This window comes from Castanea sativa, chromosome 6 (assembly GCF_040712315.1).
Source record: "Castanea sativa cultivar Marrone di Chiusa Pesio chromosome 6, ASM4071231v1".
Taxonomy (NCBI): domain Eukaryota; kingdom Viridiplantae; phylum Streptophyta; class Magnoliopsida; order Fagales; family Fagaceae; genus Castanea; species Castanea sativa.
The window spans coordinates 32,918,984-33,063,162 of NC_134018.1; the positions used below are offsets into that span (position 1 = coordinate 32,918,984).

At 36.1% G+C, this 144,179-nt stretch overlaps 6 protein-coding genes, 1 long non-coding RNA gene, 7 other non-coding genes and 1 pseudogene across 20 annotated transcripts; 12 read left to right on the plus strand and 3 right to left on the minus strand.

The window, feature by feature from the left end:
• Positions 1 to 20,066: 20,066 nt before the first annotated feature.
• Positions 20,067 to 23,848, plus strand: LOC142638187 (APO protein 4, mitochondrial). Of its 5 annotated transcripts, XR_012844990.1 has the most exons (4): positions 20,067 to 20,649; positions 21,664 to 22,587; positions 22,703 to 23,176; positions 23,296 to 23,412. XR_012844990.1 is itself a non-coding variant. In XM_075812202.1 (2 exons), the coding sequence occupies exons 1-2, from the start codon at positions 20,408 to 20,410 to the stop codon at positions 22,397 to 22,399; spliced, it is 978 nt and encodes a 325-aa protein (XP_075668317.1). In that variant the 5' UTR covers positions 20,067 to 20,407; the 3' UTR covers positions 22,400 to 22,701. The 5 variants fall into 5 exon arrangements, 1 of the variants encoding a protein (XP_075668317.1); XR_012844991.1 differs by lacking the exons at positions 22,703 to 23,176; positions 23,296 to 23,412 and adding an exon at positions 23,543 to 23,848 and having other exon boundaries at positions 21,664 to 22,510; XR_012844988.1 differs by having other exon boundaries at positions 22,703 to 23,412.
• Positions 23,849 to 27,476: 3,628 nt separating this feature from the next.
• On the minus strand, positions 27,477 to 28,238 carry LOC142638911 (polyubiquitin). The gene has a single exon (XM_075812989.1). It carries the CDS (start codon positions 28,236 to 28,238, stop codon positions 27,477 to 27,479), a length of 762 nt encoding a protein of 253 aa, XP_075669104.1.
• Positions 28,239 to 35,662: 7,424 nt separating this feature from the next.
• On the plus strand, positions 35,663 to 38,729 carry LOC142641126 (peroxidase 3). The gene is made up of 4 exons (XM_075815518.1): positions 35,663 to 35,972; positions 36,132 to 36,323; positions 37,815 to 37,977; positions 38,075 to 38,729. The coding sequence occupies exons 1-4, from the start codon at positions 35,763 to 35,765 to the stop codon at positions 38,488 to 38,490; spliced, it is 981 nt and encodes a 326-aa protein (XP_075671633.1). The 5' UTR covers positions 35,663 to 35,762; the 3' UTR covers positions 38,491 to 38,729.
• Positions 38,730 to 46,210: 7,481 nt separating this feature from the next.
• On the plus strand, positions 46,211 to 46,657 carry LOC142639814 (uncharacterized). The gene has a single exon (XM_075813954.1). It carries the CDS (start codon positions 46,211 to 46,213, stop codon positions 46,655 to 46,657), a length of 447 nt encoding a protein of 148 aa, XP_075670069.1.
• A 3,697-nt stretch (positions 46,658 to 50,354) lies between these two features.
• On the plus strand, positions 50,355 to 51,709 carry LOC142638894 (uncharacterized). The gene is made up of 2 exons (XR_012845083.1): positions 50,355 to 50,482; positions 50,579 to 51,709. It is a non-coding gene; the product is annotated as an uncharacterized LOC142638894 (long non-coding RNA).
• LOC142641804 (small nucleolar RNA Z157/R69/R10) lies at positions 50,576 to 50,673 on the plus strand. The gene has a single exon (XR_012845482.1). It is a non-coding gene; the product is annotated as a small nucleolar RNA Z157/R69/R10 (small nucleolar RNA).
• Positions 50,765 to 50,850, plus strand: LOC142641805 (small nucleolar RNA R11/Z151). The gene has a single exon (XR_012845483.1). It is a non-coding gene; the product is annotated as a small nucleolar RNA R11/Z151 (small nucleolar RNA).
• Positions 50,957 to 51,068, plus strand: LOC142641806 (small nucleolar RNA Z152/R70/R12). Its single transcript, XR_012845484.1, has one exon. It is a non-coding gene; the product is annotated as a small nucleolar RNA Z152/R70/R12 (small nucleolar RNA).
• On the plus strand, positions 51,230 to 51,352 carry LOC142641824 (small nucleolar RNA snoR80). Its single transcript, XR_012845501.1, has one exon. It is a non-coding gene; the product is annotated as a small nucleolar RNA snoR80 (small nucleolar RNA).
• A 5,690-nt stretch (positions 51,710 to 57,399) lies between the features above and the next one.
• On the minus strand, positions 57,400 to 66,227 carry LOC142640885 (uncharacterized; annotated as a pseudogene).
• A 17,738-nt stretch (positions 66,228 to 83,965) lies between these two features.
• LOC142641807 (small nucleolar RNA Z152/R70/R12) lies at positions 83,966 to 84,072 on the plus strand. Its single transcript, XR_012845485.1, has one exon. It is a non-coding gene; the product is annotated as a small nucleolar RNA Z152/R70/R12 (small nucleolar RNA).
• A 159-nt stretch (positions 84,073 to 84,231) lies between these two features.
• LOC142641825 (small nucleolar RNA snoR80) lies at positions 84,232 to 84,354 on the plus strand. Its single transcript, XR_012845502.1, has one exon. It is a non-coding gene; the product is annotated as a small nucleolar RNA snoR80 (small nucleolar RNA).
• A 6,257-nt stretch (positions 84,355 to 90,611) lies between these two features.
• On the minus strand, positions 90,612 to 99,952 carry LOC142640692 (uncharacterized). The gene is made up of 9 exons (XM_075814900.1): positions 99,314 to 99,952; positions 97,881 to 97,928; positions 97,655 to 97,714; positions 96,836 to 96,919; positions 94,570 to 94,674; positions 93,288 to 93,401; positions 93,025 to 93,125; positions 91,473 to 91,584; positions 90,612 to 91,217 (listed from the first exon to the last, which is right to left on the minus strand). The coding sequence occupies exons 1-9, from the start codon at positions 99,887 to 99,889 to the stop codon at positions 91,092 to 91,094; spliced, it is 1,326 nt and encodes a 441-aa protein (XP_075671015.1). The 5' UTR covers positions 99,890 to 99,952; the 3' UTR covers positions 90,612 to 91,091.
• Positions 99,953 to 101,462: 1,510 nt separating this feature from the next.
• TRNAI-AAU (transfer RNA isoleucine (anticodon AAU)) lies at positions 101,463 to 101,536 on the plus strand. Its single transcript has one exon. It is a non-coding gene; the product is annotated as a tRNA-Ile (tRNA).
• A 31,090-nt stretch (positions 101,537 to 132,626) lies between these two features.
• LOC142640798 (zinc finger CCCH domain-containing protein 13) lies at positions 132,627 to 144,115 on the plus strand. 3 transcript variants are annotated; one of them, XM_075815059.1, is made up of 12 exons: positions 132,627 to 132,748; positions 132,829 to 133,053; positions 135,242 to 135,352; positions 135,609 to 135,642; positions 137,356 to 137,491; positions 137,687 to 137,743; positions 138,999 to 139,096; positions 139,184 to 139,255; positions 139,377 to 139,588; positions 142,557 to 142,753; positions 143,221 to 143,427; positions 143,622 to 144,115. In XM_075815059.1, the coding sequence occupies exons 2-12, from the start codon at positions 132,927 to 132,929 to the stop codon at positions 143,685 to 143,687; spliced, it is 1,317 nt and encodes a 438-aa protein (XP_075671174.1). In that variant the 5' UTR covers positions 132,627 to 132,748; positions 132,829 to 132,926; the 3' UTR covers positions 143,688 to 144,115. The 3 variants fall into 3 exon arrangements, with proteins under 3 accessions (XP_075671174.1, XP_075671175.1, XP_075671176.1); XM_075815060.1 differs by having other exon boundaries at positions 137,365 to 137,491; XM_075815061.1 differs by lacking the exons at positions 132,627 to 132,748; positions 132,829 to 133,053 and adding an exon at positions 134,938 to 135,128.
• Positions 144,116 to 144,179: the final 64 nt, after the last annotated feature.

Genomic DNA, 144,179 nt, shown 5'->3' on the forward strand with positions numbered 1-144,179 from the left:
TAGATCAACCACATGCTCCTCAAACAACGATGTCAGCTTTGACATATCCCAACTGCTTCAGTTTGGAGTAAAAAGCTGAGAAACTACCAAAGCAATATCCGGATTAGCATCAACTTTAGGGGAAGGGGTGAAGCTAGGGAGATCAAGAATCCATGGGTCTGACCATGTTCTAATGGAATCCCCATTGCCTACTAAAAGGCAAGCAGCATTTGCAATAAGGTGTTTTGTACCCATCAAGCTCTTCAAAAAGGGGGAAGCAATGCTAAGAGAGTGATGAGCCAGCCAATTATCCAGAATCTTGTATTTCGCCCTCAAAACCTTAATACAAAGACAATCCTTTCCAGATAGAATCCACCAGCCAAGTTTGGAGAAGAGAGCTTGGTTGAAATCCTAGAATTTTCTGAAACCCAAGCCACCCTCCTTTTGTGGCAAACAAAGAGAAGACCAAGACATTGGAGTCCAGTACAAACCCGCCTTTGATTTGGGGCTCCACCAAAATCTGCGCATAGATCCATCTAATTGATCATAAAGACCTTTAGAGAGCAGGGTAGCCGACATAGAATACGCCGGGATGGCTTGGGCCACTGATCTAATCAAAGTTGCTTTACCAGACCAAGACAGATTTTTACTTTTCCACCCACTGAGCTTACCGTCCAATCTTTCTTTAACATATCTAAAATCTTGGGATTTGCACTTTGACAGGAAGAGAGGAACACCCAGATAGGTAGTACTTTGTGGCAGTATATTGAGACCCCAACAACACTTAACTTGGTTCATGAACTAAGGGCTCACACCTTTGGAAGAGAAGCAACCGTATTTTTCCACACTAATAGATTGGCCCGACCAAGAACAGAATTTCTCCAGGTAGTTTCTAAGAATGGCTAGTTCGGAGGACTTAGCTTTGCAAAACAATAGAATGTCATTAGCATAGCAAAGCTTAGAGATGGGGGGGGGGGGCGGTATTGGAAACTTTAACCCCGGTTAAGTTCTTTTGAGACACTTCCCTGTTTATCAACCTCATGAGAACCTCATTACCCAAAATAAATAAGTATGGGGATAGGAGGTCCCCCTGCCTAAGCCCTCTAGAAGGAGAGAGGCTTGGTCCAAGACCTCCATTCAAAAGCACAGTGAACTCAACCTTGGAGAGGCACTGGTGGATGAGATTAATAAAGTTGTTACTGAAACCAAAAGCTTTTAAGACTACCATAAAAAAACTCCATTCCATTCTGTTGTAAGCCTTTTGGAAATCAAGCTTGATTCCAAGGAATCCTTTCTTCTTCCCTATATATTTGAAGCCATGAACAGTTTCATGGGCCAAGACCACATTTTCATTAATCTATCTATTAGGCATGAAGGCCACTTGAGTCAGATCCACCATTTTATCTAGAATAGGTCTTAGTCTATTCACTATAATCTTGGATATCACTTTGTAGCACACATTACATAACCCAATAGGACCGAAATGATTGAAATTGCATGCACCTTTCTTTTTAGGAACGAGGGAGATGAAGGTTTTGTTGAAATCTTTCAACAGCCAGCCATTACGAAAGAAGCTTTGGGTAGCCTGAACCATTTGATCACCCACTGTGTCCTAATAATGTTTGTAGAAGAGAGCTAGGAAGCCATCTGAACCTGGGGCTTTAAGGTATTTCATCCCAAACACCACCTTCTTGATCTCTTCTCTAGTGGGAATTTTGCACAACTCCAAATTCTCTAGGTCGGTAACACAGGGCTCTATTAAGTTCTCTAGGTTTTCTAGGAATTGAGGAAGACTAGATGAGAATAAGGAGGAAAACTTTTCCAAAAAATAGTTTTGAATTTTCTTCCGGTCTCTTATCCAAGAACCATCTTCAAGCTTAATTTCTGAGATGCAGTTTCCTCGTTTTCTAATTATGGTGGAGAGTTGGAAGAACCTTGAATTACGGTCACCCTCTTTAACCCACAATTCTCTAGACATCTGACATAATCTCAATTTTTCCCTAGCTAGCCATTCATCAAGTTCTAAATTTAGAGAGGCTTCTAGTTCCAAGTTCTCTCTTGTAGGGGCAGACTATTGTATCTCAGCAATTTTGGGTTTGAGGTCTTTAATTTTTTCCTTTAAATTTCCAAAGGTGCTTTTGTTCCAATGTTTTAGCTCTTGAATAACTTAAAGCCCTGAGAGCCTTCAACCCAAGTTTGCCAAGCATTATCCACAACCGATCTACTTTACTCTTCCCTAGTCCACATTGCTTCAAAATGAAACGGCCTAGACAAAACCCCAGGTTCTAGAATTGTATCAAGCATAATCAGGTTATGATCCGAGTTAGAATTACACAAGTGTCTGACCCCTGCTTTGGGAAATAAAGATTGCCACTCTTGGTCACATAAACATTGGTCCAACCTTTCTTTTATATTGGCCAAGCCTTCCCTCCTGTTTGACCAAGTAAAGGAAGGACCAGTAAATCCCAAATCAATAGCACCTGTATTGGACATGAAATCTTTGAGGTGACTTACAAAACTTTTGGCCATTGCACATCCACCACGTTTCTCTTTCGCTCGCTTGATGCAATTTAGATCTCCAATTACTATTCAAGGTCCTGAAAAGGAGGACACCATATTCTCCAACATTTCCCAGAATTTTCCTTTTTTGGATTTTTGGGTTGGACCAAAAATCGCAAAAAGAAGCCACGGAGCTTCAGAGGGGTCTAAATAAATCAGCGCCACTATCATGTTTTTATTTGAGAAAGCCACTTCTAGTTCAACACCCGATCTCCAAAACAGCGCCAGACCCCCCAAACAAACCATTAGCATCAACACCAAGAATCTACAAACTTCAGTCTATCACAAATCTTATTTATCCTTTTAGATTTTATTTTGGTTTCGGAGAGGAAAACTATATCTGGATTTGACTCACGAATTAGCTCCTTAAGAGCTCCAACTGTCGGGGCTCTGCCAGCACCCCGACAATTCCACGCTATGGTCCTCATGGCGAGGTGGGGGGCATGATAAGGCCTGCCTCCTCGGCCATCGTAGACATGCATGGGGAAAAATTAGGATTGGAATTAATGGATTTAGGAGAACCATCTTTGCTTTGTTTGAAACTTATAGCTCGTGTAACTGCCTTTGCTCTGGCTTGGGCCTTAAGTGATTTTTTTCTATGAGGGCTAGAGTGTCTAGGTGAGAGAAGTGGAGTTGTGTTTGTGTGAATGTGTTTTTATTTTTTAGGGGAGGTTTGTGGGGAATCTGATGGGCTATATTGGTTGGTCTTTCTTTTGATATAATAGGACCTATATGATTTATATCATTTCTTGATGGATTTAATTTCCAAATTAAAAAAATAGAAGACGTCATTGTCAAATTAGACACTTCATTTTGAAGAAACAAATTGTCTAATTTTAAATATAGCCCATGATCTTTCTGTAGCTAATAAGACACAAGGGGCAGAAAGAAAAAACACATGAGTTTAAATTTTAAAAAATAAAATAAAATTCATGGGATAATAAATACCATTTTTCTTGACCGGTGAATGATCAACTCTGCATCTTTAGAATATTCCTGCAATTGTTCATAAACCCTTTCACGTTCTCCTTTATTCCATGATTTCCTCTTTTTCACAAAGCACACTGGGTCGATTACCAACTTCTTAAGCGCAATAGCATGTTTCAGTAAAAAAATAACAAAATCTATCGGGTTTGATGTTCCTCGAAACCCAGTATTTTCGACTTCATTCAAATGTTTATGGACATATATGTCTTAGGCACAGGCACAGGGTTTCCTCTATGTTTAAAGTCAACTGAACCATTCATCTGCGATAACAATTAGTGTACACTAATTCAAATCAAAAGTTAATTGGCAAATGAAGTAGTGCAAAATAAAAATAACTCAAGTTATGTGGCAATTGATGCACCATGTTAATTTAATGCATGTGGCAAGATATTTGATTCCACAAACGAGAATTAACAAGTTAATTGAAACAATATGTGTAGGTTATTGCATTCCACTTTATGTTTTTCCGTACGTGTAGCTAGTATTCAACAATTACTGGTCATAAACAGGATTTTCAAAAAAAAATTACCTTTCATAAGCTTTAAGGAGTCTTTGCAATACCACCGCTCTCCCTTGATGCGGTGGTCACTCTACAAGTATAAATGCTTGTGGGGTCTGGGAGGGCAAGGACCGAGGTTCAAATCTCCAGGAGGGAGCTTCACACACATATACACTTAGATTAGACTAGAGTAAAAATTTTATCTTGTATTAAAAAAAAAAAAGGAGTCTTTGCAAATAATGTAAAAAACTGTAGTCATTAAACTATTTTAGCAAGCACCAAGAAGAGTCGAACCAAACCGATAAAAACAGAAATAGAGAAATATTTTTAGATCAAGGACACGGCGTCATTTAGGTGTGTACCTATTTTAAATTTTTTTACTAAAACGTCGTCGTATTGGGTTATTATAAAAAATAAAATAAAAAACAAAACAAAACGGCACCGTTTTATGTCGGTTTTCAGACATACCTTACTATAAATTCACTCTATTCGCACCTAGGGACCCTTAACTCTCTCTCTCGGTCTCGCCTCGCCAGTCGCCTCTCTCAGTCTCGCCTCGCCAGTCGCCTCTCGCGGTCTCGCCTCTAGCAGCAGTAGCTCACCGCGGGCTTGTGGCAAACCACGGTAAGCCATCAGCCCCTCTCTTTTGGTTTTAATGGAAATGGAGTGAGAGAGCTGTGTTTGTAGTTGTAGCCTTGTAGGTACTAAGATTGGACAAAGCCATTTGCCATTAACGTTTGTTTGTACAAAAAGTAGAGAGTTGGTTTGACATTCTGAGAAGAGACTAGAGAGTCTAAGAGTGTGTTTGTCTTTTAGATTTGGATATTGGATAAGAACTAAGTGGGGAATATTGGATAAGTGGGGAATATACTTTATAGTTTATAATTTTATATGATTCCTCTTGGGCCTTGGCTGGACAGTGGACACACATTGAGATTGAGTTGGGTTAATTTATATGAGCTCGTGCAGTTTAGTTAATTTATTTGGGTCAATTGTTTATTTATTTGCTCAATGCTTACAAATCATTTTATTTTGAATGGGATTGTAGAAATTGCATCGGTTTGCCCAATGCCTATGGAGGAGGATCCAAGCGTCGTTGTGTTGGATGATGATGAGTGATGTGCTACTCTTTGCTTTGAGTTAGTTAGTAGTTAGTATTATGTAAGTATACATTCGTTTGTGTTAATTATAAATATTCTATTGTTCATAAATGTTTTATTGTTATTAACACATGTTTATTTTGTTTTATTTAGTATTTTTTAGGAGTTCTAGAATGATGCGTAGTGCACAGACTTACTGGACAAAGGACTTACAAGAATTGGCATTTTTTTGCCTCTATGCTAATTATATTTGTACATGTTATTGGTAGTGGAATTTTCACTAATGGTAGTTATTTAGGTATTCATGGGTGGGATTATTATTGGGGATACAAGTAATTAGCATTCTTTTGCCTAAATGCTAATTTAATTTGTATATCTTTCTTTTGGCATTTGTGGACGGTGACAAATGGTTTTGTAATACGTTATTAAGTGGATACATTAACGCTTATTATTATTGACACTGATGATATTATATGCTACATGATAGTATTTTGGGAGTTGAACTCTTATTGAGGCAATTTCAAAATATTTTTGCATGGTGAATTAAATGAAAAAAATTGGATCATTATGTGAACAGATTTTTTGCACAGGTTTTGGAATATGTTTTTCTTGAATAGGTTGATATATTGATATTGGGCTTGAAAGCCCAATTTTTTTTTATTAAAAAAATAGTTTTTTTTTAATATTTCAAACCGACCAAACCGACTAAACCACACCGCAAAAAACCGCACCGCTATAGGTCGAAAAACCGACCTTAGGCGGTATGCATCGGTACCAATTATGAAAAAACCGATCTCTATCGGTTCGGTAATAAATTTGGAAAAAAACCGCCCCTACTGAACCGCGCACACCCCTACTGACACACACACACACACATATATATATATAAAGTAAAATTAAAATTAAATGTAACAAAACATGGTAGTAGTAACCAAAGAACTTGAGTCACTACATCACTCACCTTCAAATAAAATTCCTGCATATCAAGAAAGGCTTTTAGAAGAAATGTCATATTCAGGATGTGAAATGTCACCTTTAAATAAATTTTGGGTGCAACTTACGTCCAGTGTCAAGACACTGGACCTGTTGCGATCATGACACATGTCCTTGGACACGTGTCATGATCGCAACAGGTCCAATGCATTGAAGGCACTAGACATAGTCCACGCCCATAAATTTTAACCTTCCTGAAGATGGTTATATCTGTCATGCTTTTTGGTATGCACTGTATCAAGTATCAACACATGAAAATACGCTGTCAGTACTAAAATTACCAACAAGCTAACTTTCACATAAAGTAAAACAATGATAAAGTTCTTTCTTTTCTTTTTTTCTCCTTTCATTTATTATTCACATACCAAATCAATTGTGGAGTTAACAGTCACTGTCCTCAAATTGGGAATATCCTTTGCAAGCTGACTAAAGATATATTGCATGTCTCTTTTCTGGATTACTGTGAAATTCAGGTGCTGTTTGGATTTATGATTTCCATCACCCATAACTCAAAATAAGTGGAACCCACAAAAAAAAAAAAAGTATATTTGGATTTGTTTCCTGTTTTTGTTTCCATCACTCAATTCAATTATTTTTGAGTGATGAGTTATGGAAACTGAAAACACATTGGATGACCAACTCTGAATAGTTGGAGAGCCGCGATGTCCACTTACTACTTGTCTGTCAAGTTCCCAACAGAGTATGGTATCGGAGAAGTACAAGGAGATCAGTTAGCTGCTAGAGAGTGCTACTTAGCAATGCTTGCCATGGACGAGCAGATGCAGACAATGAATATTGAAGAAAGAAGAACATTGGCTGAACTAATTGAAGTATTGGAGGATGTACCATTAGACGAGTCCAACCCGAAGAAATTTACTAGGATTGGGACGAGTCTGGAGGTAAAGACAAAGCAAGATCTTGTTGGATTTCTTAAAAGAAATACAGATGTTTTCACTTGGAGTCTTGAAGACATGCCTAGGATTGACCCAAGTGTGATTACTCATCGTCTAAATGTATCTCCATCTTATAAGCCTGTTCGTCAGAAGAAGAGAATGTTTATCCCATAACGAGATAATGCCATCAAAGAAGAAGTTCAAAAGTTTGTCATTGCGGAATTCATTCATGAAGTATACTACCCTGATTGGCAGCTAATGTAGTGATGGTTAAGAATGCTAATGGCAAGTGGAGGATGCGTGTAGATTTCACAGATTTAAACAAGGCATGCCCTAAAGATAGTTATCATTTTCCATGTATTGACCAGTTGATGGATTCAACAGCTGGACACTAACTATTAAGTTTTATAGATGCATTTTCAGGGTACAACCAGATTAAGATGGATGAGGCAGACCAAGAGAAAACATCCTTCATCACAAGTTAAGGTTTGTTTTGTTATAAAGTTATGTCATTCGGGTTGAAAAATGCAAGAACTACCTACCAGAGGTTGGTCAACCACATGTTTCGTCCACAAATTGGACAAAATGTTAAAGTGTATGTGGATGATATGCTAGTGAAGAGTGCAAAGGAGACGCAGTATCTGGATGATTTTCAAGAGACCTTTGATACACTTAGACAATATAAGATGAGGCAAACCTTGATAAGATCCAAGAAATTTTGAACACGGAACCTCCGAAGAATATTAAAGACACCCAGAGCCTCACTAGATGAGTGGTGGCCCTTAACAGGTTTGTTTTGAAAGCCACTGACAAGTGTTTGTCACTTTTCAGAGTATTAAAGAAAGCATTTGAATGGACAGACAAGTGTCAAAAAGCCTTTGAAGACTTGAAGACTTACCTTGCTTCAACTACTGCTGAGCCCGTCTAAACCAGGAGAGGAGTTGTATCTCTATCTAGCAGTGTCTCCCCATGCAGTAAGCTAAGCCTTGATTAAGAAAGAAGGAAAAATATAGAAGCCCATCTATTACACTAGCAAAGCCTTAAGAGGAGCTGAAGGACAGTATCCACCAATGGAGAAGTTAACGTTTTCATTGGTAACAGCAGCAAGAAAGCTTAGACCTTATTTCCAAGCCCATGCAATTAACGTCCTGACATATCATCCATTGAAGAAAGCTATGAATAAGTTGGAGGTCGCCAAACGATTGACCCAATAGGCAGTGGAACTCAGCGAGTTCAATGTGCAGTATAAGTCAAGAGAATCAATAAAAGCACACATCCTTGCAGAATTCATTGCTGAATTTACTCTTGCCAATAACCAGCAAGATAGAGAGTAGAGGGCAAAGCATTGGGTCGTCCATGTTGATGGATCGTCCACATAGTATGTAGGAGGAATTGAGATCATCTTACAGTCACCAGAAGGAGATCATTTGGAGTACGCCATCCGTCTACAATTCCAAACGACTAATAATGAAGATGAGTACGAAGCCTTACTTTAGGGTTTGGAATTAGCCAAATCACTCGGGGCGGAATCGGTCCTTGTCTACGGAGATTCACAAATGGTGATGGGTCAAGTAAATGAGACGTGTGAAGCCACCGAATAATGAATGAAGAGATACTTAGAAAAAGTTAAGCAATGCATCAAAGGCTTTACAACAGCCCAATTTCAACAGATACCAAGGGAGGAGAATACAGAAGCTAATGTCTATGGTGGGCCTTTTTTGCAAATGATAGGCTGGGCCGCCTCCTGCCGCACTAGGCCCAAAGTTTTATGGATCAGGGAGTTGGGACCGGTCCAATAGCAACCCTCATTGGTCCGGCTTGTGCGCAAATGATGAGTCCAAGTCCCAGGGAAGAAGCTACAAAGTGGGCTTATTCCTTGTTTCTGCCGCAGAAGGAATTTTCTCCAAAATCTGCCGCATGCCTGACTTTTCTGCTATGCGATAAAACTGTCTGCTATGCAGTAAAACTGTCTGCTATGCGATAAAGCTTTCTGCTGTGTAATTAAGCTTTCTGTTGTGCTAATAGAGCTATCTACCGGGAAGTGAAGCTTTCTGCTGTCTTAATAAAGCTATCTGCTGGTGGTTAAGCTTCCTGCTGTGCTAATAAAGCTGTCAACCGTGCAGTAAAACTGTCTGCTACACGATAAAGCTTTCTGCTGTGTAATTAAGCTTTCTGTTGTGCTAATAGAGCTGTCTACCGTGCAGTGAAGCTTTCTGCTGTGTTAATAAAGCCGTCTGTCGGTAGTTAAGCTTTCTGCTGTGCTAATAAAGCTGTCTGCCGTGCAATTAAGCTTTTACTATGTTAATAAAGCTGCCTGCTGCGAATGACTACTCTTCATTTTCTACAGAAATATTTTTCTACTTCTTGCACACAAACAAATCTAAAACCCAAAGAAAATACCAATCAAGCAAGTGTTAGCTTACATAGGTTAGCATATTCTCAAATATATACATACATACATTCATAAATATACTTATACGTATACACAGAATGTGAGAAACAAAATATATGTATATATATATATATATATATATAATTGTGGCAGGATAATGGGTCCAAAGTAAAACATGTAACAACAAATATAGAAGAAAGCTTCAACAGGAAAGGTTAAGAAAAGGTGTTAAAGCAGAATAACTAGTATAGCAATTAAAAATACCACAGCAGGACAATTGATGCAGCAGACATGATAAAAAATGTGCTATAGTAGGATAACTAAATAAAGCAGATTTAAGTTTTAATTAGTGAAATCAAATATATTTGCGCTCAAAATCAAATATTGAGTCTTCCCATAGAATAAGTAAATCAAGAAGGAACTCAAACCCCAAATTGAACAACCTTATCATAGGCTTCTGCCATAAGCTTTTGCCATCAAAGTTGTGCATTTTAGAAAATAGGCCTAAATGGCTATTAGCTATCATTTTTTAGAGACTTCAAAAAGTGGATTTGCTAAGAGGGAGGGAACAGATGGTCTATTAATGCATGCCCCTATTCCTACCACATTTTCTCTCTTCTTTTTACCGCTTTCTTTCTTTCTCTCCGTTTTTTTTTTTTTTTTACTCTTAGTTTCCTTACTACTCTCTTGCCGTAAATTGTTTTTCTCATTTGGGTCTTTTCCTTTAGGTGCTTTCTCTCTTGGGTCCCCTTCTCATTGGGTCTCCCGTGCTTCTTTCCTCCCCTCTCGGTTCCCTCTTTTTCTCAACCATGACTACCTCCTTTTATAGTGAGCTAATTCAATGGGATTTCTCCTTTTTACCCCTAGGGCTTCACCAATTGTTTTTGGTTCGTTGTGGGCATCCATTCAAGACTACCTACTGACCCATTGGTTTCCCGGTCACTGCCATTGTCAATTTGTTTGTTGCACCCTTACTCATTTCACGACAAAATCCTCTTTCATTTGTTCTTGCTGTATACCTCTATCTCTAGGTTCATTGGGCTAACTCACTACCTAGCTCTATGACATGCATCAGATGGTCCCAACCATTTATTACTTATTTTATGTAAGATACAATCTCAGCAAGGTATACTCCCAAAAGAAGTTATGGCAGGAAACTAAATATAGACCCCTTTTTCCCCCCACCACTAAACCACACCCTCTAAATCTCCTTGACCATGGGCCCACCTCCCTTGTATTGGCTGGGTACAGGTTGGTGGTGCCCTAGCCCTTCTGTACTTGCTCTATCGTCTTCTGTTTTTGTCTCCCACGCCGTTACTGCCGTAGCAGATTAGTTCTGTTTTGGCCTGCTGCGTGTTTTTTTGTCTTATTTCTTCATGCGTTCCTGCTGCATTTGTCATTTTCTTTGGTTTGACTTTTCTTTCCTCCACGTGATTCCTGCTACTGACATTTCCTGCCGTTCCTTGTTTCTTTTCATCGTGCTTCTTCAAATTAGCTTTCACGCCTATCTCTTTTATACAAAAGGATTTGGACCTTTGTGAGCCAAATAATGATGAATGAATCAAAAAGGTCTTGGGCCCAATTTATCTTTATCTACGAAACCATTCTGCTAAAAAATTGTATTCAGCGACAAAGCTGTACCCAGCGACAGATTTTGTATTGCTGTGGCAGATCGCTTTCCCTTGCATTTCTTCCTTTGGACCTTTCTTGCTTTTTGGTCTTCTTGGTGGGCCATTTGGGTCTTGCTTTTCATTGGGCTTTCTTCCTCATAGGCTTTTGGGTTTGGATTTGCAAAAATGGGCATCAACAATGTCTTAGCCAAGACGGTGTCCTCGGACGAGACAATAGGTGATCAGGTTAATGTCCAATATATTCCAAGTATAGATGTTTTGAGAGTAAATTAGGTGGATGGAATTACCAACTAGACCACCCCGATTGTGTCTTATCTCAAAGACGGAGTATTCCTTGAAGACCTAGAAGAAGCAAGGAAGTTAAGGATAAGAGCTACGAAATTTGTCCTCTTAGATGAAGTGTTATATAAAAGGGGTTTTTCTCAACCTTACTTGAGGTGTCTTACTCTAGATGAGTCTCATTACGTCTTGAGGGACATCTATGAAGGAGCTTGTGGAAACCATTCGGGGGCCAGGTCACTAATCCATAAGATAGTTCGTGTAGGGTACTATTGGTCAACCATACAAGCAGATGCCAAAGCTTATGTCAAAACATGTGATAAATGTCAACACTATAGCAACATCCCTAGACAACCGTCAAAATACCTCACCCCAATAGAGGCTTCTTGGCCCTTTGCCTAGTGGGGACTTGATATCCTTGGTCTCTTTCCCATGGGGACGAGACAAATGAAGTTTTTAGTAGTAGGAATTGATTATTTCACCTGGGTGGAAGCAAAGCCCTTGACAAAAATCACTCAGCAGAATGTCAGAATTTTCGTCTAGAAGAATATCATTTTCCGTTTTTGGGATCCCTAGGGTACTTGTCTCAGACAATGTACGACAATTTGACAACACACCTTTTAGGGAATTTTATGAGCACTTAGGAATCAGAAATCATTACTCCTCACCCGCCCATCCATAAGCCAACGAACATGCTGAAGTTGCCAATTGATCCTTGTTGAAGATCATCAAAGCTCGACTTGAGGGGGCAAAAGGGATATGGCCAGATGAATTTGTTAGGATATGTGCCCTTTAAATCCTATTGTATCATGCTATGTATGACATTATGTTGTGATTAATAAAATTATTTTATTATTATCTAAAATAATGGTAACATGAATATTTGGACATTATTATATAGTCCATGAGATGCATAGTATATGATTTAGTCACAGAAGATATAAATCACAAATTCTTTGTAAACTAAGAATTTTAGTTCGTAGTCGGTGATGAAATTGGGCATTTCAACTGCGAAGACTATAACATACTAACTAAGATGATTTGTCTTGATCACAAAAGTGGAGACTTCTAGTTGATATGTTGATATATTTTAAGAGTTAAGACATATTGAACTTGACCACTGTGAGATTTATTCTTCTCCTAACAATTGTCGAATGAATAATAAATTTCACGACTTCTATTTACATTAACTTTTAATCCTAAGAGAATAATGAACCTGATCATGAGGTGTAGGTTGCTTTGATATATCAGGAGTGAGATCTAAAGTCACGATCAAAACCTCCATATGTTGGGCAGCCGCATTTAATATTGATGGAATATATATTCTCAAAATGGAATTCATGATCTCTTAACGGAGATATAAAATATTCCCTTGAGATAAGTTTAATGGGTTTAGTTATTTAGAGTGTTAGGCCTAACCACTTTAATAAGTTACTAAAGTATATATTTATAAAATTGGATTTCATAAATATATGATGAATAACTTATATGATTAAATCGAGTACTCAAGGATTAAGATGTAGTAATCTTCAAAATGGCAGTCAACTTTCATGACTTTGTATTACTACGAATATTTTAATAATGGGTTTCATGTATAATAAAGTCTTGAGATATAATTTATTAATAAGGTCTAAAGTACAATTATATTTATATAATGGTATTAAATATAATTAATGGTAACTTTAAACTTATCAAGAGTTGATAGAAAAGCCCAAGTCATTGGAGCTAGAGTCTTATTTGTTCCCTTTTGGTCCCACTCCAAGCCACATACTAAAACCCAATTGGAATGACCTAAAAGGTTAACCCAATTAGATAATCAATTAGATATAAGGAGAGAAACATACAAAATTTTATGATTGAATGAAATAGTGTGTATGTAAGTGTAAGCCACTCTCTTATTCTTCCTTGAACACATACATGTAAACTGATTAAGAAACCACACTTCTTGGGTGGAAGTGGAATTGGAGTGAAGATTAAAAGTATTTACAAGTACTTCTAATCTTTGGTTTTGAATTTCATTGCACCAAGGTACGCTCTCTTATTCTTGAATTTTAAAATTTATATAGTACATGTTAACAATTGCGAATGAAGTATATCCATTAATTTTTCGCAGCGTATGTTTTGTATGCGATACAAACTATGTTTTCCCAATAGAATTACCCAGTGTCCTTTGGGCATATAGGACAATAGTAAGGACTCCTATTGGAGAGACTCCCTTTAAGCTAGCGTATGGAAGCGATGCAGTGATACCAGCGGAGGCTGGATTAACCAACTATAGGGTGGCCCATTATAAGGAGGAGGAAAATGAAAAACAGCTCCGTCTAAACCTTGATCTTATAGACGAGGTGAGGATGGATGCGTAAACAGAGGGTAGTGCATTACAAGAATCTAATGACTAAGTACCATGATGTTTTGGTAAAGCCAAGACACTTCAATATAGGGGACACCGTCCTAAAAAGGGTATCCTTAACTACTAAGGACCCTGCTCATGGAAAGTTAGGACCTAATTAGGAAAGACTGTACGGAGTTATCAATTCCAAAAGGTGAGGTTCATACCACTTGGAGGCCTTAGATAGACGGAAGCTGGAACACCCATGGAACATAGAGTATTTAAAGAAGTACTAATAGTAAAAGCAACTCCTCAGGAAGGTCAGCATGGACGAGATTAAGAAGTTTGTTTATATTATGTTTTAGTATTTATGTTTTAGAATAGTTATATTATGTTTGTAAGTATTTAAATTCCCTAAAAAGCACTAGCTACTGGCATGTGCTATGGACGATGTCATGAACTAAGTCCCTTTGTACATAAAGTAATTTGAATTCCCTAAAAAAGGACTAAGTATTAGCATGGACGAGCTATATGGACGATGCTATATACTATGTCCTTAATATCCATGGATGATGCTATGTACACATGTCATACGTCCACAGACGATATTGTGTACAGATGTTGTATATAAAGCAGCTTGAATTTCCTAATTTAAGTGTTTATGATTCTGTAAAATCAACATCTAAATGAAATGACAGACGTTCAAAATCTCTGGATGTAGATAATGTCTCATCATAAGCTATCCTTAATAAAAAGGAAGCAAATTGTCATAAGAAACAATGACCAAGGGAAAGAACAAAATTTCCAATGAAACTTGTCCAAAAAGGATCAAAGACGAAAAGAAAAGCATGCATACGACATTTTTCATGGACAATACATCCAACCAGTCCAAATTATGGATAACATAACGAAGTGAAATTCCAAAGATAAGTCTAAAGATGAGAAAAGTAGATGGAAAATACTTAAAAATCAACAACATGGATAAAAACATTCGTAGATAAAAGGTAGACGACTATCGTCCAAAAACCCTTAAGCCTAAAAAGGCAATTGTATCAAGACTTGTCCAAAAAGTAAGGACGAGTTAAATGTACTTAAATAAATTAGAATGATCCAAAATAATGGATCTCATAAACACACACAGACACACACACACTATTACAACAAAATAAAAACTTCAAAATCCTTTCATCAACTACTGGGGGGGGGGGGGGGATTTTCTCTGGAATTTGGGTTGTCATGAGCAGGCTGGGTGGTGGCATCATCTTTATGTTGATATGCTCAAAACTCGTCTATAGGAGAGAGCTTGCAGTGCCAATGTTGAGCTTAATAGAGCTGAAGTCAACCTCAAGGAAGCGTTCCACAGCGTCCATGCGAAAGTCCTCAAAACCAGCAACGTAGTTTTTATCTAAAAGATCAGTGAACTCGCTAGATGCCTTAAAATCCTTGACAGCATCTCCTTGAGCCTTCTCAAGAAGCATGTGAAGCTCGTCATTCCCCTTCTACAGGTGATCAAGACGAGTATCTTTTTCAACAACATCCGCCTTAAGCTTTTCGACGAGGTTCTTCAACTCCTTCACCTCATCCATAGCCTTAGCTGCTACCTTAGCTCTACCCCTACAGTCAACCTGCACTTCACGAACCCTTGCTTCCAACCTAATTCTTTCTTGGTCCATCTTCGTAGCTTGCCTGAATGCTACCATGAACTTTGACATGGCCTATATATGCAATTGATTGAAAAAGATGATTAGATGAGAAATGTGAAATATGACAAGACGAAATAAAAACAATAATAAAAACATACGTTTAAGAGATCATGAACAACATAGTGTTCAATTTCTTTCAAGGACATGTCATAACACACAACAATGTCCTCGTCAGTCACAGCATGTTGAAATCTTTCCCAAGTAAGATCCTCGTTCTCAAGAAGATTCATAGGAGCTCTTTTGCGAGGCTGGGACGAGGTGGTTACAGCAAGCTTAGACGGAGTGGCTCCAGCAGGGATGGATGGATCCAAATCAAGTATTTGGACGGACGGCTGTTGAGAAGCAAGAGAGACAACAGAACCAGGCTTGACAACCCCAGACTTAGACCACCCATGCTTCACTTTATTGTGACCTCGACGACTTGGAAGATTTCCTAAGTCAATCGTCTTGAATAGGGTCTTCCTTTTGTCCCCAACAACTGGACGAGGTTGAGATTGGGTCTCTAGCATGGTCTCCTCGTCCGCCAAGCCCTTCCCTTTGTTTTCTTTCATAGTTGCAATCCCTGCAAAAAAAAAAAATAATAATAATAATGTTAGAGCTTGGTTAAAACAAGTAAAAAAAATTCAAGTAAAAAAGCTTACGTCTACTTGTAATGAGTTCGTGAGCTAAAGTTTTAGCAAACGGTTCTGGTCCGAGTCCCTAAGTGGCAAGACGCGAAAGAGTAACTATAGAATGGAAGCTTCTGTCAGTGAATAGACGAGCCTACTAGACGAGTTCAAGATAAAATCTGCTTAAAGAAGGTCATCTTACACTCGTTAAAAATAAAAAAGGTTAGATGAATACAATAAAAAGACAAAAGATATTGAGTAGAAAAGAAGCATACCTTCTAAAAGAAGGTTCCCTATCTCGCTAGTATAGGAAGGAAATGGATCCCTGCCTACCTCGACAGGGTTCCCAGCCCAAAAATCAGAGACAAAGAAGAACTTTGTCTTCCAGTTCCTATCAGACGCAAGGAGGGACTTAATCAATCTACAATCTATACCCCTGGCTGTAAATTGATAAAAACCCAAGGATTGACTAATTTTGGAAGGTTTGTAGCACTAAAGGAACTTGTCCATAGTAAGAGGACGATCCCCCTCAAACACTTCCCTCCACAAAATTTGCATAGAGACAATAAGCCTCCATGCATTGGGGTTAAGTTAACAAACTCCTAAACCTAACCTAGTGAGTAACTCTTTGGATAATGCATTGAAAGGCAACCTAAGTCCCCCTAAAAGGTAAGCCTCATAAATACCCACTCCAAAACGAGGGTCACAACATCACTTACCACGGACGGCTAATCTAGGGTTAAGCTCGTCTAGAATTTGGTACCAAATTCTAAGGGAGGTAAGTCTTCTCTCATCCATCTTAGAAGAGACACCTACAACACAACTATAGGCGTTTTCTACCTCATCTGGGGTGATGGCTGAAGGAGCACTGGTGGAGCTATATTGCTCATCTGTAGTGTTCTCTCCACTGCAACCACTACCACTACTTCTACTATTATTACTACTGCTAGAGGCATTATCACTAGTGCTATTATGATACTCGTCTATCTCTCTATTATTGCTAGACAAAGATACTATAACTTCAGACATCTTAAAAAACCAAAGGAAAACCTAAAGATAAGATGGAGAAGATACATTGCTCTAAACGAAGAAGGCCTAAGGATGCGGGAAGACTCTTAGACGAGGTGCTAGATGACAAATGTCAAAGAAGAAAATATTGGAAATGTGAAAAGGTAGGAGAGAAATTCTACTATTTATAGGCAACGAAGCTAGTCATAGGAAACGACGCAACCAACCAAAAGACAACACGTGCCACATTTCTTAAAGGATGAAACGACGTGATTGATAAATCTCAGGATTGCACCATGTGTCAACAATCAAGTATGAAATTCAAAAATTTGAAAATTTGAAAATTTGAAAATTAAAAAAAAAAAAAAGTTTTGATTAATTGACAGATAACACAAGGACAAGGGGGCAACTGATGGGGATAAACACTAAGTGTTATTCGTCCTTATGTCGTCATCCAAAGAACAACATCATTTATACCAACTCATTCAACAATACTCGTCCATTGATGACTAAGTTATATAACACAGAGAGTTCTCTATGGACGAGATGATCTATAGACGACTAGCACATGGACGACCAAGTTATACTTGGTGAGTTTAGTGGAAAATCATCCATTATATTCATATAAGCAAAATACAACACGTTGCACGATATGTAGAAGGAATTCCACGTACAACGCTCCATATAGTCCATTTTCTTTATCAACCGCCAATATTACCCACGATAGGGGTGGATCCAAGCAAGTAGACTCACGTCTAACTCTCTATAAAAGGAGTAAATCCTATTCACCCAAGGTAAGTCCAGACCATTCACTATTTTTCTTTTCTTGTGTCCTAGAGAAAAAAATTGACTTAATAGTCAGAAGGTCCTTGGTCGAGTCGCACCGGTCACCTTTGACAATACTTTCTTTCTTTTCAGGATTCATAGCCATTACCGTAGTTTGAAGTATTTCAGCCTCCTAACTTTCGTGCTTCATCAATAATAATAATAATAATAACAAGGAGCTAACCATGGACTTAGTTTAATGAATTGTGCCCACTTCATTTTTATTATTAGGAAAATTACATTTTACCTTCCTAAACTATATACCTTATGTTACACTTTACACCACCATAAACTATGACTTCTATTACACTTTGCACCCTACCGTTAAGTTTGCTGTTAACTTGAACAAAAATTTAAAATTTAGGGTATAAAGTGTAATAAAAAGTAAAGTTTAGAGTGATAAAGTGTAATTTATCATTTATTTTTAAAGGATTGAGAAGAGGGCAATTAGGTCTTTTCACGTTGCGTCATATTTTTCCATCCAAGTTAATAGTAAGTTTAACATTAGAGTGCAAAGTGTAATAAAAGTCATAGTTTAGAGTGTAAAAAGTGCATTTGAAAAGTTTAGAGTGCAAAATGTAACATGAAGTATAGTATAAGATGATATACACCACTATAAGTTTATTTAAAAAACATTCTCCCTTCTCCTCGTGTGTGTGTTAAAAATACTTAGGGCCTGTTTGGTTTAGAGGAGTTTTGAGTGATATGATCCAAAACTCATAATTGAGTTATCAAAATACATGGGACCCACATAATTTTTTTTGTTTGGCTTGATTTTCACATTGTGTTTCCATCACTCAAAACTCACAAATTTTGAGTTAGAGTGATGAAAACACAAAACAAGAATCTGGTGTTTTCAAAAACTAAGATACATAACTCAGTGGCGCCTTTGTAAATTTTCGAACTCTGTGGAGCCCACAGCTTCTGTGTTGTCAACTCCATCGGCTTCCCCCTTTTTTTTCTTTTTTTTTTCTTTTCTCTACTTCTCTTTCTTCTTCATACTCACTCCACCACCAATAACTTTTTTGTCTTCTTCTTCTTCATTCTTTCTTTTTATTTCTTTCTCTCTTCTTCTACTGAGTTCCACCGGCTTCCTTCTTCTTCTTCTTCTTCTTCTTTTTTTTTTTTTTTTTTTTTGCTTTTTCTCTACTTCTTCTTTTTTTCTTCTTCATACCCACTCCACCACCAACAACATTTTTTTTCTTCTTCTTCATCAGACCCACTCCACTACCAATGGGTTTTTTTTTTTTTTTTTTGCTCTCCTCTTCTTCTTGGTTTTGTCTTTCTTTCTTTTCTTCTTTTTCTTTCTTTATTTCTTCTTCAGACCCACTCACCATGTTCATCCACGCATAAATATATACCCAGAAACAGAAACCCACTCCTCATTTTCATGATTTTGGTCTTCAATCTAAGGATTCTTGAGTTTGGATTTGGGTACTCTGTGTTTGTGTGTTTGAGTTGGCAATTTTGGATCACAAATCTAGCTTCTTTCTCATTTCTTTGTTCCTTTTCAAGAGGGTTTGTATACGTGGTTTTCGGTTTGTGGGTAATAGAAAAAAAAATTGAAATTTGAAATAGGGAAGAGGGAAAATATGTGCTATGATTAAGAGAAAAAATTCATGGAAAAACGGTGTCGTAAGTGGGAGGGAACCAATCTCTTGCTGGGTTATGTGAAATGGGTTTTGTGGTGTACAGAGGCGTGAAATCAATTTCTGAGTTTTGTGATGGGAAGGAAGAGCAGTGAAATGAAAAGAAAGAATGTCACACACGGGTACCTATATGACCGTTCTGTGTAGTGACAGTGGGTGGGCTCCACCATTTTTCCAAAAAATGGAATTAGAGAGGGAGAGATATAACTTAGATTTGAAACCAAACACAAATTTTAGAGATATTTGAGTTATAGTGGAAATAGAGTTATGAGTTTAAATTATGAGTTTTGAGACATGGGTTATGAGTAAACCAAACTGGCCCTTAGTATTCTAAATATATATATATAGTATAGAATGGTAAAGTATAATTTTCTTTTTATTATTTAATACCAATTATATAATAAACTAAATTATCGAAAAATTAAAATAAAATTAAAATAAAACAACCTTGAAGGCTTGAGCAAATGACCGATTTAAACGAGAAAAAATCCACAAAATCATAACTTCGATAAACTAACAGCTTTTTATTTTCTTTGAAAAAATAATAAAACAATTTTATATTTACCCAAAATTAAATATATATATATATATATATATACACACACACACACATTCACCCACAGCCCTTTACGTTCCTCGCTATCTCACACTCAATTTCACTCTCTACGGACTAAAATTCACACACAAAGATGCATTGTTCTCCTTCTTTCACTCTTTCAAACCCTCCCCAAAGCCGCCGAAGACGAAGACCTGAGCTTCCTTGAAGAACCTGCGAACGATACCTTTTCCGCTCTACGTTCTGATCCAGACCATTTGCAAACTCAAATAACAATACCCATCTTCACTTTCCGTAATCATATAAGAAACTCATCACCGACCTCATCGCCCACAACCTGTTCGATTAAATGCTTCTTTGACGACTTGTTACAAAATATACTTCTTCTATTGATTCTTGAGGTTTGGGGTTGTTGATATGGCTTTGAGGAAGAGACCATGGCAGAATGTTATGGGGGACTTGATGCACGCAAGGTTTTACGGCTCTAAGGTGGACTTTAACAAGCTGAGGCCAATGATTCTGAAAAGAATCGAAAGTCGAGCCAAGGACTACCCGGTTCGCGGCATGGTACCCGTGGCCCAGGAGGTACTTAGGGCCCGAGCAGCCCTCTACCAAGGCGTCTCTACTCTCCTCAGTGTCTTTCCTGTTATGACCTGCAAGTAAGTCCAGCTTGAGTGTTCATTTTTTTTTTATATATGTTTTGAACAATAATTTAAATTGTATTTGTTTGTGCTTCATCATTTTAACATGGAAACAACCTAAATATTGCTTCTTGTTATCTTGTAAAAAATGGGGTCATTGATGTGTATGATTTTGTTCATATTGCTTAAAATGTAATCATGGTTCATTCATATGATTTTGTTGATATCTATGAACTGTGTATATGAACGATTTTGCCCGCTCTGTATTGCATGTTTTTAACAATTTTTTATATGAAGATTTAGACATGTAGTTAATTAGTGCTGGAAATCTAAGTTGGTCTGATTTAATGTTGTCTCAAATGTGCTGCCAAGAGCCTTATAGCTCAACTAGCACCTCCTGGTGTTTCCAATGGAGATGTCCAGGTTCAAATTCTCTCTCTCCCATTGTAACTATCAAATGTGTGCTGAAATATAATTTAAAATTATGTTGCCAGCCGATCTCAGGAGCTGAAAATATTAAGAACAATAATCAGAACCATCTGCAGAGCCTGAAATAACAAAACTATGTGCAGACATATCACTTATCAAAATGCATCCTATGCAGCAATGGTCGTTGATAATTATTATGAATATAGTTGATTACTACGTGCATCTTTATTATGAAATTTTTATGCCTGTCAGGTTGTCACTATAAATTTGCTGACATTACCCAACAGTTTTTAGGCAAGCATTGGTAAACAAGCTGTCTCTAATTTTCACTTGAAGACTAACTTTCTGTTTAATTGTTACATAATACCCACACCCCATGGGACATGAACCTTGACCTCAGCCACTAACTCATTCTTATGAGGGGTGGAGGTGACATTTAGCCCAAAGGTCTTTGCCATATGTTTGCTTAAACTCTTGAAGACTATTTTTATTCTACAATAATTGATCTAACTTGGTTGTGATACCCCTAACTTCACTTTAGTACATGCTCTATTTCTTCAAAGAGAACATTCATCCTAAATTATGCATAAAGTACCATTGCAGGTTTTGTCCAGAAGTGTATATTGGTGAGAAAGGTCATTTAATTCAGACTTGCTGTGGTTACAAGCGCCGTGCTAAGAATCGAGTTCATGAATGGATTAGTGGTGGTTTGAATGATATACTTGTTCCAGTAGAAACTTTTCATCTGCAGAACATGTTCCAGGATGTTATTAAGCACCAACAAAGGTTTGATTTTGACCGTGTTCCTGCAGTTGTTGAACTGTGCTGGCAGGCAGGAGCCAATCCATATGACGAAGATATGTGCTCCAGCAATTGGAACTTGGAAAATGTTTCCTCTGCTATTGAAGGAGCTGAGTCTTTGTCGCCTCATGAACTGAAGTTAATTGCCAATAGAACTCTGAGAGCATGGGAGATCCTCAGAACTGGTGTACAGAAATTGTTGTTGGTTTATTCAGCAAAAGTCTGTAAATACTGTTCAGAAGTTCATGTTGGGCCATCTGGACACAAGGCTAGGCTCTGTGGAGTATTTAAGTATGAGAGTTGGCGAGGAGCCCACTTCTGGGAAAAGGCAGGAGTAGATGATTTGGTGCCTCCTAAGCTTGTATGGAAGCGGCGGCCTCAGGATCCTCTTGTGCTTGTGGATGCGCATAGGGATTTTTATGGACATGCACCAGCAGTTGTGGATTTGTGCACACAGGCTGGCATTATTGCACCGATAAAGTATCATTGTATGATGAAATTGCAAGGTTTGTCAGGACCTGCTCAACTCAAAGTTTGAAGCTGGCTGTGAATTGATTCTGTGGGTTTTGCTTCAAGGAACTTGGTCTAGTACAGTTCAGGGTGCAGAGCTCAGGCCAGAGTCTGATTCACCTGCCTTAAGGAGTTTCTGGTATGTCTCACACACGGTTTTGTTATTTTTGGTACCAGCAGAAAATTTTGTTAACATACCCAGCATCTTAACCAAAGGTATAATCATATTTTTACATCTATTCTTAGGTCTAATAATTAAGTTTGTACATCGTAATTGATAATATTTTTTCCCTTTTATAAAATAATAAAATTTTACTACTCTTTCTTCTAGGGAAATGCTTGTCCCCATAGGATCCAAGCTGGGAATCTTGTGCTCTTATCTTATCTGGTAGTTATTTGATTCCAAAATGGGAAAGGTATACAAAACCCCCCATGTAGTTTCTCTGTAAAACATAAAATCCATGAAGTTTTGAGTGTAAACGGGTCTGGCTCCCGACCCACTTAGAATCCTCATGCTTTCTTCAGTTTTTGTCTAGATGAGTGACACGTGGCAAATGACACATCCAAAGGTTAAAAAACACCCATGTCAACTATGGGTTCTCTCTCAATTTTTGGGTCTTTCTTTCTTTCTTTCTTCTAGTCTCTCTCTTTGCCTCTCTCTCTCTCTCCAACACCATCACAGTTGCCTAAGAATCAAAGGTGCCCAGATCATAACTTTCTGGAAAAAAAGGGTAAAAGCGGGACAATAGACGAGGAAATCAAAGAAGAATAGAATCTTTCAGCCAAAAGCCAGCGACACTGCAAGGTGGGTGTTCAAGTTATTGTCCTCTGTTTGTAAAGCCATTTTCATTTTTCTTGTAAAACCATCATCTGTTCTATCTCCATTCTTATTTTTAATATTTTTTTTTCTATTGTTTTGAGCAGCTGTTTGGCTGCATAAGTTACTGTATATTTCTTCTTGATTTGGGCTTATTGAAGACCTAACACGTTATCACCGAATGGCCAAATCTATTCAATGTCAAAAACTTCAGTTGATCTTTATCCCTCCATTCTTTTCTTTTCTCAAGTTCAGTTGTATATTGTGATTTGAAAAGAAAGCAAACTTGGGTTTCTCTTAGCATTCAGAATTCACTTTTACCCAACTTCTGATCTTGATGCCTCTAATGTTCAGGTGGTGATGATAATGTTAGAGAGATGGCTAGAAAGAGGCAGTGAGACAGAAAGAAAGAAAGCCCCAAAAATTGAGAGAAAATCCGTAGTTGACGTTGGTTTTTTTTAATTATTATTTAAAACCTTTGGATGTGTCATTTGTCAGGTGTTACTGATGTAGACAAAAACAAGGGAGGGGAGCCAACCCAGTGTAAACCACACCACCACCACCCCCCCTCCAAAAACAAAAGAAAAAAAGAAGAGTGGTATTGCTTTATTCGTAAACCATTAAACATCTATTAAATAAAAAATGAGTTGCTAATTAACTTATTAGAAACTGCAACATGGAAAGAGCACTTCATTCAAATAAATAGGTTCTCTAAGTGCAGGTTGTTGATCGTTCACAAAATCTACGTGCTTACTTTTTTATCTACAACTTTTCTGGTCAGTGTCTCAGTCTACTCACTAATCTGCCCTGGTAAATTTGGGGTACGAATTTGTTGGCCAGAGTTTTACACAAAACAAAGGAGAGTGCTTCTGTACTATTCTACTAAAAAAAAAAAAACAGTTGAGACTTGAGAGCTCTGTTTCACAAAGTAGCAGTCATTAGTTTGAATCTTCCGTCCTCCCTCGTTAAGTCAAAAATATATATTATCGGCGTGATTGGCGTCATACACAAACAAGAGTGCAATTTAGGATATAAAGGTTCATGTTAATTTTGTCCATTTGGTAATTAGTGGTGATTGATAATTTCACATTGCAACATAGAAAAAATTATTTCTTTTTAGTGAATTCCACAAAGAGTAATGCTATAGTTACAAATTATTTATAATATTTTTACAAATTGTTATTGTGGCCAACTTGTTACTAGTTCTCATCTGAGCCTATTAATAATGTCACTTTTTATTTATCAATAATCACTAATCATATTAACAGTTTGTAAAAGAATTTGTATCTCAAACATTTTCTTTTCATGAATTTCAACTAAGGGTTCGTTTGTTTTGGCTTCAAACGACTTTCGAAAATGCTTTTCCGTAAAAGTGTGTGTTTGGTTGTTACCGAAAATTGGGTCAAACTGAAAATATTTTCAGGATTGACTGTAAAATAAGGGTCCCAGTCGTAAAACATTTTCAGTTCTTATTTTCACTTCAAACCATTTACACGCATTACACGCACTCCTCACTTGAAGCACATCCTCACCAGACACACCCAAAGAAAGAGAGAAGACCCATCCCTCAAGCCGAGCAAGGAGAGGGTACTCCGGCGACCCATCCCTCATCATCACTGACCCATCCCTTGTCCTCATCCTCTGCCGATCCATCCCGCGTTCTCAAGGTACTTCGCCGACCCATCCGTCGTCCTCACCAACCCATCCCTTGTCCTCATCCTCCGCCGATCCATCTCGCGTTCTCAAGGTACTCCGCCGACCCACCTCCATCGACCCATCTCTCGTCCTCACCAGCCCATCCCTCATCCTCACCGACCCACATCTGCTGACCCATCTGCCTTCATTCTTTTCCCTCAAGACCCACCTCCTTTCTTTCCCCTCAAGATCTAGGATTTTATGGGGTTCATATAGTGTGTTTTTATTTTGTTTACATGATTTGGTTGAGGTAGTAACAATAATTTGCTCTTGGTTGCAACTGATTTGTTTTTACTGGGATTTGCCTATATTAAGTAAGGTTTTTGACAATTTTCTGGAAAATGTTATACATGCAAAACCAAATACTGGAAATATTTTTTTAGGTGTATTTTACCGGACATAACCAAATAGAAAAACATGTTTTCTTTTACGTAAAATATTTTCAATTATTTTACACTTAGAAAACATTTTACATATTGCCAAATGCAGCCTAAGTTATCTTATTTAATAATTTTATTTTTTGTTGTTATTGCAATATGTATAAATTTCCATTTCCGTGTCATGGATGAGTTGGCGGTTTCACTACCCTTGATTTCTTGTTATTTTAAATGTGGAAAAAATTCGTCAACAGTTACTTTTAGGTTCTTAATAATATTTAAACATATTGTTGTACTTACCAAAGAAGTACAAATAGTATAACTGTAACCTTTCCATGGACAACTAAATTCAATGCACTAATTTGTTTAAATTTAATTGGAAAACTGAAAGTACAAAGCAACTCTTAAGAAATTATACTTTAAGTTTTTCCCTTTAAACATTAATGTAATTGCAATTTGGATCCTTTAAACATTAATGTAGTTTCAATTTGGACCCTCCCTACTTGAAATCACAACATTAGTCGCCGCAAACAAACTCCTATTAGTCTTAGCCCAGGCTACTGATAGTCTGGTTTATCAAAAAAAAAAAAAAAAACTCCTGTTAGTCTCACCAAGTTGAAGAACAATATCCCTCTAAAAAAAAAGTTGAAAAACAATATGAATTGGGTTATTGCTACTCAGAATTTTTTATAGTTCTAAATAATGAAAATAACAATTTTAAATTAAAAAAAAACCCTCATCTAATTAAATGGTTTAACTTTAAACTCCTCTTGACTAATAACTTTTCATAGCTTTAACGACCATCAAGTGCGGGTCCAGATCCTTTTTCTTAGCGCAGGCGTTGCAAAGTTTAGACTTTAGAGGAAGATATACAAGTAACGGAGAGAAAATTAATACATAGGATCCGAAATTTTTTAATGCTATAAATTTAGCCGAGTCAGACTCTAATTTCACTTTGCTTAAGCCTTTACACTATCAACTACTCCCATCTCTTATGCATGCTTACAAACTAACTAGCGAGAATGCTGCATGCGTGAACACCTTTCAAGTTCTACGTGTTGTGTTGGCCATAGAGTAAGATTGTCTCTTTCTCTTATGTTATGGATGGGACTGGAAAAAAAAAAACAAAGCCTTTCAATGCCTTTGGAAATGAGGGTGGTGGTGGAGAACTTGACAGGAACTCTCTTCTATATACAAGTGGGTAACGATGCCACACTTGCTGATCTGAAGAGGGAAATTGAGGCTCAGCAGAAGCTCCCTTGTGACCGTCTGATCCTCATTCTCAACAACAATTGCAGCCGTCTGATGAACGTCGATGGAGATGGGATTTCACTCGTTGATTGTGGGGTCCAAGATGGCTCCCATATTTATCTCTTTTTCATTCCTCTTGATGATGGGTCCAATCAACATTTTGTGTTCAGTTGGCCTGATTGTCTCTTGGGGTGGACCCAGGAATTGAGAATTGCCTAGTTTAAGTGTTTTAAATTTAAAAATTTGTTGTATCTTGTTAATTATATGGATGAGGATTACATGTTTGTACGAAGGGAGTGCAGTGTAACAGAACCATTACCTACAAGGACGTGTAAGCTGACAATACTAGTAGCAACCATCAAGTTTCTTCTATTTTTCCTAACATAGAATGCTAAGATTGGCTTTGTGTTCACTTTTCTTTTCTTTTTCTTTTTTAAACCCTCTTCCTACTTAACTGTAACTTAGTAAATTGTTGGTTTTAGCATAACTATAAGCTTTAACAAATGATGCTTCTCCTTTTTGTTGGTTGATGGTAAGGATTGAATCCAAGACTTGCTTCCATTTTTATCATCGATGCTCCAACCCATTCACACAAGCATACACATAGAGACACAGTGAATGCATATAAATATGTTCATTTCCTTCTTCCATTTGTTTGGCACGAAAGGTAGAGCTCTCCCAAGAGAATCAAGCAATTCAATATAAATGGCAGAAAAAAGAACTGAGACCAGACCATATTTATTAGGAAGTATCATTATTTTCCATATTAATAGTTTCCAAAAAATTTTGATGATGATAAAGCAAATACGCTTTGGTGTTTAAGCGTAGCCTTCATAGATTCCTAAATAGATTCTACATAACATTTATTCTGGACTTCTGGTTTAAAATTATTTATAAAAAAACATTTATTCTGGTTTAAATTTAAATTCCAACCATGCATGCTAGGCATAGTAACTTGTTGCATGTCAATAGCCACTTCTGCTGATAGTTCCTTTGAATACATAGAGAGGGTCCCCATTTTCAACACCATGCCACCGGAGGCTGCAATTGTCACGCATAATCCTCTGCTTGTGTATAAACAAATAATCATCAATGGGAAGAATTTTTTTGCTCAATAATAATTGCCTCAAGTCATTTACAGTGCATGAATCCTTCAATTCCACAGGAATGCTGGCTGCATTAAGCAAACTAGAAGAAGTTTGCACCACTAGACTTAGTCTTTTCGATGGAGGTTCATCCCTTGGACGATTTATGGCCTTGAGGAACACAATTATTTCTGAGAATTCGTGTATGCCATACCCAGTAAGATTGCGGAAGTCTTCTTGTAATTCTATCCCACAATAGAAAAGTGACATTCTTTTGATGGGTGTGCCATCAATGATGTGAATTTTCTCTTTTAGACTACGCACAGTTTCTGTTGTGTCTACCTCTATGTTAAACTGCCTAGATGAGAATTTCACTAAAATTTGGATTTTACTACAATGGTTTAATGGAGGTAATATAATCATAGATTTGAAGGTGAGGTCAATTTTTGTACCTTCAGTGACAATTGGATAGTCTTCCATGTCAAGTCCATCCATCAACTCCCATCCAGATACTGAGAGGGTTTGTGAAGCCACAGGGACACCTAAAAATTGTTCTATCTTCATTTTAATTTCAAGAACAGGTTCTTGGAGACCCACTTCCATTACAAATTCGAGTGTCCTTGTAACAACGACTACCCTCATTTTGTCACTGAAATGGAGCTCCTAACGGAGGAAAAAAAAATTAAGGGCTTAGAGTTAGTTCTATAGAACTTTAAGGTTCCTTCAATGGCTATTAATAATTATATAACCACTAATCATTTCTTTGCTATCCATAAGAAGGGATTTAAGTTTTAAAGTCATGTAAGGAGAATGAGTGAATTATTTGTATGTTAGCTTCATTCTGATAGCATTACTGTTTTCAGCAAGATTCTCTCTCTCTCTCTCTCTCTCTCTCTCTCTCTCTCTCTCTCACACACACACACACACACACACACACACACACACACACAAGAGCAAGCATGCTGCTGCATGCATGTATGTGGTAGCACAATTTTTGCAAAACCTGAATGTACATTTTTGTCCCAACCACCGATTACACTTGAGCCAAAGCCAAGTGGGGGAAATTTGTTTGAAACTACCATGCGCCTCTAAATTAATCTTTGAAGAAAAATTTGGAGTTGTTTATGAGATTTTTTATAAAAAAAAAAAAAATTTAAAAGCATATTACATTTGATGTTGGTTCCAAGCAATTTCATGGCCTACAATAAGAAGTAAGGCTGCCTACCATGACCTCTCTCAGACTTTGCAAAAGTAGGAGTTTTGTATACTGGGTACGACATTTTTATACTTAACATTGCTGCCATGTTTCACATGCTGTGTTGGATTGGATTAAAAAAACCCTTTTCTACATCCGTGAAAAAGGGCTTTCTAGACTTTGCATCTAATTGAATTGTGGGAAAGAATAGTATGAGATAAAGGGCATTTCCGATTTTATCTGAGCTACGAAGCCTATTGCAGCATCACAAACATTTCTGATTTCACACCAGAATCCTATGCTTAGAATTAAGTTGGATTGAATGATCTAACAACACTAAAATATGTAACTGTCGAGTATGGAAGAAAAAGGTTTTTCTCCTCAAGCTTTGTTGGCCCAGCTAATACATTTGACAATTGCTACGAATCTAACAATGTTACACAAGTCTCAAATTCTCAACCAGATTCTTCTTGAGAAGCTGCAATCAAGATAATTTCTTTTCTGTAGCTGCACCGCAGCATGTGCATATAAAGTCACTAACATATCCTTATTTGACTTGGCTATTCCTCCATGAGGATCTTTCATTCACTGCCTGCCAAAAAAAATCTGTAGTTAGGTATGACTTTGTAATCCAGGCAATGTCAGACTACTCTCCTTAGTGGTACCTTCCTTTCTCTTGTGTCATCCATGTGGTAGCCAACTGTTAGATATTTTCCAGCTTTAGGATGGCCCTCCTAATGCTGATCATCGTGATCACAGATGTTCATTGACCATCCTATTTCTTGTTCTTATTTTGTAGGAAAACAATTTCATTTTTCCTCACAATAAAAATACAGTGATGCATGTACCCTGTCAAAATATCACTCAATGAGGGTTTATGAGATAAGACAAAAATAGAAAAGGGAATTTACAGAGAAACGTCATATCTTTCATGGTTGGCGGAGCTTGAAATGCAACCACAAATACTACTACTTCCTTTTTTTTTATCTTTCCTAGCTTGAACTCAGCATTTGCTAAAATATTTAATATTGTCCAAAATCAAACATTAATTTATCAGTAGGACAATGATAAAGTGAAAGAATGTCAATTTACACACCATCTCATTGCGAAGATACAATTCAAAACTCTAGGGAGACTATGGCTAATTAAGCTTGTTTCACTAATGTTTCTCCAAGTCCTTCTTGTTGTTGTCTTAGACCTCAATAATGGAACTCAGATTCTATAGAAAATACATTTACATGTCCTGAAGACCAGGCTATTGTCAAAAAGAAAAGCACAAGAGTACATTTCTCGAAAACTAACTCTTGCTGCTACTTTGCTGGGACCACATTTTATGATTGCTTTGTAAGGGAATTCTGTTTAGGAATGCCCTTCTTTCTTCGGTAAATTTTTGAGATTTATAAAATTTCAATGTTTCAGTTTTCCACTGTACTGACCATCATGGTTTCATTACTTTCACGCAAGCTGCATAAAGAAGTTCCTCACTTCCATATGCAATTGCATTCTCATATTGTATTTGAAACATCATGTGTAAAATTTGGTTAAAAAAATAGGTAACACATTAAATCATTATTGGTTGTCATTGATAACCAAATAACAAGCTCCATATTGGCTCAAAAAAAAAAAAAAAAAAAAAAAAAAAAAAAAAAAAAAAAGCTCCATATATTGTCAATAATGACCATTGATGATTAAAATTAGCTTCTTCTCTCCCTCTCTCTTTTAATAATGGTTGAGACTTGTCATAAATCAAAGACTATGGGAAATGTCTTAGAAGTTCCTGGCTAGTTCTGTTTACAGGGATGTGACGGTTCTTTTCTATTAAATCACAAAAAGGGCAATCAAGCTGAGAATGAATGGTACTAATGTTGTTTCTTGCACATCACAGCTTTGGACCTTTGGAAGTTTGTGATGCCATAACAAATTGTCCAACATAAATTTTAGGGAAAAGTACACGAAACACTCACGAAACACGAAACACGAAACAATCGCTTCTGCCCCCAAATTGAAATTTTGATTATAACACTTCAACTTCCCTATGGATTTTTAATTTTTTTTTTTTATGCATAAACAATTTGATTGGTTCACACTAAACTGTCGAGGTTCTTTAAGTGTAAGACAAAAATCAATGTAATTTTGTTTTATGTAAAAACTTAGAATTGCATTTTCACATAAAACAACATTACAAGAGGTGTTTTGTGTTACACTAAAAAACCGAGGGGATTAAAGGTTGTAATACACAACACTTAACTTCTATGTTTTTAGAGAAGTTAAAGTGTGTTATAACTTCACTTAACTTCCATATTTGAAACATTAAGTAATACACTTAAGACAACTTCCATATGTTTTAGAGAAAACCCATAGGGAGGTTTTGTCTTTCTCCCTAGATTTTATGAAATGAATGTTGATCACGTAAACAGAAATGAGTCGTTTGGTAACGTTGTTCTAGTAACGTTAAGGTTGTAATACACAACACTTAACTTCCATGTTTTTAAAGAAGTTAAAGTGTGTTACAACTTCACTTAACTTCCATATTTGAAACATTAAGTAATACACTTAAGACAACTTCCATATGTTTTAGAGAAAAACCATAGGGAGGTTTTGTCTTTCTCCCTAGATTTTATGAAATGAATGTTGATCACGTAAACAGAAATGAGTCGTTTGGTAACGTTGTTCTAGTAACGTTAAGGTTGTAATACACAACACTTACCTACCATGTTTTTAGAGAAGTTAAAGTGTGTTACAATTTCACTTAACTTCCATATTTGAAACATTAAGTAATACACTTAAGACAACTTCCATATATTTTAAAGAAAAACCATAGGGAGGTTTTGTCTTTCTCCCTAGATTTTATGAAATGAATGTTGATCACGTAAACAAAAATGAGTCGTTTGGTAACGTTGTTCTAGTAACGTTATTTGTATTTTTTTTTTAAATACGTGTGGGTGAAAAAGTATATGAAAATGCGTGTAATATTGTTTAAGAACTTAAAACATATTATTAAACTACTATACCAAACAGGACCATATTTCAGATCAGTGGCACGTTTGGAGGTTTCCCACTCGACAACAAAATGGGACAGTATCAATTATTGAGGCCTTACAAATATGCATGCCAGCTCCTACTGCCAACATATCAATACTTAAAAAGCAAATTTTGGTATCCAAAATTATTAGGAGAATTAATAATTTATTAAGGGAAATAGTCTCAGCGTACAAAAAAACTTGTGATTCTATAAGTTGAAATAAAAGGCGGTGGAGGAAAGATTAGAGGTGGAGGTGGAGGTGGAGGTGGAGGATGACATGGATCTAGATTTGTCTGATCCTGACCTCGAAGGAGTTTTAATGACACATAAAAGGCATAACAGCCCATTGGAAATGGTGATCTGGGATGCAAAACGCCAAGATCAGGATCACGCATCATTTGAAACTCTTTTACTGCTATTGTCTTCAAAAATTGATTGTATATACAATTTCTCTGGCAAAGGTGGGACTGATCCTGCGTTGGATTGGATCCAGTCTAAATGAAGAAGACATTTAAGGCATTTAAGACTAGGGACAGCACCACGTTGAGATGGACCCTAGCTAGCTAGAAAGGGTCAAATTAATCATTTGGTGAAAATTATTCATTCTTGGAGTCTAGAGGTTCTATCTTTGCTAGAGATTTTAGCATTTTACTGTTTCCACAGAGATAAGATAAGATCAGTCTGGACAATTTTTTAAATCGAAGTACCATTTTGATTTTGTCACTTTTATTTTTTGTTTTGTGTTTTGTTTTAAGCACCACATGTCACTTTTAGTAACCTTAAATAAAGCTACCTTAAATAGACCATTCTTATTCTTTTGAGGCATACACTTGTTGCCTGTGAAATCTCCAGCCTGATTTGAAGGGGAAAGAAGGGTCACAGGCAATTTGGATAGTTCAACCTCTTTTTAACCTTTATGCTTTAGAGTTTTTGAATAGGTTGAATTATGTATTTTAGCATTTTGCTTTTGCTTCAATTATCGCGGCAATATTTTCAGAAGGAACTACTAGGTAGAAGCAACTTTAAATTGGTTTTCAAACTACATAGCCGCCTTTACGCATTAGGATATAATGTGATTCAAAATTAATTTGTTTTTTCTTTCAAGACAAAATATTCCCTGTACATGTAACTTTTGACGAGAGTAATTGAGCTTGCGGCAATGGTAAAAGTATTATTTCCATTTGAAATAGATTCATTTTATAGCTTAGATTAGACATTATTAATCTAAATGTGTATTCAGTGTTACATTACTTAAAATTTCAAATGATATAACAATTTGTATATTGTTAATTTAGAAATAAAATCTTAATTATGAAATGAACCCCTCTGTTTCAAACAATTAATAGAGAGAATCATGTTCACGGTTACACTGTAGCATATAGGTGAATCTCTATCTAACAAACACAATTGCATGGCAATCATGCATACGCAAGAGGAATTTTTGTTACTTTATTACCAAGATCCAACATGGTCCTTTGTATTAGGGTCTATGGTCAGATCTTATTGCAAAGTGATTATTTTCTGCCTTCAAAAGAGAAGGACGAGGAGCCAAAAAAGAGAAAGGCAATCTTCCAATCCACATGGTCCCCTTATGGTTTCTAAACTAAAGAAAAAAAGGTCGTCAATGATAAAAGCTAGCTTCGAATAACCATTAATTGCTGGCATATATAATGGCTTTTTCTTTTGTGATTCTGCTATTTGCTTTCTTGTCACCTCCTCTTTTAAACTTTCCTCAAGGAATTTTCATGCTGGACCCTCCATTATTGAAAAACAATTCCATAGGAACTTCTTTTGATAATTAGGAATAGTAGTACACTATAAAATTGTAGCACACCACCACAGTTAGGTACCCCACCCCTATCCCTAGCTAGTTTCCAAAATTTACAGAGCTGTTCCAAGAAATCATTGCAAAAAAGTTTCATTCTATAACAGCTAAGCAACAATCAACAGGCTGTGCTGTCAGCAATGCACATTGAAAATGAGTCCAACATGTTCAAAATTCAAATCAAAATTTCTTTTTGACATGGTAGGAGCTAGTAGGAATGAAGAAGTGAATTATTTTGACCGCACGCACACTATCAGATATATGTTTTGACCGGATTGCAATGAAAGTAGACCCACGCTATACTTTTTAGAAACTATTTTAAAAAATATTTATAAAAAAAAAAATTGATTTTTTTAACACCTTTTTATATGTTCTTCCTAGAGACTTTATAGGTGTGCCGCGTTTTTCCCTGCTGAATTTGGCTTCTTGAACTTCATTATATAGTAGGAAACAAAGTAAAGAATGTGTCTTAAATTCTTAATTAGTGAAGAGACTGGTTTTTTTCTCCAGGAGATGGGCCTAGGCGGCGGTTAACTCTTCCAGTGTTTTTTTGGTAGTTTTTTTTTTTTTTTGAAAGCTTTTTTTGGTTAGTTTTTTAATAACTATTCAAAAGTTTTTTTTTTTTTGAATTAATAGGGCATATTATTAATAAAGAAGCCGAAGCTAGTTTAGTACAGCAGCCACATTGGCTGATACAAATCTACAAACCCGCAGCCCATGCATTACAATCTATGGCTAGTATAGATTCAAAATCAGAAGAAGGGGGAGAGTCAAACTGAACAAAATCATCCCTCATAGAGTAGCCCATCTTCGCCAAAAGGTCGGTGAATTTGTTAGCTTCTCTAAACACATGAGCTACCCTGACTTGTGAAACCTTGGCCTGCAATCAGATAAAAGAGGGGCGTAGGCTGTGTTAGGATTTTTATTAGAGTTAAGCATGTCCACAATCACTTTATTCAAAAGTTTCATAATCCAAACCTTATCACATCCATTGAAGTCGTTTTTAAATCGAATAGACAATATGGACTGTATATGGATCGTACAAGAATTTTTCCGTTACGTAAACAGAGAAATAAAGGACTGTAGACCCCACCCCCCCTCACTTCCCTTGTTATTTCAACATTGAATTGTTCTTTGTCCAAAGGCTTTAAATTGTAGATTCCTTGAAATATTCCTTGATGCTCCTAACAAATTATAGGTTTTTTTTTTTTTTGTAGAAATTGTAACTGTTACCCTCTTTAGTATTGCTTGGTTCCTTCTAAAATCCCTTTCTTCTTTCTAATTTTATAGCAGAGGCGTGCTCGTGTAGTAAGAATTCATTCCCATTAAAAAATACAGGCCAAAGACCAATTCTTAATTAACACACTTTATTCGTTATGTGTAACGTACACTTTTTAATTTCTTAATTGTCTATTTTATGTCGGCCTACCATATGGGTGGCAGAAGGTTCCCAATATAATAGGTTAGGAAAGTAGACAGCTCATCAGTTCTAGGAGCGGGCTTATAAAAAAAAAAAAATCAGTTGTAGGAGCGGGTGAGTACATTTTTATTTTTTTCTCTTTTTTTGTCTTTGTGTATATAAATTTTAGTCCTTGGAGCCATATGCTAATTTGCTTTATCTACCAAATCCATGTTCTTATGCTAGCCACCGGTTTAAAAAATTGTCCCTATTATACACATTGAAATTCATTTTACAAACTATACCTAAAGCAACCAATGATTTCTAATTTTACATGTTACCGTTTAGAAAAAAAATATACTCAAATCAATACGTGCCTTAAGGCCCTAATTTAGGAACCTTACTTCTCTTGTCGTATAAGGGGGCAGCCCTAACAAATCATATTATTTAATAGCCATTGTATATAAAGTATGATAAAAGTTATAAATAAATAATAAAAAAAAAGTATGATAAAGTGTAACAGTGCACATGTTAGTTAGCAGGTGAATCTAATTATTTGTTCAACTTGCTTCTTATCGAAAGGCTGTGGTCCTGTAGCTAAAGGCTATAAATCTCCCCCTTAACACCTAACAGTTTCCAAATTATAAGTGCATTTTTGCTTCCTCTCCTCTCAAGAAGTTCTCTTGACATACATCGTTTCCAAATACAGTAACTCAGGCTTGAAAATGGGGGGGATACGTTATTTTGGGATAACAATCTTAGTTCTTTTAGGATTTCTAGGTTCAACACAAGCTCAACTGCAGTTGGGTTTTTACTCTAAGAACTGCCCAAAAGCTGAGAAGATTATTCAAGACTTTGTTAACCAGCACATCCACAATGCTCCATCATTGGCAGCTGCCCTCATAAGAATGCACTTCCATGACTGCTTTGTCAGGGTTTGTATCAACTCTTTTATCTTCTCACATGAACTTTTTTCCACACAGCTTTTCTTAGCTTATTCTTCATGAGTGCTTTACTATATATGAATGTAACGATGTTGCCTCTTTTGGTTGTAGTTAATAACATAGAAGTTCATGTTTTTGCCTCTTATTCAGGGGTGTGATGCATCTTTGCTTGTGAACTCGACCTCAAATAACCAAGCGGAAAGGGATGGCACTCCAAATCTGACAATCAGAGGTTTTGACTTCATTGACAGAGTGAAGAGCCTAGTTGAAGCTGAATGTCCTGGCATAGTTTCTTGTGCAGATATCATTGCTTTGGTTGCAAGAGATTCTATTGTGGCCACGGTGAGAACTCAAAAACAATTTTATTCTAGCTCTATCCTACCTAGCTTTTTCACGACAAATTTTATAATTTCTGAGTTGATCAACCATGAGTGATCACCTCAGCTATGTCTACTGTGCTATTCACAGTTTACCAACTCCACAATTATAAAATTAATAGTAAAAAAAAAAAAATGTCTTTAGCCAACGGGAGAGCCAATGCCACGAGGGGGACCTCCCCAAAAAAATGTCGGGCAACCATGTGAGTGTCGATTTTGCCACCTTACATATATCAGAGCAAACATATGTTCATATAAGTACAAAATATATTTTCGTCTTTTTACAACTAAATTAAAGTTTAGTGGGTCCCACTTCAACCTCATAGGTTTGCGCTTTGACACGTTTTCACTGCTTTAACGGTTTACCTCTCTTCGCGCAATTCAAAGATAAATAATCTTATCTTCTCAAAAAAAATAAAAAATGTTATCCTATCTAAACCCATTTTTTTACAACAAATTTCATAAAAGTTGCCAAAATTTGTTTTACAACTATTGAGTTGTTAAGTTGATATTAATCTCTTTAGGACCAATCATTGAACCATTTTATTGTTTATCATTTACAACTTGTCATTAATTAAAGTGATTGTTAAAAATTTTGTGAAAAAAACTATTAGATTTATTATTTTTGAAACATATACTTGTAGTCAATTGTGATATATACTTGTGAAAAAAAAATTCACAAGATATATACTTGATATCCTTAGTGTTTACAATAATGATCTTCGTATGATTGAATAATAATACATCCTTCGGGGCTTTTTCTATAAGAAAAAAAAAAAGAAAAAAAGATATATACTTGTGAAAAAAAATTCTTTTGTTTTCTATATTTTAATGCTATGAAATATATTTTTGTAATCAATTATGATTATGGAAAAACCTAACAATTACATTAATATATAATTTTATTTATTTATTTTGTTATTAATATTTTTTAGATTAATTTTAGTTTTAATTTTGGTCCGCTTAAACTGTAATCATGGCTCTACCATTGTCTTTAGAAAAACTAATAGGGTAATTACACCCTTGAGATTTTACAAGATATCACCCTCATGAGATGACAGTTTCCTCTTGAGGTTTGTATAAATGTAACATTTAAGTTTCCATTAAAAAATATTTTTTTTAATAAATCATATTAATTTATACATGCCTTAAGGAAGGACTGTCATTCATCCACAAATATTATAGGATGAGAGTTATCTCGTCCATAATTTGAATTAGAATCTTTCATAAGAGTGGAATATGTTGTTAGTAAAATTACAATATGAGAAAATATGAACTTAGTTGTTGCAGTTATACAAAACTCCGGGAGAGTGCCATTTTTCCACAAATCTCAAGAAATAAAAATGCCGTTTTGATAAAGAATGATGGTATTTTTAAAAAATAAAACCATAATCTTTCTTTCTATGAGTATAAGGGAATGGACCATTTACTAGTTTCTATGTTACGTTTTGGACAGGGAGGTCCATCTTGGAGTGTCCCAACTGGTCGAAGAGACGGGACGATCTCTAATGCTACAGAAGCCTTGAACAACATCCCACGTCCAACTGAAAACTTCACCACTCTCCAGACACGATTTTCCAACCTGAGTCTTAACTTAACTGACCTGGTCTTGCTCTCAGGTAAGCTAAGCATTGTAATTTCCTAGCACTTGTTTTTGTAATATACTAAATTAATCTATATTGATACTAATACATTATATTAATCAATTTTTTTCAGGCGCTCACACCATTGGTGTGTCTCATTGTTCATCATTTTCAAACCGCCTGTATAATTTCACTGGTGTGGGTGATCAGGACCCAGCTCTAGACCCTGAATATGCTGCCAATCTCAAGGCCAAAAAGTGTCCAAATCCTAATGATAATACCACAATAGTTGAGATGGATCCTGGAAGTCGCAAAACATTTGACCTTAGCTACTACTCACTTCTACTTAAAAGACGAGGACTATTCCAATCCGATTCTGCTTTAACTACGAACCCCACAGCTAAGACTTTCGTCACCCAACTACTTCAAGGACCAATTCAAAATTTCTATTATGAATTTGCCAAGTCCATGGAGAAAATGGGTCGTATTAATGTTAAGACCGGGTCAACCGGTGAGATCAGGAAGCAATGTGCAGTAGTGAATAGCTAGAATCTTTTCTTTTCTTTTCTTTTTTTTCGTTCTTTCTTTAATTTGGTGGATTAAATTTCATGGTTTTGTTACCATGCTAGTTTGAAATTGTTTGTTGTGGTTTTGTTATATTAATTTGTTGTGTTATATAAATGTGCTTCATTGTAGTCTTCCTTTCTTTACGATCTTGTAAGAAAACCAAATAAAAGTGAGAAAAGCTGTAACGAATATTTATGAAAGATGGAACTCCTTCTCTAAAATCTCGAATTGAACCGGTATTCTTGTGTCATTCTCGTTTCATTTTTGAACTGCTTCTTTGAAACTGGCTCTATTCTATTCTCAAGCACTCTTCAAACGCTTCTATTTTCTTATTTTTGGCTGTTGTGGATTAATTGTTTATGAGGACTATAAAGATTATAGAGAAAACGTTGGCTTATAATTTGAAAAATGCTACATAATAATACCAGCAAAAAAGCTCTTACTTCTTGCAAAACATGTACCAACTAATAAAGCACACACCAAAGTCGTGGCCATGCAAATTTTGTATAATTCATTACAAGTTTTTTTTTTGTGTGTGATGCTAAAACTTGCTTACATCGTTTTCACTTCATTTACTAGATCGATGTCCTACACAAGAAATTATTGGAAACTATCATAATCATCAACCAGAAAGATGTTGACTAGTAATGCCGGTACGCTAAAAGCAGGTGATTTTAAACGACAGCAAACTCATTCAAACCTGAAGGCAACTACAAACAACTAGTCTCTATAGGCAATAGCACGCCATTTGTTCTAACGGCAAGTCACTATTTCACCAGCTTGTCATTGATGGCAGAACTGGTTTTTCGTTTTCTTTTCTTTTTTTTTTAAGAAGAAAATTAAGGGAATCAATTAATTACATGACACTTGTCACACACTTTATATTATTACAATCTAAATATTTGTTAACTTCTTAGATTACATTCATAGCCGGCTCTACCATATAAACAAGAGAGGCAGTCGCTTAAGAGAATTCACATTGGGCATGCTAAATGACATATGTAAGCATAAAACAACCCTATTATCTAGTATTTCAATTCTAAACAGTTTTACAATAGTACTACAGTACAATTTTACTTATACAAGTCATTGTTCACCAATTGTAAACTTAAATTTCATTTTTTTTTACTCACTCTCTCTCCTCTGTCTTTCACACTCACAGACACTCCTCTCTTCTCCCTCTTCTCTATCTGTGCATTGTGCTTTGCATTTCTCCCTTTTCTCTATCTGTGCAATCCGCTTGCTCCCGTGGTCGATTTCTCTCTCTAGTTGCCGCCATAGGTTTGATCAGCATAGTGTGTTTCCTGATCGGCGTGGTGGCATGGCGAAGTGGAGATCGGCGTGGCGGCGCCTCCCTCTATTTGTTCTTTTCATTTCTCCCTCTTCTCTATCTGCTTGCCACCATGGTTGCTTTCTCTCTCTGGATGCTGCTGTGGGTCTGATCGGCATAGTGGGATTGTTGATCGGTGTGGTGGCATGGTGAGTTGGAGATGGGCGTGGTGGCGTGGTTGAGGTGGAGATCGGTGAGGTGAGTTTGGGTGGGTTTAGATAGGGTTTTTTTGTGGTTGTTGTGGCTTGTGTCTAGGTTTGTGGAGAACGGCATGGAGAGGGTGTTTTTTGTGGTTGTTGTGGCCTGTGTCTAGGCTTGGTTGTTGTTTGGTTTCTGGGTTTAATGGTGGCATGGTGGCCGGTTTCTTGTGGCTATAGCTGTGATGTTTGGTTGGTTTTTTCGCAATGGTTTTGTGGGTTTTGTGGGTGGAGGTGGTGGTGGGTTTCTTGTGGCAGATGTGGTGGTAATGGTTTTTTTGTGGTTGTAGTGGTGGTGGTGGTGGTGGGTTTATTGTGGCAGGGGTGGTGGAGATGGGTGGTTGAAAGAGAGAGCCTGTCAGGAAAAGATAAAAGTGTGATGGGTGGAGAGAGAGATATTAGATTATTTTATTTTATTGGGTAGTATATATTATTTTAATGAGTTAAATATGAAAATAAAAGTTGGGATAGATGTATTGTAAAATGGTATTGTATAATTAATAAAGTAAGTTTTTGAGATGGTAAAATAGAATAGGATAGGAATTCCAGATGTAAATGCTCTAAGGCCCAAGTAAAAAAAAGCCCCCTAATTATAAGCAATAGGACTATTTCTTTTATAGTAAATAAACCCAAATATTATCTAATAAATAAAATAAACAAGATCGTACCTAAGCCCATCTACATTTTCTTATGTGAAAGAGGTGCTTACTTTATGAAAGTTCAACCTTCTTTCTTCGATCAGAATACGAATGAAATCAAAAAGGCCATCATTGAGGGAAACAATGCAATAGCTTCGGTTAGAGCAATGCCCAAAATGGCATAACCAAATAATTGTTTAGTCAATGATGAATTTTACACCACAGAATGGATCAAAGAACTAAACAAGTTTCCAATACCAACAATAGCTCCCGCTAAAGCAATTGTAGCAGCCCGGCACCCATTGATTTTACACCTTCTAACATCTTGGGTTAAGAATTCTTGTCATGCTTTTTTATTCACAATTTTTTGTTATGGATTTCTCGTCGATTTTTCCCCTCGTTCCTTTTATGTTGGCCACCCGCCTTAATCCCCACTCCTTAAAGTGGTAAAGAAAGGCTCTTTGGGGTTTAAATTTCTTTCTATTTGACAGGACAAACGAATAGGAAGGGACAGTTCTTTCATTGCATTGATAGAAGTGTCTAAGTAGAAAAAGATCTCTCTATTACTTTGAGAAGAGAATCGTTGGTTTGACCGACGAACTACGTGGGAAAATTGACCTTCTTTCTTTGATTTTCAGCAAGCATTTTCGGAAGGTAACAATTCTATTCAGTTCGGTTTTGAAAAACTTGCAGGTTGCGGATTAGTGCATTCTATTTTTTTATTATTATTAAAAGAGAAATTCTACATTCACAACATTTTTCACAATAAATTCTAAGTGGTAGGTTGTTACTGGCTGTTATTTGTGGTTAAAAAAGTAATTTCAATAGTGGATTCAAATTAGAACTAGTAACATAACACCTAGAATTTGTTGTGAAAATGTTGCAAATTTAGCACTTCTAAAAAAAAGAGCAATACAAAAAAAATTTCACAACATTTTTCACAATAGTTGAGTTGGTAAAGCTTTACTAACTCTAATCTAGGTCCAACACTAACATCACTTTTTTACTTACTACTATTAATATGCCACATCAACAGGTGTGAAAAGTTTTGTCAATTTTTTTTTTGTTTATTGACTTTTTTTATAAAAAAAAAAAAAAAAATTCTAGATGGTTGATGTTAATTAGTAATTTTACATCTAAAACAAGATACATAATTAATTTTTTTTAAGTAATTTTTAAATATATAGAAGACCTTAGTTCATTTTTTTCTTTACCCCTCTAAATGCATCAAGCCACCCCTGTTACATCACTTGCAAATTATAGTAAAATGTGAGATAAAATGGGTAAATATTCTTATTTTAAAACTATGTAGAAAAATACCCCTGTTTTGAAACTATCTAGCAAAATATTCCTATTTTTGGAATTCGATTTTAACAAAATCGAATTACAAGTAAAACTCGACATTGTTAATGTCGAGTTCTATGCATATTTTGTCACTTAAATTTTTTTGAAAATTTAAATAAAACTTGACATTATATCGAGTTCTACTTAAAAATACACTTAGAATTCAATTTTGAGAACATCAAATTTTACACCGAACTCGAATTTGTTAAAATCAAGTTCCATAAAAATGACATTTTGCTAAAAAATTTAAAAAATGAGATATTTTGCTTTATAGTTTTAAAATCAACCATATTTACCTGCCCTCTCCCTATTTGACAGATGCAGTCTAAATCAAATGGTTGGGCAGTAATGGTCAGGACAAATACTTTATTGCCAGGGTCAAGAAGTAGTGATCTTTGACTCTTTCTGGGGATGGATGTTTATTTAATTTGCACTTTAAATTGTGTGGGCCCTGTGGGGGTTCTTTTCTAATGTGGACAGCTAAGGGTCAATAGTGGCGAGGATTCTGCACATGTATGGTTATTGGTTAAACACTTTGTCTAAATTTAGTTCAAATTCCTTTTGATGATGACGATGAGCTCTTGATTAGTCTATGGGGACTGGGGAGGTAAATCCTATTGCCAATATGGATAATTAGCAAGAGAAAGTAATTCATTAATTTGTACCTTTGTTCAGCAAAATGGCACTAGGCAAACTTCACTGGTTGGTTATTCAAGTCTCGCTCCTTAGTCCTTTCCAACCAACTCACATCTGGTTATGTTTTTAATGGGTTGGACCCATTTGCAGGTTTGAGCCGCACTCAGGGCGGAGCCATGTTCCCCCCCCCCCCCAGTTTAAATTTTCTACACAGTGTACATAGCAAAAAAGATATAGGCCTCTCAAAAAAACTATAACCAACCCTTCCATTTGTTTAGAAGATTTAAACTTTATCTAACTAGTAAAATTTATCATCAAATAAAATAAGGGTGCGGATAATATATATATATATATATATATATATATATATAGAATAGTGTCAAGTTAAGGTTAATATATGCCCTAGGGCATTTTAGAGCATATATAAATTATTGTAGGAAAAATTTTATGAAAAATTAAAAAGTATTTAACTTTTTTTGCGGTTAAAGTGTCAAACCTATAAAATAATAGTTAAGCTCTCCAATTATTCAAAGACTTGTAATTAATCCAATGAACAATAACCTATTCTCTCCAAATAGAATAAATGTCAACCCATTTCAAAACAAAACTTTACATTTTCCTCTTCTTTCTCATTCTCAAGCTACGTGTTTTTCGCTTCTTTTTTTTTTTTTTTTCTCCTCAATATTGCTGCCAGCGACATTGTTTAGTTATTATTAAAAAAACAAAAAAACAAAAACAAAGCTCATTCAACACAACCATACAAAACGGAAAACCCTCATAGCCACTAAAACCAATATGTCCTTTCTTTTTCTATCTCATTATAGTAGAGTGAACTTGAAAATGTGTGAGGATGTGGGTTTGTGCTGAGAGATAATTCATTAAAATATTTTTTAAAATTAATAATATGAATGATGAGGAGGATGTTGCTTAAGATAATAGTGGAATTTGTTTTTCTTGAATGTGAGTAACATTTATATAATTGAGGGAAAAAAAAATCAAGGTTACAATAAATATGGCTATGGTGAGGATGGTGCTAGGGACGGACTGTTACAACTTACAACGACAAATATGGCTATGGTCCCCTTGGAATTTTTTTTAAAATAATATATTAATTATATGATTTAAAAAATGTTGGGACAACAATAAATAGCTAGTCCCCAAAGAATCCAAAAAATTAAATTTGCCAACTAACCCAAATTTCTATCTAGTGACCCTATTCACCATTCCCCCCCCCCCCCCCCCACCTCAACAAGCCCTAAAAAATACTAGCAAAACAAAACAAAAATTTTATCACAAAATAAAAATAAAATCCTCATCAACCCACGAAAATGCAAATGACTTTTGAGTTGTGATTGTTTGCTTCACATGACAATTTTTTTTTTTTTTAAATATCATTTAAAATTAGAAGAGAAGTTTGACTCTTTAGGATTTAGATGCTACCATATTGTCTAGCTGTGCTTAAAGGATTGTTTAGGTTTCTTTATTTGTTTTCATCAACAACATTACTTTTCAATTAGGAATCATAAATGGTTAGATTATTTTTAGCTCAACCAATTAAGCATCGTTAATTGTTAGATTACTTTTAGCTTAACTTTGAATCCTCAATAGTCACATGAATCTCTTTTGAGACTGCTTTTCTCTAAAACCCTCCAAACACTTCATGCATAAAGATGTGTTAGTTGAGTTACAAAACTCTTGATAAAATCGTATAAATCTTTTAAAGTCAATGATATTTTTCTTTTAGTAATTAAATAAGTTTTATCTATAAGACTTCACATATCATGAAAATTACTATTAAAAATAGAAATTCACCGTTATGAGTATAATATATTCAACATTCTTTTTTTTTTAATTTGTTAAATATTTTTTAATTGTGCCATTAGTTAGTACAAGCTAGAAAATTAATAGTCTACCAACTTGATTATGAAGTGGTTATTTTTGAACCTACTATTTCAATTTATACCGTGACTATTGAATATGCATTCGATCATAAATATTATCAAAATTATATTTCACAACAAAATGAAAAATGATTAATGTAAGGTCACAATTTGCACCCAAACTCAACAGTAAGAAGAGGATAGGCCCAAAAAGCTTAATACAATGAAATTTGTAGAGAGTGAGCTTGAAATCTAGATTCTAGTGATGTTGGATAACAAAAATGATGGGCTTGATTGCAGCGTCACACACAATGAACTGTTTAAGTAACAGAATTTATCTTCGGACACAAACTGAGGATGATTTGTACTATATTTCCCTTTCTCAAAGATAAGTTACAGTTATGGATGCTAATGTGCACACTGTTTTCTCTTTTTCTTCTCTCCAATCCCCCTCCTTGAATGCCTTTCTCTTTCTTTTATATCATCATCGTCCTTCTCTCCATCTTCCACATATGGATCAAATCACCAATCTAGATAATTGTCCCATCAGCCCCTTCCTGAAGTCTTCAGATAATAGCTATAAGGCTGATCATCACTGTTCAAATGTCATTTCCTTAGTAATGCGGCCAGAGGTTTAGGTACAGAACATTCAATGCGGCGGTAGCAGCTTTCTCTAAGATATTTCCCATCCGTTCTTCTTCTTTGTGCCCTTGTGAAACATATCTTCATCCTCAAGACCTTCTAGAATATCATTCTAATCACCATGGCGTACCATCTAACATTCACTTCACTTAGCCGAGGAGATACCCTTTCTCGGACTACTTCCATCAGCCTCTTTCGCAACAGTTTGCTCGTGAGCCTTCAAATTTGATATCATTATTACCACTAAACCGTCCTCGGACAAGTACGTACCATCGGATCAGGCCCAAGGCCCAAGAACATGCCTTGGACCTTCTGTCCTCACAATTAATATATACGATTTAAAAATTGTTGGGAAAACAATAAATACCTAGTCTCCCAAGAATCCAAAAAATTAAATTTGCCAACTAACCCAAATTTATGTCTAGTGACCCTCTTCACCATCCCCCCCCCCCCCCCCCCCCAACAACCCCCAAAAAAATAGTAGCAAAACATAACAAAAATTGTATCACAAAATAAAAATAAAAATCTCATCAACCCACCAAACTGCAAATGACTTATGAGTTATGATTGTTTGTTTCACATGACAATTTTTTTAAAAAATATATTATTTAAAATTAGAAGAGATCTTTAGGATTTGGATGCTACCATATTGTCTAGTTGTGCTTAAAAGATTGTTTAGGCATTCTTTATTTGTTTTCATCAGCAGCATGACTTTTCAATTGAGAATCAGAAATGGTTAGATTATTTTTATCTCAACCAATTAAGCATTGTTAATTATTAGATTACTTTTAGCTTAACTTTGAATCCTTAATAGTCACATGAATCTTTTTTTAAACCGCTTTTCTCTAAAACCCTCCAAACACTTCGTGCATGAAGATGTGTCAGGTTAGCTACAAAACTCTTCGCAAAGTCATGTAAATCTTTAAAGGTCAATGATATTTTTCTATTAGTAATTAAATCAAGAATATTTTGCGAACTAAGGCTAGCTTATGTCACTGGCGAGTCCTTGATGATCCAATATGTGAGGCTTGTGGAATGGGAGCAGAAACTTGTGGTCATCTTTTTTGGGGTTGTGACCGAGCTTGTGAGGTTTGGAATAGCACGAGCATTCCTTTTGATGCACAAGGATTGGCTTTCCCAGCGTTTGTGGACTTTATTTGGCACCTGATATTTAGGGTTCGGGTGGGACAAGAGTTGCTGGAGTTGGTGGCCATGGTGGCATGGTGCATGTGGTTTAACATGAATGAGGTTTGGTTGGGAAAGCCGAGGCATCAGGGTTTGGCAATTTTGCAGCGAACTCATTTCCTTCTGGATGAATTTCAAATGGTTAACCTCAAGATACATTCAGCGAGGTGCAACAAAGATGCTCAATGGTCACCTCCGAAAGCTCCTTTGTATAAACTTAATGTTGATGGTGCAACATTTGAGTCTTCTCATTCTTCGAGCGTCGGGCAGCCATTTGTGATTTTGTTGGAAGAGTAGAAGCGGCTTTGAGTAAAAATATACCCGTAGGCCCATTAGAAATTGAAGCTAAAGCTTTGGAGGAAGGGGTTCATTTTGCATGGGATGTGCGAGTCCGAGAGGTTTTCTTTGAATGTGACTCAAAGATTGTTGCTGAGGCTGTGAATGGATCATGTGAACCACCAATAACTATTCGTAATATAGTTGAGGGGATACAGCATAAGCTAAAGGATTTTAGGGGAGTACAAGTCTCTTATGTTCGATGGCAAGGCAATTATCCTGCTCACATCTTAACTCAATATGCTAGGAATTTAATTAATTTTGTAGCTTAGATAAAGGAAAATCTTATTATGATTGAGTCAGCTTTGGCTCAAGAGATAATACTTTTATCTTCTTCTTAATAAAGTTACAATATTCTTATAAAAAAAAGTTTTATTTATAAGACTTCACATATCCTGAAAATTACTATTGAAAATAGAACTTCACCATTATGAGTATAATATAATTCAACATTCAAATTTTTTTAATTTGTTAAATATTTTTTAATTGTGCCATTAGTTGGTACAAGCTAGAAAATTAATAGTCTACCAACTTGTTTATGGAGTGGTTATATTTGAACTTACTATTTCAATTTATACCGTAACTATTGAATATGCATTCAATCATAGATATTATCAAAATTATGTTTCACAACAAAATGAAAAATGATTTTCGATTGGGATCTTTGATCTTGTATAATGAAAAAAAATGCTATGAAGTTTAGTATAAAGTTAATAATAGAGGGATTTAAAACAACATTGAGTTTCATTTTGAATAATTACATATAATGAGTTGAAATGTATCAAGAAAACCATTTTTTATGATATTTTGCTAATACTGAATATAGGCTAATTTATTTTTCATCTATTTATTTATTTTTAAATTTTAAGATATTTTTAAATTCCTGAATGGGTAATATTTTTTGACAAGTTTTGGATCCTTAAAGATAAATTTTGGTTTTATTTTTATACTAGGCCCAAGTTGAAGACATTCCTGGGGTTGAGCTGATTTAAAAGCCTTAAACTTAATATGAACTGTACTTTTCTTTTCATTTGTTTATTCGGTCCATGGTCATTTTCAGCTTAGGCTGCACAATAACTGGGCCTCCCGGCTATCCACTCATCTAGTTCAATCATTAATAGGCTCCAGGAGAAAATTTGGGTGAGACGAGATTCACCAGCGTCTATAACTTTTTCATTAGTGTCATTGTCACATGGGAAGGTGCAAAAATGTGTCTAGTTTGATTAGGGTCAAAAGCGAACCAAGCAATTAATGAATAATTTGAGCGATAAAAAACTCATTCATGTCCATTTCTTTATAAACAAATCAAGCTTTAGTCTTAGTTTTAAAATAAACAAGCCGAGTCCAAGAAAAAAAAATTATATGTGAACAGTAGAGATTATACAAAACAAACGAAATTTAAGATCGTTTATAGACTTTATAAAAAGCTTGATATATGTTTATTAATGATAAATAAATTCATTAAACATATATATATATATATATATATATATATATATATATATATATATCCCAATTCCCACATGAGTTCACTACCCATAAAATTAAATTTCTCATTCTTTCTAAACTTATTAGGCACCACTTTAATTACAATTTTTTTTTTAATTCAAGTAGGCCACGTGTGGTTCTTTCCCTTTCAACAATTCATCTCTCTCTCTCTCTCTCTCTCTCTCTCTCTCTCTCTCTCTCTCTCTCTCTCTCTCTCTCTCTCTCTCTCTCTCTCAAGAATTGATCAAATCAGCGGCGTGGTAGTATAGTGGTGATGCAAGTTTCTTTGATCTAGTTTGTGGAGGTGGTGGAGCTCCAATCTAGTTTGTGAAGTTGGTCGAGCTTCGATTTGGTTAGTACAAGATGGTGTAGCACTTGGTGGTTCTTTCTCTCAGTTGCTCATGGTAGAGATATGGGCGGAACTCATGGTGGCCTCATTTTTAGTTTGTTTGAGCAAATCTCTTCGTAACCTTCCTTTTGGTTTAAATTTTTTGAAATTTATTCAAAACTCATAGACATTTTGTTGGTACATTTTTTTTTATAGTAGCTTAGCTTTGTAATTTGAAAAGTACTTTGTTTTTGTTTACTTTTTATTTTAGGAGATTTAAGCATTTGATAATGTATTGGGTTAAATAATCGATATTGAGCTTAAAACTTGATATTAAACTTGAGTTTGAGCTTTGATATTGAGCTCAAATAATGAATCAAGCTCAATCAAGTTGAGCTCAAGCTTTTGGGCTTTCTAATGGGTTTAAGCTTGAACACTTGACATTTATTAATGAGTTGAACTCAAGCATGCATAACTTGAAAAGGCTCGGCTCATTTATAACCCTAATTTTGATTGATTATCCAAAAAATAAGTGTGATACTTTGATTATTTGAGCTACGACAATGAACAATGGTTGTAAAGTTGTAACTTGAAATTGTAAGGACTTCACCTTTTATAAAATAAAAATTAAATTGTAAAGTTAAAATCATTTCGAAGACACCCAAGTAGTAAATTCAATAGATTTAAGATGTGTTTAGATACCGCTTATTTTGCTGAAAACTGAAAACACTGTAACACAATAATTTTTAAATATATAAATAGTGTCTGGGACCCATTTTTAATAAATTTTTTGCTGAAAAAGAAGTTTGTGGATCCTGCAAACAGTGCACGAGACTCACGAGAAGTGCATTAACTTTGCTAAAACGCACTTCTCAAAAAAAAAAAGCACAAATGCAAGGATAGTGCTGAAAACCAAACAAGTACTTAAAGAATACACTATAAACCTAGGGGCTCCAAGTTCTATACACAACATTATCGAGTTAGGGTGTTTTCTAGGTGTCACATGAATTGAACATAGATGAATAGTAGGAATGGCAACGGGTTGGGTTCGGGCCGGGTTTTTGCATACCCGAGGGCCAAGACCCAAAACCCAGACCTAGCCCGATTATTAATCGGGTTTTTTTCCCGGGGCCCATACCCGCCCCACCGGGCCCCGTTTATCTTCTTGGGCCCAAATCTAGCCCAACAAAAAAAAAATTTTAAAGCTCATTAAATTTTTTTTTCATAGATTCAAGCCCATTCAAGCCATTTAGGGAGTTACGGTTACAAATCTCAAATGCTCAATGATATATATGTATATATATATATATGAGGGGATTTAGTAATTTAACATAACCGGGTTTTTATCCGGGGCAGGTTTCTGGTCGGGTTTCGAATTTTTTATAGAACCTGGACTCAACCCTAACCCGCTTCGGGTTTTTTTTTTTTTTTTAAAACCCATATCCGACCCTATTCTTTATCAGGCCGGGTAAAATTCGACCCATTAGGGTCGGATCAGACCGGGTATCCGCAGGGCGGATCTAAATTGCCATCCCTAATGAATAGCCCGGCTAAAGCCTAAAAGTTTTGGACAACTCTTCATTATTAAAATAAATAAAAAAACCCCTTCGAGCTGACAATGTGCTGGGTTTGGTACGTTTGTGATGCATGAATTTCCAGGCCCAAACTAGCCCAGTCCTACAATATCGGAGCCCTATCTAAAAGTCCAACCATTTCTTATCCGTTATCAGCCGCCAAGGAAGTAGGAAGCAGAAACCACAGCACAGGCAGGCCCAAGACCCAAAACCCAAAACCCAAAACACATCATAAACTCCTTCACAAACCCTAATTTCTAACATAGCCGCTTCAGCGCTTCCTATAAATTAGACACAAGAGAAATCTTTTTCATAACATCATCTTCCGCCCCTCCCTCTCACTCGTCTCACCTTATTAGGGTTCCGAGGATTCTTCTAAGACTCCATCTTCTTCAGGTTTTTAGGTTTTAGCTTTGCTCTCTCTGTTTTTTTTTTTTTATTTATTTATTTATTTATATATATGTCTCTGTCTCTGTCTGTGTTTGTTTGAAGTGTGCGGTGATGAGGCTATTTGTGGACTAGAGTTTCTGATCTGGGTTCTTCTTCCCATATTCTGATTACAAACCCTTGGCTGTCTGAGCACATTACCGAGTCTATTTCTCTTTTTTTCTTTTTTTTGGTTTTTAATTTTTTATTTATTTAATATTTGTGTATAAAAGTTGCATGATTTTTTGAATTGGGCTAATGATGATAACTTTATTATCTTAGCGGATTTCGGTGAGAGATTTATTTCGATGATCTGAATGTTACACACACTGAAGCCCCCTAATTATATGTTGTATGTTGTCTTTTAAATATTATATTGTCTCACTTTGTTTTTTTTTTTTTTGTTTATTGCTTTAAAATGTTGAATTTGGTTGGTGGGACTTGGTTGCTATGATGAGATTAAACACTTGGATAGTGTTTTGGGCAGTGGACGAGACCCAAAAGACCTCGCCGTGAGCTCATTTTATCAAAACGACTTCTCCTTCCACTGAGCTCTAGTCCCAGCAAATTCATTTTTCAAATTACGCAATTGTGTGCTATATATATGTGTGTTTGTGTTTAATTGAATCTTTAAAGGTTTGAATGAGAATAGATGATTTATGCAATTTTGGGTTATTTGAAAAATGATATGTGAATGGATATCAATTTGCGCCCATTACCAATTCTGGAGGATAAATATAGTTCCTCTTGATGTAATGGCTCGGGCGCTATATCAAATTGTGGCTATCCTGATCAATGGTTCTTCAATCCCATATGATCCTGGAAACACCTCATACATTAATTGCATAGAATCTAAACTTTCTCAGATTAAGATAAGTTATGATGAAGCTTTTAATGGGATTCAAAGGTCATTTGATTTATACGTAATCTTTGATTACATGTTAACTTAGCGGATACCTTGATTTTCAAGAGTGGAACCACTAGCGCTCTTTTTCAAAATTCAAGACCAACTTGAACGAAAACCAAGTGATAATCAAAATCAAACAAGGAATTAAAATAATCTGGGGTAAAATTTTTGGGATAATTACAGGTGAATCCCACCTATGGTTTTCATTTCCTTCATTTTCAGTTTCCATTGTGCTAGCTGCTTCATTTCTATTCTCTCCCTCAGTTTTATCAGCAACCAAATACTAATAAGAAGAAGAGGAAGAAAAAAAAACTAAATTTCTGACAGTTTTCTTGGAAACCAAACAGAGGGTCAAAAAGAGAGCTGTCAAAAATGACCTGATGAGAAATCAGGTGGGTCTTCTTCCTCGGTGTCCTTGCACAAATAAAACTCAGTCGATTTCTTGGTCTGAAAATCAGGCGGGAGTCTAAAAATCAGGCGGGTAGCAATGTAGGATCATGGGTTTAGAAAGGGTGAGCAAGCATGAGAGAGAGTGTGTGGAAGAGGAGTATTTGATCTGATTTCATATTTGATTTTTTGATGAAACATGTTATTAGAGTTACCTAATAATTAGAGGTGGGTTACGGAGTTTAGACGGAATGAATTACGAATGGATAAAGTGTCAAAAATGAAACCACATGTGAGTAAGTTATGAGTAAGTTATATTCGAGGCCAACTACAAGTGGGTAACCATGGGTGGGTAAAGTGTCAAAAATAAAATTACATGTGGATAAGTTAAATTTGAGGTAAACTACAAATGAGTAAATTGTAATTATTCTAAAATTTTTTGTTGTGTATCTCAAAACAAATTATTGAAATATATTTTACAGCTAGGGACATATTTGTTTTTTGAGAAGAACTTAATTAAAAGAGTTTCATTTAATATTCAAATGTTTAATTATATCTTGAATGATAGTTATTTGAAATTAATCTTTTAACTTCATTATGTATATGATTGTCAGCTAAAAGTTTAGTAATGTTTTTCCGTTTTAATTCAAATGAAAGACCATTTAATAGTTTATAAAGTCGCACTCGTGCTAAGTGAGTTTATGAAATCTGAATCTCTTTTTTTGAACGACCAATGTAGTTGTTAAAATCCGAAAAAAAATAACATATGACAGAAAGTCAATTTTCTGAGGTAGAGAATCTTATCAAAATTTTCTGAATTCTGAGGTAGAGAATGTGAAGTATTGGTAAAATCTGTAAAAAGAAAAAATTACACATGACAGAAATGGAATCAATTTTCTGAGGTAGAGAATGTAAAGTTAAGCAAGAAAGATATATGAAAACCGGATAATTACAGGTCATCTATTTCGTCATTTTTTATTAGTAAAGCATAAAACATTCTTAAAACGGTTAATAACAACCAAGGGAAACTCTGTTCTACAATTCTAAAATCCAAGATTGTCACCCCAATTTCAGAATTTTTTTAACCTTGTAGAATGCTCTAATTCCATCGTTAATATTCCCCAAGCATTTCAAATGGTTATTAGAAAGAATATGGGGTTTTGCCTTATTTTGTGCATCACCTAATTTCTAATGCATTTGGACCTGGTCATCCATTTTAAGTGTTAGGAGGATATGACCTCTCAAAAACATTTGGGAATCTGAACTTGGAATTTGGCATTATTGTACTCCTTTTGACATATTTTTCTTAATGATTAAGCTCGATTCTTTACCTTTTTGGTTTGAAGTTGAACTTAATTTATGGCATATGAAACAAAAGCATGATCAAAATCCTACCACTGGTTGGTGATTTAGAGACTCAAAAGTCCTTTGTCTAGAGCTAAGGTAGAATTTTGTTGTGAAGGCACAAGATCATGGCATATACTAGTGGTTGAAGAAGAGTACATTGCCAAGATAATCAAGTTGTCCACAAGGTATTCGGCAATTGGAAGATCACCCTTGATGTACCGGGTAAGAACTAACCGCTCGTGCTATCCTTGCTACTAGGGGATTGGATATCCCCTCCATTTGCCTGCCTTGTAATGAAGCTCCTCAATTCATAATTCATGTCATGAGAGACTGCAATTTTGCTCAATGTTTTGGGAACTCTTCCCCCCTTATGCAAGCTTCATTGTTTTATGGAGCCAGTTCTATGGACTGGTTGTGGTTAAATGGTTGCAACTCTAAGACATCCCCTACCTCGAAAATCAACAGGGGCATCATTTTCTCTTTTGGAATTTGGCATTTACGGCTCCACTAAAGTGTCGTTTGGCTACAAAGAAATTTGAAGATAGAGACATTATAAAAAGCTATTAAATTTGCCTATATTAGCATTAGTGGGAAGCTTCCTTCCTCTCGTACCATGATCAAAGTCAAATGGTTTCGACTTCTTATGAACTGGTATAAATTGAATTCAAACGGATCTTTACTTGGTAATCCCTAACTGGCAAGGGGAGGAGGGCTGATCCGAAACAACAATGGAGAATGGATCAAAGGCTATGCTAGAGCCATTGGGTCAAAGGCTATCCAAATTTTAATTACGACTTGATTAATTTTAAGCAACACTTAGTTAATGTGGAATATACATGATTAGCAAATTAATCAACTGAAAGTATCAATATGTGCATAGATAAACATAATTGACAATCAATGAAAACCATAAGGAGTCAGGGAAAGAGAATGCGAACACAAAATAACACGCGATGTCTTATTAAAAAAGGAGAACTGATAAGAACTCAGTAATTCTTAATCAAGCAACAAAATTAGATATGGTAGTTCTTCGAGGGAATTAGGTGAAGAATAATTTTGTTACAACCTCAACCATCATTCCATCCCCCTTTAAAACAACTTGCCCACAAGGTGAAAGTAAGAGCAAGGTTTTCAGATCCGGACCGTTCATTAAACAGTAAAAGAGAGAGGTTCAAGGTTTTTGAGGTCGAACCAAGGTCAAACCGGAGTCGAACCGTGATGACGTCATAATTACTTTAATAATTATTTAAATTATAAATAAATATATTAAATAAATAAAAATTGAAAATTTAACTAAAATAATCCAAAACAAATATAGATAGTATTATTTATAGCATAACTTTCATAATACAAATAAGAATTATTAAATTTTAAAAAAACATAAATAGCTATTGAGTTTTTAAATTATTTTTAAGTCATAACAAAGTACATTTAGTACCCAATAATTTTTATTTTATAAATCTGGATAAAATAGTTAAGAGACATGCCCAAACCCATTTTACTGCAGATCCTTTTTTTCCCAACTCCCAAGCCCATTTGAATAGTCAATGTTCACCACTTATTATGAATTTAAAAAAAAAAATCAAAAGCTAGATCTGAAGAGCCATTTGAATAGTCAATGTCCATGCATTTAAAAATGGTTAATGTTAAATAAATAACAAAACCCAAGGAGGAAGTGGTTGATAGCAAGCAAGCACTATAGTTGACAGCAGCCACAGCACTAAACCACGTAATAAGTGTTCAAAAGCGGTAAAGAACTCTACAACATTTTTAGCAATGCTTTCACAATAAAATTTATGTGAAAATTTGTTACTAATTCTAATTTGAACCCACCATTAAAATTATTTTTTTACTTACCAATATTAACTAATAACTATCTTTTACTTAAAATTTATTATGAAATATTGTGAAAATATTGCGGTAAATTGTGATTTTTTATTCTTTTTCCTATCTTTCCTTGCATCACAGACCATACATTTTTTTTTTCTCTTGTTTTTTATCCTCCACGCACATTTCCCCATCTCCATCCCCATTCCCATTAGATTCAAAGGGAACCGTGAGAAGCGATCTAATCACAGTTCTCAGAACCGTGAGGTCCAACCACGGTTCCCACGGCTCCCTGCTTTTTTCCTATAGAGCGGTTCTTAAGGCTAAAAGAACCGCAAAAATGATCGGTTCGAGGTTTTTTCGGTCGGACTGTACGGTCTGGTCCAGGTTTCAAAACCTTGGGTAAGAGTATTGACACCAAATATGTTCTTGAAAGGCCTTAAATCTATACTAATATGCAACCATAATTGCAAGTAATGCAGTTGCTATGTAACTGGTACAAATAGCCTCCTTGTACGTCAAGGGTCTGTTTGGTTAGAGGATGGAAAATATTTGGTTTTTCCTCATGTGTTTTTGGTTAAAGGGGTGGAAAAGTGGGAAGATATGAAACTCTTTTGTTTGGTTGGAGAGAAAAAATGGAGGATGAAAATGTAGTTTATATAAATTGACTGTTCAGTCCTTTTTATATAATATATAGAAATAGATATATTTACACTCATTAAATAATATAAAAATTAACACAAATACATATAAATTTATATTACGTTTCTTTATTATTATATATAATTTAATATTTATGGGCAACAAAAATTGACTGTGTTAACTTGGAAGACAGTAAAAAAAAAAACTTTATCCTCTAGCCTTTTCAATAATACAATGACCTCTTCCAATAAAAACTGGGGAAGGAAAAAAAGAAAAAGAAAAGAATACCTGGAGTTCACATTGCTGTGAAGATGCTGAGAGATAAGGATGAAGAGGCAGTTAGGTTGATAGGTAATAGGACGTGAGAAAGTGAGAGGGATATGTGAGAGTAATAAAAAGTAAGGGTATTTTTGTCAAATAGTAGGCCTCAACATTTTCTCCCCTATTTTTCTTTCCATTTTAGAGAGAAAAGTTTTTGTAGGCTCGAGTGGAAAATGTCTGGACCCCACACAAAAGTTTTCTTTCCTCTCCTCCCAACCAAACAACACACAAATTCATTGTATCTCAAAAGTTTTCCATCATCCCTATTTCACCTTCAAACAAAGACACCCCAAGGGTGATCTTCTAATTGCCCAATACCTTAAGGATAACTTGAATACCTTGGTGATGTACACTTCTTCAACCACTTGTATATGCCATAATGTTGTGCCTTCCCGAGAAAATTCTACCTTAGCTCTAAGCAAGGACTTTTGAGTCTCTAAATCACCCAATAATTAGGATTTTGATCATGCTTTTTTTTTTTTTTTTTTTCATGTTAGCAATTCTATTTCTTTCAAATCCTTGACCTTGGATTGATCCTTGGAGACCTGGTCAATGGACTCTAAAGTCCTTAACTCTTCTTCAGTCACACCGTCTAACTTCTCCATTCTTTCATCTTTGGTTATTTCTAAGAATTGATTATGTGACTCTTGCTTCTTTGATGGTTCTTCAGTCATGGTCTTGAAAGTTGCTGAAACTTGGGTTGTTGTCTCTTGAATCCTTAAAGGTGTTTCTAAACTGAATTTTTTCGAGAGTTGCTTCAGTTGTTGCTGCAAACTTTCTAAGAGTTTCCATGTATCCATTGGTTGTGGCACTTCATGGTCATGAGCCCTCGAAAGTGCACCCATTAATGAAATTGGTTTATGCTTGATAATTCCCTCCATAGAACCAACGCATGATGTGGATATCTTGTGAGAAGAGCTTCCACAAAAGTCCCCCAATCGATGAAGTGACCAGCTTCTTCAAATTTTTGGAACCATATTAGAGCTTCTTCTTCCACATGCTAAGAAGCTATAAAGATCTTGCAGTACCAAGGAGTTTTATGATAGGTGAAAAATTATTTGCATGGTGAATCTAACTGTAAGGAAATTTTCCATTAAACATAGGAAGTTTCATGGCTTGGTTCTCTTAGTTCCAAAATTAGGTTCTTGAAGGAAGTTTTTGCTCAACAATGAAATTGATTTTGTTGTAGATTCCAGAACTTGGACAAGTTCTGGGCTTGGATTTCCTACAAAATATGTTTGGAGAGATTCTACAATTTTGGTGTAGATATACACTCACTTCAATGTAAGCAATCTTGTCATTGATTTGGAAAATTGATCTGGTTCTTATTATGGTGGCAGGAAAGTGGCTTCGACACCAAATGATAAGAACTCAGTTCTTAATCAAGTAACATAAATCTATGGTAGTTCTTTGAGGGAACTAAGCCTCTTAGTACAGTAGAATAGATAAGAGAATAGAGAGAGCAAAGAGAAGGAAATTGCATATCATTCTTCAATGTCCTTTTTTACAGTCCATATCCCTCTTATAGTTGAGCTATCTGCTATACATTGGTATAGTTGTGGATTCTGTTATACAATTGATTATAGTTCCTTCACTAACTAACTAACCGACCACACAACTGTTACAACTCATTACTAACTAACCCTTCAAGCTAATTAGTACAATAATAAAACTCCTATCAAGACCCTAGCAGAAAACCTCTCTGCAATCCGACAAGCTGAAATAATCCACTAGCCAATCAGTTAGAGTACATAAATACACAAAGACCCTTCAAGCCTAAGCTAACCAAAGTACTTGAGCCCTCCAAGCTTAAGCTATTTACGGACTTCACAGAGTCTTGTCTTTTCTAGCTTTCCAAATCCCGAAATTGAACCCAATTGCATCTTCCAAATATTGGTATGAACCCAATGCTTCTCAATTGCTCCAAAACATCTCTCTAAACTCATAATGTGTAGATTGCGCTTGGGCTAATCATAGGATATGGAAACTGAGAGGGAATAGAGTGAAGAAAACTAAGAAAAATGTGTAGATGATTGAAGAATGACAATCACAAACTCTCAAATGAATCTCTAGGGTTCTCTCTTAAATTCTTCTTACAATTTTGTGAGTAGTAAAGGTATGTGTAGTGTGAATGAAAGAGGCTAAGAGACACAGAAAAACAGTTGTCAATGTGCCTAGTGACTCGCTGGCATACTCGCGACCCAGTGCCTCATGTGTTGCTCACATGATTTTCCAATAATTATGAATCACTTCCTGCAAACTAGCCTTCCACGTTACCCTCCAAGGCAGTTACAACCATGTCTGCATAGAAGAAAATCTGATGAAGCTTATTTCTTAATAGCAAGATAGATGCCCGATATTATGGCCACCCCTGCAACTGCAACACCAAGAGATTTGAGAATCTTCACAGCAGCAGCAGGTTTCGGCGAAGGAATTCCCAAAAGATCAATCACCTGCAGAAACGGGGAATATACTCTCAAGCTTGGAAGTCTGACATTGTACAATAGAAAATCTTATCCAAAAGGAACAAAACCATTTACGTAAAAGCAAAAGATAATTCAGAGAGCAATCTGGTGTCTTTAAGGATGAAGGTCTATAAAGGGGAACCAACTGAATGGTGTCTCTACAAGTATTTTTAACATTCTTCAGTGCTTATGGATTGGTTTATAGGGTGTATTAATTTTATATGCTAGAAAAAGTTCACTAACCACAACAGGCTGCTTCCAATGTTTCTTGATTCCTTGCAGATGTCCCTTTCCAACAACTGCTACTACTGAACTATGCTTGCTAGCAATTTTCAGTAATGTAGATGACATGTAACTAGAAACACAAGAAGATTAACAAGCCCAAAAAGAAAAGACAATCCTAGAGAATATATTGAAAATCAATACAATGAAAAATAAATGCATCAATTTAAGTCCACCAAATTCATAACAATCAAATGGTGTTAAGCATACATCCTGTCATATATATATATATATTAATTAGAAAGTTGTCCCCAATCCATATTTATATATTCTGCAACCAAATTTGAAGTACAACAGAATATTATCATATATGGGGAACAATCAACAGCTTGTAACTGACTTACAATTTCAGTTTCTAGGCTATGCACTTTTCAACGATTTCCTTTAAAAAAAAAAAAAAAATTTCAACGCTTTCAGAAACAGCGTAAAAAATGAAGTCAAAGCCAATAAGCAGGAAATAATGAATAGATGAAGTAGGGGAACAACAAAAATATGAGAAAAGAAAGAAAGCAAATTAAAATCTAGGCATCTGCTCCAAATCATAGAAGCTTCTAACAATGAGCTTTCTCAAACTAGTGGGACTGGGACCAGTATGAAAACCAGTAGTTGACTTAAAATTTTGGAACAGATGTAGAATGAGAACATATAGACTAATCAAGCAGAAAAAAATTAGGAATTAAAAAAAAAAAAAAAACTGTAGAATTAGGTGAAGCCCTCCAAAATTAAAGACTTTAAAAAGAGAACGTCTCATTATATGAATATAAACAGATTGACGATCAAGAAGAAACTTGTGTTTAGACTACACTTTAGAGATACCTCCTGCATTACCCATAATACATGGAAGTAAAGGACCAGGGAAAATTTGAACATATATTATTTATTATTTGCTTAGTAAGGTCCAAATCAGAGAGGTAATTTACCCCATCCCAAGTCCCAACTCTTACCTCTAGATACAAGGCTTAGGAGCCACTGTCAAAAACTGCAAATCAGTATCTATTTTTGCGATAAGTAAAAAATAAAATAAAATTGAATTTTGTCTAGATCTGCACATAGAGATCGAGCCACTTGAGTTGAAGCATATATGAAGCATATATCAAAACATATACGAAGCCAAAAGATACTCACCGATCTCGCTCATGTACAAGGGTTTCCATTAGGGTTGGGAACTCCTTGCTCATCTCTTAATACAATAGGGTTAGCACGTCAAAGCAATCCATTTCCTTCAGCTGAAGATAAGAGAAAATTACAATTAACTAAATTCAGCAACAAAAAAATGAATTTCTAAATTCATATAGATACATAGCATTTGGTATTCCTACATATGGCCATAACATATGAAAATAGGAATCCTTTTAATGATGATAAATTATGAATATAAGAAAGCTTACCATTTTTTTAAGATCCTCAGGGCTTGGTAAAAATACAGCATGAAAAAGTAAGAAGTATAGTAGTTTTATCTTGTGCCACAATGGCATTTTTGCCCAAGTCCTCTGTATTGTAATCTGCTTCAATCAAAATCAACGTTTTAATAAGGTAGTCCTTAAATTGTAAAAAGAAAGAGGGCAGGGAGGTGTTAATCAGGCTTCAACATAAAAGTGCATTAGATTAAAGATAGACAATTCTTATACTGCAAAGATTCAAATAACCTTTTTTTTTTATAGGTACTTAAAAACTTCTATTGAAGATTGAAAAAGAGCACACTGCAATGTACACAGGCGGTGCACTAGGGATGCTACAGAATAACCCCCCTTTTTTTATTGCTACTGGTAAGTTACACATGCATGGTGGTCCTTGAATCCACGACCTCATCCTCTACCTTGCTTTTTACAAAGGGAGGCACCAGCATAATTGCAAAAGCGAAAATAGAAGTCATCCTCCAATTAACATTCAACATGTAAGCAAAGTTATCGACAAAATAAGGCCGACTCCAAAAGCCAAATGAATAGCAAGTTTAGGTGGCTGAGAACAGAACATTATTATTATTTTTTTTTTTTTACAGAGATGAGAACACAACGTTGAAGAAGCTATAGAAACCGGGAGAGCACCAATAATAAATAACATAATAATCACTTGAAACCAAATTTTTAAAAAAACCATAAATTTTGCAAAAAGCAATAATAGAAGCAATCCACCAATAAATATTCAACCTGATAACAACTTTGTTGACTATATGTTTATGACAAGAGCACACACTTATATACAGCCCTAGGTTGGTTGTGGAACAAGCTATTCATACAAGGAGCACAGCACGTAATAAGAAGAAAGTGTACTGACATACTTATCACAGGATTAAATCTCATGACTGGTTTTGAGGTTTTCATGGATATTACCACTTATTTCTCTCTTATACAGAGTATTGAAACATTCTTGGCCCTCAGAATAGCAATGTACTCAAACAAAATTAGATATTAACAATATCACCAGTGAAACACTTGTGAGTAATGTATATTTTATTCATCCAAGGAGTGGAATATGGCAGGGATAAAACAGGAGTTCGATACAAAGGGGTAGAGTGGGGGTGGGGTTGGGACCTTGGTTGATAATGAATTAAATGCACCAAAGTAAGATTATGGAAGAAAAAGAAAAAAGAAAGTAAAGAATGGAGGCAGGAATTTTAGGGCGGGTTGAAATACACACATGATCCATGGACCACAATGATTAGAATTCCAATCAACCAAAAAAAAATCATATCTTACCTGCACTGGACGGTCCCCAAGAATCACCCTGGCACCATATTTCATTGCTTCTTCATATGCAACACGAAACTCAGTACCAGGACAAGCCCCAAGATTACCAGCAACCTGATAGAAAATCATGAATATAAGTTCTTTTGTTTTTTTATTTATTAATAAGTAAACGGAAAGTTTTATTGATAAGAGAAAATAAAATCTACATCCACAATACACAGAACGAACAGAGGGTAGAAGATCATGACAGATTACATAAGTCTAAAAATTCCAACAAATTAGAACAAGAATGACTACTCCAAGCAGTCATCTGGTCATACAAGGTCCAGAGCAATAACAACTTTAGTTCTGAAGGAGAAGACTCGAACCCATCAAAATTAGATTGTTTTGTTCTCTCCAAATAATCCACATCAAACATAGAGGAATAGCACCCCCAAACAACCGCACGACGATGCCTACCAAAATCCCCTTCCATCACTCCATTAAAGCCAAGACATTTTGAGGAATTACCCATGCGAGTCCAAATATACCAAACACCATGGACCAGATATCATAGGCAAAACATCAGTGAATTAGTAAATGATCTACACACTCGCCACTTCGTTTGCACATACAACACCAATCCACCACGCATACCCCCTCTTAGGAAGGTTAGCTAAGGTTAGAATATTCCCTTAGCAATTGTCCACACAAAGAAAGACACTTTACTCGGAACCAATGCCTTCCAAATACTCTTCCATGGGAAACTTGTGAGATGCTGAGAGGACAATGCCTTATAATACGACTTAACCTCAAAGATCCCACGTTTAGTAAGGCTCCATCTTGAGCAAACCTCACCCACATTTCCAAGCTTGACAGAATACAGCTTTTCTAGGAAAAGCACCAAGGTCTCCACTTGATAATCTTGGCAAGGCCTGGTGAGATGAACATCCCAAAAAATATTCCCAGAACTGGTATTCAAGTACGCTGCTACTACAGCATTCTTATCTCGGGCTAGGTGAAAAAGATCCAGAAATTCATCCTTAAAACTTATATCACCACACCAACAGTCACACTAAAAACTAATAGCAGTACCCACTGCCTACTTCCAACCATAGATATCTCACAAAGCTGTCCCACCCTCTTCAAATATGCTTCCAAAAACTTCCCCCATGCGCTTCTAACAATTCCCCCTAGTTCAAGCCTCCCCCACCGCAGCCATATTTTAAAGCAATAAAATTCCCCCCTTTTATATCAGGCCAAAATTCCCCCCTTTTAGTAGCAAACCACCACAACCATTTACCAAGAAAAGCACAGTTAAAATATATCAGATTCTGAATGCCCAATTGCCCTTGTTTGAGTTTTTTTGAGAGGTCCAATTCCCCTTGTTTGATTGGTTGGCAAACTTTTTTACAATCAACTAAATGGAATTTAGACAAGCCATCCAAATTCCCCTGAAGGAAATCCCTTGGCAATTTCTCTAACCGTAGAAAAGTTAGGAGCATGAATAATTAAAAATTTCCCATTTACAATATTATGAAGAGGAAGAGTGCAAAACACCTAGGCATAGAGACACCAGTTTTCCCCCTTTTGAGTGTGTGTTTGGATAGGCTTAAAATCCAACTTATTTTCACCACCAGCTAATGGCGAAATGCTTAAAGAAAGGATAGTCACTTTGGAAGCCTACGGCTAAGGCAAAGCCCAAGAATAAGGGGCTGTTTGGTTTTTTTTTCATCACTCATCACTCACTCAATTTTCGTCCCTCATCACTCACCACTTATCACTTAAAATACCCCAATTTCCTATACCCACCCGTTTGGCACATATCACTCAGTTATGTTTTCAACCAAAAAATCCAAAAAAATGGGACCCACAGACTGACCCAATGTCATAAAACTTTCCTCTTTCCCTTTTTTTTCTTTTTCCCCTCATCTTTCTCTGACTCTCATCTTTGTGTTTCTCTTCTTTTCTCTTCATAAAGCATCAATTTTTCTAGGCACTGCTTCACTTTTACCTACCTTATGTTTTAAGAAAAATAAGCCATCCCAAGAATCACCCTGTTAATGAATGACAGAGATGCAAGACACAGAAACATGCCTTGGAAAGAAACCTGCTGTAAAGTGTTCCGAAGATGTTATGCTTTTTCTTCCACATGTCTACCATCTCTCCCATAGTTGGTACCTGTAGAAAAAACAATGAGTACATGCTCATGCAGAAACTTGCAGGTTGTACTGAAGCCTAAGAATAAAGCCGGCTGTACAAACACACAAAGGCATACTAAACAATAAATTAACAGCCAATAGAGAAATATTAAGTTTTCTCTTCAGTTACTATACCTGAACTAAAAGAACTCAAGAATTGAATAGTTTAACTATGTACACATGCCTAATAGAGACGTAATCAAGGCAAAGAAGCACAAATGTGATCACTGTCTAGCAAGCAGGCAAGCACACATGCCTGAGCGTGCGTACACATATACACTCACTCTTTGATGGATTAACAACTGAAAAAACGAGAAAAAAAAAAAAAAAAAAAAACTTAAAATGACTTCTTACTTTTTCTTAGTCACAAAAGCGGTAGCACCCTATATAAAAACTAAAAATATACCACGCTAACAAGCTGAGAAAAAAAAGGTATCACTAAAGCAATATAAAAATCCTTACTAACAGATAATGCACACTATAATTCTGGAAAAGGTATTACAAGAGCAACTTAAATACAGGCATAACTTGTTCTTTCTTTTTTATAATAATTTGATAGTTGGGGGAACCTTGGACATCTTTGTTGGAAACACTAGAAAGTGCCAAATGAGCTACAAGCTCTTAGCATAAATACAGGTGAAACTACAAGTTAAAATTCTAAGGTAGGAAAAACATTTTAGAAAAATGAGCGAGTACAAAAGATCCAAGACACAGACCTTTATATTCTGGGGGGTAAGCACCGCCACTCGGCTTGAGCATAGTTCTAAGAAAACAACCTGTAATCAACAAACAAAAATTTGCAAACATACAGAAATTTCAACCAAGAATTTTCAACATTATAACAGGACTTCAATACTAGTCCAATGCAGGCACCTAATCTGACCTGCTAAATGACCCATCCATCAATCAAGTGTTTTATATGAGTTTCAATAGAGAAAGCACCTGTGGTTTCAAATAACTGATTATAGCTTCCACTTCTCTGCATGATTCCTGTAACCCACACCAACAAAAATCAGCATAGCTATGGATCACTCTCCACATCACTAAAGAACAACACCATTAATCTTATTCTTCATTAGTTCCATCTTTACACAATTTACTCAGTAATGATAAAGCAAGAGATCCCTTATCAAGAACTTATTGTTTAGTTGGTCTCTTGTTTCTTTTTATGATTCTTTGTAATTTTTTAAGATTCTTTGTGTCCATAATCATGAACATGAAGTAATCTTCTTTTTCAATCAATATTATAACTTATCAAAAAAAAAAATGAACCTTTTTTTTTTTTATGAGTAGAAAAAAATTAGGAACTTCCTCTTTATTTTTAACAAAATGTATACATAAACATAAATACAATTAGATTTTTTTTTTTTTTTGATAAGTAAGAAAATTTTATTAATCAAGGCTACTTCATGCAAGGAAAAGTAAGTAGCAAATAAATATATGCAAAAACAAGAGAAGATCCATCAAATGTTCCTGATCCTCAAAAATGCTCCCTCCAAATAATCCACATAACACACAAGGGTACCAAATTCCAAATATTCGAAGCATTCTTCCCCAACCAGTTCCTCCACCCCATCAATAAATCTCATACCTCCTTTCTTTGTCAACTTTCTCCCCACTAAGCCTACAAACACAACACCAATCTACTATTATAAGCCCTTGCCTTCTCAATTTATCACCTGTAAGAATCTTTCCCCGCGCAGCCGTCCAAACAATGAAATCTCTTGTTTATTCTACCGTGAAGTAATCTTCATTTTCAATAAATATTATTAATAATCAAACAAAAAAAACGTATCAAGAACCTCCTCTTTGTTTTTAACAAAATGAATATATAACATGAATGTCATAGATATAACTGCCAACAGTCTATTTATATTAAGCTAATGAAATCTTGTTAATTCTACCATGGATTTAGGATTTTTCTCTCTAAACAAACAGAAACCAAATGAGAATTTTCTCGGAGGCCAAACAAGAACCAATCCAGCGAATTACCTGGGACACGTGAACTGTGCCAACCAAATAGACATCGCAGACGCCACCCTCGGCAGTAGATTCGCACGTGAGAGCGATCACGTTTCTCGATAGTTCCTCCGGAAGAACTTTCCTCTGCTCAGAGTGAGGTTTGCGGGTGGGCGCGTGGGGGTCCAACGCCGGAGGAGGAGAGTGGGATTTGCGGCAGTAGGAGGCGGTGGCAGAGATGGTAATTTTGGGGGATGAAAAGCGTGCGAGGGTGAGGAAGGTGTGGTTTTGGACAGTACGGAATCGGAGGGCGCGTGTGTTTGTCTTGGTGGTGAAAAAGAGTGAGACTGCCGACTTGAGTTGGGAAGGTGAGTCAAGCGAGTCATATAAAAAATACCCATTTAGCTATACTGCTCTAGACTGTAGATGTGGCGACTGGGCTTCTTGATGTAAAAAAAAAAAAAAAAAAGAGGATAATCAAAGACTATGTTTATTTGGAGTGATTTTAGGTAGGATGGAAAATGAAGGAGAGAAAATGAAATTTTTGATTGTTTGGTTGAGGGTGGAAAAGAGGAGAGATTTTAGTGCAACTCAAAAGTTTTATCTCTTCCCTCCAAAACATAATCTCTTCAAATTAGAGAGAAAATGAGAGGGAAAAGTAGACATAAATATATGAGCAAAATTGCCCGCATCTTCTTTATATGCTACTTTTTTTTTTTTTTTTTTTTTTTTTTTTGGGCTACCTCAACCGGGCGGTATAAATGGGGCTTGCCTACCTCTCTGTTTCTCTCTTTCTTTCTTTTATTTCTTTTTTTTTTCCTTCTGGGTTTCACTGGAGGCTGTTTTTTTTTTTTTTTTAATATGATGATGTGCATCGGTGCATGAATCCGTGATTCACCATAGTACCATACAGTGGTTTTTTTTTTGGGGTCATTTTTTCTTTTTAATTTTTTAAATTTATTTCTTATTTTTTATTGGACATGAATTTTCATTTTTAATAAACTTTGGATTATTGCATTTTTTTTGGTTGGTTGTTTCCCTTTTTTTTTTTTTCTTAATTGAGCATTATTTTTAATAAGGACAAATGAGTAAATTTATACAAATTCTATTTTCTATCCTCCAATTTCTCTTTCCAATAAAATAAAAAAGTTTTTCATCCCTCCACTTTTCTATCCTTCCAACTAAACACAAATAAGAAAAACTGAAATCTTTTCTATTCTCCCACTTTTCTATCCTTTCTCCATTTTCTATCGTCTTACTTTTTTATCCTCCGAACCAAACAGAACCTAAAACAAAGGGAAATAGAGTTGGACTAAAACTCGACTACAACATTGATAAGGAAATAGCCATAATATAGGCTAAAAACAAACGATTACAAACACAAAAATAGGCACCACTAACATCATGCTAAACAACTCCTACAAACTAGGCAACAAACAGAAACAAACTACTGAACTCTTAAAGACTAGGATAACCCAAATCAATGCATTCTATCGTGCTGCTACTAATTTATTCAACAATCCCTCCCTTAAACTGATGTTCCACACATAACATCAATTTAATAAGACTCAATCTTTGAAGCGCCATCCCTCAAATAAAGTCCTTTGAACTGTAAACACCAAGTAGCTCCCTGAGCTTCTGAAATGCTAGAAATTTGAGAGGTTTTGTTAGAATATTAGCAATATGATCTTCACTTCTGCAGTGAACCAAATTAATAACTCCATCATTCATGAGATCCCTCAAGAAATGATACTTCACATCTATATGCTTGCTTCGACCATGTAGAACAGGATTCTTTGAGAGCTTTATTGCTGAACTGTTGTCATAGTAAATAAGAGTAGGCCCATCTTCTTTGAACTACAGCTCTTCAAGAATCTTCTTCAGCCAAATAGTTTGACAAGCACAAGCTGTTGCTGCAACAAATTCAACTTCAGTGGTTGACAATGTGATGATTGGCTACTTCTTTGATGACCATGATGTTAGGAATATATGTTAATATTTTATGTATTGGCTAATCCTTTGACAAAATGCACTTTACTTGTATTTGGTTAGATCTATGATGAATTTAGTACTTCAAGGAACAAGAGTTCAAGTCTAGTATTGAAGCCATGCAAATCTGTCCAAGAAATAAGTGAAGAAGTGCTGATTCATTAAAGCTTGACAGCTGCTTAACAGATAGCTATCTATTGAGGTCTCAATAGCTATATCTATCGAGGTTTACAAAATTCAGATTTTCAGATCTGATTTTCGGCCCATGCTTATGTGTTTGTATAAGGTTTTTTTTTTCTCACAACCCTAGACATATATAAGGCTTATTTTAAAGGCTGTCACATAAGAGAATACATAGAGAACATATGCCAAATGTGACTACTGCCTTATTCTCTCTGAAAGAAGTTATTGCGTCTTTGCGCCTTAAGATTTTGTAACCAAGCGCTTCTTCCTCTTCATCGTTGATGAAGTGAAGAACTTTGCAGCCAACATTCTTCTTCCTCAAGTTGGTGAGTGAGTCACGTACTGGGATTCGTGCAAAAGAGTTAGTCACGTACTGAGATCCGTGCACTAAAAGGGTGACGTTCATATATTGAAGAGTTCAAAGGTTCTAAAGCGGTAGAAGGTTTTTGCTATAAGTTCATCTACGGGGATTGTAAAGTATAGGGACAAAGGTTTTGTACTAGATCTGAAACTTCTCTTTACTATAGTGGATTACTTTTTGGGAAGGTTTCCCCTTAGGTTTTTTACTGTGAAACTAGTTTGTTTCATTGGTTTTCCTAGGTCATCATATCTTGTCTTATTTATTTTTCCGCTGTATGATTTTGACATGATATTGATGTTTGTTTGTTTTAACAAGTTCTATTCATAATAAATCTAATTAACAACTTGGGTTTAAAATTTGTTAATTTTATCAACCGGGGTCTAAATTTCCCAACACATGAAACAGCTCTTGTTTCCAACATGAAAACATACCCATATGTGCTTTTTCGATCATCAGAATCTCCTGCATAATCACTAATTGTAAAGCCAAAAAAATCTAACTTCTCTCCCTTTTTGAAGAACAGCCCAAACTCCTTAGTATCTTGCAAGTACCTAAGAATTCTTTTTGCAGCCAAAAGATGAAACTCTGTTGGACACTCCATGTATCTACTAATGACACTTACAACATACATTATATCAGGCCTTGTTGCAGTTAAATACATTAAGCTCCCCACAATCTACTTGTAAAAAGTACTGTTAACCTTCTTTCCTCCATCATCCTTGTTTAGCTTCAAATTAAACTCAGACGGTGTATTCACAGGATTACAATCCTTCATCTGAAACCTGTCCATGATTTCTCCCACATACTTCTTTTGAGAAATAAGAATGCAGAGGACTGCAACACTTCTATGCCAAGAAAGTAATGCATCATGCCAAGATTAGCCATTTTAAATTCAACCATCATGGATTTCTTAAAACTTTCAAACATGGCAGTATTACTTCCAGTATAGATTAGATCATCTACATATAAGCAAACAATGAGCATTTTCCCGCCATCCTCAACTTTTATGAAAAGTGTATATTCATAAGGACATTTTTGAAATCCTTCCTCAAAAAATAAGTTTCTATACCAAACCCATGGGGCTTGTTTTAATCCATAAAGAGCCTTCTTTAGTTTATACACTTTATGCCCATTTCCAAATTGCACATAACTTGAAGGTTGATAGATAAATACCAATTCCTTCAAACCTGAGCTAGCAACTTATTTAGCTACTGAATCACACTGAATTCCAAGTTTCTGATAATTTTCAAGAATTCCTTGGCTTTTTCGGTTGTGACCCTATTCTTGACAGTTTTGGTTGTACCCTTGCCAATCTCTTTCCTTCTCTTTTCTAGCTCCTTGGGAGTATAGCAACGCCACTCTTAGTAAGCCAGATAGACCTGAAGAGATGTTGGAGCAAACCTCCTCTTTTTTCGATTCGAGTGGAGATCAAGGACACATTGTATTTCCAAGGGACACAATGGTTACCCTCATAAGGGAATGGCTTTGGCATGCAAATGATAACACCCTCCTAAGTTTGCAAATTGAGCGCTATAGAGAACATCTTCGGATTAATGACCACCGGACTTGGCAGAATGGCTTCAAGGGCTTTTGAGCCGGATACCCTAGAGATTCCTAAGGCAGGCCTCGACAAAATAAAAGGATCAAAACCTCATATGGCAAGGACAATGGCGATACCCTCCTAAACTGATGATGAAGCTAGCCCTGCGACTACAGGCAATGCAAAAGCTAGAGGAGTGAATCCCTCGACGGCTAGTAGGACTTGCCCTTTTCTTGAATCTGACGACTCAAGGCGTTTCAGTAAATATTCGTCTGAATCTTTTCTTGACCCAACTAATATAGCATTGTAGCTAGTTCCTGACTAGGTAGCTAGAGGGCATAGGCTGGCTGCCATGCAATCACCTCTTCATACAACTTCCCTTTTAATCGAAATAATACCACAGTCAACTAGACTCTGGACCTATGCTCGAAGCACTTTACAATCAAACAGGGCGTGCCTATCTCTACTGTCACAGAATGAGCAGATTCCCCAATCAAATCCTGGGGTTCTTATACCCTTAAGATCAAGGTGGCTCTCTTGGACCAAGGCTTAGAGCATGGCCTTCCATGGGAATGATGGTGAGGAGAAATTTGGGACCCTTTCTTCCACTGTGATGATGGCATTTACATTCCCTTTTTTATAAGGAGGCAAAGGGTTGGTGATGATGTTCAACACAACTGCATTATCTAACTATATCAACTTGTTGTCGATGAGATCCTGGACACGATCTCTCAAGTGGTAACATTCTCCAAGGGTATGCCCTTCGACCTTAAAATGTGTTCACACTTCTTAGACGAATCAAAGCCAAGTGATGGAGGGCCTTCTCTAGGCCTGGAAAACATCAAGGTCATTAGCTTCCGTTCCAGCAGGTAAGCATAGAGATTTTCCATAGGCATGGGTAACGGAGTGTACTTTCGGTTTTCCCTCCTGGGGGGACGAGGTGGATCTGGCCTCCCTCTCTGATTAAAGGCTTGATTAGGTGCTTGAGTAGACTGAGCCCGTTGCTGATAAGGTCTAACAGCTGGGGTTGCATAAGCAGCAGTGATACCCCTAGGCCTTTCTGATGCATTGTCGACCATGTGCACATCGACTTCCTTAGTCTTATGGCTAATCATTTTCTTGACTTGTTGGTCAACCATGAAACTCAAGGATTTGGGCTCCACGGTCTTCTTGCTCCTAATACCCTCGTCAATACGCTCCCCAATAGGGATGAGGCTAGCAAAATGAGTGACTTGGGTGCTAATCTTCTTCTCATAGTAAGGAGGCTTGAGGTTGTCAATGAACCATTTGATCATCTCATTTTCCATCATGGGGGGTTGCACTTGTGTGGCTAGTTTACGCCACCTCTGAGCATATTCTTGGAAAGATTCCCCACTATTCTACTCTATTCTCATAAGGACCATGCGATTGGGGGCTATCTCGGTGTTGAACCGGTAGTATTCCAGGAAAGAGTTGGCCACTTCCCTCTAACTAGAGGTCTTTTGCAATCTCACATACCATGTGGCTGCGAGGCCGGTCAAACTATCAAGAAATGTCTAGTAAAGCGGAGGGTGATTATCCTCATAGGGGGCCATCTTCCGACAAAATGTGCGCAAGTGCGCGCAAGGGTCTCCAGTACTATCATACTTGACGAACTCTGGTGCCTTGAACTTGGGAGGCATAATGACCTGATGGAAGTTGGTCAGACTGTCTAGATCAACACTTCCATGGGCATTGGAGCCCTCCATGATACGAAGCTTCTCAGCTAGAGTTTCCACTTAGCTCTTAACTTGGCCAATCCCAGATTCGGGGTTCTTGTCCTTAGAAGGATCTTTTTCTCAATCATTGCCCTGGGGCGGTATATTGTGGCCCTAATCCTATCTTGATGGGGGTTAATTTTCGTTATCAGTTTGAGAACCTCCTTGACTATAACCAAAGGAGTTCTGCCCTCCTCCTACAGCTAGTTGTTGCACTATGCGCATCAATTCTGACATTTGCTCTTTTAGAAGAGTAATTTCCTGAGCATTTTCCTCATGAGGAGAAGTACCACTAGTAGACATCTTTCTTGCGCGAGACCTAGTGACGATGAGATCACGATGTGGTGGTAGCTTAGACTGTTTCTTTTTAGCAATCTTTTGATCCTGAGAAAGAATATGAGATAGAAGAAACGGGGCGCATTTGACAATGTGGAAGCACAATAGCAAAATCAAGTTAGTTTATGCCCTTGCTATTTAACATGCACCTACCAATTTCAGAAAAATTTGCTTTGCACCCTTGATCGGGTATTTATCATGGTGAGTTTCGACTATGATGCGAGATTAATGCATAAGATTAGCAAGTAACCAAAACTTTCTTGACATGCTGGACAATGCGGGAAGGACCCTTCTTTTGATTACATGCTCATACAAGATTTGTTTTTACAACGCTAGGTACATCGACTCCAACAGTGGGCCTTTACAATGCAATTGCAAGGAAAAGCTCGGCTTTTGACAATGTAGACTTCTTGGGGAAGCTCTTAGACACTTGAATCTCTTGGCAACTTGAACAACATGGATCTCTTGGACCTTTGGATCTCTTGAGGGAGCCCTTGGACTCTTGACATCTTAGCGATTTGGACCTCTCGGCAGTTTGGATCCCTTGGCAGCTTTTTGGATTTTTCCTAGATAGCTCTTGGACTTTTGATGCTTTGGAATTCTTGACAACTTTTTGGCAGCATTTCCTCCTAAACGGAGTTTCGGCTACTTGCCACAAAATTTATCTTTGCATAATTAGGTGATGGAACCAATTAGTGTATGCATGAGTGCCCTTGTAGGGTTGTAAACCTTTAGGGGTAGGGTATGATCTAGCATGTATAAGCAACAAGGCTGCTTTCCCTAGGGTTTTAATCATGGATGATGTGCAAGCAAGATAGAAAGGACTTGAAGTAGAGCACAATTTGTTTGGCGCAAACAAAAAGGGCACACTTGTTACAAGACACTTTCCCCTGACCTCTAGGGTATCTTTTCCTAGGCTTGGATGTTCACTCTCTGGGCTTTGCTAGTCCTCATGGGCTCTGGGCTTGATCTAGTCCTCACAGGTTTGACATAACTAGGCCAACTGTATGCAAATGCTTAGCTGGTAGGTTGTTCCTAGCCATACCCCTCCCTTCATAAAAGTTGTGGGGTAGGAAGGATCGAGGGGGCCAATTCACCTACTCCTGTCCACTCATGGACCCAGAAGTGCCTACAAAGTCTACCCTAGAATCTAACAATGGGTAACACTGTCGATGTTTGTGTCTAGGCATCTACAGATGGGGTGATGAAATCCCCAAAAAGATGTGACTACGCTAGCAGTGCAGAGCTTGGGTTCGACTCAAAAAGGGTGTATATGTCATGCAATCCTTAATGAAGGGGAAAGAATTTTTCCCAACACAGTAAATATATATATATATATATATATATATATATATATATATGAAAGCAGATAAAGGTGCAGTGGAAATTAATTTTGCTACCCTATGTTTGTGTGTGAAGGAAAGATGTAAAGCATGTGAGGAAAGCAGTAAGCATGTGAGGAAAGCGGTAAAGCCCTATGAAAATACCTCACAACCTCCCTTTCGGAAAAGGATTTTTTTGTTTTGAAAAAAGATTTTTTTGCTATTTTGAAAATAGTCTACTAGGATATAGTAAAAGCCTTTTTCAAAAGGAAAGCCCTGGAGGTCAATGCCAATTTCTGTGTTTTTGAAAGCCAATGTCCAAGGATTATGGTTTTATCAAAAGCTCTAAAGGCTAAACTCTCATGTATCCCCAGTGAAGTCGCCAGTTTATCAACACCCAGCCTCGAGTGGCTGGAAAAAATCGCAGTCAGGCCTTCCTCCAACCACCCGTCGTTGTGACACTCGCACGTGCGCGGGGCCCATTAGAGGCCCTTCTCGAAATGATCGCGTTGTTCACACGAAGCTTCCGGTGCTCTCTCTCTCTCTCAGTGGAGGAAAGGTATTTGTCTACCTTTGGATGTGTGGCAAGAATCTTGGCCAAATTTTAGGTGATTACCAAAGGTAAGTGAAGTCGCCACCAATCATTGGGTTTTTCTAAGGTGTGATTGGTCACACGTTTTTAGTTGATTTTATGACCAATCCTAGGCTAAGAAAAAGGGCATATTTCCTAATCTAATGTGGATGGCAAAAAATCTTGATTCTTGAGTCTGAAATCATCAATGGAGTCGCCAATCTGTCAACACCTAGCCTCGAGCGGTTGGAAATAACCATCATCGGGCCTTCATCTGACCACCCGCTGTGGCGACGCTCCCACGAGCGTGGGGCCCATTGAAGGCCCCTCTCGAAATGATCGCGGTTCACGCGGAGCTTCGGGTGCCCTCTCTCTCTCTCTCTCTCTCAATGGAGGAAAGGTATTTGTTTACCTTTGGATGTGTGGCAAGAATTTTGGCCAAATTTTAGGTTATTACCAAAGGTAAGTGAAGTCGCCACCAATCATTGGGTTTTTCTAAGGTGTGATTAGTCACCTATTTTTAGTTGATTTTATTACCAATCCTAGGCTAAGAAAAATGGCATTTTTCCTAATCTAATGTGGATGGCAAAAAATCTTGATTCTTGAGTCCGGAAGTTTATTTACGTGTGGGGAAGTTGTTAGGCACCCCACAACACCTGTCTAGGGATAGTCCTTTATTTTGATAAAACCTTAATTTTTGGAGATTGACAGTAAAAAACATGATTTTGGCATTGGCTTTCAGGGCTTTGCATGCATTAGGGGGGGGGGGGGGGCGGGGGAGGGCTTTGAGGTTTGGCTTTTGAATGGGTGTAGTACCAATCTATGCTTTCCTAAGGCATTCGAGCAAAGTACTAGATTTCCATGACAAAAATTCAGCGACAAGTCACCTTAATTTCACGACGAAAATTAGGCATCGCTTTGCCTTAGGTGTCATGGATTGTGACAATCACACCGAAAGGGGACGAGCAGGTATATGGTAAAGCCTAGAACAAGAGAGGCTAGCACAAGCATAAAGCATGGAAACAAGCAAGCATAGACATGCAAATAGAATGATCCAAACCCTTTGATGTGGGCCTTGGTGTATGGACGATGACAAAGACCATAGGGTCTAGATTAGGTCCTAACCATTAGGCTAACACACAAGAAAATGCAATAAAAGGAACAAAAGAGCTACAATAGCACATGACATGACAAACAAGGTCTAGGCCTAAGCACATAAACATGGCTTGAAGTATGCAAACAAACAGATGATGACATAAAGCGTATAGAGAACATCGATCTAAGCATGTAAACACACCAATCTACACATATAAGCATGGAAATGCACATGTGAGCATGTGAATATACATCTAAGCATGTGGATGTAAGTGTAAAATCATGGAAGAAAACAAATCCAAGCATACAAGCATGTGAAAACATGGATCTAGACATATAGACATAGAAACATGTATGTAAACATATAGATCTAAGCAAGGCATAGCCGGAGACATAATATTAAGCATGTGAGCATGTAGATCTAAACAACAAAACAAGGAAAAGATAGATCTAAGCAACTAAAGCAATGGCATAAAGCATAAAACATGTAGAAAATGCAACTAGCGCATGAACAAACATGGAAGCATTTGGAAAAAAGCTAAAAACATGCTAGAAGCAAAATAAAGCAAGAAACACGCTAGATAAAGCAACAAATCATGTTATTAAGGCAAAAAGAGTAAGATAAATGCTAGAAAAAGATTTAGAGGGTTAGGGGTGTGGATAGTAGCTAAAAAACTATATCCACACCCCTAAACCCCAAATCCAAAGTGTAGAACCAAGGAGAAGAAGACTGGGTATAAGAACAATACCTTGTGTTTTTGGTGAAGAAGGAAGAATCAAGAGGCTTTGATGTATTTTTTGTGTGTTTTTTGTGTTTGGTAGAGAGGAAAAACATGTAGACAACGTCCAGGCAGAGAACAAAACTCAGAAAATCTCCTTTTTTTTTTGGTCTGGGAGATGCCTAGGGCCTTTTATAGGGCCACCTTGAAATGGCCTCTGATCGGGTTGATCTTGACACCCTTGGAAATATCTTGACTTCCTATTTCTATAAAGGTATGGAACTTGAAAATCCAACAGTTGGATCAAAAGTTATGGCTCCCGGAAGTTAGTAGTGCATCGATCGATGCGTTAGCTCGGTTTTCATGATATCTCGGTCATTCTAACTCTTCGAGAAGCTCGGGTTTGATGTAAAACTATAAAAAGTGATATTTTGAGGGTATTTTGACTTTGTTTGACTTTCGGTCAACCTAGGGTTGACCAAGGGCATTTTGGTTATTTTAGCCAAAAAAAGGCACTTTGGGTACTCCGATATCCGAACGGGTTGCACCACGTCATTCTGGATGTTCTCGCGGTCCCATAGAGAGAAAATAGTAATTTTGGGTTCTTCGGGGTTCGGCACGCAAATCGAGGGCAAACAAAATAGAATATCAACAATATAAAAAATGTTGGGACAACATTAAATATTTAGTCCCCAAAGAATCCAAAAAATTAAATTTGCCAACTAACCCAAATTTCTGGCTAGTGACCCTCTTCACCACCCCCCCCCCTCCCCCTCCCCAACCCCAACCCCAACCCCTAAACTTGGGACGGACTGTTACAACTTACAACACCAAATATGGCTATGGCCCCCTTGGATTTTTTTTTTTAAATGAGATATTAATATGTACAATTTAAAAAATGTTAGGACAACAATAAGTACCTAGTCCCCAAAGAATCCAAAAAATTGAATTTGCCAACTAACCTAAATTTCTGTCTAGTGACCCTCTTCACCATCCGCCCCCCCCCCCCCCCACCCAACAACCCCCAAAAAAATACTAGCAAAACAAAACAAAAATTTTATCACAAAATAAAAATAAAAATCTCTTCAACCCACGAAAATACAAATGACTTATGAGTTATCATTGTTTGTTTCACATGACAATTTAAAAAAAATATATATATATATATATATATTTATATATATATATATATATATATATATATATATATATAGATATATACATATTATTTGAAACTAGAAGAGAAGTTTGACTCTTTAGGATTTGGATGCCACCATATTGTCTAGTTGCGCTTAAAAGATTGTTTAGGTATTTCGTTATTTGTTTTCATCAGCATGACTTTTCAATTGAGAATCATAAATGGTTAGATTATTTTTAGCTCAAACAATTAAGCATCATTAATTATTAGATTACTTTTAGCTTAACTTTGAATCCTCAATAGTCACATGAATTTTTTTCTAGACTACTTTTCTCAAAAACCCTCCAAACACTTCATGCATAAAGATGTGTCAATTGAGCTACAAAACTCTTGGCAAAGTCATATATATCTTTCAAAGTCGATGATATTTTTCTATTAGTAATTAAATCAAGAATATTTTGCAAACTAAGGCTAACTTATGTGACCGGTGAGTCCTTGATGATCCAATGTGTAAGGCTTGTGGAGTGGAAGTAGAAACTTGTGGTCATCTTTTCGGGGTTGTGACCAAGCTTGTGAGGTTTGGAATAGCATGGGCGTTCCTTTTGACACACAAGGATTGGCTTTCCCAGAGTTTGTGGACTTCCATTTTTTTTTTCTACCTTATTATAGTAGAGTGAACTTGAAAGTGTGTGAGGATGTGGGTTTGTGCTGGGAGATAATTCATTGTAATATTTTTAAAAATTAATATTATAAATGATGAGGTGGATGTTGCTCAAAATAATAGTGAAATTTTTTTTTCTTGAATGTGAGTAACATTTATATAATTGAGGAAAGAAAAAAAAATCAAGGTCTAACTAGGGACGGACTGTTACAACTTACAACACCAAATATGGCTATGGCCCCCTTGGAATTTTTTTTTTTAAAATGATATATTAATGTATACGATTTAAAAAATGTTGGGACAGCAACAAATACCACTTCCCTAGAGAATCCAAAATTTTAAATTTGCCAACTAACTCAAATTTCTGTCTAGTGACTCTCTTCACCATCCCCCCCCCCCCCCCTAACAACCCCCAAAAAAATACTAGCAAAACCAGGGACGGAGCCAGGACTTGGAGTTAGGGGGGGTGACTTTGCTGTTAGCTGTGTGCGGTGGATCCGACCCTTGAGTCTATTTTTTTACTACTAAGGATTTTTGTTAAAATTTTTTTAAATAGCCAAGTAGTTTGTTCTGGGTAAAATATATTGATTGGACTTAATTTTTTTAGTTTTATTATATTGGTAATTTTTGTTGTTGAGCTAATTTTTTTGAGTTTTTATATTTTGTTTTAGATTTAATCTATTAATTTTTTATGTCATTTAAAAGGTGAAAAATGCTAAAACTACAAAATTTTTACAAATTGCTAATGTGATAAGTGGTTATTGATATATAAAAAGTTATGCAAGTATACGAACTAATAAGAATTTGCTACCTTAATAGTTTGTATAAACATTGTAAAAACATTTTTGGCTATAAGATTACTCTCAAAAGAATTAATGGCATTATTAAGGGGGGCAAAGTGTAATTTTATTGAACAAAATTATTAAACTTAGTACCTATTAATATAATAATATTTTTATAAAAAAAATTAGGGGGGGCCATTGCCCCCCTAGTCCAATAACAGCTCCGCCCATGAGCAAAACAAAACAAAATTTTTTATCACAAAATAAAAATAAAAATCTCATCAACCCACGAAAATGCAAATGACTTATGAGTTATGATTGTTTGTTTACCATGACAATTTAATATATATATATATATATATATATATATATATTATTTAAAATTAGAAGAGAAGTTTGACTCTTTAGGATTTGGATGCTACAATATTGTCTAGTTGTGCTTAAAAGATTGGATAGGTATTTCTTTATCTGTTTTCATCAGCAGAATGACTTTTCAATTGAGAATCATAAATGGCTAGATTATTATTAGCTCAACCAATTAAGCATCGTTAATTATTTGAATACTTTTAGCTTAACTTTGAATCCTCAAAAGTCACATGAATCTTTTTTTAGACCGCTTTTCTCTAAAACCCTCCAAACACTTCGTGCATAAAGATGTGTCAGTTGAGTTACAAAACTCTTGGCAAAGTCGTATAAATCTTATAAAGTCGATGATAGTTTTCTATTAGTAATTAAATCGGGAATATTTTGCCAGCTAAGGCTAACTTATGTCACCGGTGAGTCCTTGATGATCCAGTATGTGAGGCTTGTGGAATGGGAGCAGAAACTTGTGGTCATCTTTTTTGGGGTTGTGACCGAGCTTGTGAGGTTTGGAATAGCACGGGCATTCCTTTTGATGCACAAGGATTGGTTTTTCCAGAGTCTGTGGACTTTATTTGGCACTTGATATTTGGGGTTCCGGTGGGACAAGAGTTGCTGGAGTTGGTGGTCATGGTGTCATGGTGCATGTGGTTTAACAGGAATGAGGTTCGGTTGGGAAAGCGAAGGCAGCAGGGTTTGGCAATTTTGCAGCAAGCTCGTTTCCTTCTGGATGAATTTCTAACCTCAAGTTACATTCAGCGAGGGTCAACAAAGATGCTCATTGGTCAACTCTGAAAGTTCTTTGGCATAAACTTAATGTTGATGGTGCAACATTTGAGTCTTCTCATTCTTCGGGCGTTGAGGCAATCATTCGTGATTTTGCTAGAAGAGTAAAAGCTGCTTTGAGTAAAAATATACCCACTAGTCACATTAGAAATTTAAGCCAAAGCTTTGGAGGAAGGGGTTCATTTAGCATGGGACGTGGGAGTCCGAGAGGTTATCTTTGAATGTGACTCAAAGATTGTTGCTGAGATTGTGAATGGATACCCCTAATAACTATTCGCAATATAGTTGAGGGGATATAGCGTAAGCTAAAGGATTTTAGGAGAGTATAAGTTTCTTATGTTCGACAGCAAGGCAATCGTCCTGCTCATATCTTAGCTCAATATGCTAGAAATTTAATTAGTTTTGTAGCTTGGATAGAGGAAAATCCTATTATGATTGAGTCAGATTTGGTTCAAGATGTAATTTTTTTTATCTTTTTCTTAGAAAAATATGATATTCTTATAGAAAAAATTTAATAAGTTTTATCTATAAGACTTCACATATCATGAAAATTACTAATGAAAATAGAACTTCACTGTAATGAGTATAATATAATTCAACATTCAAAATTTTTTTTTAATTTTTTAAATATTTTTTAATTGTGCCATTAGTTGGTACAAGCTAGAAAACTAATAATCCACCAACTTGTTTATGGAGTGGTTATATATGAACTTACTATTTCAATTTATACCGTGACTATTGAACATGCATTCAATCATAAATATTATCAAAATTATGTTTCACAGCAAAATGAAAAATGATTTTCGATTGGGATCTTTAATCTTGTATAATGAAAAAAAAAATTGCTATGAAGTTTACTATAAAGTTAATAATAGAGGGATTTAAAAGAACATTGAGTTTCATTTTGAATAATTACATATAATGAGTCGATTGTATCAAGAAAACCATTTTTTATGATTTTTTATTGACATTTTTTGTTAATACTGAATATAGGCTAATTTATTTTTCATGTATTTATTTATTTTTAAATTTTAAGATATTTTTAAAATTCCTAAATGGGTAAATATTTTTTAACAAGTTTTCGATCCTTAAAGATAAATTTTGGTTTTATTTTTATACTAGGCCCAAGTCGAAGACATGTCTAGGCTTGAGCTGATTTACAAGCCTTAAACTTCGTATGAACGGTACTGTTCTTTTCATCTGTTTCTTCAGTCCAAGGTCATTTTCAACTTAGGCTGCACAATAACTGGGCCTCCAGGCTATCCACTCATCTAGTTCAATCATTGAGGGGTGTGTCGGTTCGGTTTCGGTTGGTTTTCTGAGTGTTGGCCAACCAAAACCGAAATTTTCAGTTTGTGAAATTCTCAACCGAAACCGACCGAAATAATTGGAAATCAATCAATTTCGGTTGGATTTTGGTTTCGGTCAGTTTTGGTCGGTTTTTTCAGTTTCCTTATCATTTATTTTCTAAGAAAGCAAACAAAGAAAAAAAAATTAACAAACCCAGAAAATATTAACAAACCCAGAATATCCCTTTGCTTTCCCACGTTTTCTCACCACCCAAACACCAACAAACACCAAGCACGAAGCAAAGTAGCAAACACAAAACCAAAAAAAAAAAAAAAAGAACGGCGAAGAAGCGTACCGACGAAGCCAAACTCACAACCTTCTACCTTGAAACCCAGAAATCACGAAGAACAAAACCCAAACCACAAAGAACAAAACCCAAACACCCAGAAACCTTGAAACCCAAACACGAAGAACAAAACCCAAACCACGAACCCAGAAACCTTGAAACCCAAACAGAAACCCACAAAGAACAAAACCCAAACCACGAAGACAGAAAAATCAAACCAGAGAGGCGGCGACAGCGAAGGAGGCGGCGGCGATTGAACCCAGGTGGCGAAGACTCCAGGTGGCGGCAACAACGAGGTTTGTTGATGTTTTATCTCTGGATCTTTGGGTGGGTTTCTTGATTCTTGTACTTGATTCTCGTTCTTGATTCTCTCTGAATCTTGTTCTTGGTGTGGGTTTTTCATTTCTTGCTTCTTGATGTTCTCTCTTGATGTTGCCAACGGAGGTGAGAGAGAACAAAACCCAAACGAGAGAAACAAATGCTGAAAATAGGATTAATAGGGTTATAAAGCAAACTCCAAAACGACGTAGTTTTGGTAATAAGGAAAGGAAAAATAAAAAGGCTATTACTAAGGGTCGAACCTAGGCTGACTGGAGACAAGCGCGTGTCCTTGCCGCTAGGATACCAGGTACTTTGTTAAAATATTTTGTACAAATTATTATTCAATATATTTCGGTTCGGTTCGGTCGGTTTGGTGTATTAGAATTTGCCATCGAAAACCAAACCGAAATTTTCAGTTTTTTATATATTAAAACCGAAACCGAACCAAACCGAACTGAAATTTTTGCATCAGTTCGGTCGGTTTGAAGTGGTTTTTTCGGTTCGTCGGTTTTTTGCACACCCCTGAATCATTAATAGGCTCCAAGAGAAAATTTGGGTGAGACGAGACTTGCCAGCGTCTATAACTTTTTCACTGGTGTCATTGTCACAACTCACATGGGAGGTGCAAAAATGTGTCTTGTTTGATTAGGGTCGTAACTGAACCAAGCTATTCATAAATAATTTGAGTTTGATTTGATAAAAAATTTATTCATGTTCATTTTTTTATAAACAAATCAAGCTTGAGTTTTAGTTTTAAAATAAACAAGCTTACCTCGAGCAAAAAAAATTATATGTAAACAATAGGGCTCGATACAAAACAAACAAAGCTTAAGATCGTTTATAAACTTGCTAAAAAGCTTGATATGTGTTTACTAATTGTAAGGTCACAATTCGCACCCAAACCCAACAATGAAACTTGTAGAGTGTGGGCTTAAAACCTAGGTTCTATGGATATTGGATAACAAAAATAATGGACTAGATCCCCAATTTACATGCGACGAACTGATTATGTAATAGAAACTCTCCTCGGACATAAGCTGAGGATGCCTTGTATTGCTTTTCCTTGTTTTAAAAATAGATTACAATTGAAGGTGGTGTGTACAATCTTTTTCTCTTTCTTCTCTGATCCCCCCTGCTTAAATGTCTCTCTCTTTATTTTATATCATCCTCCTTCTTCCCTCCATATTCCACATATGGCTCAGATCACCAATCACATATAAGGCTGATCACTACTGTTCAGAGGTCATTTCTTTATTAATGCAGCCAAAGAGGTAGGTGCAGAGTCTTTAATGCGGTGGTAACAGCTTTTTCTAAGATACTTCTCATTCACTCTCTCTTTCCGTATCCTTGTGGAACACATCTTTATCCACCTGACTTCCTAGAATTTCCTTATAAACATCATGGCATATAGTATAGTCTTCACTTCATATAGCCGAGGAGATCCCCCTCCTCGGATTATTTCCACTAACTTTTTTCGCAATAGTTTGCTTGTGGGTTTTTAAGTTCGATATAGTTATTACCACTAAACCCTCCTCAGACAAGTTGATACCCTCGGATCAAGCCCAAGGCCCAAAAGCATATTCTGACCCTTCTGCCCCCACACTTATGATAAATAAATTCATTACACACACACACACACACACACACACACACACACACACACACATATATATATATATATATATATCCCAATTTCCACATGAGATCACTACCCATTAAATTAAATTTCTCATTCTCTCTAAACTTATTAGGCACCACTTTAATTACAATTTTTTTTTTTTAATTCAAGTGTGCCATGTGTGGTCCTTTCCCATTCAGCATTTCATCCTCTCCCTATGCTTTCCTTAAGTTGACTTACTCTTTAGTTCTTTTCCTTTCAGTAAAAAAAAAAGGGAAAAAAAAAAAACTCTCCTTCCATCTAAATCTAATTTCTACTAGATCCAAAACTCTCTCTCTCTCTCTCTCAAGAATTGATCCAATCAATAGCGTGGTGGTATAGTGGTGATGCAAGGTGCTTTGATCTAGTTGGTGGAGCTCCAATCTAGTTTGTGAAGTTGGTCGAGCTTCGACCTGGTTAGTTCAAGATAGTGTAGCACTCAATGGTTCTTTCTCTTAGTTGCTCATGGTGGAGATATGGGGAGAACTCACGGTGGCCTCATTTTTAGTTTGTTTGAGCAAATCTCTTTGTAACCTTCCTTTTGGTTTAAATTTCATGAAATTTATGCAAAACTCATAGACATCTTGTTGGTTACATTCTTTTATAGTAGCTTAGCTTTGTAATTTGAAAGGTATGTTGTTTTTCTTTACTATTTATTTTTGGAGATTTAAGCATTTAATAATGTATTGGGTTAAATAATGGATATTGAGCTTAAAACTTTATATTAAACTTGAGTTTGAGCTTTGATATTGAGCTCAAATAATGAATCAAGCCAAGTCAAGTTGAGTCAAGCTTTTGGGCTTTCTAAATTCTATCGGGTTTAAGCTTGAACACTTGACATTTTTAATGAGTTGAACTCAAGCATGCATAACTTGAAAAGACTTGGCTTATTTATAACCCTAATTTTGATTGATTATCCAAAAAAATAAGGGCTATACTTTGATTGTTTGAGCTACAACAATAAAATGCATGATTTTTTAATTTAATAAGGGTTTTAATTTTTTTATATTTGTGTATAAAAGATGCATGCTTTTTTGAATTGGGCTAATGATGATAACTTTATTATCTTAGCAGATTTAAGTGAGAGATTAATTTCGATGATCTGATTATAAGTATGTTGTCTTTTAAATATTATATTGTCCCACTTGCTTTTTTTCTTTTTTTCTTTTTTCTGTTTATTCCTTTAAAATGTTGAATTTGGTTGGTGGGACTTTTTTTTTTTTTTTTTTTTTTGAGAAACCAGTTGGTGGGACTTGGTTGCTATGATGAGATTAAACACTTGGATAGTGTTTTGGGCAGTGGACGAGACCCAAAAGGCCTCGCTGTGAGTTCATTAAAACGACTTCTCCTTCCACTGAGCTCTAGTCCCAACAAATTCATTGTTCAAATTATGCAATTGTGTGCTATATATATGTGTGTTTGTTTAATTGGACCTTTAAAGGTTTGAATGAGAATAGAGGATTTATGCAATTTTGGGTTATTTGGAAAATGATATTCGAATGGATATCAATTTGCGCCCATTACCAATTCTGGAGGATAAATATAGTTCCTCTTGTTGTAATGGCTCGGGCGCTATATCAAATTGTGGCAATCCTGCTCAATGGTTCTTCAATCCCATATGATCCTGGAAACACCTCATACATTTATTGCATAGAATCTAAACATTCTCAGATTAAGATAAGTTATGATGAAGCTTTTAATGGGATTCAAAGGGCATTTGATTTATACGTAATCTTTGATCACATGTTAACTTAGCGGATACCTTGATTTTCAAGAGTGGAACCACAAGTGTTCTTTCTCAAAATTCAAGACCAAAGTCATGAAACTTGAATGAAAACCAATTAATAATCAAAATCAAACAAATGAATTAAAACAATTTGGAGTAAAAATTTTTGTAATGTGTATCTCAAAACAAATAATTGAAATATATTTGACAGCTAGGGACTTTTTATTTTTTGAGAAGAATTTAATAAAAGAGTTTCATTTAATCTTTTAACTTTATTATGTAGATGTTTTTCCGTTTTTAATTCAAATGAAGGACCATTTTATAGTTTTTAAAGTCGCATTCGTGCTAAGTGAGTTTATGAAATCTGAATCTCTTTTTTTGAACGACCAATGTGGTTGTTAAAATCTGAAAAATAAAAATAAAAAAAGGGGACAGAAATGAAATCAATATTCTGAGGTAGAGAATGTAAAGTATTGGTAAACATATGACAGAAATGGAATCAATTTTCTGAGGTAGAGAATGCAAAGTTATGCAAGAAAGATATTTGAAAACCGGATAATTACAGGTAATCTATTTCATTATGTTCTGTTAGTAAAACGTAAAACATAAAACTTTTTTTTTAATTTTTTTATACAAGATAGAATTTCTACTCTAACATAATCTAAGTGTATATGTGTGTGAAACTCCTTCCTGAAGACTTGAATCTCGGCCCTTACCCCCCACCCTACAAGTATTTATACTTGTGGAGTGACCACCGTACCAAGGATGCACAGTGGTTAAAACATTCTTAAAATGGTTAAAAACAACAAAGGGAAACTTAGATTATGTTTGGTAACAGTTTTTGTTTTCTATTTCAAAAACTTGTTTTTGAGAATATAAAGAAAAAACAATTTTCTTATTTTTTGAAATAAAAAACATGTTTGGTTAGTTGAAAATAAAAAATAATTTTTTGAAGAAAAAAATAGAAAATACTAAAATATATTGTTATTAAAATTTGAACTCTAATATTAACTCATTAAATGAAACAGATTTATTAAATCAAATGCGTGTTTTCATTGACTTTTGAAAATTAGAAACTGAAAACGGTCTTGCATATTTTTAGTTTCCTTTACAAATTGAGTTTTGAGAACAATTTTTGTTTTCTATCCATTTTGGGTTGCCAAACAAGTTTTTTAATCTCAAAATAGAAAATTGTTTTTGAAAACAAAAAATAAAGGGAAAAAACAGTTACCAAACATACCCTAATTTCTACAATTCTAAAAACCAAGATTGTCACCCCAATTTCAAAATTTTTTTAACCTATTAGAATTCTCTAATTCCATCATTAATATTCCCCAAGCATTTCAAATGGTTATTAGAAAGAATGAGGTTCTGCTTTATTTTGTGCATCACCTAATTTCTAATGGATTTGGACCTGGTGATCCACTTTAAGTGTTAGGAGGCTATGACCTCTCAAAAACATTTGGAAATCTGAACTTGGAATTTCACATTATTGTACTCCTTTTGACATATTTCTCTTAATGATTAAGCTCGATTCTTTACCTTTTTGGTTTGAAGTTGAACTTAATTTATGGCATATGAAACAAAAGCATGATCAAAATCCTACCACCGGTTGGTGATTTAGAGACTCAAAAGTCCTTTGTCTAGAGCTTTGGTAGAATTTTGTTGGGAAGGACAAGATCATGGCATATACAAGTGGTTGAAGAAGAGTATATCGCCAAGATAATCAATTTTTCTTTAAGGTACTGGCAATTGGAAGATCACCCTTGATGTACCGGCTAAGAACTAACTGCTCGGGCTATCCTTGCTACTAGAGGATTGGATATCCCCTCCATTTGCTCGCTTTGTAATGAAGCTCCTGAATCCATAATTCATGTCATGAGAGTCTGCAATTTTGCTCAATGTTTTTGGAACTCTTCCCCCCTTATGCAAGCTTCATTATTTTATGGAGCCAGTTCTATGGACTGGTTGTGGTTAAATTGTTGCAACTCTAAGACATCCCCTACCTTAAACATCAACAGGGGGCATCATCTTCTCTTTTGGAATTTGGCTTTTATGGCTCCACAAAAATAGTGTCATTTGCTACAAAGAAATTTGAAGATAGAGACGTTATAAAAAGCTATTAAATTTGCCTATATCAACATTAGTGGGAAGCTTCCTTCCTCTCATACCATGATCAAAGTCAAATGGCTTCGACTTCTTGTGAGATGGTATAAAGTGAATTCAGGCGAATCTTTACTTGGTAAACACTGGCTTGCAGGGGGAGGAAGGCTGATCCGAAACAACAATGGAGAATGGGTCAAAGGCAATGCTAGAGCCATTGGGTCAAAAGCTATCCGAATTTTAATTACGACTTGATTAATTTTAAGCAACACTTAGTTAATGTGGAATAAACGTGATTAGCAAATTAATCAACTGAAAGTATCAATATGTGCATAGATAAACATAATTGACAAGCAATTAAAACCATAAGGAGTAAGGGAAAAAGAATGCAAACACAAAATAACACGTGATTTCTTATTAAAAAGGAGAACTGATAAGAACTCAGTAGTTCTTAATCAAGCAACAAGATTAGCTATGGTAGTTCTTCAAGGGAATTAGATGAAGAATAATTTTGTTACAACATCAATCATCATTCCATCCCCCTTTAAAACAACTTGCCCACAAGGTGAAGTTAAGAGTATTGACACCTACTATGTTCTTGAAAGGCCTCAAATCTATACTAATATGCAACCATAACTACAAGTAATGCAGTTGCTATGTAACTAGTACAAACAACCTCCCTGTACATCAAGGCCGTTTGGTTGAAGAAGTGAAAAAGTAGGAAGATGAAAAATTAGTTTGAGGATGGAAAAGTGGGAGGATAGAAAAATTTTGATTTTCCTTCATGTGTTTTTGGTTGGAGGGGAGGAAAAGTGGGAGAGTAGAAAACTCTTTTATTTGGTTGGAGAGAAAAAATGGAGGATGAAAAATGTAATTTATATAAATTGACTATTATGTCTTTGTTATATAATATATAGAAATAGATATATTTACACTCATTAAATAATATAAAAATTAACACAAATACATATAAATTTATATTACTTTTCTTTATTATTAATTTATCATATATAATTTAAAATTAATGGGCAACAAAAATTGATTATGAGTTAACTGGGAAGACATTTAAAAAAATTTTTAAAAAAACTTTATCCACATGACCATTGTTAGGTAAACTGGGAAGATATTTTCAAAAAAAAAAAAACTTTATCCACGTGACCATCGTTACATGAATTGGGAAGACATTTAAAAAAGAAAAAAACTTTATCCACCGGGCTTTTCAATAATACAATAACCCTTTACACTAAAAACAGGGCAAGGCAAAAAAAAAAAAAAAAACTTGGAGTTCATATTGATGTGAAGATGATGAGAGATAAGGATGAAGAGACAATAAGGTTGATAGGTCACAGGATGTGGGAAAGTGAGGGGTAGGTGAGAGCAATAAAAAGTGAGGGTATTTTTGTCAGACAACAGACCTCAACATTTTCTCCCCTATTTTTCTCTCCATTTTGGAGAGAAAAGTTTTTGTGGGCCCGAGTAGAAAATGTTTGAGCCCCACACAAAAGTTTGCTTTCCCCTCCTCCCAACCAAACAACACACAAATTCATTTTCTCTCCAAAGTTTTCCATCCTCCCTATTTCACCTCCAAACAAACACACCCCAAGGGTGATCTCCTAATTGCCCAATACCTTAAGGATAGCTTGATTACCTTGGTGATGTAAACTTCTTCAACCCCTTGTATATGCCATGATGTTGTGCATTCTCAAGAAAATTCTACCTTAGCTCTAGGCAAGGACTTTTGAGTCTCTAAATCATGCAACAGTTAGGATTTTGATCGTGCTTTTTATCATGTTAGCAATTCTATTTCTTTCAATTCCTTGACCTTGGATTGATCCTTGGAGACCTGGTCAATGGACTCTAAAGTCCTTAACTCTTCTTCAGTCACACCTTCTAACTTCAACTTCTCCATTCTTTCATCTTTAGTTATTTCTATGAATTGATTATGTGACTCTTGCTTCTTTGATGGTTCTTTAGTCATGGTCTTGAAAGTTGCTGAAACTTGGGTCGTTGTCTCTTGAATCCTTAATGGTGTTTCTAAACTGAATTTTTTCTAAAGTTGCTTCAGTTGTTGCTGCAAACTTTCCAAGAGTTTCCATGTATCCATTGGTTGTTGCACTTCATGGTCATGAGCCCTCGAAAGTGCACTCATACATGAAATTGGTTTATGCTTGATAATACCCTCCATAGAACCAACGTATGATGTGGATATCTTGTGAGAAAAGCTTCCACAAAAGTCCCCCAATTGATGAAGTGACCAGCTTCTTCAAATTTTTGGAACCATATTAGGACTTCTCCTTCTACATACGAAGAAGCTGTAAAGATCTTGTGGTACCAAGGAGTTCTACGATAGGTGAAAAATTATTTGCACGGTGAATCTAATTGTAAGGAAATTTTCCATTGTACATAGGAAGCTTCGTGGCTTGGTCCTCTTAGTTCCAAAATTAGGTTCTTGAAGGAGTTTTTGCTCAACAATGAAATTGATTTTGTTGTAGATTCTAGAACTTGGACAGGTCTGGGCTTGGATTTCCTACGAAATATGTTTGGAGAGATTTTAGAATTTTGGTGTAGGTATGCATTCACTTCAATGTAAGCAATCTTGTCATTGATTTAGAAAATTGATCCGGTTCTTATTATGGTGGCAGGAAAGTGGCTTCGATACCAAATAATAAGAACTCAATAGTTCTTAATCAAGTGACATGAATCTATGGTAGTTCTTGAGGGAACTAAGCCTCTTAGAGTAGAGTAGAATAGAGAAGAGAATAGAGAGAGCAAAGAGAAGGAAATTGCATATCATTCTTTAATGTCCTTTTTTACAATCCATATCACCCTCTATCTGCTATACATCGGTACAATTGTGGATTCTATTATACAATTGGTTACAGTTTCTTGACTAACTAACTAACCAACCACACAGCTATTACAACTCATTACTAACTAACCCTTCAAGCTAATTGGTACAATAGTAAAACTCCTATCAAGACCCTAGCAGAAAAATCTCTCTGCAACTTGACAAGCCGAAATAATCCACTAGCAAATCAATCAGAGTACATAAATACACAAAAACCCTCCAAGACTAAGCTACCCAAAGTAGTTGAGCCCTCCAAGCTCAAACTATCTACAAACTTCACAGAATCTTGGCTTTTCTAGCTTTCCAAATCTCGCAATTGAACCCAATTGCATCTTCCAAATATTGGTATGAACCCAATGCTTCTCAATTGCTCCAAAACATCTCTCTAGATGCATAATGTGTGTAGATTGCGCTTGGGCTAATCATAGGATATTGAAATTGAGATTGAATAGAGTGAAGAAAACTAAGAAAAATGTGTGGATGATTGAAGAATGACAATCACTAACTCTCAAATGAATTTCTAGGGTTCTCTCTGAAATTCTTCTTACAATTTTGTAGTTAGTAAATGTATGTATAGTGTAAATGAAAGAGGTTAAGAGACACAGAAAAACAGTTGTCAATGTGCCTAGCGACTTGCTGGCATACCCACGAGCCAGTCACTAGCCACCTAGCACAACAAGCTTTCAAACCCGTGTGCCTCGTGCTGCTCGCATGTCATCTAGCGACTTGACCCAATCGCCACCCAACACCAGAGCTTTTATTTTGAGCTTTTCTGCACCAACTTGATACCAAATCCATATACGATAACCCCAAAATATACAGGTTAATAATTTAAAGAATTACAATCAAATTGGCACAAAATTAAAGGCAATAAAATTGGCATGAGAAAAACATAACTTTACAAACTCAAACTTAATATATCACAATTAGGCTAAACTTCAAATATTTCTTATCATCGGCCGTTGTGAACCAATTCTTTTTATCTAGTTCCAATTGGAATAAACTAGCACATAAGTAATTTTCTTTTATGGATGGGACAACTGATATCAGTGTTCTTATAAAAAATTCTAATATCACAAACTAAAGCTACAACTTTTGTCATAATTATCCACGTGTTTGACTATGAGCGGTGGCGATAAAATGGTTGGTCTATGTGAAAGTGTCAGACATCCAATACAATCTGTCACATAAAATAATTGTGGTGAAAGTTATGACTTAGTTTGTATACACTTAATCATGATAAGTTCAGTATAATTAATAATAAAAATAATATAATAGTGTATAAGGTGAGTGTCTATATGCGCCGAGGGCCTTCCATGTTAAGAGGCAACTTCATGAAGCACCCAGGACAAGAGTAAAGCCGAGGTTTGCATTAGTTACATGTGTACAGTACCTTGGTGGCATATCAGTATTATGTTCGTTACTCATAATTTGGCAATAAAATGAATTCCAGATACTTTTGGGAGACTGGGCTTTGGGGAAAATTCCTCACGTTTTTATTAACACAATTTTCCTGGGCAAATTTCAGCTGAAGAAATCCTGATCAGCCCAATATCTAAAGGGAACTTTGATATAATTTTTTGTGCTCTCAACCATGATTTTCCAATAATTATGAATCACTTCCTGCAAACTAGCCTTCCACGTTACACTCCAAGGCAATTGCCCACTTAAAACCATGTCTGCATAGAAGAAAATCTGATGAAGCTTATTTCTTAATAGCAAGATAGATGCCCGATATTATGGCCACCCCTGCAACTGCAACACCAAGAGATTTGAGAATTTTCACAGCAGCAGCAGGTTTCGGCGAAGGAATTCCTAAAAGATCCTTCACCTGCAGAAACGGGGAATAAACTCTCAACCTTGGAAGTCTGACATTGTATAATAGAAAATCTTATCAAAAAGGAACAAAACCATTTTCTGAAAAGCAAAAGATAATTCAGAGAGAACTCTGGTGCCATTAAGGATGAAGATCTATAAAGGGGAACCAACTAAATGGTGTCTCTACAAGTATTTTTAACATTCTTCAGTGCTTATGGACTGGTTTATAGGGTGTATTAATTTTATATGCTAGAAAAAGTTCACTAACCACAACTGGCTGCATCCAATGTTTCTTGATTCCTTGCAAATGTCCCTTTCCAACAACTGCTACCACTGAACTATGCTCGCTAGCAATTTTCAGTAATGTAGATGACATGTACCTAGAAACACAAGAAGATTAACAATCCCAAAAAGAAAGACAATCCTAGAGAACATATTGAAAATCAATACAATGAAAAATAAATGCATCAATTTAAGTCCACCAAATTCATAACAATAAAATGGTGTTAAGCATACATCCTGTCATATGTATATATTAATTAGAAAGTTGTCCCCCATCCATATTTATATATTCTGCAACCAAATTTGAAGTAAAGCAACAGAATATTATCATATATGGGGAACAATCAACAGCTTGTAACTGACTTACAATTTCAGTTTCTAGGCTATGCACTCTATTATGATTTTCAACGATTTCAGAAACAGTGTAAAAAATGAAGTCAAAGCCAATAAGCAGGAATAAAGAATAGATGAAGGTGGGGGAACAACAAAAATATGAGAAAAGAAAGAAAGCAAATTAAAATCCAGGCATCTGCTCCAAATCATGCAAGCTTCTAACAATGAGCTTTCTCAAACTAGTGGGACTGGGACCAGTATGAAAACCAGTAGTTGACTTAAAATTTTGGAACAGATGTAGAATGAGAACATATAGACTAATCAAGCAGAAAAAAATTAGGAATAAAAAAAAAAAACTGTAGAATTAGGTGAAGCGCTCCAAAATTAAAGACTTTAAAAAGAGAATGTCCCATTATATGAAGATAAACAGATTGACGATCAAGAAGAAACTTGTGTTTAGACTACATTTTAGAGATATCTTCTGAGTTACCCATTATATATGGAAGTAAAGGACCAGGGAAAATTTGAACATATATTATTTATTATTTGCTTAGTAAGGTCCAAATCAGAGAGGTAATTTACCCCATCCCAAGTCCCAACTCTTACCTCTAGATACAAGGCTTAGGAGCCACTGTCAAAAACTGCAAATCAGTATCTATTTTTGCGATAAGTAAAAAATAAAATAAAATTGAATTTTGTCTAGATCTGCAGATAGAGATCGAGCCACTTGAGTTGACCCTCTCTCTCTCAAACGATCTGCAGACAAGAAGTATGGGCGTCAGGTACACATCAGTGTCTGTTATCCTATCCATGATAAGAATCTTTCTGAACATTCCTTTTATACTATTTTTGTCCAGTAAATGCAATAACAGATGCAGAATCAAACATAAAAGCCGGAGCCATAAAGAAGAGAGGAAAAAAAACTAACAGATAATATACCTCAATATTCATATTAGGTGCAAATTGCAGAATTTCTTCAGTCATGAGTGACAAAAATTGCAATATTTCAAGCTGCCAATTTACTTGGGTACTTTTCCAAAAGTATATTTATCATGGAGGAGGAAACAACAATGCTATTCACAATAGCTTCAACGTTTCTTTCTATCTTTCATAAAGTCACTAGTACTTAAAAAAATGATATGGGATCATCTTTTGACATAAAAACACTAAGCTTCAAAACATATATGAAGCCAAAAGATACACACCGATCTCGCTCATGTACAAGGGTTTCCATTAGGGTTGGGAACTCCTTGCTCATCTCTTGAATCACTAGGGTTAGCACGTCAACGTCATCCATTTCCTTCAGCTGAAGATAAGAGAAAATTACAATTAACTAAATTCAGCAACAAAAAAATGAATTTCTAAATTCATATAGATACATACCATTTGGTATTCCTACAAATGGCCATAAAATATAAAAACAGGAATCCTAGTAATGATGATAAATTATGAATATAAGAAAGCTTACCATTTTATTAAGATCCTCAGGGCTTGGTAAAAATACTGCTTGAAAAAGTAAGGAGTATAGTAGTTTTATCTTGTGCCACAATGGCATTTTTGCCCAAGTCCTCCGTATTGTAATCTGCTTCAATCAAAATCAACGTTATACTAAGGTAGTCCTTAAATTGTGAAAGAAAGAGGGCAGGGAGGTGTTAATCAAGCTTCAACATGAAAGTGCATTAGATCAAAGATAGACAATTCTTATACTGCAAAGATTCAAATAACCTTTTTTTTTATAGGTACTTAAAAACTTTTATTGAAGATTGAAAAAGAGCACACTGCAATGTACACAGGCAGTGCACTAGGGATGCTACAAAATAACCCCCTTTTTTTTTATTGCAACTGGTAAGTTACACATGCACAATGGTCCTTGAATCCACAACCTCATCATCTACCTTGCTTTTTACAAAGGGAGGCACCAGCATAATTGCAAAAGCGAAAATAGAAGTCATCCTCCAATAAACGTTCAACATGTAAGCAAAGTTATTGACAAAATAAGGCCCGACTCCAAAAGCCAAATGAATAGCAAGTTTAGGTGGATGAGAACAGAACATTATTTTTATATTTTTTTACAGAGATGAGAACACAACATTGAAGAAGCTATAGAAACTGGGAGAGCACTAGTAATAAGTAACATAATAATCACTTGAAACTAAATTTTTAGAAATGCCATAAATTTTGCAAAAAGCAATAATAGAAGCACTCCACCAATAAATATTCAACCTGTTAACAACTTTGTTGACTATATGTTTATGACAACGGGACACACTTATATACAGCCCTAGGTTGGTTGTGGAACAAGCTATTCATACAACGAGCACAGCACGTAATAAGAAGAAAGTGTACTGACATACTTATCACAGAATTAAATCTCATGACTGGTTTTGAGGTTTTCATGGATATTACCACTTATTTCTCTCTCATAGAGAGTATTAAAATATTGTTGGCCCTCAGAATAGCAATGTACTCAAACAAAATTAGATATTAACAATATCACCAGTTGAAACACTTGTGAGTAATTTATATTTTATTCATCCAAGGAGTGGAATATGGCAGGGATAAAACAGGAGTTCAATACAAAGGGGTAGAGTGGGGGTGGGGTTGGGACCTTGGTTGATAATGAATTAAATGCACCAAAGTAAGATTATGGAAGAAAAAGAAAAAAGAAAGTAAAGAATGGAGGCAGGAATTTTAGGGTGGGTTGAAACACACATATTCCAATCAACCAAAAAAAAAAAATCATATCTTACCTGCACAGGACGGTCCCCAAGAATCACTCTGGCACCATATTTCATTGCTTCTTCATATGCAACACGAAACTCAGTACCAGGAAAAACCTCAAGCTTACTAGCAACCTAATAGAAAATCATGAATATAAGATCTTTTGTTTTCTTATTTATTCATAAGTAAATGGAAAGTTTTATTGATAAGAGAAAACAAAATCTACATCCACAATACACAGAATGAACAGAGGGTAGAAGATCAGGACAGATTACATAAGTCTAAAAATGCCAACAAATTAGAACAAGAATGACTACTCCTAGCAGTCATCTGGTCATACAAAGTCTGGAGCAATAACAACTTTAGTTCTGAAGGTGAAGACTCGAACCCATCAAAATTAGATGGCTTTGTTCTCTCCAAATAATCCACATCAAACATAGAGGAATAGCACCCAACAGCACAACGATGCCTAGCAAAATCCCCTTCCAACACTCCATTAAAGCCAAGAAATTTTGAGGATTTACCCATGCGAGCCCAAGTATACCAAACACCATGGACCAGATATCATAGGCAAAAACATCAGTGAATTAGTAAATGACCTACACACTCACCACTTCGTTTGCACATACAACACCAATCCACCACGCATACCCCCTCTTAGGGAGGTTTGCTAAGGTTAGAATCTTCCCTTAGCAATTGTCCACACAAAGAAAGACACTTTACTTGGAACCAAGGCCTTCCAAATACTCTTCCATGGGAAACTTGTGAGATGCTGAGAGGACAATGCCTTATAATACGACTTAACCTCAAAGATCCCATGTTTAGTAAGGCTCCATCTTGTGCAATCCTCACCCACATTTCCAAGCTTGACAGAATACAGCTTTTCTAAGAAAAGCACCAAGGTCTCCACTTCATAATCTTGGCAAGGCCTGGTGAGATGAACATCCCAAAAAATATTCCCAGAACTGGTATTCAAGTACACCGCTACTACAGCATTCTTATCTTGGGCTAGGTGAAAAATATCCAGAAATTCATCCTTAAAATTTATATCACCACACCAACAGTCACACTAAAAACTAATAGCAGTACCCACTGCCTACTTCCAACCATAGATATCTCACAAAGCTGTCCCACCCTCTTCGAATATGCTTCCAAAAACTCCCCCCATGCGCTTCTGACAATTCCCCGTAGTTCCAGCCTCCCCCACTGCTGCCATATTTTGAAGCAATAAAATCAGGCCAAATTCCCCCCTTATAGTAGCAAACCACCACAACCATTTACCAAGAAAAGCACAGTTGACATATATATCAGATTCTGAATACCCAATCCCCCTTGTTTAAGTTTTTTGGAGAGGTCCAATCCCCCTTGTTTGATTGGTTGGCAAACTTTTTTACAATCAACTAAATGGAATTTAGACGAGCCATCCAAATTCCCCCGAAGGAAATCCCTTGGCAATTTCTCTAACCATAGATAAGTTAAGAGCATGTATAATTAAAAATTTCCCATATACAATATTATGAAGAGGAAGAGTACAAAACACCTAGGCATAGAGACACCAGTTTTCCCCCTTCTAAGTGTGTGTTTGGATAGGCTTAAAATTCATCTTATTTTCACCACCAGCTGATGGCGGAAAGCTTAAAGAAAGGATATTCTCTTTGGAAGCCTACAACTAAGGCAAAGCCCAAGAATAAGTGTCCATGGTAGTTAATTAAGTTTTTTATATTTCATTTGGTTATTCTTGAGTCAAGGGTATTTTAGTAATTTTACAATTCTTGGGTATGGCCCATAGTTATAGGCCATGAGTTTTATTAATGAGTCTTATTTAATTATGAGTTTTTATGTATGGGCTTTAGTTTAATTTATTAGGGTTAAATAGTAGTCCTTGTACTATTAGGAATCCTAATACTACTAGTACAAGTAAGAGTCTTTTATATATATATATATATATATATATATGGTGCTCAATGTATTCAAGGAACAGAATGAGTTAATAAAATTGAGTGTTTTGAGCAATAAGCACATTGACCTTTGTTATTTCACGGGTACTGTTCACACAGCCCCTAAACAGCCCTAACTTCTATCTAATTCTTCTTCTTTCCTAACCCTAAACCACCACAACTAAACGTAGACAAATCCCTAATTTGTCCTACATCACCAACTTATGTACATTTTCATAAAGCATCAATTTTTCTAGGCACTGCTTTACTTTTACCTACCTTATGTTTTAAGAAAAATAAGCCATCCCAAGAATCACCCTGTTAATGAATGACAGAGATGCAAGACATAGAAACATGCCTTGGAAAGAAACCAGCTGTAAAGTATTCCGAAGATGTTATGCTTTTTCTTCCACATGTCTACCATCTCTCCCATAGTTGGTACCTGTAGAAAAAACAATGAGTGCATGCTCATGCAGAAACTTGCAGGTTTTACTGAAGCCTAAGAATAAAGCCAACTGCATACACACACAAAGGCATACTAAACAAATAAATTAACAGCCAATAGAGAAATATTAAGTTGTCACTTCAGTTACTCTACCTGAACTAAAGAACTCAAGAATTGAATAGTTTAACTATGTACACATGCCTAATAGAGACATAATCAAGGCAAAGAAGCCCAAATGTGATCACTGTCTAGCAAGCAGGCAAGCAGGCAAGCACACATGCCTGAGCGTGCGTGCACATATACACTCACTGTCTGATGGATTAACAACTGAAAAAACGAGAAAAAAAAATTACTTAATTTGACTTCTTACTTTTTCTTAGTCACAAAGGCAATAGCACCCTATATAAAAACTTAAAATATACCACACTAACACGCTGAGAAAAAAAAGGTATCACTAAAGCAATATAAAAATCCTTACTAACAGATAATGCACACTATAATTCTGGAAAAGGTATTACAAGAGCAACTTAAATACAGGCATAACTTGTTCTTTCTTTTTTATAATAATTTGATAGTTGGGGGAACCTTGGACATCTTTGTTGGAAACACTAGAAAGTGCCAAATGAGCTACAAGCTCTTAGCATAAATACAGGTGAAACTACAAGTTAAAATTCTAAGGTAGGAAAAACATTTTAGAAAAATGAGCGAGTACAAAAGATCCAAGACACAGACCTTTATATTCTGGGGGGTAAGCACCGCCACTCGGCTTGAGCATAGTTCTAAGAAAACAACCTGTAATCAACAAACAAACATTTGCAAACATACAGAAATTTCAACCAAGAATTTTCAACATTATAACAGGACTTCAATACTAGTCCAATGCAGGCACCTAATCTGACCTGCTAAATGACCCATCCATCAATCAAGTGTTTTATATGAGTTTCAATAGAGAAAGCACCTGTGGTTTCAAATAACTGATTATAGCTTCCACTTCTCTGCATGATTCCTGTAACCCACACCAACAAAAATCAGCATAGCTATGGATCACTCTCCACATCACTAAAGAACAACACCATTAATCTTATTCTTCATTAGTTCCATCTTTACACAATTTACTCAGTAATGATAAAGCAAGAGATCCCTTATCAAGAACTTATTGTTTAGTTGGTCTCTTGTTTCTTTTTATGATTCTTTGTAATTTTTTAAGATTCTTTTTCCATAATCATGAACATGAAGTAATCTTCTTTTTCAATCAATATTATAACTTATAAAAAAAAAATGAAGAACTTTTTTTTTTATGAGTAAAAAAAAAATCAAGAACTTCCTCTTTATTTTTAACAAAATGTATACATAAACATAAATACAATTAGATTTTTTTTTTTTTTTTTTGATAAGTAAGAAAATTTTATTAATCAAGGCTACTTCATGCAAGGACCCACACCCGGGGTGCCTCAACAATTAGGAGAGTTTCTAGACTAACTGTAAACCCAGAAATCTCTGATTTGACTCCTAGTTGAGGCATTTCACAATTTACCCAATGCCTGCTCAGTGGGGGTGTGTAGGCACCAGGGTTTGCCCTCAGGGGCGGTCCCACACTCCCACTAGCCCATGCCTTGAGGGGGTTCCTCGCCATCAAAAAAAAAAAGAAAAAAAAAGGCTACTTCATTCAAGGAAAAGTAAGTAGCAAATAAATATAATCAAAAACAAAAGAAAAAGGCAAACTATGTACAAATAAGAAGAGAATCTAGAAACAGCAGAATGGACTCACTAGATATGAATCCCCAAGATCCATCAAATGTTCCTGATCCTCGAAAATGCTCCCTCCAAATAATCCACATAACACACAAGGGTACCAAATTCCAAATATTCGAAGCATTCTTCCCCAACCAGTTCCTCCACCCTATCAATAAATCTCATACCTCCTTTGGGAAAATCTAGGAGACTCCAAAAGCTATAAGAGCAAAATTCCACAACTTGGAAACCCTCTCACAATGAACCAAAAGGCGGTCAACATTCTCCCCACTAAGCCTACAAACACAACACCAATCTACTAATATAAGCCCTTGCCTTCTCAATTTATCACCTGTAAAAATCTTTCCCCGTACAGCCGTCCAAACAATGAAATCTTTTGTTTATTCTATCATGAAGTAATCTTCATTTTCGATAAATATTATTACTAATCAAACATAAAAAAGTATCAAGAACTTCCTCTTTGTTTTTAACAAAATGTATATATAACATGAATGTAATAGATATAATATCTAATTATATTAAGCTAATGAAATCTTGTAAATTCTACCGTGGAATTAGGATTTTTTTTTCTCACTAACCAAACAGAAACCAAATGAGAATTTTCTCGGAGGCCAAACAAGAACCAATCCAGCGAATCACCTGAGACACGTGAGCTGTGCCAACCAAATAGACATCGCAGACGCCACCCTCGGCTGTAGATTCGCACGTGAGAGCCATCACGCTTCTCGATAGTTCCTCTGGAAGAACTTTCCTCTGCTCAGAGTTATCAGCGTCGTGGCTCGTCGAAACTACGTCGTCTTCGCCCGTCGAAACTACGTCGCCTTCGCCGTCCTCTTCGTCATCGCCGTCGTCGTCGTACTCTCTCAGTGGCTCTTCAACATTGACGATGCTCTCGCTGAGGGAGTCGTCGACGGTAGGGTTTTCGATGTGGACGAAGTCCTCGCCTTCGGCTGCGGCAGCGGCAGCGGCGGCGGACACTTCACCGGTGGGCGCGTGGGGGTCCATTGCCGGAGGATGCGAGTGGGGTTTGCGGCGGTAGGAGGCGGTGGCAGAGATGGTAATTTTGGGGATTTGTGGGGGTGAAAAGCGTGCGAGGGTGAGGAAGGTGTGGTTTTGGACAGTACGGAATCGGAGGGAGCGTGCGTTTGTCTTGGTGGTGAAAAAGAGTGACTCGGCCGAGTTGAGTGAGTTGGCCAGGTGGGTCAAGCGAGTCATATAAAAAAATATATATAATTAGCTGTACTGCTCTAGACTGTAGATGTGGTGACTGGGCCGCTTGGCTATATTTGTTGTTGCATTGCGTGTAAAAGCTGCATTTAACTCTGTTTCCACGTGTAATTATTATCGGTAGACGAATATTTAATTTATTTATATCTCAATCAAAATATTATTTAATTGTCCCTCAAATTTTTTTTTTTTTTTTTTTTAGAATGAATACTGCAATCTTTTATTAAGAAATCCCGGCCAAATCAGCCTGGTATGAAGTAAAAACATCCGATAGAATATCTTTCATCCATATTACACAATTTGGGATAGTAACAACTAACTTCACCAAATCATGCGCTATTTGGTTGTTCTCTCTCTTTATATGAGAGTAAGACAATAAAGAAAAAGCTGAAGTGAACTTGTAGGCATCCTGAATCAAAAGATCAGAAGGAGCAAGTCCAACGTCCTTGGTTGCTAATGCCTTAATCACCAACAGCGAATCTCCCTCAAGAACAGCTTCTGAGATGCCCACCTCCCTGGCAAAGTTAAGAGCCCTTGTGGCTGCCATGATTTCAATTTCTATTGGTTGGAAAAGTTATATATTATTTAATTAATTTAGTTATTTATATTAACTTCAGACTAAGACACCAATCAATTTTTTGTATACACAGAGATTGAACCTCAAATTTCTTATTCAACTATAAAAAATTCTCACTTATATTAACTTATCTGATAAGAACAGACTCTACAATCATTTGGAACAATAAAAATAAATAAATATTCTAAAATTGATATTGCACAAAATGTTGGGTTCAAAATCTCTACCAATATCTACTGTACCCCTAGGGATATTTGTGTGTGAAACCAAAGACTATACACCAATATATATATATATGTGTGTGTGTGCGCGCGCGCGCTTAAAAAATTGTTTTTTTAAAGTATCATAATTTTCCATTCATTTATCTCTTTTCGTGCCTTGAAAATTTGTTGTGAATTTGAGTTTTTTTAATGCCTAGAGTTTTTTTGTTCAAAATAAAAGAGAAAGTAGAAAAGGCAAGAAAAAAAAATTAGAGTGTGTCTATTTAAATTTTAAAAAAATATATGAAAAAAATGAGGAGGAAAATATGATAGGACTATTTAAATTTCAAGAGAATAAGGGATAAAAGATTGCAAGAAAAAATAATAGATTGTGTTTGATTAAAAAATATAAGAAAAAAGAATAGAGTGTAACTTATCAAAAAAGAAAAGAAAAAAAATAGTGTTTTTTTTTTTTTAACAAAAAAAAAAGGTAGAGAGAGATTACATGAGTAATGTCTTTCACTTGGACATGACCATAGTGACACTCTATCCATTGGACCCGAGTAGTAGAGTGTCTCTATCTAAAAAGAATTAGAAATGATGAGGAAAATATGGTGTTTTGTTTAAATTTCAAAAAGATAAAAAGATAAGAAAATGGTAAATTGTGAGAAAGTGGATTTAGTGGATATTTTCCAAGATTTAGATAAATGTTGAAATCAATTCTTACAGAAAATTTAAAAAGAATAATAGAATTAATTACACTATTCAACATAGACATGCAGTTGGCCTATTAGCTCAGTTGGTTAGAGCGTCGTGCTAATAACGCGAAGGTCGCAGGTTCGATACCTGCATGGGCCATTATGGTATTTTATTTTATTTTTTATTTTTTATTTTAAAAAAGATAAATGTATATTTTTTGTACTACTATTTAAAAGGTTTTTCCTATTTGAGATCCTCATTTTCGTGGTTCAAAAATACCTTTGCAGCTTACGTTACAACCTAATAAAAATACATCTCTAACTTTCACATAAAACATTGTCTACAAAATAGGAGCATTATCTTGTTGGTTTTCAAACTCAGCTTCAATTCTATTCAACACAATTGGATAAGATAATTAACTTCCGCCCAAAATTTAGTTGGCCAATCACGTTCTCCACTTTTTCAATTACTAAAATCAAAAAAAAATTTCCTTCACAACAAATTACAAAACCAAATTCAAAATTTTTAAGAGAGAAACTTATTCAATTATCTCTTCTTCTTGTTTTATGGCAGAAAACTTATACAATAATCACTACTACTAGCTTCTAAGCACGCGCTTGCACACAATCTTAGAGGCTCTTTTATTTTTTAGGAGAATCCTTGAGACCATTGGGAAAATTACTTCAACAAAGGAAAAACATAATGTAAAAACCATTAATTAAAAGAGAAAATACATCTCTAACTTTCAAATTATACATTGCCTACAAAATAGGATTACTATCCTGTTGGTTTTCAAACTCAGGTTCAATATTCAACACAATTGAATAAGATAATTAACTTTCACTTGAAATTTAATCTTCCAGCCACACCACCGCACACCCTTGGTGTGATGGTCACTCTACAAGTATAAGTGCTTGTGGGGTATAGGGGCAAGGGCTGGGGTTCAAGTCTCTAAGAAGGAGTTTCACACACATATACACTTAGATTAGGTTAAAGTTGAATTCTATCTTGTATAAATAAAAAATAAAAAATAAAAAATAAAAAAAAATCTTCCAGCCACGTTCTCCACTTTTTCAATTACCAAATTCAAAATTATTTTCTTTTATAACAGATTACAAAAACCAAATTCAAATTATTTTAAGAGAGAAACTTATACAATTATCTCTTTTTCTTAGGCAGAAACCTATACAATAATCACTACTACTAGCCTCTAAGCAAGCGCTCACATATGTGCTCAGAAGCTCTTATATTTTTTTAGAAAAATCATTGATATCATTAGGAAGATTACTTCCACAATGGGAAATAGAATGTAAAAAAATTAATTAAATGAGAAGAAAACTTGTGCTAATTTTATTAATTTATTTTGTTACAAGAAACCGAATCTGATAACTAAAAGGGAAAAAAGTTTCAAAACTAAAATAAAATATTTGTGACAAATTAACAATAAATATACAAAAGTGCATCTTAATTATGCCATAAGAAATGCGTAGCTTTGAAGAAATTTAAGATAATTCTTATTGCAAACCAAAAAACTAAAATGTAGAGCTTTTCCACCAAATACAAAGCAAAAAAAGAAGAAAAAAAAAAAGGAGGTTAAGAAGGTAAAACAAAGTTGTTAGGGTACATTTTTTTTACACCTAATTTTATTTGAATACCACCTATTTATTTATCAAATACCACTAACACGTTATTGGGTTTTTCCCAAATATTTTTTGCTCTATTATTATGTTAATCACAAATGTTTCATATCTTATTATCTAAATTGGGTCATGATATAAACTATCATAAAAAGCCCAAAAACTTATATTTTATCCAATTTTATTATCATTATTTAGCTAAGCCCAAAACCAGCCCTATGAACCTAATACACACATCCTATTCTATTTAAAACCCAAGAATACTTATGCTTGGTAATATTTGAAAAGCCCATGATTCAAGTCCATAGCAAAACAATTTTATCAATGGAATTCAAATCCATAATCAAAGCCCATGATTTAAACTCATGGTAATTTATTTATCCAAAGCCCAATTCATATTGGTAATATTTAAAGCCCAATTTTTATTAGCAACATCAAAACCCAATTCTCATTAGCAATATCAAAGCCCAATTCTCGCTGGCAATAATGAAAGCCCAATTATAATTGGCAACATCAAAGCCTAATTCTCATTAGCAATATTAAAGCTCAATTCTCGTTGACAATATTTAAAACACAATTCTTTTTGGCAATATCAAAAGTCCAACTTATGTTGGCACTGTTAAAAGACCAAGCTAACTACTTGGCATTATTTTATCAAAAGCCCAAGGTTATTAATATTTGACAAAATATTATATCATAATTATTTCACTTAAAAGTCCAATAATGAACAATACTTTAGATTCTTAAAAATATTACAAGTTCATGGAATTTTTGAATTATCTATTTTCAAAACCCATGACAATCATCTTATAAAAGCCTATGGAAAGTTATGATTATTTATCTTAAACCCATGACATTTATTTATTTCATATCATGTTATAAACTCATGTTCACTATCTATCTTACATCACAACATTCATAATATTCATTTCCAAAACTCATGGTAATTATTCATCCTACATATAAATTATAATTATCTATAGAAAAACTCATGAAAATATCACATTATTCTATTGTAGTGGTTGTTACCATATTTATTTAAAACCCATGGAGATTGCCTCTATTTAAAACCCATGGTAAATATTGTTCTCAAGAAAATATTATAGGTCATTATTTAAAAAGCTCCAAAGAAAATATCATTTACAAAGTAATCCATAGCAAAAATTATGAGAAACTATACAAGTTGTTATTTAAAGTCCATGAAAATTAATACCCAAAACCTATCATAAATATTTATTTAAGCTCATAGATTCATTTTATTTCTACTAACAACTAAAGCCCACGTGGAATTACAATTCATGGCAATATATAGTAGTTTTGTCCATTTTGTAAGGCTCACAATGAGAAAGCAAAAGGGTAGGCCAAAATACTCGACCCTCTTGGCCAAGCCCAACATGAAATCTCAGCCACAACAGCCTATGTGTGTAAACCGACTCCGCTGGAGAAGCTTATTCAGTTCTGCCTTCCGCTAAAAGTCACCTCAAGAAGCAACCAAGCTCTCAAACCAAATTAGGAGTTGACCATCTATCCCACTGCCAATTTTGACATGAACAGTACCAGAGGCTGACACCCAAAGGCTATTGGGCAATAAATACTCTTCTTTCCCAAGTTTTGGTCACAACTCAAGGAAGCTATAACCAAGACCCCCAAGCTCATGAAATCCTTAACCAAATAGTTTATTTTATTACTTAAAATGTATGTAATTGGTTCATGAACCAAGCCCATGAATCCTAAAGGGGAAAATTTGAGAATCTGTGGTTTGGAGGGCATAAAGGGATTTCTAGTTGAACCCTCTAAAGTCGACTTAAACTTTGATACCTGGCTTGAGGTGTTGAATCTTACTTTCTAGAGTCCACATCTCAGTTGCAGCACTAGGATTGTTCCTTAATACTTGCCTTAATCTCATTAGTTGAACACAATCTCAGCAAGCTTAGCATTTAATGCAAGATTACATCAAATACTACCCATGTGTGACATTGCCCAAAGAAGCAAAAAAGCCCTAGAAGCAAATCTCCCATTTTTAGGCCAAATCCAAGTTATTAATTCAGCTGTCCTGCTCTCCTAAATCAGGCCTACATTTTTTTGGATTCTTGTTAATTAATGTTTCTCTAAACTCCATTATAAAAGTATAAGCACCTCAACCCACAAACACACAGCTACTCCCTCTGAAACTTTCTGATTTGTTTGCCATTTTGCTTGTAATTCAGCTCTCCTTAAACCCAAAACTCATTCCCCTTGACCCACACTCACCTAGCCTCAGGCATTCCTTTCCTCTTTTGCATAATCACAGCCCATAAATGCCTCCCAATTAGTCACAAGTAGCCCACTACTCATTAAAGCCTTAACCTTAGTATTAATTCCATCCCACTCACTCACTCAAAACAGCTTTCATTACCTCATTCATGCCTTATGCACACATACTCACCAAAATCTTAGTTTAATACTTGCTGCATTGAGCTAAGATCTCTCTCTCCCTTCATACCATGCCAAATAACTCATTTTTCATCACTATGCAACCACTAATATTTACTTATTGTTTTACTATGGGAGGCTATAATGTATTTGAGACTTTTTGGAATTTTTTCTTCATATTAATGTAATGATGGCTGAGAGTACTGTGGACCCTATTGAACAAAATACACAAGAATTTCCTGAAGTTAATACTTTATTAAATTTATTTAATAATTGAATATAATTTACCCTACTCTTAGAGATAATACCGTACTATAGGAGGACTGATTTGAACTATGATGTTGTAAAATGACTAATAATATAACGAACTAACAACAATAACGTGTTTATTGGGCTTTATTGTTTTCTTCTTGTCAGGGTGCAACTTCTATCTCTTGCTTGAGCGGGCTTACACGACACTAAAAGCTTTTAGACTTTATTTCAAGAGCCCATTGTCGAGTTTCGGCTTGGCTACCCCATTTTTTATTTGGGAACAACAAAATTTTCCCCCCAACAAAAGCTAGTGGTACTCACTAGTCTATATCTTTTTTATTTTGAGAAGAACTAGTCTATATATATACTACTATTTAAGGAGCTTCTCATTTAAGCCATGGTATAATCAAATAGATAGATATAAATTGTTAACACCAATTTTGATGAGCAAGGATTGATTACTGTTTTTTTTTTTTTTTTTTTTTTTTTTTTTTTTTTATATATAAGATAGAATTCTACTCTAGCCTAATCTATGTGTATATGTGTGTGAAGTTCCCTCCTGAAGACTTGAACCCCGGCCCTTGCCCCCCATACCCCCATAAACATTTATACTTGTGAAGTGATCATCGCACCAAGAGTCTGCAGTGGTTGATTACTGTTCTATTCCCATACTCTATTTAATGTATTAAAAATATAAATAATTGTCTTTCCAAATACTTGATAAATGGGTAATTATTTGGTCTTCTTTCTTATCATTTGTAAGGAAAGAAATAATAAATATTTTAAATTTTGTTGTTGAGAGAGTTCAAATGAATTTTTCATAATAAATCAAAGCTCCTATGCATGCATAGAGCCCTGGTTGGACTCAGGGGTAATCCCCCCCCCCCCCCACCCCACCCCACCCCCCAATTTTTTTTAAAAAAATATTATTATATATGGGTATTAGTTTTAACAATTTTGTTTAATAAATTTACACTTTTGCCCTCTTAATAATATTATTGATTCTTTTAAAAGTATTGTTATAGTTACAAATTTTTCTATAATATTTTTACAAACTGTTAAGATAGCAAATTATTATTGGTTCACATTTGGGCCCACCACTTACATTTTTTTTTAAACTTACCAATAACAACTCATCACATTAACAAACAAAATAATCTTTTTTCTTACCCATCAATGCCCATATCAAAGACCCAAAAAAAAAAAAAAAAAACCTCAGTAGCTAAGCAGTGGCAGAATCGGAGGCCGAAGTCACCTCACACAACTAGCAACATAGCCACCCTCTTAACTCTAAGTTCTGGCTTCATCCCGGCTCTTATGCCCAATCAAATTGGTCCTCATCAAGTCCCTTTTACACCCATTTTCATATAGTTTATTTCTCTTCTTTCAAACATTTTTCTAGCATTAGATAAACTAAACTTGGTTTTTTCTTTGCAGTTCTACTCAAGAGAAAGAAAGAAAAAAAAAAATCTACTACGTTTGGTTAGCTAGAAGAAAGTCGCAATGCCTAGGGTGTGTTTGTTTGGAGGTGAAATAGGGTTAATGGAAAACTTTGGAGAGAAAATAGGAAGGAAAACTTTTTTGAATGTGTTTGATTGGGTGGGGAAGAAGGGAAATAAATGGTGGGACTCATGTGTTTTTTCCCTAGGCTCACCAAAAAGTTTTATCTCCAAAATGGAGAAAAAACTAAAGAGAGAAAATGTAGCTACTTAATAGACAAAAATGCCCATGTCCAATTCTTTTTCTTTTTTTTTCCTTTCTTTGTTTTTTTTCTTTCTTTCTTGACATTGCTTTTTTGTTTTTTGTTTTTTTTTCATTTTTTGATTTCCTGGGTTGTGGTGGGCACATTGCCTTTTTTTTCCTGTTCTTTCTTGGATGTTGTTTTTTTTTTTTTTCCCTTTCTAGGCTGTGGGTTTGATAGTTGTTGTTTTTTGTTTAACTAGACATGATTTTTATTTTTTAATAAATTGGGTGATTGTTTTTTTTTTTTTTGGTTGTTTGTCACTTTTTTGTATTAATTGACCATCATTTTTTTAATAAGGGTGTATAAGTAAATTTATACAAACTCACTTTTTCCATTCCTCTACTTTTCCACTCCCAACCAAACAAAAAGGAGAGAAATTAAAATCTTTTCTATCCTTTCACTTTTCCATCCTCCCACCATTTTCTATCCTTCCACTTTTCCACTCCTCCAACCAAATAGACCTTAAAGATATAAGGGATTTTGATGTATTCAATATGAAAACAAAAAACAGTGTCGTACTTGCCAAATTATATTAGAGACTATCCACTAATTCTAATGCCCGTTGGAGCCAATTGTTAATTTAGAAATATCTTACTAACTCTTGGGTTTCTCCTAGGGGCAAGAAGCTCCCTTGCTCTCAATTATGAGTTGCTTGTAAAGTGGAAAGTGTTATTTTTAATAGAGTCCTTAAATGGACAATAAGGAACGGTCAATTAGTTTATCTTTGGAGAGATTTTTGGTTACTAATAGGAGTGAAATGTGATAGCTTTATATATATGGCTTGTCTCCATAATATTGTTTTTATTTGTAAGCCATATAAGCAACTCATAATTGAGAGCAAGGGAGCTTCTTGCCCCTAGGAGAAACCCATTGAAAAACACTGTTTCTTGCCCCTAATAGTAAGCCATATGACTAATTAAGATAAAGTTATCACATTCTACTCTTACTATTAGGCACTTTATATGGCTTGTTTCCATAATAGTGTTTTTATTTGTAAAGTTTTAGGATCAAGGGGTTTAAATTTGGACCCCATTTGCTTGTGGGCTTTAATCTGAATCTACTATTTGTGTCTTACGTAATTCTCAAGTAGATCCCAAACTTATCTATTCAATAAATGTTTATTTATGTTTTATCTTAAGATTGTCCACAACTTGGATCGAGTCAAGTTAATTCTCAACCTATACTTGACTCGGTCACATTGGAAGTAGGAAAATGAAACTTGTCGTCGACTGATTAGGAATGGTGGCTAGACCATGCAATTCTCCTTAGGTGACAGTTGTTGAGAGTTTTTTTTTTTTTTTTTTTTGCCAATATAATATTTGTGAAGCCAAGATCGAGACTCCACTTTGGACTTAGAATAAGGTCCAAAGGCTATCGGTGAAATGTGAAAGACCCATTTTTGCTCAAGGTTTGAATTATATCCAACAAAGATGAAAATAAGGTCCTAAAAATACTTCTTGCAAACATAAGCTCGCAAAAAATATGGTCTACTGCAATAAGTTCTTAAATATTAGTCCAGCAATAAATAAGAGAAATGTCCAACGGTTAGATGTTTGACAAATTAATAAATGTATTCATATCATAAAAATCATGCATTCCCCTTGTTGACACTCAATTTAATAACTTGCATTTAACCTTACATGGAGGACAAACAAGTAATTTCACATTGTTGGATCATTATTGTCATATCATCAAAGTGATCTTGATGTCGTAACAATCAAAACAACTGGTCACAAGCCTTAATCAGACTATTGAATTCAAAGTTATCATCAAATTAAGTTTTAATGGCCAAAATGCACTCCCACAAATTACGTCCTACTCTAATTATAAACTTATAATTATAATAAATTTTAAATCGTTGACGTATCATGATTTGATTGGTTAGGATTATAGCTCATGGTAATGTTGCACACATTTGATTAATTAGATGACCAAACAGTAATTATTTAATGAATAATTTGTGTAATTATCTTTTTAATTGGAACAATTAAGTCATGACTTATGGCTGATTAATTCTGAAATGGAAGTAATTGGGGCTTCTTAATGTTAATTAGAAGTTAATTTGGGGCTTAATAATGTTAATTGTGCTGAAACTATTTTTCAATAAATGACCTCTGCTCACTATTTCTCTAGTGAGGTTAATTTTGCTAGAAACTAGATATGTGGGGCTTCAATTGAGTACAAGAACGAGACTATTTCGATTAAAAAAAAGATTAAGATATGATTTTTTGAATTTGGCTCTAAGGGCTATTACAAGAGCTACAAGAAAAATCAAAATTTTAGTCATTTTGCTTTCTCACTATTCCCACCAACCTTTGAAATTAATGCACTATCCTTCCTTAAACTTTGAAATTGGGTTTAGGTTCTTGATTTCTCTCATCCTTTGTCAACCCTCATTGAATGTCCTTCTATTCATATTTTCTCCACAATTACTATATAAACCCCCCACCCCCCTCTCCTCCATTCTAGAAACACAAAAAAAAATCCTCTCTTCTATCTTTCTTGAGTCTTAGTAAAGTAGAGTCTTGTCATATTTTGGTCTTCCTAAGACTCAATATATTAAGTGAGTCTTACTCTCATTCTCCTAGTTTTTCTTCTCTATTCCACCCTTAAGACCTCCACCAGAAGCTTCCCTCGTCACAGTGTAGATTTTGCATGCAAGTATAATCCGTTTCCTCAACTTATTTTTCATTTTGCTATAATGTTAATTTAAGATTAAAGCATGCTAGTTGATTATTTAAATTTCTTGAATGTGTTTGAATGTTCTTGCTATGCTTGAATGTTGTTTATATGCATTCTTCGCATGTTTTTTGGTTGTTATCACATGTTTATGCATGACACTAGTTTTGATCTTAAATCTTTATCCAAAATATGAAAATATATGTTAATTTCATAATTTTCTCAAATGCTTGAATTTAGGATATTACCATTCACACACATTCGTTATAAGTTATTTTTTCAATCCAAATGTAATGATTAATAAATGGAATTAGAGTTTATCACATGCACACAAATTAAATTCAAGCAAAGAAATGAAGTGATATGGTGTAGTTAAATTGTAGCTATGGGTTTAAGAACTTAAAAAAATTTATTTGTCAAGAATTTTTCAGAACTTTGTTGGGGATGTTTTGCGACAAAGGCCCCGACAAAGGCCGAATTTGAAACAGTGAGCCCAAAACTCCCCTTGGGTTCGTTAAATTCGTTAGTTATTTGGAGAGCCAAGCCCAAAATTTGCAATGTGAGGTACACAAAGGCTAATGGTGTTTTATGGAAAGAGAAACCAACACAAAAATGAAAACACAAGAAAGTGCAGAAACTATGTATTCATAAGTTAGAGATTTCAGACCACAATCACCGAGAGGACGAAATTGAGGAAGGTCCCGTGCAAGAGAGGGAGAATTCCCCTATATTAGTATTTTCACCTCCAAGCCTTCAAATTGTCCATACACTGAGTAGTTGACCGCGCTGTTGTGTCAAAGTTTTGGGTTTTTTGTAGGAAAAACGTTGTCCCTTCTTGTGGGCTGGTGGTGCATATTTTTATCAAATTTTAGGGGATGTTTGTAACCAATTTTTTAGTTGGGAGGAAGGCCTTGGACCTTTCAGATGCTATTTCTTTGACTTGGTGTATTATGTTTTATGCTTAGAGAAAGGTTTGGTTGCTTTTTGCATGATTTTGGAAACAAAGTTGTCTTTCTTCATAGCTGCTATCTCTAGTCTTTGTAGCCCTTGGAAAACTACATTTGGGTGGTTGAGTGGGCTAGGTTGTTCAGCCTTTTTCTTAGAGTCAGCTGTGCCTTGGTGTGGAAAAATGGAGCTGAGTTGAAAATTAGGGGCACAGTCACCCAGAGCATGGAGTCAAATCTGAGGTAGAAATTTCTGCCACTAGACCTCCTTCATGGGCCTTAAATGCCCCCAGCGTCCCTAGCCCACTTCGTGGCATATACGGGCTGGGCCTACATAAAGAGTCCAATGGGAACTAACCCACACCCACCAAAACCATTACTACTCAATTCCCTAACCATTTGCATAGGCTTGGGCCGTGCAGCAAAGCAGAATACATTGATAAGATTCATTAGTCGGACTCGTTTAATCAATTGGGCTTAGTTGTTTCTGTCCAACCATAAAATTTGTCGCAAAAATGACCATTAACATTAGCCCCCCTAACACGAGTGGCACTTACGGCATGCGTGTGAGCTTCACAAAATTTTCGCAAGCTTCGAACACTTGATGAACCATAGTATGGACCCACACTTGATGTTATAATGGCCCATTAAATCTTCGCACATTGCACGGGCTAGTACATTGCCTGCGCCTTTTCAAAAAAAAAAATATATCCTTTCTTCATCTCATGTTGTTGCTGCAATCATTGTTATTGTCCTGCACACATACATATATTTGTCTTACTTTCCCTTCCCTTTCTTTCACACCTTTTCCTTTGTTCCTTGGTCTTCATTTTTCTTCTTTGCTTCAAGTTATAGGCATGTCAAGTTTGGACTCTTTTATGACTTTTGTCTTATACACACACACACACACACACACACACACACACACACACACACACACACACATATATATATATATATATATATATATATCTCTGTGTGTGTGTGTGTGTGTGTGTGTGTGATATTTGTCTAGCTGTGCCTTCTTTTCTTTTGTTTCTGGTCTACAACTTTTCCTTGGGTAATAGATGTGTCAAAGTCAGGCCTACATAAAAGAGTGGCCTCCCTCACCACTCGTTTACACCCACCAGTATTAGGTCCACCTTAGAAAAAAAGACACAAGCTTCTCAGTTTTTTTCTTTTCCGCCGAAATGGGTCTTTACTTCTTTATGTTGGGTGCTCTGTCACTCCACTTGGCTATCATCGTGATTAACTAGTGAGGCAAGAAGAAAGTTAAGAAAGCAAGAGTACAAGGGCGAGAGTGAAGACATCAGCTCCTTCTATGGTTTGATTTTTTATCCTCCTAGTTTTGCCTTATTCTCCCACCGTATGATCAGAGTCAAATGGGTTCAAAACGGTCATGCTCCAAGGGTGGCAGCAATAGTTCAAAGTGGTCACAGACCAAGGACAGTGGTGGTTCTTCGCTGTCGTCTAGTGGGTTGGTGGCTAACGACTCGCCGTTGAGACCGCTTTGCGATCCATGGGTCACGACAACTTCGCCTTTCCCCTTTCCTTTGCCGCTCGATCCCATGACTCCAAATGAGGAAAAATGGAGATTGGGTCTGACGTTGTGGATTTTGATGAGTTTAATCTTCCACCACCGGATAGCATGACAAAGCTCCGACTTCGTCGCCAAGAGGTACTTCCCGTTCCTATCATTTTTAGTATGGAATGTGGCCACTCTGTTGATTGGGACCGTTGGGTTGATAGTGAGTTGCAAGATATTGAGTTTGTGAGTTTACTGAAGTAATCTCAAATCTATGGTAGTGTATTGGTCTCCCGTGGTCTGAACATGAAAAAAGACATTGCTGGTTTGCGATGTTTGGTTCATAGGTGGAACTCAACAACCCACATGTTCTTTTTTGCTTGGGGTGAGGCTACTGTAACTTTAGAGGATGTAGAGAAAATTTTATTGTTACCGTTGGTGGGTTGTAAGCGACCATGGCCGATTGTGTTAGTTGAGGGGAGTGAAGGTATCATTGAACAAGTGTACATTGGTTATGGCAGTCGTGATGCTCCACCATGTAATAAGCATTCTCGATTTGCTGCATGGGTTCGGTATTTCGAAAACTTCTAGGGAACCCTTGTTCACCATGCTGCTTTCGTGGTTTATTGGCTGAGTCATTATGTGTTAACTGAGTCCCCCTTTGATCATATAAAAGCATATTTGTTTCCTTTTGCTATATTGCTAGCTCGTGGTGAATCTCTCACTATGGGTGCCATGTGCTTAAGTAACTTGTATAATCATTTGGATGCTCTTCACATTTTCGAAATGGAGCGATCACCATATTATGTCGTGGTGACTCACTTGAACTTGGCATTACTGCAAGTTTGGGTGTGGGAACGTGCTCTTCCTCTCGTAACACACGCTCGTTCTGTCATAGTTGTTCTCAAGCGCTTTCCACTGAGTCCTAAGAATAACCATCTTGATTTTTTACAGAAATGCTGCAAATCTCCTCCTATACTTCTTAAGTGGATAAGAGTTAAGTCTCCCTCACTATCTTGGGTTGAGTTGAAGGATAGGGAGACTGACTTTATCTGGCGTCCATATGTTAGGATTGCAGATGGTTTTTCGTTAGCATTGTTGGATGAAGATGTTGAATCTGATGTGAGTGCATTGTTGGTTATTTCCTTATGGTCCCTCAAGTTCTTGGGCATGGTACAACCTACACAGAGTTAGGTGTCAGTTTGGGTATGATTAGGGTGTGCCGAGTGAGAACCCAGTGGTCCTTAACCATGAGCATTCTATGGCTCCATTTGTTTTGCAAACTAGGCATTCTTGTTTGAATAAGGCACCTCTACCGGCATTGCTTCCTGAAAATCCGAGAGTTGGGGTTCTTACCCGGAGGGCTTGTAGATATTGGAATGAGATAGCTGTTAGGTTTAATGATTACGTAGCGGCTGGTAGAGAAGAATGCACTTTTCCTCCCCCTCCTTTGGCACCAATTAATAGGTCGCGCCACATGAAATTTAGCCATGGATTGGTCGCATATTTTACGAAATAGAAAATAGGTTTTATGGCTTGGCATTATGAGGTAGCGGCTAGGGAGGCATACGCACGCGAAGTTCCTAAACCTTGGAAAAAATATGAACCCATGGCCAAAGCTCGCGTCTGCTCCTTTGGTGCGTGGTGAGGCCTTGAATGCCAAGCCCCCAGCCAAGAGGGAAAGACCAGAAACTTTTGTCGATGCCTTTGCCCTTCCTCCTTCCTTACCTAAAAAAGTCTGCTCCTTAGTAGCTACAGGCTCGAGGGTTTTACCCGCACAGTGTTGGCGCTTCACGCCATGAAGGATGATGTTCTCGCACCCTTAAATTGTGCTGTCACAATGCGTCCTTTGCCTGGTCCTGAGGTTTCTGACAACCAGGTACGTCACTTCCTTCTCTTTTCCTCATTGTTTCATTTATATATATATATATATATATATATATATATATATATATTTTTTTTTTTTTTTTGTGCATTTTATCATTCATTCATACATATATATATATACACACACACACACATATCTATCACTCCACTGGACTAACGTCACCCCCCCTTTTTTTTTTCTTTTCTTTTCTTTTTAGGTTCTTTCTCCTCCCGTGGTGTCTGAGAGAAAAGTGTACATCCCAGAATCATTTGAAGATGACTTGTTGGACGATTATGAGAATGTTGCAGTACTTATTGCTGCTGCCTCTCCCTTTATCACCAAAGGAACAAAGGTCTTCAGGGGGCACCGACAATGAGATGTCAGGTGAAAGCTCTGATGGGACAAGTGAAAGTTCAATTGGAACCATAGTGAGCCTCATAGCAAAACTTCCTTTCTCGCCCCTTGCCTTTTTTTATTTATTTATAATAATAATAATAATAATAACTACTTTATGCTTCTGCTTATACTATGTGACTTTTCTGTGCGTAGGGGACTTTGGATGTGAGCAAGGGAGTTGATGTTGTCGGGGAGGTGACCAACATGAAGCTTGTGATCACAAAAGACTCAGTGAGTATTTTAATGCTTTCGAGGGTGCCCATGTTCCTATACATGTGTGCGTATGTATATATAAATATATACATGTATATACATATACGTCTTCACCTTCTTCTTTTTTAGTTCATATTCGACTAGTCTTTATGCCACTTACCTACAAGTTCAGGTTACCCTCGGTATGGGTGTTGAGGCACCTGTCGATGCCACCATCGTACTAGATTCTCAGATTGAGCCCACATCCACATGTCTTGATTCCCTAACTCTCATTTCTAATGGGGAGCACGTCAAAGCTTTCTTAGGCAGGTTCGAACAAGATAGAAATAATGAGCATGAGGCTTCCCATTTCTACAACTTCGTAGGCCCAAGTACACATATCCAGTGGTTCTCAGTCCCTTTAGAGAGTGTTCCATTGTTGGAACATCTACAAACCAAGAACAATGATTTCTTTGGGCAGTTGACAATTGGTTCAGTTGTTAGGAATCCTTTATTGGGGATCTTGGCTGCGGTGCTTATGGATATGCAAGAAACTCAGGTGAATGCCTTAACTGAAGAGCGGTTGTTTGAGCGGAGGGATGCTGTGAGAGACTTACATAAGGCTAGTTTGGAAGTTTCCTTTGTTCTCCATCATCTTCGAAATGTTGCTACATCATGGTTTCGTAGAGACATGAAGACTCGATTGACATTTATTGTGCGTCAGATTTCTGAATTGGAAAAAGAACTCACGATACTAAAGTCAGAGATGGTCCAGTTGTAAAGAAATTCTCCAAATGCCGTCATCTTGGATAACATCGCCATTCATGGCCTGCTTTGAGTTTCCACCGCCTCCTTATCACATGCCTCTTTTTATTTTATTTTATTTTATTTATGACAGATGTATCTTGTAGGAAAAGTGCTTAAACCCCTCTTTTATTGTTCTTTTTGTCCTTGTGTATGGAGACGCCCCACATCCCTTTTTGTCTTAGGCTGTGTACATGTACTGAACAACCCCTTTAGCTTTGTATTTAGTATTTCTCTTAGATTAATCTGTTATGGTTAATGCGACCCCCATTTTGTATCTAAACATATTATGTACAAAATATATTATCAAACGCGTTTTCGTGTTTAGCTTTGAAAAAGGTTATTCATGCTTTGTGGGTGTGCATGCATCTATTTTTTTATATACTCAAATTAAAGCAGTTTCGTACCTTCCTTTGAGATTATGTATGTTTGCAGGCTATGTATTGCTACGTAGAAGCAAGTCGCGATTAGTCAAGCAGTTAGCTTACCCTTATTCCATCCACCAAGGAAGTGTCAATGAGCATGGCGCTTGACTATTGTGGCCCTTAAGGGTGATTTAGGGTCTTCTCGTACCTCATTCTCTACTCGGATTGTGTGTGTGTGTGTGTATATATATATATATATTTTTTTGGCTCGCCATTTAATGGTTACCTCCCCTGTATAGTATGCAATTTTTTTTTTTAGATTATATTTATGTGCATTGCAGCTCATGCCAACTTGCCATTTTCTAGGGGGATGGTTTCGTTTTTCAATGTTTAAAGAGTACACCTACCATCCTTACCTATGATGGGTTGTGGCAACATTTGTATCCTCACACTCAGTAGCTCTGTTGGAGCAACAATCAGCCATTGCTTAATATGTGTTAATTTATAGCGTTTGCCGCTAGCTTTTGATTCATAAGCCCTCTTGCTATTTTACAAGGTTCTAGGTATGAACATGCGTCATCGCCCTTCCCCCCCCCCCCTTTTTTGTCCCCATACTATTTTGTAAGGTGTACCTTTGAGCGGATGTCAGGCTCCCTCTTACGAATGAGGATAGATGTGTCATCACTTCATTGACTTCCTTACCATTTTGTAAGGCTTGTCGTTGAAGTGGTGCCCACCTGGCTTCCCATACCTTCTTGAGAGCATAGTAGTCTCGCATGTAGGGGTTTTGCCTTGATCGCGTTTGCATGAGCTCCCTTACTAATTCGTAAGGTTTGTTGCTTGAACAAAGTGATTCATGTTCTTTTGAAACATGTGTGCTTACATGTGTGCTTACATGTGTGTGCATATATATATACATACCAGAAAAAAGGAAAAAGAGAAACGAGAATGTGATGATGCCATTTTTTTAAAAAGAAAAGTGGGCATTCTTATTGATTTGTTACACTCATACATCATGTTTCCTACAAGAAAATGCAAGGTAATAAACTAAAATGCAAATCACATGGCGGATGACGCCCAACCTCAAAAGTGAGCTGGTGTTTTTCGCCTTAGAGGAAAAAAGAAAAGAAAAGCAACGCACAATACCTATGTTTCCAACACAGACCAGCACTTCTTGACTTCACTAAGCGTGATAAAGCTTGAGCCACTTGTCATTGATAGGTTCCGTTGTGGCAGACTTGTCCATGCTATAAAGGCGATAATACCCGCTTCTATGAGCCTCCTTCACAACGTATGGGCTTCCCAATTTGGTGCAAACTTGGAAGGGGCCGCTATGTTTCTTCTTACATAATCTGCTACCCTAAGAATGAGTTGGCCTTCCATGAATATCCGTTCACGCACATTCTGCTCATACATGCTGCTTATTCGCTATCGATATCGTCGTATCCTCTCTCGTACGATGTCGCGCATTTCATCCATTGTTTCCAAGTCCACCATCGGTGCCTCAGTGCACATGTTCGAATCTATTTCAAGCTCTTGGCCTTGCAATATGCGAGCTGTTGGCACCACCAACTCTACCAGTGAGATGGTTTCGGTGCCATATACCAAAGAAAATGGCGAAAAGCCAGTGGCCATTTTGGTAGAGCTTCTATAGGCCTAAATTGTGTCAAGAAGATGTGTATTCCAACCTCTAGCATAATCAAACACCATCTTAATAAGAATTCCCAATAAGACCCTATTGGTTGCGTCTGGTTGTCCATTCCCTTGAGGGTAGTAAGGGGTCGACCTTTGATGCTTGATTTTGTAATACTCGGTGATTGCTCGAACATCTTTGTTTATGAACGGAGTACCATTGTCGCTCACAATCTAGTACAAAATCCCAAAACGGCAGAGGATGTGCTCTTTGATGAAATTGGCCACAACCGGCCCTGTCGCTCTCTTGAGCGGAATAACTTCCACCCACTTTGTAAAATATTCGGTGGCGACAAGGATCCAAGTGTAGCCATTCGATGGCGGATGGATGGGGCCGATAAGATCAAACCCCCAGGTCTGAAAAGGCCATGTTGTGCTCATGTCTTGCAAGCTAATGGGATGGGTATAGATGAGGTTTGCATGCGTTTGACAGGTGTGGCAACATTTAACAAACTCAGTGGTGTCCCTCTTCATCGAAGGCCAATAATACCCTGCAAATAAGAGTCGTTCGTGAAGTTTCTTTCCACCTTGATGCTCTCCACACTCTCCACTGTGTACTTCTCTCATTATGGCCTGCGATTTTGCGAGGCCCAAACATCTCAGCGGCTCACCTTTGTATTCTTTATGAAACAAAATCCCCCTTCAGCAAAATAGTGCCCGACTAGCTTTCTGAGGTAATAAGCCTCCTTCCTGTCAGAAGGTAGGACTCCTTCCAAGATGAATTCCTGAAATGGTGTTCTCCAATCAGCCGTTTGGAAGATAGCATATAATTCTGCCCTATCGAACACATGTTGGCATGGTTGGCAATGGCTTTGCACCTCACTTGCTTGAGTCTTCATATCAGGCCAAAAATAACCCAAGCGTTGGAGGCGTCGATAGAGGGGGATTTCGTTCTTGGTGCAGTAGGTCCTTTCATGGACTTTGCTCAACCTCTTCAATGCTTCTTCTAAATTTACACACCTTGCTAACACTCCTCTAGGTAACCTCCGATAAAGCTCGACAGCAGTAAATGTATAGTCTCGGAGATGTTTGACATCAATTTCTATTCCCTGTTCCAATAAGGCATCTCTCAAAGGTGCTTACCAATCTTCAGCTCTTGTGGTCCTATTTTTAAACTTCTCTTGCAAGAGTAGTGTAATGGGAACGCTTCTTTTAAGGATGGTAATATGGCGCTTTCCCCTTCGAACATGATTTTGGACCCAAGCGTGGCTAAGGCATCGGCATGGTGGTTGTCCGATCTTTGTGTGTGTTCTATGGTCAGTTCGTTAAAGTGATCCTCCAACCTCTAAGCCATTGCTTGATACAGGGCCAGTGGGGGTTCTTTAAGAGAGAAATCACCCCTTGCTTGACTCCCCACAAGATTCGAGTCTTCTCGCACCTTGAGCCTCTTAATTCCCATTTCTCATGCTATCACTAGGCCTGTAAGATATGCTTTGTATTCTGCTGCATTATTAGAGCAAAGAAAGTTTAACTTGAAAGACATTGATATGGCCTCGTTTTCCCCATTAGCTAGGACAATACCAGCTCCTCCGCTAGTGGAGATGGAAGATCTGTCAAATGTCATCTCCCACAGACATTTATTCTCCTTTAGGCATGCCACCTCTGCGACTTCTCCAGGCACTTCATCTATGCTTTATGAGATGTCTTCTCCGGGGAATTGGGCTAGAAGCTCCGTTATTGTCTGGCCCTTAACTGCCCTTGGCATGATAGACACTATATCATATTTGGAGAGTTAGAGTAACCATTGTGCTAGCCTACCCAAGAGAACGGGCCTTTGAAGAGCGTCCTTATCGGATTGGACTTCGGCATTAAGTGGGCCGTGTGGGCTAAGAGATAATGTCGTAGTTTTTGCGTTGCATATATCAAAGATAGACAAGTGCGTTCAGCTTTTAGGTAACACGTTTCGGCGTCTCTAAAGGCTCTACTCACGTAGTATATGGGTTGCTCAGTACCATCTTCACCTTCTTACGCTATTAGAGCCCTAACAGCCTTGTCATTTGAGGCAAGATAAAGTCGCAGTGGCACGCCTGATGTTGACACCCCATTTTACAACCCGCATTTAACCTCACATGCAGGGTAAAAAGGGTAATTTCGCATTGAAAATAGTCATCTAGATCCTAGTCATTAGATCCTTAATCTCATTTCACTAAAATAATCTTGATGTTATAACGATCAAATCGACTGGTCATAAGCCCTATTCGGACCATCAAATTGAAAATTATCATCAAATCAATTTTTATTGGCCGAGATGCACTGTCATAAATTGAGTCTGACTATATGTGACTATGAACAATTGATTCTAATTGGTTGTAATTATAATAAATTTGAGATTAATGATGTGTCATAATTTGATTGGTTAGGATTACATTTTATGGTAAGGTTGCACACACCTAATTAATTAGATAGTTAAATATTAATTATTCAATGAATAATTTGTGCAATTATCTTTTAATTAGAGTAGATTTGGAATCAATTAAGTCTAAAATGAGAGTGATTGGAGCCATTTAATGTTAATTGGGAGCCAATTTGGGACCTATTAATGTTAATTGTGTTGAAATCATTTTCTAACAAATGACCTCTGTTCACTATTTCATCGATATCTCTCAGAATATTTTGAATCTGTGAATGAGGTTAATTTTTCCAAAAACTAGACACCCGGGGCTTTAATTTAAGCATAAGAACGAGACAATTCCGATCAGAGTTGAGTCAGATATGATTTTTTGAAATTGGCTCTACAGGCTGTTACAGCAGTTATAGGAAAACCGAATTTTGGTTTGCTCCTTATTCCCACCAATCTCTACATTTAGTGCACCATATTTCCCCAAAGGCTAAAATGAGGCCTAGGTTTATGATTCTTTGTCAATCCTCATTAAATGGCCTTCCATTCATATTTCCTTAACCACTACTATATAAACCCCCCATCTCCTTCATTCCAAGACACAAAAAAACCCCCTCTTTTCTCATCTCTTCTCCTCTCTTGAGTTTTAGTGAAGTTGAGTAGTCTTGTCATATCTTGGTATTCCTGAGACTCAAGGTATTGAGTGAGACTCATTCTTCCTCTTCTAGCTCTTCTTTTCCTCCACCCTTAGGACCTCTACCAAAAGTCTTCTCCTCTACGGTATGGATATTGCATGAAGATATAATTCATTTCCCTAACTTTTTTTTTTGTGTTGCCATGATGAGAATTTAGGATTAAAGCATGGTAGTAATTATTTAAATTCTCTTGTATATGTTTGAATGTTCTTAAATGTTTTAATGTGTTCTTCACATGTTCTTGGTTATTCTTCACATGTTCATGCATAAACACTAGTTTTGATCTTAAATCCACATTAAAAATATGAAAAACATATTTGTTTCATAATTCTTTCGAATCCTTGAATCTAGGATATCACCATACACACACATTCACTAGAATTTATTTTTCAATCCAAATGTAATGCATAATAAAATGAATTAGTGTTCATCACATGCACACACATTAAATTCAACAAGCAAATTGATTGACATATTGGATGATATGATATGAATGCTAGCCACCATAGTTTAGAAGACCAGTTTCACCGAGCAAGGTGGGTGCCTAACACCTTCCTACCTTGTAACATAGCCTTCAAACTTAGATCAAGGGTTGATAGATCAATGTTTATCCTTGTAATTTTCAATTTCTAGATTGTAACTAGGAAACAAAGCTAGTTATCATGAAAGTTATCATACTCATCATTATTCCCAAATCAATTCCTTCAACCTCACTGCTGTCATCTACACACAAGTCTGAACAAAATAAAAAGAAAAATCATTATAATGTTTACACAAGTTTGAAAAAAATAAAAGAAAAATCACTATAGTTTATCAAATTGTTTACATATAAACTAACCTTCAATATTAGAAGAAGGCTCTACACTTGCTAGATATACACCCTCTTCCTAAATTGCATTCTCCAACTCTTCATAATTAAAATATGGGTCTTCCTCTTCCACAAATACTTAAAAATCAGTTTTGTTGATACTTGCATAATCAATGGGATCAAAATTAAACTTTTTGTTGTAAAGCTTGCATCATAAAATGTCATGCTCATTATTGAAATTTGAACATAATTAGTAACTAACAATTACATTATATAAATGACTTCTTAAAAATTAATATAATGACAAGATATAGCATTTAGTTACCTATATCTCAATCGTAAGTTATGATGAACAAACACAAGATTATTGAGCCTTTGATGCTTCAACCTATTTCTCCTCTTAGAATTTATTTGGTCAAATTAACTCCAACAACGCTCACATCCAGAAGAGGCGGAAGTTTGGCTAAGGATTCTAATTGCCAATTTTTGCAAGTTTGGAGCATCAGCACCCCACAACTTCCACCATTCATCTGATTTTCATAACATAACGCAATCTAATATTAATCAACACAAACAAACAAACTTTCAATTGAATAATTACTTCAGTTATTCTAACTATAGTGACAAAACTAGCTTTCAACATGAACAAAAAAACTAATATTCGTTTATAGTATTAAAGTAAACTAATTACTTCTCACCTGTATAAGTGGTCTTACTTGTTGACAATGCAAGATCTCTATCAAAGCTATCAATATGGTCTTGAAAATATTGGGTTTCCTTAATTACCTTTTCTTGATCACCATCATATTTTTTCCCAATGTAATCCAAAACAGTCATATTTACTGCTGGTTTCTGACAAAAATTCTCCTTATCATATTGAAAAGCAGGATTTGACCAATATGCAATATCATGAAGATCTTTACGCAAATGTTTATCCCAACGGTTTTTTATAATTGAGGTGTATGGCTTGTACAAGTGCTTCCTCATTCGGAAGATCTTCTTGTTTCCCAACCGTGCTCTATACATGCCCTCATACACATATCCTATTGCAGGCCTTTGATTAGAATCAACAATCCGTAACAAACGAATGAGTGGCGATGAAATCTTGACAAGAACATTAATATCATCCCAAAAAGAATTATCCAAAATTAAAAAAACAGCTTCTTTTGCCTTTAACTCTCTTGCCAATCTATCGTCCACAAAGAACTTGCTAGTCACTAAGGCTTGCAAGTCATGCTTATGCACATGAATGCTTCCAAAATGAAAGGAAAGTAGTAGCAAATCTTGTTGCTCCTGGACGTACAGTATCTGTCCAACTAGGTCTATTCCTTAACCAAGCAATCAAAGCCACATGATTATAAATAAAAACTGTAACTTTGGATTCATGTTTTTTGAGTCTATCCACGTGAGGCATGTCTCCCATATCCTGCAACACAAGATTCAGGCAATGTTCTGCACAAGGAGACCAACTAATAGTTTTATACTTTTCACACAACAATTTACCAATAGATACATAATTGGAAGCATTATCAGTAACCATGCGAACTATGTTTTTTGGACCAACCCATGTAACTACTTCATCAAACAATTTAAACAAGTTTTTGGAACTCTTCACAATCTTTGAGGCATCAACTGATTTTACAAATACCATTCCCCTAGGACAATAAACAAGGAAATTAATTAATGACCTATGTCTAGTATCTGTCCAACTATTAACCATAAGTGTACATCCAACTTCTGCTCAATGCCTACATTGTGAGTCAACCAATAACTGAACCTCTTTCTTTTGATCCCTCAACAAAGGGACCTACATGATAAGATGGACCTTTGTAACCAGGACCAGCAGCAGCAGCGGCATCAATCATCCTTTGGTAGTACACTGAATTCACTGCATTAAAAGGAATGCAATTGTCATACATCCACCTTGCAATAGCCATATCAGCTTGTCTCACATTTTCTTTGCTTTGAAACACACTTTTAAGACTAGGTTGAGCTCCTAGAGTAGTTTTTGGAGCAAAGTAATTATCCATTAGCTTTGTACCCTTTTTTTTATACCTAAAACAGGTTTTTTAGGCAACCCACTACTAAATACTTCTTAAACATCTTCATCTTCTTGCAAATCACTATTTGTGAAAGACACACTAAACATTTCTTCTTGACATTGTTTCTCAGCTTTTTTCTTCAACTCAAACTCATTCAAATATTCCAACTTTTGGTATATCACATCATGAGAAACCTTTTTACATGATCCAATATCACCTTTTATCCCCGCAAGGTGTCGTTTGATCCTATTAATACCCCCACCTTTATATGTTTGCCTACAATACACACATGTAAAAGTATTACGCCCCTTCTCATCTGACCTAAGGCTAAAATGTTCCCAAGCCGGATCAACCTTTTCCCTTACTCTTGAGCTAGACTCCACTACATTGGAATCAACTTCATGTGATGGAGTAGACCCGGTCTCTGTTTCCATTTTAATCTAAAAGACTAAACAACTAGTCAAACACGCATAGACCCATCAAATTTTGAAATAGGTGCTTGCAAACAAAAATTGTAAAAGATACTTATCATGGACCATTTCTCATTTGTCATGTTCACAGATTATAAACACATACCTATCAAACAAAAATTATAAAATATAAACACACATTGAAGCACAAATTTAACAGATGATATATCTAGTGTAATTTCTAATCAACCAGCTCCAAAGGTTCATAATTTCCAATCAACCAGCTCACATGTTTTCAATTAACACTTCTTACCATAATCAACTTAGCATTAGTTCAATTGTATTCCCCGCAATCTTTCAGAACTAAACAAAAGCTATGAAGATGAAAACTTGACCTCTACTCCAAGAGTTCTAAACTAATAAAAACATAACAAGTAACTTAACCTAGTTATGCTCAACACCAAAAAACTATCAATTACAAAACTAAATTCAAAATTTTATTTTTTAAGACCCACTTGTTGACGTAGATTTTTTAGTTAAAACTCAAAATTCTTTCACACATCACCAGCACCAAATAAACAAAAAGCCATTGGAAACTTAGTAACCACTAATATAAACCCAATTAAATTTCAATGTACATTAATAAACCCAGTAAAATTACAACATTCATCACATTATTTACTTAAAAAACCAACTATTAATATTAACATACATAAAGTGAGCTGCGACGAGGCAGAGAGTGAGCTGTGATGGCGACGAGGGAGAGAGGCAGAGATGAGAGTGAGAGAGAAGCAGAGAGTGATTGAGAGAGTAAGCTACGATTTGGGCTAAGCTGCGATGACGACGAGATGAGAGTGAGACGAGAGATGTAATTGAGAGAGTGAGGGCAAGGCAGAGAGCTTAGAGAGTGATTGAGAGAGTGAGGCAAGGGTTTCAACATTTTAGGGTTAACTTTGATATATGCGTATGCTCCAAACGATGCCATATAGGAAAAAAAGGATGGAACAACGCCGTTTTAAGGCTTGAAACAAGGTACCCGTTTGAACTGTGTGAACTGGTCACGGTTCACAGAACAGTACGGTCAGACCACAGTCCGTACGCTTTTTTCACATGGAATGGTTCTTCACCTTAAATGGACTATAGACTTGAACAGTATGAGGTTTTCCCGATCGGACCGTACGGTCCGGTCGGAGTTTAAAAAATTTGCTGAAAACATGAGCCAAAGCCCCAAAAAAAAAAAACCCTTGGTCCTCTGAAAACTTGAGCTACAATCTAGAACCTTTGGTCCTCTGAAAACATGAGCCAAAGCCAAAAAAAAAAAAAATCCTTGGTCCTTTGAAAACATGAGCCAGGATCCAAAACCTTTGGTCTTTTAAAAACATGAGCCAAAGTCCAAAAATCCTAGGTCCTCTAAAAACATGAACTAGGATCCAGAACCTTTGATCCTCTAAAATACATGACTAGAATCTCCATATTTTCTTGACCTCAGGTAAGCATGTCTTGTACTTCTTCAAAAAAAAAAAAATTGCATGCATGAACTATGTTTAGACCCGATTCTCCCACCAAGAGGTACGTAGGCAATCTCCCTCGAGATTCGGTCCACATTTTGATCCACAACATGACCGTCGGCATTTTTATTTATATGCCTCATATATTCACCACGGTTAAATACTGATTGCAAAGTTAGGTGTCTCTTTCATACATTGACATTCGCTTTTCAGCTCTACCAATGAGGGGTATTCTGTTGACACCCCATTGTGCAACCCACATTTAACCTCACATGGAGGGTAAAAGGGTAATTTCACCTTGAAAATATGCATTTTGATCCTGGTCATTAGATTCTTAATCTCATTTCACCAAAATAATCTTGATGTTGTAATGATCAAATCGACTGGTCATACGCCCTAATCAGACCATCAGATTGAAAGTTATCATCAAATCAAGTTTTAATGGCCGAGATGCATTGTCCCAAATTGAGTTCGACTATATGTGATTATGAACAATTAATTCCAATTGGTTATAATTATAATTAATTTGAGATTAATGATGTGTCATAATTTGATTGGTTAGGACTACATTTTATGGTAAGGTTGCACACACCTAATTAATTAGATAGTTAAACATTAATTATTTAATGAATAATTTTTGCAATAATCTTTTAATTAGAGTAAATTTGGTATTAATGTTAATTGTGTTGAAATCATTTTCTAACAGATGATCTCTACTCACCATTTCATCGATATCTCTTAGACTATTTTGAATCTGTGAATGAGGTTAATTTTTCCAGAAACTAGACATCTGGGGCTTCAATTTGAGCATAAGAACGTGACAATTCCGATCAGAATTGAGTCAGATATGATTTTTCGAAGTTGGCTCTAGAGGCTATTACAACAGCTATGGAAAAACCGAATTTTGGCTTACTCCTCATTCCCACCAATCTCTACATTTAGTGCACCATATTTCTCCAAAGGCTAAAATGAGGTCTAGGTTCATGATTCTTTGTCAACCCTCATTAAATGGCCTTCTATTCATATCTCCTCAACCACTACTATATAAACCCTCCCTTTACTCCATTCTAAGACACAAAAAAACTCTATTTTCTCTTCTCTTGAGTTCTAGTGAAGTTGAGTTGAGTTCTAGTGAAGTTGAGTAGTCTTGTCACATCTTGGTCTTCTTAAGACTTAAGATATTGAGTGAGACTCACTCTTCCTCTCCTAGCTCTTCTTTTCCTCTACCCTTAGGACCTCTACCAACAGTCTTCTCCTCCATCTTATGGATATTGCATGAAGGTATAATCCATTTTCTTAACTTTTTTTTTGTGTTGCCAAGATGACAATTTAGGGTTAAAGCATGGTAGTAATTATTAAAATTCTCTTGTATATGTTTGAATGTTCTTAGATGTTCTTATATGTTCTTCACATGTTCTTGGTTGTTCATCACATATTCATGCATAAACACTAGTTTTGATCTTAAATCCATATTAAAAATATGAAAAACATGTTTGTTTCATAATTCTTTCGAATCTTTGAATCTAGGATATCACCATACACACACATTCAATAGAATTTATTTTTCAATCCAAATGTAATGCTTAATAATTTGAATTAGTGTTCATCACATGCACACACATTAAATTCAACATGCAAATTGATTGACATTTTGGATGATATGATACGAATGTTGGCCACCATAGTTTAAAAGACTAGTTTCACCAGGTAAGGTGGGTGCTTAACACCTTCCCACCTTGTAACATAGCCTCCGAACTTAGATCAAGGATTGATAGACTAATATTTATCCTTATAATTTTCAATTTTGAGATCGTAACTAGGAAACAAAGCTATGTACTTTATCTTAGATTGTATCTAGGACCAAAGCTATGTAATTTTTCTATGATCAATGTAACTTCAATTAAAAATTAATAAAATGAGGAATTTTTCAATTTTGGTTTTTTTTTATTTATCCAAATAATTAAATAAGAGGCGATTCCATTGTAAAACCCTTAATCTAAAGGAGAAAATATAACTAGTCAAACCTCCATTTTGAGAGGCAATAGCACGACTCCATCCATTCAAGTGGGTTTGGCCCAACACCATATAAAAAGGGGGCTGGGGGCGTGGTCTCTCACAACTGGCGTTGGTGACCTAACAGTAGGTAAGCTAGTCCTTGTCTCTTGCAATTTGCGAAAAGCCAACTGGTGCTCATTGCTCCATTGAAACTTCACACATTTCTTCAATAATGGGGTGAATGGGGCGATCACTGCCGCTAACCCTGGTATGAATCTTCGAATGTAAGAGAGCTTTCCTATGAAGGACTTCAACTCTTTGATTGATGTTGGAGGTTTCATTGTGACTATGGCTTTCACTTGCAATAGGTCCACATCAATTCCCTTTTGATGAACAAGGAATCCTAGAAATTTTCCAGCTATCACCCCGAATGACATCACGGTGTAGTAGAAATTTTCGATAGGAGTACGGAATGCGGTTTTTGCTGCGTCTCTTGGTGCTATTTTGATTTGATTATAGCTACTAAAACCATTTATAAAGAAAAACATCCCATGACTCACGGCTGAGTCAATTAGCAAGTCCATATTATGGAGAGGAAACTAGTCCTTTGGATAGACCTTGTTCATGTCTCGAAAGTCGACACAACATCTTATCTTTCCATTCTTTTTCTTCATGGGAACTATGTTTGAGAGCCACTGTGGGTGTTCAATAGGCTTGATAAACCCTGTTGTTAACAACTTCTTAACCTCTTGAACAATTTGAGCTTTGACTTCGGGATGGAAAATCCTCCTTGGCTGCACCACTGGTTTAGCCCGTGGTTTAATATTAAGAGCATGAGCTACCATTCCGGGATCTAAACCCGACATTTCTTCGTACTGCCATGCGAACACATCGCAATACTCTTTAAGCAAAGACACTAATTCCTTTTCTCTGGTGGCATGAGCCAGGGATTGATGGAGATAGGCAACTCCATGTTATGATCACCACCCAAATTGACTATTTCAAGTTCCTTATTGATTGGTGACAGCTTAGGCGGGGTCAACACTTCTTGTAATATCTCTTCTTTTTTAGTTGGATTAAATGTTTCTTCTAACAGGCAGCAGGAGGTAGGACGACCCCCCTCTGTCAGTTCGGGGCCCTCTCGCTTGGCGCATTCAGGCCCCACGCGCCTTCATAAATGATAACTGGTACGCCCATCAGGCAGCTGAATCTTCTCACATCTTAGAGCATCATGGGCCGTCTCCTTTTGCTCTTTACGTTTCTTTCTTCTTTCAAGGAGATCTCACAAGTCCACTTCAGACCCTCCTTTAACATCCTCCCAACTAGGCAAAGGGGTGCCTAAGGGTTTCGCAATTGCGTCCCCTCCACTTATGGTCAATTGATCATAAAAGGCCGCTTGTAAATAATGAGCCTCTGATTGGTCGAAATGAGTAGGATTGGATGGGATACGAATCTATTTTCCATTTAAGTGTCCTTTTACGCATTGATGGTAGGTAGACAATATGAGCTTGTGCTTGTGTAGCCATGACCTTCCTAATAACACATGGTAAGACACTGAAGAATCGAGCACATGGAACATGGTGAGCCCCACGAGTGGTCCGACCTTTAGTACTATCTAAATGTGTCCAATGGTATGCTCGCATCCTTCTCTGAATTCGATAATCTCCATTGGCAATCCTTGTATTTTTTTTTTTTTCGGGAAATGCCTGTTGCGACAAGAGTACTTAATGGAATAATATTGAGAGATGAGCCAGTGTCCACGAGGGCTCTCCTCACATGAACTTCATTTATCATTGCTAGGACATATAATGGCCTCTTGTGATCGGGGTATTGGACTTCCATGTCTTCATTGGTGAAGGTGACTGCGTTGGTTGTCTCTAAAAAGGCTCGACTTGCGTGAGCTTCGGCTGTAAAACAATGGGATCCGGATGAGGACGCAATGCCGACTATAGCTTCTGTCCCTGCCATCCTAGCCTCGGGGGTTAATCCCAATTAGTTGAACAGTGAACGAAATGCGGGACTTCTTTGCAATGTTTTAATGGCGGTTGGAGTATGTGTGGCGGATATTATGGGATCCTCTTCTTTGTCGCTAGCATGTATGACTACAACGACTATCCATTTTCCCTTGTCATGCTGAGGCAAAGGATTTCTTAGTACACCTTAAGTGCCACGGCTTACCTCGAGAGTGTAGTCTGCCAATTTCTCATGAAACAACCTTCGTATGTAGCGACATTCCACAGTTGGGTGATGAACATATTTGTGGTAGCGACAGAAATGTGAATGTTTCTTGTCTTCCTCAGTTGGCTCTCTATCAATCTTGTAATGTTTTACCACTCCGTCTGCAACCCATGGTCAAGGATAACACTTAATTCCTCTAACGTGCAAGATATGGGTAGATATTCTTCGACTGCCTTGCCTTTCTTGCGTTTCTTCTTGCTAGCAGGTTCATTGGCAACCACCAAGAGTGCGTGGGGAGCATTCCTCTTATCAATCTTTGACCGCTCACTTGTTTTCCAAGCTCTCTCGTTCGTCTTCCAAGATGCCGCAGTTTTGTGGACCTTTTGAAGTAGCAGAGCAAATTGCTTGATCTCCAAATTCTCAAGGTGAATTTTGTACTAAAAAAACATATTATCAATGCAAATTTCCCTAGTGAAGTTGCCAAAATGTCGAGGATGTTTTGCAACAAAGGCCGAATTTGCAGCAGTGAGCCAAAACTCCCCTTGGGTTTGTTAAATTCATTAGTTATTTGGAGAGCCAAGCCCAAAATTTGCAATGTAAGGTACACAAAGGCTAATGGTGCTTTATGGAAAGAGAAACCAACACAAAAATGAAAACACAAGAAAGTGTAGAGACTATGTATTCATAAGTCATAAATTTTAGCCCAAAGTCACCGAGAGGATGAAATTGAGGGAGGTCTCGTGCAAGAGAGGGAGAATTCCCCTATATCAGTATTTTCACCTCCAGGCCTTCAAATCGTCCATACACTTAGTAGCTGGCTGGGCTGTTGTGTCAAAGTTTTGGGTTTTTTGTAGGAAAAACATTGTCCCTTCTTGTGGGCTATTGGTGCATATTCATATCAAGCTTTAGGGGATGCTTGTACCAGTTTTTTAGTTGGGAGGAAGGCCTTGGACCTTTCAGATGCTATTTCTATGACTTGGTGTATTATGTTTTATGCTTAGGGAAAGGTTTGGTTGCTTTTTACATGATTTTGGAAACAAAGTTGTCTTTCTTCATAGCTGCTGTCTCTGGTCTTTGTAGCCCTTGGAAAACTACATTTGGGTGGCTGAGTGAGCTAGGCTGTTCAGCCTTTTTCTTAGAGTCAGCTGTGCCTTGGTGTGGAAAAATGTAGTTGAGCTGAAAATTAGGGGCGTAGTCACCCAGAGCATATAGTCAAATCTGGGGTAGAAATTTCTGCCACTGGACTTCCTTCATGGGCCCTAAATGGCCCTAACGTCCCTAGCCCACTTCGTGGCACATACAGGCTGGGCCTACATAAAGAGTCCAATGGGAACTAACCCACACCCACTGAAACCATTACTACTGAATTCCCCAACCATTCGCATGGGCTTGGGTCGTGCAACAAAGTAGAATACATTGATAAGATTCATTAGTCGGACCCGTTAATCAATTGGGCTTAGTTGTTTCTATCGAACTATAAAATTTGTTGCAAAAATGACCATTAACAAACTTCAAGTGAAATACTTATAATATAGTATTTGTCAAGTATTAAAACCTTGGGCTTTTGATAAAATAGTGCTACGTAGTTAGCTTGGGCTTTTAATGGTGCTATATAGCATTGGGCTTTTGATCGTGCCAAGTAATTAGCTTGGACTTTTGACGGTGCCATGCTAATGCGGTAATGGACTTTTGATAAATAATTTGCCATGGACTTGAACCATGGGTTTTGATTATGATATTTGAAATTCATTTATAAAATAATTTTGCTATAGGTTTGAACTAGGAGTTTTGATTATGGGATTTGTATTCCATTGATAAAATGGTTTTGCCATGGTCTTTTGAAATATTGCTAAGCATAAGTTTTCTTAGGCTTTAATAGGAATGGAATATGCTAAGCCGGTTTTGGGCTTTGCAACAAGAAATGGTAAAACATGATAAGATATGTGATTTTTATGGTAATGGTTTAATTTGCGACCCAATTTGGAAATAGGATAGGAAATATTTGTGGACTAATTTGGTGATGGGATAAGAAATATTTATGGGCCAATTTGGTAATAAATTGAGAAATATTTATGGAGGAACAATATGATTTATGGGTGATATTTGGATTTTTATTTTTTGTTGAGTGGATAAATTAGATAAAATAGGATTAGGGCATATGGCATGTACCTCAATAGTGATCAAATTCGTTCAAAACTTGCTAATGGTGTCTATGAAGAGCAAAAACAGTTGGGTTTAGTTGGAAATCTCAAGATCTCCACCATACATGGATGGAGAAATTGTTGAAAAATATGGGAGCTTGGACGAGTCTGTTTTGTCGGATTTCCAAGTGGGGTAATCGACACTCAACTCAAGGCAAGTTTTGAAACATTGGAACCTCTGCCAATTGCCATTTGCCATTGAAACCACTCAAATCCCAACATGTTAGTTTGGGTCGAGTGGGTTCATTAGGTTGAGGGTTTCATTGGGCAACCCTATTTTAATAGGAAAATAAAATTTACATCTATTGGAAGAAAATAAATACATATATATATATATATATATATATATATATATATATATATATATATATATATAGGATTCAAATTAATTAAAGAAATAAAAACAGATGTATCTTTTGGGTAGGAATGTAGGATTCGAAATGAACATTGGGTTGGGCCGAGGAAGTAACCTTGAAACAACACCTTTTAATCCATCCCAAAAAAAAGAAAGAAAAGAAAGCCCCAACATTCACACAAATAATTTAATCTGAAAAAAAAAAAAAAATCAAAAACAAAAAGAACCGCACCATTGTTTACTTTTTCTCTTTCCTCATCGCCTAATAATCATTCCCTCACTCGCTCACTCACCAAAGTTCGAAGTTCAAACAGTCAAAGACTCGAAGGAAGGTACGTCTTCTTCATCTTCATCTTCATCATCTTTCGCATACCTAACCCTAGACGGTTCGTTTTCGGTTTAACATTTGCAGAACTTGATATCATTTCACATTCTCACACAATCGGCGTTTTCATTCTCGCTTCGACGACTTTCGGAATTATATACACAAAATATTATTTATATAGCGCCATGGTTGAGAGGAAGCTATTCAAGACGAAACTGTGCGTTTTGTATCAGAAGGGCAGGTGTTCGCGCCAAAGTTGCTCCTTTGCGCATGGTGACTCGGAGCTCCGAGGTTTCTCTGCCTCGTATAGTGGTACTATATTTTTGCTTGCTTCTTCATTACTTTTCAATTAATTTTGTCATTTTATTTGTTTTGAAATGATATTAATGTCAATAAAGCTTCAAAATCTATAGCCATGGCTTAGGCTTGAGTTGTCACCTGCTCAGAAATGAAGAATAATAAAATGGCACCTTTACCCACTTGCAGAGAATATAATTGTTGATTGCATAGTGATGTTTAAGCAAAAAGTATAAGTGGGGAGTTAATTGAAGTGAGCCTCAAGTGGGTTAAGTGTTACTTTCCTAGAAAAACAGGTTGGCAAATCAAACATATCTCCCACCAAAGGTGGGTAAACTGTTATTTTTCATACATTTTTAATTAGATTTTTTTTGGTTCATGTTTTTTAATATGTGAGTCACATATGTAGAGGATTTTGACTAGCTTGAATTTTACAAATTGGGGTTTTGTTTATGTATATTAGTTGCTTAGTGGGTAAGACATGAGCAATTTATGAAAATTTTTAACATGACACGACCAGTATGACACGGGTATGGCACACCCAAATGAAGTGTCCGTGCTTCCTAGGATGTAATATATATAGTACACGTATCAAAAAATAACGAGTAGAAAATGGGCGTATCGGTTGGCTAATGCTATAATGTGTTATTACATAGTAAATATATACCATGTAATGAATACTATTAGATATTGGACTAATGCTCAGCTGAGTAATGCAATCCCTTTGCTGTTGATATTATGCAGTTCTTTATGTATGTATGTAAACATTTGACTAAGTATGCATGTCATTTTGTGGTGCTGTGTGTCAAGGGATATTTGTATCCTGTTGGCTTGTTGTGCAAGGAAAATAGAAACATAGTGAAAAATGTGAACAGTACTTTAAACCAGCGTATAAAAAATAATCACATGCATTAAATGCATGTATTATATGCTTATATTCATAATCTGTGTATATGTAGAGATGTAGGTATAGAGATGTATAAAGTTTGGCTTTTTATTCCAAAACCATGTACTTGTATGTTGACATTTCTATTTATCAATGGAATCTGCATAAGCCAGACAAGAGGGCTTGCTTACATCTAATATGGCAGTATGTGAGAAGAGCATTATTAAATTATTGATTGGAAGTATCATCAAAATGTCTGATTGAGAGACATGTTGTACTAACAGCAGTTTGGGGTGTTTCATTGAAGATAGAAAATTTATAGCATCTGACAAGGTTAGTTGCTTTTTTTTCTTCAGAATGGATTGTGCTGGTTGGTTGGTTGGTTGGTTTATCCTAATGCTGATTATTGTATTTACATGGCGAGCTTTATCATGGTTGTGATGATCTATGGACCACCAGAGTATTTCTTGAAGGATCATGATATATTTTCCTCCACGTTATCTACAAAAGAGGATTTGGTTAATGTTCAAAAGATTGGTACAACAAGTTCTGCAGTTACTCATTTGAGAAGCTTATTTTACTGAGTTCATTTGTTACCTCTGCTTGAATCACATCACGATGGGATTTCATGAGTTGATCAGGAATGCCATTTTTATGGAGATAGTATCAGAACTAAACCCTCTATTGCTTGTGGATGGATTATTTTTATATCTTCATATGGCAAATTGAAGAAATATCTACCATGCAGATCATGTTATGTATCTTAATTCTGAACAAGAAGACAGGGATATCAGGTCATCTTTATTGAATGCTACTTGATGTTGAAGGTTATCCCAATGATGTATCTTCTTGTTGGGTTTTATCTTATTGCTCCACATGGGTTTCTATGGGCCTTTTGGGACTGCAAGGAGGCACTAATAGTGTTCATTAGTGTTTCTCATGTTAGTCCTTGTAATGGTAACCTTAGCGTTATTGTCTGCTTGCATTATATATCTTATTTCTCAACAAGAAGATGGGGATTTCAACTCTCCTTTATTCCAATGCTATTATGATATATGAAGGTTATCTCAATGTTATAAGCTCAAACATGGGTTTTGTTACATCTATTCATTATATGAGGGGGTAGTTTTGTGACCCTTTTGAAACTGGCACGAAGGCACTAAGAATGTTCATTATTATATATCTCATATTGTTCCATGTAATGGTAAGCTTAGCCTCATTAATGAAAGTGTCTTCTACTTTTTTTTTTTCCCTGGAAAGATTAATTGATATTGACTTGGTCTGCCATACTTGAAATTCTTCTATTTCTTATTGCAGGCAGGCGGGACTATCAAGGTAGTGACTTGAGGGATAAGCTTGCTAGAAGGCATTCTCCATCACGGAGGTATTCACCTGTGAGAGATGCAAGAGGCCGACAAATGCTTCGTGGTCAGTTATAATGTCCTTCAATCTCCTCATTTTCTATATTTCTACCTTTTCTTTATTTGTGCTTAGTCCACATATTGGTGGCTTTTGGTATATCATTATATAAATGGTTGAGTTCTTCAGTCTTTGTTATATATCCCTATTCCCTTCTTCCTATCTCCTTTGGTTATGAATTTCCCATTAAGTTATCAATAGAGTTTTATTTTCATCTTTTACTTCCAACTGATTGAATTTACTCTGGTGGAACTTGAATTTGCAGAGTTTAGCTCTTCCAGATCCCTTGAGAGGAAGAGGTATGTTTGCATGTACTCTTTACACTACATCTCTCTCTCTCTCTCTCTCTCTCTCTCTCTATATATATATATATATATATATATATATATATGGTTGGTTAGCATTAATTCATTTTAGATGAAGTCTTAATTATTGCTTTACTGGGTTAATTTTACTCCTAACTACTTTTGCATTTGTGAATAATATGTGATTTTTAAGATTATAAAATGTAATTACTTTTGTTTCCATGCCGTATTGGGTTAATTTTAGTTCTACCTACTTTTGCATTTGTCAATAATAGGTAACTTTTTTAGATTATAAATGCAACTACAAAAAATGAGATTATTGGGGTGTGCGTGCTTGATTAAATCGGATTATTGGGGCGGTGTTTTAAGGTTTCTGTTTGAGTAGTTGTCGTCTGTTAGTATCTTGTCTTTTATTCATTCTTGGAGTTCTTAGACCTTTGTAATCTTAGGTCGTTTCCCCTCCTCTTGTATGCCTCCCATGTGCTAGGCTATATTTTATTTTAATAAAGTTGATCACTTGTAAAAAAAATAAATGCAATATAAAATTATTGATTGGCAATGGGGTAAATGGCTCTTACATGTATATGTCGTATGGATGAAGCTTTAGATGTTGATAATCTTATTGGAAAAAGAAAGAACACTCCATGCTAAGAGGGACACCTCTCTTTCATAACTTTTGTGATCTTAGCAAACACACAGTAACATTTTGTGGAAAACATGCGGCTTGTTTATCTGCACAATTTGATGAGGATGGGATTTGTGATCTCATAAATTTGCCCCCTAGTAATCTTGAAACGGCATATTGGTACCGAAATATTTCGTATTCATGTCCAAATCGAAATGGCTTCCAGTACTGTATTCACACCTTTGGTTTAAAATACATTCTAGAATCATTTAAAGGTTTTGTGTGCTATTATGTACATGATGAGATTATGTATGATGATAGTGATGCTGGATGATGGATGATGATGATGATGATGTGGCATAGTGATGTGACATGGCACAAGTCCATCCAAGCCTAGGGGCTGATTTTTCACATTTTCTATGTGATTATTGTAGCTAAATCCACGTGTGCCAAGCTTGTTGTAGTATTTCTAAATTGGAGGGAAAATTAGTTAGTGGGACATGCAAATGCTAGATTTTAGGAAGTTGTTCGAAGTAGAAGTCATGTGCTTTATTAAATCTAGCATGTGATAAATGTGAGTTAGTTATGGATGATGTCATCACTAATAACAAATTCTTAGGCTATAAATATCCATGTACATGCATTGTATAGATAGATTGATAGTGAATTTCAGACTTTTAGAGTTGAGTTTAGATTGAGGTCTGAATTCCCCCCCCCCCCCTCTCTCTCTAAATCTTTCTCTCTCTAGGAAATGAAAGTATTAGTCTTATTTTTTGATAAGTAATAAAGATTTATTGATATCAAAGAAAGACACCCAAGTACAGCAAGTATTAATCTTCTTGCATCAAATTGGATGGATGTGGAAGATAGAATTGGGGATTCTGCCAATTCTATATGGTTATGCCCTTTATTATTTAACTAATAACAAAACAGATTATGTGGGTATCTGTTGGAGTGAATAATTCACACTGATTATTCATAATATACTACCAAGTTTTCATTTTGCTACCCATCTTTCATCTTCATATTAATGCACATATGTTTGAGTTCAAAATATTTGCATATTGATTTTAGAATGATAGAAAACGTAGGAAAAAGCAAGACTTTGATGGCCAAGGTGATTTCTCTGGAAGCTTGAGAATGTTGGAGGGAACTGAAGATCGAGTTAAAGAAGGAAAAATTATGTCCACTGATTCCAAGGATGTTCTTGAGGAACAGGTTTCCTTGCATTTTAATTCTTTTAGCTCTTCCTTTATATGCTTCCTGTGAAATAAGGCTGTGCCATTTTTTGTGCTTTATAATATAATTTATTTTCTTATGAAAAAAATTTTGGTCTATTAGTTTCGATATGAATTTGTTTAGAATCTCTCTCTGCAACAAATTTCTGTTTTGATTTGTGGGAACCATGTGCAGTTGAAGAAAGTGCAGTCAGACGTGAACATTCTTGATCGCCGCAAATGTCAATTAGGGGTCAGTCTCATCTCTTGTTGCAGTTGCTTATTAGTCAACAACACATTTACACATACGCAGAACAGACATATACATATGAATGCTTGTATTTACACCGCATATGGGATATTTGTCATTTCATTTCTGTTTACAAATTTAACCTGCAAGGTTAACTCCAAGGAGTATTTGGCAACATATTATTTTTTTGCATTTGTGGAAATAAATATATCTTATGGTAGAACACAATGGTTATATTTCGGATCCATGTCTTCTGCTGGACTCCAATTGTTATATTTTGTAGTGTCTGGTGGCTGAAATAATTTGTGTACAGCCATACACATTTGATTGAAGATATGCCAATGCATTACTGATAAAAAAAAAAAAAATTGTATTGTTGGGTTGAAGCAAAAATCATGAGAAATGAATGCACAGGTCATATATGTTTTTTATTTTTTTTATGAGTATGATGGGATTATGCCCATGTTCCCAAGATTTTTTATTCTTATGATATAAGGAAGTGTTGTCCCAGTTAAGATCGCATGATTTTTTATTATACTAATCACTAATGATCTATTTTAATTAGTTTGCATTGTAATATATTTCGTTTAGAATAGTATTAATTCTTTGTGCATGGGTTTTTGTGGAGTTGAGTGCTAGGGATGAAAGCATGCATGAAAGTCTGTCTTCCTCCCCACACTTCATAGCGATAACCTGTCTTCATAGATGTGTAGCCTTATTTCTCCTGAGTTTTACTTAATTTTTTTTTGGAAATTCTCAGTATATTCTTGTAGCTAAAATATTGTCTTTAAAACATCTGTGGGTATTGGTAATTATGTCCTTGTTCCTTAAGCATTTGCATGTTGTAGAAGACTTAATAACTGGGCTATTGAGCTTACCCTATTTTATTATATTACAGATTAAATACACAGGTCTGAAGATGGAGTGCTTTCCTTTATGTCTAAAGATTTGGTCTATTTCCCTCGAATCCATATTTTGTAAAATGTTATTTTAGAGAACTTGCAAATTTGAGTTTATGGAGTTTTGTAGTCATTGGTTTGGATTTTCATAACCTCATATTATTGGAGTCATTACATTTATTATAATTTAGATTCTGGAAGTTACTGTTTTCATAATGATTATAACCTATTACAATTTATGATGGTTTTTACTGGACCATATTGCAGTTGGCTGTGAGGAAAGGTTATGATTATATATGTGATTAAGGATATAGTTGATCTGTTATTATTTTTGACATCTGATTCGGTGTTGTTAAAAGGCCGACCTGGAAGAGAGCACCCAAGAAGCAGATAGTCTTACTTCTAGAATTCAGGAGCTTGAGGCTCAGCTGCTCAAAGAGAAAGAGGAACGTAAAAGGTATGCACAGATGTAGTGATGGAGTTCCTTGTGAATTCATGATCCCTTTCTTACTGTGTTTTTTTGGGGGCTACCCAAAATTTTCAGGATCACCTCAAAAATCAAGAAGTTTGTGAAGGCACGTAATCGTTATTCACGGATACAAGACGAACTAAAGAGGTTAGTATATTTTTACATTATTTTCTGGTTTTTCTGCCTCAAATTTTGCAATTAAGAGTTTTAATTTTGTTTGATGCCCTAATCTGAAATTCTATCATTTCATTATTTTGGAAATGTGTAGATCACAAGTCCGACTTCAGAAGTTGGGAGATCAGCTTGGTTCAGATATATCTAGAAATGGTGCCAATGAAGAGGATTCCATTAATATTTTAAGTGATGGAGAAAATATTGGTTCTCCTGTAACCAGTCCACATAATGAGCTGCAGAATGATGCTTCTCCCGGCAAGAACAGGCTATGTGTTAATCTATATCCTTCTGAAGAACTAAAACAAGGTGATACAGTTAATATTATTTCAAGAATACAGTTTGTGTAGTTTTTTATTTTTTATTTTTTATAGGTAAGAAAGATGTCTATTAAAAAAACTGTTAAATGCAAAGTAGCACCAGCGTGTCAAAATTACAAAAAAAGATGGAAAAACAAAAACATAAAAAAGCACTAATTACAAAGAAGAAGAGAGCTAAGGAATAAAGGAAGAGAATTACTAGATGTGAGTCTCCAAACCCTAACCCAATCAAAAAGGAAACTAGAAAAGAGCAAGCAGTTGGTCATCGGATCTATCCAAATCCTCAAATGTCTGCCGATTGCGTTCCCTTCAAATACACCACATCAAACACAATGGAACTAAATTCCAAATGTGAGATGAATGTTTCCCCAACCAATTCCACCAATCAAATAGAAAATTTGATACTGTACATGAGGGGACCCATGAAATCCCAAAAATTCTAAAGACAAAGCACCATAGCCGATAAGCTTTCCACAATATAACAACAAATGATCCACTGTCTTCCCACAACAACGACACATAATGCACCAGTCAACAAAGTCAAAAGCCCCTAAGTCGTAAGTCATCTCCCGTGGGAATCCTATCCCATGCGGCTGTCCAAACAAAGAAAGAGACATGCCGAGGTGCCTTAACCTTCCAAATAACTTTCCATAGAAAACCAATGGAAGAAGAGCCATGTAACTTATGATAATATGAGTGGATAGTGAAATCTCCATTTTTTGTCAACTTCCATCTCATACGATCACCATTAGTCACTGAAAGTAAATTGGATGCCAAGAATCGAAAGAAATCATCCACCACATCTGCATACCAATTGTTAGGACCCCGAATGAAACGAACATCCCAAGTTCTCCTATCCCCTGCTCGTTGGCATATCAAAGATGATTTTACATAAGACTCTTTGTTTGCAACAAAATTGTACAAGACCGGAAAAGCCAAATGGAGAGGAAGATCTCCACACCACCTGTCTTTCTAGAATTTCACTCTATCCCCACCCCAACCTTAAACTAGATATTTTTGCTAAAAACTTCCCAGCCCATCCGGATACTTCTCCACAACCACACCCATGAACACCCCTTCCCAACTTAGAGGTCCATCCTCCCATTCTTCCCCAAATTTTAAAGCTACCACAATCCTCCAAAGCCTATTCTCCTTGATCCCGAAACGCCAAAGCCACTTTCCTAGTAGGGCTTTTTTGAAAGTGGTCAATTTCCTACTACCCAAACTGCCATTAGCAATTGGCATACACACCTTATCCCAACCCAACAAATGTGTCTTAGAGTCACCCCACAAAAAGTTCCTTTGCAGCTTCTCAATTTTGTTCGCAACATGTGTAGGAATGGTGAAAGGAGATAAAAAATAAGTAGAGAGGCTAGATAGCGTACTTGTACGTAATGTCAGTCTACCACCTTTCGACAAATACAACTTCTTCAACCTTGCTAACTTCTTTTCAATTTTTTCCAATATAGGGTTCCAAATAGAGGGGGACTTATTGGACGCCCCCAACAACCCAATCTCTTTGCCAAAGCATGCACATTATTTACCTCCCCTATAGGAACCATTTCACTTTTAGCTACGTTAACCTTCAAACCGATCACAACTTGAAAACAAAGTAGCAACAATCGAACATGTAAGATTTGCTCCAACTTTGCATCACAAAACAAAATAGTATCATCCGCAAACAATAAATTCGAAACACATTCCCCTTTGCCCCTCCCACCATCTGCCCTAAAGCCACTAAAGTAATCCTGCCCCCTCCATTCTCTTCACCATCCTACTAAACACCTCCATCATAACTAATAATAACATGGGAGATAGCGGATCCCTTGTATCCCTTGATTATGTTTTCATGTGAACTTACCATGTTTAGTTACTTTTGCAAATTTATTAAATTGCCCTTGTATCTATATCGTTCAGCACTTTCCTGAAGTGAAAAATGTTGGGTATTGTTAAGTTTTTCATGTTGGTGTTTGTCAAAAATGGTCAAAGGGGGTTCAAGAAGTGTTGTCTAGAAGCCAATCAATAATTCAAGCATCCTATAAGTTATGGGATATTCCCATCACTTGTGTGCTTTACAAATGTTTATGAACAATTGTATGCGATGATGAAGATAGAAAGTGCACACTTCTTCAAAATGTGACAATTTTTTTCTTTCTTTATTCTTTTGAGTATTATAGGGATGACACTTTTTCAGAAACAGGTTGGAAATGCCATACATGTTCGTTACATGTTGTGTATTCATTGTTAGTATAGGTTTTCAATATTACTTCAAATGGAGGTGCGACCTTGTTCAATGACACCCACAAGATATTGTTCCCAATTGGAATGGAATGATTTCCAAGTTATAACTCGGTATACCACTGTACCTGTGGCACGGTGGCACCATTTGCTTCTTTAAAGATCATGAACATGATGTTCTGAAGTTCATTAATCCTGTTGATGTTTGCCTTTTTGTTAATCCTTTGCTGGGTCATAGGCTTAGCATGTCTGACATCTCATGTCCAATATTTGTAATATGCTGACAGTTCTTTTTCAACTTATCATACTAGTGCATAGTGCAAACTTTACTCAGAAGTAGGAAAATGAATTATTAAAATATCAGGAGGAAATTGCTTTATAAAACTTGAGACTTCTGATATGAAATGGAGGCTAAGTTCTCATGCTGTGTTATCACATTGCCCACCTCCTTTTGTTTGTATAGGTGTTACTCAGTTTTAGAGAAAAAGTTTAAAATAGGTGGTTCTTCTATTTTTTTTCATCTGCTAGTACGAGTTATTTTCTCATATATCTTCCAAGTTTGCTTTTGGCCATGTTTTATTATTATTTTTTTCCTTTGCCCGAAATTTTCCTTGATTATTACTGATATTTGTACCATTTAATGCCATGAATTTTACGATGTCTGTTCTTTTTGTATTGATGCTGACATGTTTTCTGTGAAATGGCTGATTCAACGAAAGGGGGACATCTGGACAAAACAATAAGATTCAAGAAACTTTCTAGGTGGAATGTGCAACCTGTCCAATCAAATCGCAATGAAATTGAGCTAATGAAGAAGGCAGTGAATGATGGAATTGACAGTCCTAGGCCCCTAGCAAATGAAGGCAAGCATAAGCGAGGAAAGACTGTTCCTACTAGCATAATCTCTGCAGATAAGGTGAGTCATTTTCAGATCCTGTGGAAACCTGTTATTGTATATAAATTGTCTTTCATGAAGCCACCACCAATAAGTACTTTTGAGCGGGTTTCATTTTTACACTTTTACCTTTGTATATGGCAGAGGTGCCAATGCCAAGTTTTATCAGTCTTTGACAAGTTGACTTTTATAAATGAAAGGGGCTGTTTCAATTGTCTGCACTTTAAAAAGAAAAATCCTAGTTCATTTTGCTAGGTGCTGATTTCAATAAAAGCTGCAGTGGATGAGTCCTAACCTTTTTTCCACCAGCCAAAAAAAGAAAAAAAAGGGATTCTAAATTCAATATTGTTCTGCTATTGGCCAAAGTGTATACAGCTTTATATTTTCCACACTCAACTTGTGGGGCTAGTCCTCTTCTTGTTTGTGCATGTTAATGCACTCTCGTTATTATCCTTGCATTGTAATCCTTGGCATAATCAACTATGCAGATGAAGGGCTTGGAGTCTGCACTTGTAGTACCATCAACCAGCATGGCTGGACACGTATTAGAGGAAGAAGTTGAAATTGAATTGGACAAAATTGAGGTGGTCAAAACTGCTGATACAGGAATTGAGAAGGAACCTGCGTATGAGATCATTGGCGTGCCATTACCACTTCCCCCACCGCCACCAATCCATCAAAACAATTATTCACTGGTCTGTTCTTTTCATTCAGCATTACCCTTTTTCTGGTCATTGGATTATCTCCACTTGCTTATTTTAGTATTGTATGTGGTTCCCTAGTTCTTGCAATACCTTGTCAGCATCACATTTAAGCTTTAGTTTTTTACTCTTAATTTTTCTTTTTTGCTTTACTTACGCACCTGATAAGAGTGTGATTTGGCTTGCAGCATGAGGGTGATGATGAGAATGTAGATGTAGATGGGCTTGAGATGGTGCATGTGGACATTGTTTAATAGTGGAAGTAAGAGTTTTGATGTATATCTGGGTATAGCTCTTATTCTTGGTCTCGAGTTACTGGAAGCCGAGAGTGGTGGGCATCATGTATAACTGTATAAGATTGGACCCAATGGATGAAATGTTTCACTTTTAGATGTGTTTGCACTTGAATTTTATTTTGTTTTAATGATAATGATGAAGGTTGAGCTTACAGTGATGGCAAAATCTTGAGATGGCTGGTCAAACATGAGCAAATGCAGTCAACACAACTGTTTTAAAATTAGAAGGGGATGAATTTGGCCTCTAAATGCGTGTGGGTGCTTTCGTGGAGCATCATATGCTAAGCTTCAACTGAAATATAAACACTGAATTACTTTTTGTTATTGGTGATACATCTGTTTATACGGAATATGTAGTAAAAATAAAATTTTACTCTTCTTTTTAAGCTTGAGTAGTAAACTTGTAACGATGTAGTAAAATGGTAGAGCATCTGGCATCACTCTTGAAAA

What these genes read in the sequence shown, in the direction of transcription:
- LOC142640798 (XM_075815059.1), top strand. Translation starts at nt 132,927, where the DNA reads ATGGTTGAGAGGAAGCTATTCAAGACGAAACTGTGCGTTTTGTATCAG. An exon ending in AGGCCGACAAATGCTTCGTG is followed by an intron (nt 135,353 to 135,608) that starts GTCAGTTATAAT and finishes TTGAATTTGCAG; the next exon opens with AGTTTAGCTCTTCCAGATCC. An exon ending in AGGATGTTCTTGAGGAACAG is followed by an intron (nt 137,492 to 137,686) that starts GTTTCCTTGCAT and finishes AACCATGTGCAG; the next exon opens with TTGAAGAAAGTGCAGTCAGA.
- LOC142638911 (XM_075812989.1), bottom strand. Translation starts at nt 28,238, where the DNA reads ATGAGGGTAGTCGTTGTTACAAGGACACTCGAATTTGTAATGGAAGTG.
- LOC142638187 (XM_075812202.1), top strand. Translation starts at nt 20,408, where the DNA reads ATGGCTTTGAGGAAGAGACCATGGCAGAATGTTATGGGGGACTTGATG. An exon ending in TTTCCTGTTATGACCTGCAA is followed by an intron (nt 20,650 to 21,663) that starts GTAAGTCCAGCT and finishes GTACCATTGCAG; the next exon opens with GTTTTGTCCAGAAGTGTATA.
- LOC142640692 (XM_075814900.1), bottom strand. Translation starts at nt 99,889, where the DNA reads ATGACTCGCTTGACCCACCTGGCCAACTCACTCAACTCGGCCGAGTCA. An exon ending in ACAGCTGGTTTCTTTCCAAG is followed by an intron (nt 94,675 to 96,835) that starts GCATGTTTCTAT and finishes ATTTTCTATTAG; the next exon opens with GTTGCTAGTAAGCTTGAGGT. An exon ending in ATTGGATGCAGCCAGTTGTG is followed by an intron (nt 91,218 to 91,472) that starts GTTAGTGAACTT and finishes CCGTTTCTGCAG; the next exon opens with GTGAAGGATCTTTTAGGAAT.
- LOC142639814 (XM_075813954.1), top strand. Translation starts at nt 46,211, where the DNA reads ATGGGAGCAGAAACTTGTGGTCATCTTTTTTGGGGTTGTGACCGAGCT.
- LOC142641126 (XM_075815518.1), top strand. Translation starts at nt 35,763, where the DNA reads ATGGGGGGGATACGTTATTTTGGGATAACAATCTTAGTTCTTTTAGGA. An exon ending in GAGATTCTATTGTGGCCACG is followed by an intron (nt 36,324 to 37,814) that starts GTGAGAACTCAA and finishes CGTTTTGGACAG; the next exon opens with GGAGGTCCATCTTGGAGTGT. An exon ending in TGACCTGGTCTTGCTCTCAG is followed by an intron (nt 37,978 to 38,074) that starts GTAAGCTAAGCA and finishes AATTTTTTTCAG; the next exon opens with GCGCTCACACCATTGGTGTG.